General features: G+C 48.7%; 2 protein-coding genes and 1 pseudogene across 5 annotated transcripts; all 3 read left to right on the plus strand.

Moving 5' to 3' along the window:
• The first annotated feature begins 8424 nt into the window (after positions 1 to 8424).
• LRRC20 (leucine rich repeat containing 20) lies at positions 8425 to 96293 on the plus strand. Of its 4 annotated transcripts, none has more exons than XM_010362842.2 (5): positions 8425 to 8526; positions 14791 to 14935; positions 51585 to 51734; positions 66962 to 67129; positions 93767 to 96293. In XM_010362842.2, the coding sequence occupies exons 2-5, from the start codon at positions 14854 to 14856 to the stop codon at positions 93919 to 93921; spliced, it is 555 nt and encodes a 184-aa protein (XP_010361144.1). In that variant the 5' UTR covers positions 8425 to 8526; positions 14791 to 14853; the 3' UTR covers positions 93922 to 96293. The 4 variants fall into 4 exon arrangements, with proteins under 4 accessions (XP_010361144.1, XP_030797147.1, XP_010361145.1 ...); XM_010362843.2 differs by lacking the exon at positions 8425 to 8526 and adding an exon at positions 9364 to 9578; XM_030941286.1 differs by lacking the exon at positions 8425 to 8526 and adding an exon at positions 14640 to 14658.
• LOC115900453 lies at positions 87854 to 88156 on the plus strand (annotated as a pseudogene).
• Positions 96294 to 105739: 9446 nt separating the features above from the next.
• Positions 105740 to 137350, plus strand: NPFFR1 (neuropeptide FF receptor 1). Its single transcript, XM_030940180.1, has 7 exons — positions 105740 to 105839; positions 111668 to 111892; positions 111986 to 112224; positions 123538 to 123589; positions 126905 to 127249; positions 132597 to 132696; positions 136480 to 137350. The coding sequence occupies exons 1-7, from the start codon at positions 105740 to 105742 to the stop codon at positions 137348 to 137350; spliced, it is 1932 nt and encodes a 643-aa protein (XP_030796040.1).
• Positions 137351 to 142421: the final 5071 nt, after the last annotated feature.

Consider the following 142421-nt stretch of genomic DNA (forward strand, 5'->3'; position numbering starts at 1 on the left):
CTCAAAAAAAAAAGTTTTTTTTGTTTCCTTTTGTTTTTATAGAGACGAGGTCTCACTATACTGTCTAGGCTGGGCAGTGAACTCCTGGGCACAAATTGTTATCTTTTAACTGTTCTGTTAATAAATCAATCCTCCTGTTTCCCCTATCAGTCTCTCTGGTCCTGTTTCCTGCAACAAAATGATCCTCCTGCCTTGGCCTCTCAAAATGCTGGGATTACAATCATAAACCACCATGCCCTACCCTTTCTGGTGTTTATCTCCAGTCTGCTGCCCTACTGCCCCTCACAGAAATGTTGATGTTCCCCAGGTTTTGCCCTTGGTCTTCTTCTTTTCTCAGTCCACACCTCCCTCAGCCACACACACACTCCTATTGCTTCAGCTTCTTCCAATGGTTCCCAAATCTGTAGCTTCAGCCTAGATTCCTCGCTGAGCCCCCAGCTCAGATATCTAACTTCCCCCAGGTGTCCCTCTAACTGGATGTCTCCTAAACAAAGCCTGCTGTCTCCCCCTGCCAGCTCCCCCCTCCCCTGCATGCCCTCTCTTGGTACATAACATCACGATCCTTCTGATCATTCCAGCCAAAAACTAAAGGTCAACCTCAATTCCTCTTTTTCCTTATTCCTCATATCTAATCAGTTACAATGTCTTGTCTTTTCTTTCTCTTAAATATTTACGTGCCTCTCTCTGTTTCTGTCTTTTCTGCCTCTTAGTCCCATAGGGAGAACCTGAAAGATTGTGATGTATCTGTTGGCTCTGTATGGCTTAAAAACAAAACAAAACAGGCAAAAGGGAAAGGATCAATGGATGCACAGGGGTAATGGTTTTTTGTGCTTTGTTTCCCTCCCTCCCTTCCTTCCTTCCTTTCTTTTTTTTTTTTTTTTTTTTTTTTTTTTTTTTTTGTATTTTCAGTAGAGATGGGGTTTTGCCATGTTGGCAGGGCTGGTTTCTAACTCCTGATCTCAAGTGATCCACCCATCTCGGCCCGCCAAAGTCCTGGGATTACAAGCGTGAGCCACCACGTGTGGCCTTAGTCTATTCCATTTATAAGAAATGTTGGTATTAGCCACTGTGATTGGCACTAGCTGACATGGTTCCCAATGATTTCAACCTCCTGGTATTCTTGCCCTGTGTAATTCAGTCCCCTTGAGTGTGGGCTGGACCTAGTGACTTGCTTCTGTTGAATAGAATATGACAAGAGTATTTAACTGCCCAACAGATTCACCTTGCCCACTGCCTAGACAGAGCTGATTTATCAAGACGGGGAATTGCAATAGAGAAAGAGTAATTCACACAGAGCTGGCTGTGCAGGAGACCAGAGTTTAATTATTACTCAAATTAGTCTCCCTGAGCATTGGGGGATCAGAGTATTTAAAGATAATTTGGCATGTAGGGGCTTGGGAAGTGGGGAGTGCTGATTGGTTAGCATGGAGATGAAATCATAGGGTGTTGAAGTGAGGTTTTCTTGCTGTCTTCTGTTCCTGGGTGCGATGGCAGAACTGGTTGAGCCAGATTGCAGGTCTGGGTGGTGTCGACTGATCCATGAGTGCAGGGGCTGGAAAATCTCTCAAGCACCGATCTTAGGTTTTACCATAGTGATGTTATCCCCAGGAGCAATTTGGGAAGGTTCAGACTCTTGGAGCCAAAGGTTGCATGGCCCCTAAACTGTAATTTCTAATCTTGTAGCTAATTTGTTAGTCCTGCAAAGGCAGACTGGTCAAGAAGGGAGTCTTTTTTTTTTTTTTAAAGACAGAGTCTTACTCTGTCACCCAGGCTGGAGTGCAGTGGTGCAATCTCGGCTCACCGCAACCTCCGTCTCCTGGGTTCAAGCGATTCTCCTGCCTCAGCCTCCTGAGTAGCTGGGATTACAGGCGTGCTACACCACGCCCGGCTAATTTTTGTATTTTCAGTAGAGACAGGGTTTCACCATGTTGGTCAGGCTTGTCTCGAACTATTGATCTCGTGATCTGCCCACCTCGGCCTCCCAAAGTGCTGCGATTACAGGTGTGAGCCACCGCGCCCAGCCACAAGAAGGGAGTCTTTTCGGGAAAGGGCTATTATCAATTTTGTTTTAGAGTAAAATCATGAACTGAACTCCTTCCCAAAGTTAGTTTGGCCTATGCCCAGGCATGAACAAGGACAGCTTAAGGATTAGAAGCAAGGGAGAGTCGGTTAGGACTGATTTCTTTCACTGTCATAATTTCCTCAGTTATAACTTAGCAAAGGCAGTTTCAACTATAGATGTCACAACCAGAATTGGATTCTAAAAGACTGACTCTTTTTTTTTTTTGAGATGGAGTCTTGCTCTGTTGCCCAGGCTGGAGTGCAGTGGTGTGATCTCTACTCACTGCAACCTCTGCCTCCTGGGTTCAAGCAATTCTCATGCCTGAGCCTCCCAAGTAGCTAGGACTACAGGCGCACGCCACCAACCCCAGCTAATTTTTGTAATTTTAGTAGAGACAGGATTTAACCATGTTGGCCAGGCTAGTCTCAAACTCCTGATCTCAAGTGATTCACCCGCCTCAGCCTCCCAAAGTGCTGGGATTACAGGCGTGAGCCACTGGGCCCAGCCCCAAGGCCCTATTTTTAAGGTTACTTTTTATCTATGGCAAATGATACGATTTTCCACTTGTGGAATGACATAAAATTTCTTTTTAAATTTTTTTTAAGTTAAAAAGTGAGAGCCGGATGCGGTGGCTCAAGCCTGTAATCCCAGCACTTTGGGAGGCTGAGACGGGCGGATCACGAGGTCAGGAGATCGAGACCATCCTGGCTAACATGGTGAAACCCCATCTCTACTAAAAAATACAAAAAACTAGCCGGGCAAGGTGGCGGGCGCCTGTAGTCCCAGCTACTCACGAGGCTGAGGCAGGAGAATGGTGTGAACCCGGGAGGCGGAGCTTGCAGTGAGCCGAGATCGCGCCACTGCACTCCAGCCTGGGCGACAGAGCAAGACTCCGTCTCAAAAAAAAAAAAAAAAAAGTGAGTCAAAGGACAAATGTAAGTAAATAATACCATAGTGTGTTGGTAAAGTATTTCCTTCAGAAAAAAAAAAGATCATGATTTGTGGTGTGTGCTGATTTCTAAGGTGTTAAGTTCTCCTGCCATGCCTATTTCTAGTAATCCAGGTGATGGCACTGTACCCAGAGCTGGGAAAAGATGGGCAGAAGGAGCAAGCTCCAAGTCTGCACAAGTGACTCCAGCTCACCACTGGGTGGGGCTCAGATATAGCAAAAATCAGCAAGGTGGTATGGCAACAACTGAAGCTTGAGAAATGCTTTTTGAGTCACCTTTGATTAGAATCGTATTTTTCCATAGCAGAGCACAACTGCCTTGAGGGCGTTGACTACTTCTTGCTAATTTTCGTAAACCTGCAGTACCTGGCAGGGTTAAGAGGGGTGGGCACCTCTCAACAGGCTGAACCTTCTGGAAGAGGTACTGGGGAAACTACTCTTCTGTCTTAGGATGGCAGTGACTTGGAGTGACCTCCAGTTCCTGGCTGTTGGTAGCTCAGCTCCAGGGAGAGGTGGGGCCCCAGGTGGAGGACACAGTAAGAAACAGGATGATGTGTGGGGGCAGGGTCTGACCCACACCTGTGGAAGGAAGGAACTTCATAGTTTTTTTTTTTTTTTTTTGAGACGGAGTTTTGCTTTTGTCACCCAGGCTGGAGTGCAATGGCCCAATCTTGGCTCACTGCAACCTCCGCCTCCCAGGTTCAAGTGATTCCCCTGCCTCGGGCTCCCAAGTAGCTGGAATGACAGGTGCCCGCCACCGCGCCTGGCTAATTTTTGTATTTTTAGTAGAGACAGGGTTTCACCAGGTTGGTCAAGCTGGTCTTGAACTCCTGACCTCAGGTGATCCGTCCACCTTGGCCTCCCAGAGTGCTGGGATTACAGGTATCAGCCACCGTGCCCGGCCTCTCTTCTTTTCTTTTCTTTCCTTTTTCCTTCCCTCCCTCCCTCCCTTCCTTTCCTCCCTCCCTGCTTTCTTGCTTTTTTTTTTTTTTTTGAGATGGAGTTTCACTCTTGTTGCCCAGGCTGGAGTGCAATGGCACAATCTCAGCTTACTGCAACCTCCGCTTCCTGGGTTCAAGTGATGCTCCTGCCTCAGCCTCCCTAGTAGCTGGGATTACAGGCACCCACTACAACACCCAGCCAATTTTTTGTATTTTTAGTCGAGATGGGGTTTCACTATGCTGGCCAGACTGGTCTTGAACTCCTGACCTCAGGCGATCCACCCGCCTCAGCCTCCCAAAGTGCTGGGATTACAGGCATGAGCCACTGCACCTGGCAAAGGTGATCTTCTTTCAAGAGGTGTGAGATAAGGGCCAATATGAGGAGAATAGAATGGAAAAGGAGAGATTTACAGTTTTACATTGTATTACAGCTACCGCAACAAAGTGCTACAGGCCAGGTATCTTACCAACAGAAATTCATTGTCTCACAGTCTGGAGTCTAGAAATCTGAAATCAAGGTATTCGTTGGGTCCTTCTGAGAGCTGTGAGGGAAGGATCTGTTCCAGGCCTTTCTCTTTAGCTTGTAGATGGCCATCTTCTCCCCGTGTCTCTTCACATGATCTTCCCTCTATTCATGTCTGCCTGTGTACCAATGACCCCTTCTTTTTTTTTTTTTTTTTTTGAGGTGGAGTCTCGCTCTGTCGCCCGGACTGGAGTGCAGTGGCCAGATCTCAGCTCACTGCAAGCTCCGCCTCCCGGGTTTATGCCATTCTCCTTCCTCAGCCTCCCGAGGAGCTGGGACTACAGGCGCCTGCCACCTCGCCTGGCTAGTTTTTGTATTTTTTTTAGTAGAGACGGGGTTTCACCGTGTTAGCCAGGATGGTCTCGATCTCCTGACCTCGTGATCCGCCCGTCTCGGCCTCCCAAAGTGCTGGGATTACAGGCTTGAGCCACTGCGCCCAGCCGACCCCTTCTTATAAGGACACCAATCATATTGGATTAGGACCCACCCTAATGACCTCAATTTTTACTTGATTCCTTCTGTAAAGACCGTATCTCCAAATGAGGCCACATTCTGAGGCACTAGGGGTTAGGACTACAACATATCTTTTTTTTTTTTTCTGGTGGGTGGGGGGCGGGTGCACAAATTAACCAATTAGCAGGCCTAGAAGTTGTTTGATGAGAAGTAGACTCCCTCAGGGTCTTCAGTCACAGGAGTTGAGATGCTGACTCTGTCAATGGGATAGTGTCCCTTTCACAAGTGCCCTGAGAATTTATCCTGCCCAGTGAAGGGCAGACCCTTCAGGGAATAGCCATAGAACAATTTTGTCTTAACACAAGATTTTTCCTATCTGCAAGTAATTTGCAAGGATTTCAAACATCTCCAGAGGCTGTGGCCAAGCCCTGGCAAACATCCGAGTCTGTTCAGGGTGTGCAGCTTCTGACTCAGGTGGCCAGGCCCTCAGGGGCTTCCCTTGCACAGACCTACCTCCCTGATTCCCTCACTTGCTGTTCTGAAACTGAAAATGGCCACGAACGGCATAAGGCTTCTAGACCCCAGCAGTGAGGGATAATATTTTGCCAATTGACTGCATTGAATGGAGTCAGTAAACATAGTGACTGAAAATCTTACCACTGTTGATAAATATTTTCTGAGTACCCACTACATGCTAGGTATTGTGAGAATACTTTTTTTTTTTTTGACACCTCATCTTCCTCCTGGGCTCAAGCTATCCTCCCACCTCAGCCTCCTGAGTAGCTGGGACTACAGGCCCATGCCATCACTCCCGGATACTTTTTATATTTTTTGTAGAGATGGGGTTTCACCATGTTGCCCAGGCTGCTTTTGAACTCCTGGGCTCAAGTGATCCTCTCAGCCTCCCAAAGTGCTGGGATTACAGGTGTGAGCCACTGTGCCCAGCCCAAGAATACTTACTGAGTCTTGTGACAGATTACAAAATTAGCCCCAACTCTGCTCATCGCTGTACTCATGTTCTTTGCAATGTGACTTTGCTGCTCCTCCCATCAGGAGATGGAGTCTATTTCTTCACCCTCGAACCTGGGTTGGCCTTGCCATTTGGTTTAGTCAATACAACTGTGGAAGTAGAGTAGGGCTGATTTTGAGCTTAGACTTTGAGAGACCTTGCACGATTCCACTCTTGCTCTTGGAGCCCTGCAGTTCCATGTGAACAAATTAGGCTAGCCTGTTAGTAGATGAGAGACATGCGACCTACTTGCCTCAGCTGGCAGCTAGCTACTTCCCAGAAGCAGAGCCTTCTGACTGCCTGGCAATGAACCCAGACGCATGAGGGAGTCCAGCTGAGAACAGAAGAACTGCCCAGCTAAGCCCAGCCTAAAATACTGACCCATAAAATCATGAACTAAATAAGTAGTTGTTGTTTTAAGCCACATCTAAGTTTTGGGGTATTTTAATATACAGGAAACACTGATGGATACAAGCACTGAACATGCATCAAGCTCTGGTATTTGCAATCAGCCAGACTCTTGGGAGTAAAGACTTGTGCACAGATGATACAATAATGGGTGTAATGCACCAAGTGCTCTGAGAAGCAAACAGTAGGAATAGAAACGATAGATTTGAGCTAGGGAGGGATCTTGTCTCTGTGGAGTTAGAGGGTCCAGGATGAACTGCCTGGGACAGGGGACTGGCTGAGAGAAAGCATGAATGTTGGAAACCCTAGGCTGGGGCCATCAGCCAGCAGTATATACTGAGCCCTTACCATGGGTGCAGAAACACTGTACTGGCTGTCTCAGGTCTGCATATGGACTAGCGGGGGAGAGAAGACATCCACGTGTAAAAGTTGGGTAGAAGTGTCATGCTGGTTTTCAGTGAAAACAGAAATAACTATGTCTGCTTTGTCTACAGTGACAAGCAGCATCTCAGCTTGGGCAGAATGGGACTCTACCCATTAGTTATTTATATCTGGTACTTGGTATATATCTGGCAAGGATGTGGTATTGATGGGTTGAGAAAGGTCTCCATAGTCTTCCTTGGGAAGGCACAAAGGCCCAGGAAACATGGCTGCTTAAGTATCTACTTGACTGCTAACTCCTTGAGGGCAGGGTCTGTGTCTGATTCATGTCAGTATACCCCAAGACGCAGGGCCTTGCATATACTAAGCATTCAGTTTCAAAAGACTTAGTTTGGAGATATTTACCATCCTCTTCTCTTTATTTCTACTAACCTATTGTAGATTTTTCCTAGGACTGCTATAACAAATGGACATAAACTGGATGGCGTAAAGCAACAGAAATTTATTCACTTACAGCTCTGGAAGCTATTAAGTCCAAAATCAAGGTGTCTGGAGGGTTAGTTACTTTTTGGAGGCTCTGAAGGAGGAATTATTCCCTGCCCGTTCCTAGCTTCTGGTCCCTGCTGGCAGTGGCACTCCTGGTCTTGGAAATGCATCAGTTGATCCCTGTCGCCATCACCACCGGTGGTTCTCCCTGTGCATCTCTTCTATGTCTCTTCTCTTACAACACTAGTCTCAGTGGATTAGGGGCCCGCCCTACTCCCTACTCCAGCATGACCTTAAGTCATTACATCTGCAATGCCCTACTTCCAAATAAGATCACATTCTGGTGAACTTTAACATATTGTTGGGGGTGGAGAAGGCATAAGTAAACCCTAAATATCCATCAAGGCCCAAGGGAATGTGCATTCTTTGACTGCCTAGACCCCCTAGAGGCAGAATTAAATATTTTTTTCCCCTCTTTGAGACAGAGTCTCACTCTCTCCACTCAGGCTGTAGTGAATCTCGGCTCACTGCAACCTCCGTCTCCCGGATTCAAGCGATTCTCCTGCCTCAGCATCCCGAATAGCTGCGGCTACAGGCGCCCGCCACCACGCCCGGCTAATTTTTGTATTTTTAGTAGAGACGGGGGGTTTCACCATGTTGGCCAGGCTGGTCTCGAACTCCCGAACTCAGGTGATCCGTCTACCTCGGCCTCCCAAAGTGCTGGGATTACAGGCGTAGCCACCGCACCCCGCCCTCAAGTCATATTATATAGATGAGAACATTAGGCTTTGGAGACACAGGGCCGAGATACAGAGCCTTGAATATACTAAAAACAATGGGCACCCGAAGTCATCATAGGAAAAGTTCCCTATGCTCCATGTTCACGTGTTTCGAAGTATCCCTGATCTGGTTAATTCAACTCCATTCCCTCGAGAAAACCCAATCTGGAGCCCTGGTCTATAGATCCTGGGATGTACTGCACGTCCCACTCTGTATTTCCGCCCTCTCTGGCGTTCTCCCTCCAGAGGCAGCACACAAAGCGGTTACTCCCTTCGGGCGGGAGCGCGCGGGCTGCCCTTCCGCGCGCACCTCCCTCGCGCGCGCCGCTCCCGCGCTGATTGGCTGCGCGCAGCCCGGGCCCAGCCTACTCCCGTTACGGCACCGGTCCTGGCGCGGGGATTGGCGGAGTGGCGGCGCTCGCAGATCCCGCAGCCCCTCGCGCCCCGCCCCGCCGGTTCGGAACTCGCCTGGGGCGCCGCCGGCGGCGGAGGGAGCGTGACTGCGAGGCGCAGGGCGCTAGGAGGCATTGTCGCCGTAAGTGGAGCCAAAAGCGGCCCGGAGCGGGACCACACGCTTCTTGCCCCGCAAAGTAAACGTAGTCCAAGGCCAAGCGTTGTAGGGGCTGGGGGAGAGAGGGCGAGAAGTGTCCCTATTTTTGCAGCGTCCCCTCCCCTCCCCCAGGTTACCCGGTGGAAAAGAGCAGCGGTTGCACCAGCGGAGGCTCTGGCGGTGCCAAGGCGCCCGGCATACGCGGGCTCTTGCTTGCTCACTGCAGCTGGACTCCGATGGTTCGCGGCAGTGGGTGCAGCGGTGCCAGGGAATAGGGAGCTCGGAGAAGCGCTCCCGGGCGGGCCTCCACTCCTCGCGGGAGGCGCCCTTGCTGGGAGAGGCTGCTGTGCATTTCACCCCCGAAGCGACATTTTCGGGGTTTGCTTCCGCTCTGGGGAGCTGCAGACGCTTGCTCCAGAACGTGCCTCTCGGCCTCTGGGCAGCGTGGGAGCCCCGGGCCCTCTGCGATCACTAGCATTCTTCCCTCTGCCTGCTTTATTCTCCCAGTCCCCGCCTGCCGGGCCAGCCGGACGAGGTGCCATTGGCTGCAGGCACCAGGGGTGAGGCGGGTCCTGGCACGAGGGGCGGGGGGACCCTTGCCTGGCCACCGCGCGTGGTGCTGGAGGCTCAGTCCGAGGATGCCTAGGATGTCAGCGAGGGAGCACGCGCTTAGCTTCGCGAACCCCATGCCACAAAAACGAGGCGCCAGCAGGTCCCGCTCACGTCCCAGCGGGCTTCTTACCCTGGGGTGGGAAAGTGGGTCAACTTCGTTCTGACCTGAAGGGGGGTCTGGGACTGCTTGGGTCGCTCCTCACCTCCTCATCCGCTCCCCGGCTTGGCATGGTCCAGAGCCCGGGCTGGAGCCGGCAGTAGGGCCAGCTTGCACACATGGCTCCGGAGGCTCCGGTTGCCCATCCGAGCCGCTGCCAGGCTCTAACGTTCCCAACTGACAACACCAGTAACTAAATATAGGAGCAGATGGCGGGGACGGGCTGTCGCAGCGTCTCCTTTGCAGAGGTCTCCGGACTGCAGATAAGGTAGAGTTCTTGATGGTAAGGGCTGGAGTCAGGGGGCCAGGTCAGGGTTTAAGCAAAAATCGCCCCTCCCCCAGCCAGCCTGAGTCCAGGTGAAACCAAGTTATAGGAAGAGGAGGGCTGTATTGCCAGCTCCCACAAAGCAGGACAACGTTTTTGTCTGGCGTTGAATTTATTGCATCCAAACTTCCTCTCTGCACCTGTTTAATTACCTACTGGTAATGCCTTGGTGTGGGAAACATGTAATGGTTTGCAAAGTCCTTTCCCAAAAGTTACATAGCAGTTACTTCTCACAATAATCCAGTGAGGAAGGTGGTATTTCCATTTTACAAATGGGACTGCTCACAACACTGTTAACTTTGCGAAACTATGGATTCGGCTGCCTTCCTCAAAAAACTTCTCTTAGTTCACTACAGAGAAGCAGAGGACAGCCTTGTAAGAGGGCTGCAGTTCCCTTCTTCAGTAATCTGAGAGCCCATTGGCTCCCTGTCTCTCTCTCCTGAATCTCTCTGTGCACCTGCTGCTCAGCCCCTGTCCCTTCCCCCGGCCATGTCATGTGCCTTCATGCCCCCCTAGGCCTGGCCCTGTAGCCTTACTAGTATCAGGCTCATCCTGCCTCCCAGTGGGAAGCTTCTTCTAGCCCATACCCCGTCTTTGCCCCTTTACTCCCACAGTGGGGGCCTTATGCAAGGTGCCCTGGAGACGTTTGCTGGATTTAAACATTTCACCGGACCAGGATGCTCACTCTGAGGAACGGGGTTGGGGGTGTGTGGAGAGGGCCCTGCTTTGAGGATGTAGGCAGTGTGAGTATGAGCTTTGACCTTGTGCTGAAGTGTCTCTGGGATTTGGAGTACTTTCATTGACATTTTCGAAGGCCTACCCTCTATTGTCTGGGACTGGCTGGGACCAGTAGTGCCAGCTGGCTGGGGTGCCCCAAGCAGAGATCTGGCTCATGTGGGCTGATGGTGTCTGTTTCTCCCTTTCGGGACACTCTGTGACTCTCCACTACCACCATCCCTGCAGATGGCATTGACCAGGTACCTCGAGGAACCCGGGCCTGTCAGCTGGACTTCATGAAACAATTCTTCCTTGTGGAGGAAGGGGCAGTTTTAGGTGAAGGGAGGATGGCTTCCTAGCTAGTTAATAAGCATGGTGATTTTAGGCAGCAGGAACCTTTTGGGGGTCCAGAGCATCTGTGCTGTACTCAGAGCATCCTCCACCCTCTGGCATAGAAGGGGCCCTTCTTCCTATTGAATTGCCCTGACACCTAGACTTTACATGTTTCTGTCCCTGTGCCTGTGTCCACTGTAACCCACATAATAAAATGTCTGAACTTGCCACCAGTGGTGAAATTTTTAATCTGACTAGTTTTCTTCAGTGGTCTAAGGCAAGGGTCCTCAACCCATGGACTGTGGATGGTACAGGTCCATGGCCTGTGAGGAACCTGGCTGCACAGCAGGAGGTGAGCACCGGTGAGCATTACCGCCTGAGCTCTGCCTCCTGTTAGACCAGCGGCCACATTAGATTCTCTTAGGAGCCTGAACCCTGTTGTGAACTGCGAATGCGATGGATGTAGGTTGTGCTCTCCTTATGATAATCTAATGCCTGATGATCTGAGGTGGAATAGTTTCATCCCTCTCCCCCTGCGGTGGGAAGAATTGTCTTCCAGGAAACCGAAAAGGTTGGGGACGCTGGTCTAAGGCACCACCTCCCCCACCCGGTGGCAGCTAGTAGAATTGCAGGCATAGTGCCTGATTGAAGGTATTCAGCCCAGGCGATCCCACCAGGGCTACCCCAGACCCTGGGCAGCTTGGTGGCTTCCCTTCCTTTCCCTTTCTGCTGTGAGGCCAGGATTGCTTCACTGCTGTTCTTCAGAAAGCTCTTCCTCATCAGAATCACAAGTCGGAACTGTTTCCTGCATTTCTTTCTCCCCCTTCATTCTTATCCCTCACACCTAGGAGATACTCAGTAAATGTTTATGATTATTGATGATGAATTGGAGATGGAGAAAGGAGGGAGCATGGAATGGTGGGAAGAGTCCGAGGCTGGGACTTAGGATACGTAGGTTTTTTGTTTTCATCTAGCTGATTTGCTTCCCCTGTTGGGTCCTCAGCTTTCCCATTCATAAAGGGGTTAGAAAAAGTCACGAAGATGCTAGCAACATGGCTATGATTTAGGCTTAGGGGTACAGTCTTCGAAGCAGCATGGTGAAGTTGTTGGGTCCAGTTTGCCACAGTCCTTTCTATTCCCTTCTGCCTTGCACTGGCTCACCTTATGCAGATTGGCCACCTGGCACTGTTAGCCTTTTGGTTTTTGACCCTTCCCAATTTAGATAATGTCTTAGATTTGTTGTAAGAGTCTCTTGACCTGTATTCAGATTGGAAACACAAATGATGTCTGTTGATCATCACCATTAGGGGATACTAACCAAGCACCTGTGTTCACTGTGTGGGGAGAAGCACAGTATAGATCTATTCCCTGCCCCCAAGCTGCCCACAGGCCAATGGAGGAGACAGGTGTATGTTTGTTTGTTTGTTTGTTTGTTTGTTTTTGAGACCGAGCTTTGCTCTTGTCGCCCATGCTGGAGTGCAATGGCACGATCTCGGCTCACTGCAACCTCTGCCTCCTGGGTTCAAGCAATTCTCCTGTCTCAGACTCCCAAGTACCTGGGATTACAGGCATGTGCCACCATGCCTGGCTATTTTTTTTTTTTTTTTTTTTTGAGCCTGAGGTTCGCTCTTATTGCCCATGCTGGAGTGCAATGACACAATCTCACTCACTGCAACCTCTGCCTCCCGGGTTCAAGTGATTCTCCTGCCTCAGCCTCCCGAAGCACCCGCCACCACGCCTGGCTAATTTTTGTATTTTTACTAGAGATGGCGTTTTACCACGTTGGCCAGCTGGTCTTGAATTCCTGACCTTAGGTGATCTGCCCACCTCGGCCCTTCCAAAGTGCTGGGATTACGGGTGTGAGCCACCACGCCTGGCCATTTTTTTTCTTTTTTTGTATTTTCAGTAGAGATGGAGTTTTACCATGTTGGTCAGGCTGGTTTCCAACTCCTGACCTCAAGTGATCCACCTGCCTTGGCCTCCCAAAGTGCTGGGATTACAGGCATGAGTCACTGCGCCTGGCTGACAAGTGTATGTTTAAAAGCTCATAGATAATCCAGGTGACTTGTGCTAAGTCATTAAGTGCTACTGAAATTCAGAGGGAGCAGAGAACACTGAGGCAATCAGAGGAGGTTTCCTGGAGGTGGGAGAGATAGAAATTCCACTCATTCCTCAAAGATGAGTTCCCTAAGTGTTTTGTTCAGAGTCACATGAGTATTAAACTGGGGTTAGATGCTGGTGTTACATCTACATGTGCACTGCTTTATCTTCTTAACTTTTATTGAGTATTTACGTGTCCTGGGCTCTGAGCTAGCTAGTATATATGTTTTGTTCAATCCTTATATTAACCTAACAAGTTGGGTATTACTAGATCTCCTATTCACGTGAAGAAACAGGCTCAGAGGAGTTAAGAAACTCTCCCAAGTCTTCTCAGCTAATAAATGGAGTTGAGCATTTGATCTGTCTCCAAAATCAGTGTTTTCCCACTGCTCTGTATGCGTGTGTCTCAAACCTTTAGTGCCAGCCTCCTTAGTGGAAATGCACACACATACTAAACTCACAGTAACTCCCCGAAGCAGATGGGTGGGTTTGGCCAACCCTGGCTTGGTCTTGCCTGCCCTACTTGTCCAGTTGACCACATGGGAACTTTTTCTTGGTGACTGTTAGCTCTTAGCACTGTCCCCATGCTCCTTCTCTCTGCTCTTCACCTTCTTCTGCCTTTGGCCCTTGGAGTGAGTTCATTGGAGCTCTTTGAGCTGTCTATGAAGCTGGGACTGGGGTCTGGGGGCAAAGCAGGGTGCTGACCTTGGACTTGAGCTCATTCCTCTCTCCATGGGGTGCTGCTATTTTGTTTTCTTTTGTTTTGTTTGAGACAGAGTCTCGCTCTGTCGCCCAGGCTGGAGTGCAGTGGCACAATCTCAGCTCACTGCAAGCTCCGCCTCCCGGGTTCATGCCATTCTCCTGCCTCAGCCTCCCGAGTAGCTGGGACTACAGGCACCCGCCACCACGCCCGGCTAATTTTTTGTATTTTTAGTAGAGACGAGGTTTCACTGTGTTAGCCAGGATGGTCTCGATCTTCTGACCTCGTGATCTGCCCGCCTCGGCCTCCCAAAGTGCTGGGATTACAGGCGTGAGCCACTGCACCCAGCCAGGGTGCTGCTATTTTTATAAAGAAGTGAACACTGGATATGGAGCTGGGCTGACCCGATTCTTGCCACTTGTAGTTTGACTTTGGCCAGGTCACCTAGCCCCTCTCTATACTCATTTCCTTCTCTGTAATAAACCGGGAGTTGAGGGTGTTTGTAAGTCCTTATGTCTTAACACCTTATCATTTTGTCTTCCTCACCTTTCTTTCAGCCTCTTTTCCTCTAGTGATCCAATCTCTCTTCTCTCATTTCCATCTCCACCCACCCCACTCCCCCGCCACCCGCTCTTCTTGCCTTGGCAAGACGCAGCATCAGGCTGATAATCACACAGGCTAGTACTGTAAACTCTCCTTCCTATTGGCACATGGGAAAGGAATTCTTACAGACCGCCCACTGCCAGTCCGTGTGTTCTGATGGGCTCACAGGGCTCTGATTTGCCTTCATGTCCCCACTTCCTGCCATGCACAAGGCAGATATGGGTGGGGTGAACAGGGGAGCTTGGGAAATTGTCCTGGGTGGGATGTGGACAGGGCACTAGCTTAGAGGCTGTGGGATGGAGGGACAGGTGTCTTTCTCCTGCAGTTGACTGCAACCTACCTCCTTCCCAATGCCCCGCCTATACAGTGAATCACAGGCCAACACACCCCTGAGTCCTCACACCTCCCTGGCTGCTGGCTCAGGCCTGGTCCCCATGTCTGGTGAGGTCACACATGTTGATCCTCCCCGAAAACCAGTAGGACCCAGCTGCCCCCACCCTCTGACTGGCAGACCAGCCTGTGCAAAGGCCAAGCTGGATGTGGCCTGAACTCTCGGCCCTGCAAGAGGAGGTGAGTGGCCTGGGGCCCTCCCTGCAGGCTTCCTGGCAGCCTGGGTCCTGGGGGAGAAGGATGCTAGAGGGGGATGCCTGGGTGGGCCCCTGGCTGACAGGCAGGCACTTCATAGCACTGCATCTTCCCCAGGCTCAGGTCCTTTTGTGAGCAGCAGACCAGCCTGGGGGCTGGCGGCAGGACACCTGTGTCTGCATGCTGAAGAAGATGGGTGAGGCTGTGGCCAGAGTAGCAAGGAAGGTCAACGAGACGGTGGAGAGCGGCTCTGACACTCTGGGTGAGTGAGGGCAGGGCTTTTCCCAACTTCCCTGGAAGCAGTTGTGAGATCAACTTAGAAATGAAATAGAGATGAAAGACACAAGTGTCAGTGCGCAACCTCATCCTGAGAATAAGTGTTTTGTAGAACTTTCATTGCAACAGTGTGTAGTTTGTGTAAGACATTTCTTACTGTGGGTCCTGGTCAAAGAGGTTTGAAAACCACTGAGTGATGGGGCCTGCCTGCTTGTCCTTTGACTGCCAATGACTGAGTGTGTGTACCCTTGGACTAGGTGAAAGACAGAGCTGGTCTTGGCCAAGTAGCATCTGTGTGCCAGGCCCCGTGCTGGGCGCCTCCTGAATGTTATCTTGTTGAGTCTTCACAGGCTTCCTGGGGTGAATGAAGCCAGCTGGGCGTGGCAAGCCTCAGTCATCCCATGAAGAAAGGTGACGGCAAAATGGGTTTCTTTGAGGTTGCCCAGCTAGGAGACCCCTTTGGACTCCACTATTTTTCTTGAATTGTGTCTTATATATTTTTTGCTTTGAATTGGCCAGGGCATTTTATTCCATCAATTACCCCGCGACTCCCAAGCATTTAGGCAAACCATCCCATTTAATTGAATTCAGCAGATATTTATTGACTGTCCACCAAGTGCAAGGGGCAGCAGGGGATACGGTGCAGTTACCTGTGTGTGTGCCTGTGTGTGCATGCACATGCCCGAGTGTGTTTGTGTGCATGTGTGTGTGTGTATGTGCATGTATCTCACCCCTGGAATGCAGGTACCACTATAGAGGCCTGGAGCACAGTCCTGCCTTGGGGGTGATCTTACAGATAGGCAGGCAGAATTGGAGTTAGGTACACGGAGAGGAATTTCACAGGCAGGTAGGGGTGTGTGTGTGTGTCTGCCTGTCTGTTTCACAAAGGAGTGCTTCCTTCCATGGTGGTTACTGCCTCAGCAAAGTCACAGAGACTGGAAAGGCAGTCAGAGGCAGAGAGAGGTGGTCCAGGAAGTGGAGAGACACTCAGCCTTCAAGATGAGTTTGATCATTGCCTCTTCCAGGAAGCCCTCTGCCTTACCTCATCCACTCTTTGCTCCCTTCCTCCTCTGTAGCACCCCTTCAGCATCTGTACAGCACAGGGACCCTGTGGTTGTTTGCTTCCCCCTACCCTGCCCCAGAGCCCAGCGCAGTGTCAGGCACTTTGTAAACATGTGGAAGTGTTTGCTGAGCTTAGCTAAGGCGAGAGGCATTTCTTCTATCAGCAGGTTCACTGAAGATTGTCATTGGTGTTGGAGGGAAGCCTTTGGAAGGAGCCTTAAGCTAGTGAGCTGATGACTGTGAGCCCTCAGTGAAGGAATTCTGGAATCCTGTACTGGTCAGTAATATGGCTGTTTAAGGCTGTCTACCACTGAGACTGCGGTTCAGAGCTAGGCTTTGAGTCACATGGGCCTGGATTTGAATCCCTACTCTGCCACCCACTCACCCGATACTGTGGCAGATTGCTTAACCTCTCAGATCCTCAGTTTCTTCATCTATAAAATGGGAATGGTAATTGTGTCTACTTCATCAGGGCAGTTAAGAGTAATTGGAATGTCTGTAAGGTGTTTGGCACATAGGGAGCTCAATAAATGGCAGCTATTCTTTTTAATTTTTGTTCATTCCCAAAAGCTGGCGGTGGGACCTAAGCCCTTCCTTTCGCAAATGCACCTTCTACGGGTGTCATCCAGCCAGGTCTGTGCTGGGTGTGCTTCTCACTCCCTTCCAGTGGAGGATTCAGTGCAAATTGACAGATGTCTGTGGTGAGTAACCTACCCCTACTTCAAAATGTCACAGGGGCCCAGGCATGGTGGCTCATACCTGTAATCTCAGCACTTTGGGAGGCCGAAGCAGGTGGATCGCTTGGGGCCAAGAGTTCAAGACCAGCCTGGCCAACATACGAAAGCATACTAAAAATTCAAAAAATTAGCCTGGTGTGGTGGTACACACCTGTAATCCCAGCTACTTGGGAGGCTGAGGCAGGAGAATTGCCTGAACCCAGGAGGTGGAGGTTGCAGTGAGTCAAGATCTTGCCATTGCACCTCCAGCTTAGATGATGGAGCTAGGCTCCATCTCAAAAAAAAAAAAAAAAAAAAAAGCGTCACAGGGGATAGGGACACAGCAGCTCCACTTCACTCAGATGTGGCAAGAGTGGAGAGGCCGCAGGGGAGGGAAAACAATTCTTACCAGGGGCGTTGGGGAAGCTGCTTAGGGGTGGGTGCTGTTTGAGAGAGGATGTTTCAGGGGGCAACGGTGAGGAAACAGGCACTCCAGGCAGTGGCGGGGGTGTGCCTGAGTTGGAGGACAGACCCTGCTCAATGACCACAGCAGCATCGGGGCAGGTGTTGAGGGATGGTGCCTGGCAGGCGGAGAACCTGGAAGGTCGTGTTGAGGAGCCCCTGAACTTCAACCTCTGTGGACTGGAGATTGCAAGGTCAGGTGGCCAGGTGGGCATTTCTGTGAGCTGAAGAGTGGGCACCCTGCATCAGGTGAAATGTGCAGGGCGGCTAGGACAGGGCATGCTGCGACCAGCTCCCCTGCACTGCCGGGGGGCCATACCCACCAAAGAACCCAAGCAGTTCTCTGGCTACTCTACCAGACCACTGCCATGCCTGGGATTGGAACCCTGACTGTCTGGCACCAGAGTCTGGGCCATGTCTCTACCATGCAGCCCTGGGGTGGGAGCAGGTTTTGGTGATTGCCAGGGTCATGACTGCTGTGAAATTCTAGTCAAGTTGGGAGAGGCTTTAGCCATGGCGATCTTGCCTGAAGCTCAAGACTTTCATATGGAGTGGACTGGGTCTTTTGTTTTTTTTTTTTTGAGACAGAATCTCGCTCTGTCACCCAGGCTGGAGTGCAGTGGTGCAAACTCGGCTCACTGCAAGCTCTGCCTCCCGGGTTCACGGCATTCTCCTGCCTCAGCTTCCCGAGTAGCTGGGACTATAGGCGCTGGCCACCATGCCCAGCTAATTTTTTTTAAAAAATATTTTTAGTAGAGACAGGGTTTCACCATGTTAGCCAGGATGGTCTCGATCTCCTGACCTCGTGATCCACCTGCCTTAGCCTCCCAAAGTGCTGGGATTACAGGCATGAGCCACTGCGCTTGGCCAGGACTGGGTCTTAAAGTTGTGGTTGAATAACAGGGATCCTCTGTACCTGTGCAGTGGCCAGAGAAGAAGCAAAATTTCCAACCTAGCCATAGTGGGCACCTGTAATCCTTACCCTTAGGAAATGGAGCTGACCAGGCTCATATAATCTAAGGGGGCTGGGTCTAAGCAGTTAGCATGTATTGAATACCTGCTGTATACTGGTTGCTTGGGGGCTCCCAGGAATGTGTGTAGTAGAGTCCTGGACCTGAGACCAGCCCACCACCCACATGACAGTCTTCATAGAGCAGTGACACACAGGCTCCATGCTAAGGTATGGCGGATGGAACACAGGTTGTCCTAGTTCAGAGGTGGGAGATATTGCTGGGTATTGAAGTAGTCTGGGAAGGCTTTCTGGAGGAGATGGTAATTGAATTGAATCATAAAGTAACTCCATATGGTTCTCGTGTAAAACTGCTAACAATCTGAAGCATCCTAAACATCCAGGACCAGAAAATTGCTTAAATAAATTTGGCTACAGCTATACAAGGTTTTTTTTTTTTTTTTTTTTTTTGGATGGAATCGTCTTGCTTGCCCAGGCTGGAGTGCCATGGCACAGTCTTGGCTCACTGCAGCCTCCCTCTCCTGGGTTCAAGTGATTCTCCTTCAGCCTCCCGAGTAGCTGGGATTACAGGTGTGTGCCACCATGCCTGGCTAATTTTTAAATTTATTTTTTAGTGGAGATGGGGTTTTGCCACGTTGGCCAATCTGGTCTTGAATACCTGATCTCAAGCGATCCACCTGCCTCAGCCTCCTAAGGTGCTGGGATTACAGGCGTGAGCCACCGCACCCTGCCTATATAATGCTATTTACATAGCCATCAACAATGGAGCATAATATTTCATTGTATGATTGAATAAAGACTGGCACATTCTCGGCCAGGCGCAGTGGCTCTGTAATCCCAGCACTTTGGGAGGCCGAGGCGGGCGGATCACAAGGTCAGGAGATCAAGACAAGGTCACGAGATCCTGGCTAACATGGTGAAACCCCGTCTCTACTAAAAATACAAAAAAATTAGCTAGGTGTGGTGGCAGGTGCCTGTAGTCCCAGCTGCTCGGGAGGCTGAGGCAGGAGACTGGTGTGGACCCGGGAGGTGGAGCTTGCAGTGAGCCAAGATCGTGCCACTGGAGTCCAGCCTGGGCGACAGAGCGAGACTCCGTCTCCAAAAAAAAAAAAAAAAAAAAAAAACAAAAACAAAAAAATGACTGGCACATTCTCATATATAACATGAATCGGAAAAAATCAAGAATGCCAAACTGTATGTAGGGTGAGATACGAATTATGTTAAACTTGTGCATATATGTAGGAAAGAAAATGGAAGGAAATAACCAATATGCAAATGGGAGTTAGAAAATACTATTTCTGCATTTTCTAAATATTCTATAATGAATGTATTACTCTTAAAATTAGAGAACAGATTTTAGGGAAAGGGCTACCTGCCACTATGGAAATAAAACATACATCTCGACAACAGATGAGAGTTCAGGGGTAACTCATTCTCAAAGCCAAGGCCCCGGGGAGAGGCACAAGCTTCCCTGGCTTTTCCCTTCCTGCTGGGTTCCCTCCCAGGGTGGTGCTCCAGAGCCACAGGTGTTGCTGCAGAGTGGGAGATCCCCTGTAGAGACTGGGCTGGAAGAGCTCAGTTACAGGCTTGCTCTCACCTTACTCAGGCAAGTAACCCTGGTAAGCACTTCGCACGCTCCCCCATTGCTCCTGGGGCATCCCTGGCTAGAGCTGGAGCCAGGCCTGCTTCCTCCTGTAACTCGAAGCATAGATCCCAGCCTTTCTCACTCCACTCCAGGCTTCTCCATCCATGGAGATGTGGGCTCCTTTCCATTTGGCCCCGGGAGGCCCTCAACTTGGGTTGAAGCTGCTTTCCTCCCAGCCCGTCACCCCTCCTCAGCATCATCTTCTAGATGCTTCTAAGGAGCATGCGGAGTTGCAAACTGCCCCTTAGGTAGTCTCCCTCCCCTGAGCCAGGCTGTCTTTCCCTGCCCCTTTTCCATTTGGGCTTCCATGGGTCTTGGACCCCTGAGGGGCCTCAGTCTGACCCCACCCTTCCCTCCAGCCTGTGGTTGTGGGCCAGGCTTCCCTGCACCCCGCTCCTCTCCAGGTCTTAGGCTCCCAGCTCTGCTGTTTGCATGGGGGCTAGCTTTTAAAGAATGATTGTGATGCAGAGGAGCAGGATTTGAAAAGGCCTGAGGCCTGAGACTCTACTACACACATCCCTGGGAGCCCCAAAGCACCTAGTACACAGCAGGTACTCAATACATGCTAACTGCTTGTATTTTTGGTAGAGACCCTGTCTCTACCAAAAATAAAACAAAAAATTAGTCAGGTGCAGTGGCACGCACCTGTAGTGTCAGCTACTTTGGGAGGCGGAGGCGAGAAAATTGCAAGAGTCCTGGAGGTTGAGGCTGCAGTGAGCCATGATTGGGCCACTGCATTCCAGCCTGGGTGAGAAAAAGTTCTATTTAAAAAATCTGATATAATATACTCTGGTTTCTCTTCAGATCCAATAAATCTTTTGCTTTTTACTGAAAAAAAAAATCTGATTTAAGGGAATAATCTTATTTCTTTCTTATGCTCTATTTTTTATTTCTTTAATCATTTTAGAAATAAGGTCTTGTTCTGTCACCCAGGCTGAAGTGCAGTGGCGCAATCATAGTTCCCTGCAGCCTTCAATTCCTGGGCTCAAGTGATCCTCCCACCTCAGCTTTCCCAGTAGTTGAGACTACAGGCACTTGCTACTACACTGACTAATTTTTAAAATCTTTTGTAGAGATGGGGTCTCACTATGTTGCCTAGGCTGGTCTCAAACTCCTGGCCTCAAGCTATCCTCTTGTCCTAGCCTGTACTTGTTTTAAATCTTTACTGCTTTTTCTTTTTTTTGAAACGGAGTCTCGCTCTGTCACCTAGGCTGAAGTGCAGTGGCGTGATCTCAGCTCACTGCAACCTCCACCTCCTGGGTTCAAGCAATTCTCCTGCCTCAGCCTCCCAAGTAGCTGGGATTACAGGCATGTGCCACTACACCTGGTTACTTTTTAATTTTTGTATTTTTAGTAGAGACGGGGTTTCATCATGTTGGCCAGGCTGATCTTGAACTCCCGGCCTCAAGTGATCCACCCGCCTCAACCTCCCAAAGTGCTAGGATTACAGGCTTGAGCCACCATGCCCAGCCTGTTTTTTCTATAACAGGACATTCTTGAGGGTTTGAGTCTGTTGTTCCTGCTGACTCTTGCTCACAGTAGGTTATTCTGGGCCGACTTTATATAATAATTTGGACCCTGTGCTCCTGCCTGGTGGACTATCTGTGTAATCCTGGGTTGCGGGGCTGTGTCCTCCGGAGGATTGGTGATTACTTTGGTCAGGTGCCTGAGTGTGACCAGCCTAGAAGCACGTCTTCTGTCAATGTTTCAGCCCTAAGGGCTTCTACATATGAATTAAGGAATGTGAATACTCAAACCCTAAGTAAGAACAGGTCTGTGGTTTCAGAATCTTAGTGGAGATTTTTATTTTTGTTTTTTAAAAATTCATTGCCCAGGCAAAGACGAAACTGCTTTTTGTCTTATCCGGTAGTAGATTTTTATGATTTTATTGTTTTTTGTTATCAAGTAATAGATTTGGCTCATTACAACCTCCATCTCCCGCGTTCAAAGTGGTTCTGCTGCCTCAGCTTTCCCCAAAACCCAACTGGGCACCTGCCAGCACGCCCAGCTAATTTTTGTATATTTAGTAGAGACGGGAGTTTCACCATGTTGCCCAGGCTGGTCTCGAACTCCTGACCTCAAGTGATCCACCTGTTTTGGTCTCCCAAAGTGCTGGGATTACAGGCGTGAGCCATCACGCCCGGACTCAGGTTCTCTATTTTTGATCTTTGGACTTGCTGTTGTTAAATGTCAGGCATCATGGTAAACAGTTTGCTGGTTTTACCTCATTTAATCTTCCGTGATAACCCTATGACAGAGGTGATGTTAATACTCCCATTTTACAGATGAGGAAACAAAGGTGTGAGAAACATCTTTTATGCAGTGTGTTCTTCCTTCCTTTCCTTCCTTCCTTCCTTCCTTCCTTCCTTCCTTCCTTCCTTCCTTCCTTCCTTCCTTCCTTCCTTCCTTCCTTTCCTTCTTCCTTCCTTCCTTCCTTCCTTCCTTCCTTCCTTCCTTCCTTCCTTCCTTCCTTCCTTCCTTCCTTCCTTCCTTCCTTCCTTCCTTTCTTTCTTTCTTTCTTTCTTTCTTTCTTTCTTTCTTTCTTCTTTTTTTTTTTTTTTGACAAGGTCTTACTCTGTCACCCAGGCTGGAGTGCAGTGGTGCCATCTTGGCTCATCGCAATCTCTGCCTCCCAGGTTCAAGCATTTTATCTGGTGTTTTTACGTGTTTTGTCATACAAGGGTATTCCACTTCCCTCATCTCCTGCGTTGCTTTTGCAGTACTTTTCCCCTGTTTTATAGCTGCTGGAGCTAGGCTGAGTGTAGGTGACCTGCTGGTGACACAGCTGTTTGGAGGGATAGCAGAGTTCATAGGTCAGCGTAGTGCACAGCCCTGCTTTTCCCCATCCACCCTGCTGCCTGCCTGAGGGATGGGGGTGGAGATGAGGACGAGGGCTGAGAGAACTAAGCCAATGATGTGAACCTCCCTCTTCCTGCCTCTTCCCACCCGCACACCTACCTCTCCTCCCAGGTCTTCCTTCTTGGAACCACAGTGAGCCCACACTGTTCCTTGAAAAGGAGGAAAATAATGAGAGGTGAACATCTACCTTTGTATCTAGTATTTACATTATTATTAGGCTGTCTCAAGTTAATGAAACGATAGGGACAGCCCCCATGTACTGCTTTCATGGGCAAATGTCCCTCCATCAGTTCCTTCACTCCTGCAGGATTTTCTAAAGGGTAGATCTTGAGTAACCAACATCAGGACTGTAGGAGTACTGGTTAAAAATGCAGATTCAGGCCAGGCACGGTGACTCACGCCTGTAATCCTAGCACTTTGAGAGGTTGAGTCGGGCAGATTGCCTGAGCTCAGGAGTTCGAGACCAGCCTGGGCAACACGGTGAAACCCCATCTCTACTAAAATACCAAAACTTAGCTGGGCTTGGCGGCATGCGCCTGTCATCCCAGCTACTCAGGAGGCTGAGGCAGGAGAATTGCTTGAACCTGGGAGACAGAGGTTGCACAGTGAGCTGAGATCGCACCATTGCACTCCAGCCTGGGCGACAGAGCAAGACTTGGTGCCCCCTGCTGCCAAAAATAAATAAAAATAAGACCTCAGTTAATTTCAGAAAAAAATGCAGATTCAAGCTGGGCGCGGTGGCTCATGCTTATAATCCTTGTGGTGGGTAGATCACTTAAGGTCAGGAGTTCGACACCAGCCTGGCCAACATGGTGAAATTCGTCTCTACTAAAATGCAAAAATGGCCGGGCACGGTGACTCATGCCTATAATCCCAGCACTTTAGGAGGCCAAGGTGGGCGGATCACGAGGTCAGGAGATCAAGACCATCCTGACTAACACAGTGAAACCCTGTCTCTACTAAAAATACAAAAAATTAACTGGGCGTGGCGGTGGGTGCCTGTAGTCCCAGCTACTTGAGAGGCTGAGGCTGGAGAATCTCTTCAACCTGGGACGTGGAGGTTGCAGTGAGCCAAGGTTGTGCTACTGCACTCCAGCCTGGGTGACAGAGCGAGACTCCATCTCAAAAAAAAAAAAAAGGCAGATTTATGGGCACTACTCCAGAGCTGTGAAAATAGAATCTCTGACGGTGGGTAGTGTGGATTTTAGCAAGCCTCCCGGATGGTTCTGCCGTGCCTTGACCTTATGTATTTTATTGTTATAATTTATATATATATATATATAATTTACCCTTTTTAGTATATAGTTGAGTTCTGACAAACATATGTTTTTATAACCAACCACAACAAGACTCAGAACCTTTTTATCACCTCGTGCTCCCCTGCAGCCAAACCCTCCCCATCCCCAGTACCTGGGAGTCACTGATCTCTTTTCCATCCCTGTGGTTTTGCCTTTTCTAGGATATCATAGAAATGGAATGATAGAGTAAATAAACTCTTGAGCCTGGCTTCTTTCACTTTAGCATCATGCATTTGAGATTCATCCGTGTTTGGTGGGAATCAGTAGTTCATTCCTTTCACTGCTGAATAGCGTTGCTGGTGTGGGTGTTCCATGATCCATTTATCCTTTCATCTACTGAAGGACATTTGGACTGTTTCCAGTTTTTTAACATCATGAATAAAGCCCGTAAATATTTCCATGCAGGTTTTGCTGTGAAGCAAAGTTTTGTCTTTCTTTTCTTTTCTTTTCTTTCTTTTTTAGACAGGGTCTCACTCTTTTGCCCAGGCTAGAGTGCAATGGTATGATCTTGGCTCACTGCAGCCTCCACCCCCTGGGCTCAAGCGTCCTCCCACCTCGCCTCCTGAGTACCTAAGACTACATGTATGCACCACCATACCTGGCTAATTTTTGTATTTTTTGTAGAGATGGGGTCTCCCTGTGTTGGAGAGGCTGGTCTCAAACTCCTGGGCTCAAGCATTCCTCCTGCCTCAGCCTCCCAAAGTGCTGGGGTTATGGGCACAAACCACGGCATCTGGTCAGTAAAGTTTTCATTTCTCTCAGATAAACACACAGGAGTAGGATTACCGGGTTGTACAGTTGCCCCTCCGTATCTGTGGGGATTGGTTCCAGGAGCCCCACAGGTACCAATATTCAAGGATACTCAAGTCCTTTATATAAAGTGCTATAGTATTTGCATCTAACCTGCACATATCCTTCTGTATACTTCAAATCATTTATAGATTGCTTATAGTACATAATACAATGTAAATACTATGTAAATAGTTGTATTGCTTTTTAAAATTTGTATTATTTATTTATTTTCAAATATTTTCTGTGTTTGGTTGAATTTGTGGATACAAAACCCACAGGTATAGAGAGCCAACTATATGTATTAAGTATATGTTTGACTATAAAAAACTGCCACACTCTTTTCCAAAGAGATTGAGAGCTCCAGTTCCTTCACATCCTTTTCAACACTCAGTATGTTTTTTAACTGTACATTCTGTAGGGTGTAATGTATCTCATTGTAGTTTGATTTATTTTTTCTTTTTTATAGTATTAAGAGGTATATTGTTGTAGTTTTAATTTACAGTTCTCTGATGATATTGAACATTTTTTTTGTTTGTTTTGAGACAGAGTTTCACTTCTTGTCACCCAGGCTGGAGTGCAGTGGCATAATCTTGCCTCACTGAAACCTCCGCCTCCCAGGTTCAAGCGATTCTCCTGCCTCAGCCTCCCAAGCAACTGGGATTACAGGCATCTGCCATCATGCCCGGTTAATTTTTGTATTTTTAGTAGAGATGGGGTTTCACTATGTTGGCCCGGCTGGTCTCGAACTCCTGACTTCAAGTGATCTGCCTGCCTCGGCCTCCCAAAGTGCTGGGACTACAGATGTGAGTCAATGCACCTGGCCGATGTTGTACAACTTTTCATGTGCTTGTTGGCTATCCATTCGTCTTTGATTATATCTCTATTCAAATCTTTTGCCCATTAAAAAACATTGGGTTTTCTTTCTTTTTAGTTTTGTGTTTTAGAGGTGGGGTCTGGGTATGTTGCCCAGGCTGGAGTGCAGTGGCTGTTCACAGGCACAATCATTGCACACTGTAGCCTGGAACTCCTGGGCTCAAGAGATCCTCCTATTTCAGCTTCCAGAGTAGCTGTAACTACAAGTGCATGCCACCTGCCTGTCTCACATTTTAAATTTTGATGAAATTTAATTTATCATTTTTTCTTTTATTGACAGTATTTTTGGTATTGTATGTGAGAAGTCTGCTTAACCCAAGGTCACAAAGAGTTTCTCCTATCAGTATCATTTGGGTATTGGTTAAGCATACAGATTCATGGACCCTGCTCTAGAGCTTTAAAAGTTGAATCTTGCTGGGCACTGTGGCTCATGCCTGTAATCCCAGCACTTTGGGAGGCTGAGGTGGGCGGATCACGAGGTCAGGAGTTCAAGACCAGCCTGACCAACATGGTGAAACCCCGTCTGTACTAAAAATACAAAAATTAGCTGGGCATGGTGGCGCATGCCTGTAATCCCAGCTACTCAGGAGGCTGAGGCAGGAGAATTGCTTGAACCTGGGAGGTGCAGGTTGCAGTGAGCTGAGATTGTGCCACTGCAGCCTGGGCGGCAGAGCAAGACTCCGTCTCAAAAAAAAAAAAAAAAAAAAGAATCTCAGAGAGGGTCTGGTGATCTGCATTTTAACATGAACTGTGTCTGATTCTTCTTTGCCTTGTATTTTGAGAATCACTGGCCTACTGTTTACAATTTGGAGCTTCCTGTCCTGGTGGCTGCCGTGGGGTGGGACAGGGGCATTGCCTGGCAGGGCTCTGGATGTGTGCGTGTGGGAGATGATGAATATATACGGACATGGATGTGATGTGCTCCTGGGGAGGGACCTGAGCAGCTAGGCTGGGAGCTGTGGAATCAAAACAGGGAGACCAAGGCTAGTGCGAGGGGTGTGTCCACCTTTCCTCCCTCCCAGGCCCGCCTGCGCTTTGGCTGAGCGCTTGCTTCCTTCTGTACTAGCCGGCAGATGGCACCCTGTCACAGGCCAAACCAAGGACCGGAAGCCGAGCCCAGGGACCTGGCCAGACTGTGACTGGGTGAGCAGTTGCTGGGTGTCCTGACCAAGGCTTCCACTCCCTTCTTGTGTTTATGTTCCTGTCCAACCCCTGCAGGGACCCGATATTGCAAGCCCTTTGCTGAACAAGAGTACTCAGGAAACACTTAATAGATACTCACTGAATCCCAACCTTTTCTTGGTTCCGAAATTGCCACTGGCTCCTTTTTAAAAAAACATACATTTAGCAGCTGTTGTGTGTGTCCTGCCTGAAGGGCAGTGCATGTGCCCGGGAGTGCCCAGTCTGGAGGGGAGGCAGACATCTCTCTAGCAACTCTTACACTGAAAGGGGGCAGCCAGGGACTGGAGTGGGAGCTGCTTTTCTGGCCTGGCGGGATGGTGATCTTGGCCCTCACCAGGGCTTGTAGGCCTGTAGTTCCTGGCCCATAGCTGAGGCCAGCACCTGGTAGGGGTGAGGGGAGTGTGTTTTGCTGTGATGTTTCCTGGCCTGGCGAGTCCTGAGGGTCAGCCTGGCACAGTCCAACTCTGAGTGCGTAGGGGAGGGAGTGCGCTCTCACACAGCAGCACCCAGACGGCTGGGGCTGCCTGGCTGTGTTTGCCACAAGGACTGAGGCCTCAGATCTGCCATCCTTGGCGCCCTGCCTCTTGGGGGAAGCAGGTGGGAGTTTGCCAGGCAGGAGAGGGGGCTAGAGGTCCCCACTGCAGCGTCTGTGCTGCTCTTCCAAGGGGACTGAGTTCCTCTGTAAGGAGACAGACCTTTCCCAACTCTGCCTCCTCTGTGGTGTGCTGTGGTGTGGGGGGACTTGGAGCCTTCTGCCTAGCATGCCACCTCTAGACGTGCTCTCTCTGGATTGGGGTTCCTGGGAGGCCAAGAATGACCCTTCTCCCTCTTCTCTCCTATGCCCCCTGGGGAGGGCTTTCTTCCCTTGAGGGCTCTGCACCTATTTAAAATGAAGGCTTTGTATCCCTGGGTGGGCACTTGTCCGTCCTGACGCCTTTGGTTTTTGAGCTGGATAATTCTTTGTTCTGGGGGGCTGTCCTGTGCTTGAAAAGATGTTTAGCAACATCCCATCCTCTACCTACTTGAGGCAAGATGCCTTAGTTCATTCAGGCTTCTATAGCAAAATATAAACAGCAGAGACTTATTTTTCACAATTCTGGAGGCTGGGAAGTCCAAAATCAAGGCACTGGCAGGCTCAGTGTTTGGTGAGGGTCTGCTTCCTGGTTCATTAACAGATGTTTCTCGCCATGTCCTCTGTGGTTGGGGTCCACGGAGAGACTTTTCTGGGGTTTCTTCCTTCCTCCCTTCCTCTCTCTTTTTCCTTCCTTCCTTCCTTCCTTGAGAGAATGTTCTGGGGTTTATTCTCCCTTCCCCTCCCCTCCCCTCCCTCCTTCCCTCCCTTTGGCCAGGCTGGAGTGCAGTGGCTCAAACTCTTAGGCTAAAATGATCCTCCCGACTCAGCCTCTTGAATAGCTGGGACTACAGCCACATGTCACCATGGCTGGTTAATTTAAATTTTTTTTTTTTTTGTAATGGAGACGAGTCTTGCTATCTTGCCCAGACTAGTCTCAAACTCCTGGGCTCAAGTGATCCTCCTGCCTCAGCCTCCCAAAATGTTGAGATTATAGGTGTTACAGGTATGAACCACTGCACTGGCCTGGGGGTCTCTTTCATAAGGACACTAATCCAGTCCATGGGGCTCCACCCTCATGACCTTATCACCTCCCAAAGGCCCCACCTCAAATGGCATACAATTAGAGATTAGGTTTTCACCTATGAATTTTGGTGTGACACATGCATTCAATTGATAACACTAGTAGCACCCCCTGCCCTCACTCCACGCCCAGTTGTAACAGCCAAGTTTGTCTCCAGACATTTCCAAATGTCCCCTGGGGGCAAAACTGCCCCCATTGAGGCCCACTGCTCTGGGAGGTCATGCCTGTAAGGGGCCAAGCCTGGCGTTGGGTGGAGTCAGCTCTGTCAGTACAGGGCTCACGCCAAGTGAAGTTGGGTGATGTGAAAAGATGAGAGTTCTGTTTTATAGGAGGCTGTGGTCCAGAAATTAGGAAGCTGGGGTTCTGGTCCTCGCTCTGACTCCCCATTGCAGGGCCAGGTTCTCATCTGTCAAATGTGGGACTCCAGCGCTGACCTTTAGCAGTTCTGTCTGTATTAAACCCTCATTGGCTTCTTCTGCGCAATGAGTAAAACCCAAGCTCATACCACAAAGCTGTGGATGGCCTGACACTTGCCAAATTCTCTGACTGCACTTTGAGTAGCTTGGGGCTTCCCTCATCTCTACAGCCCAGACTATCAGTCCTTTGAACTATTAAGCCTTTCTGGCCACAGGCCTTTGCACATGCTATTCCCTTTGCCTGGGATGCTCTTCCCTGTTCTTCTTGTGTCTGGGCCCTTCTTATACTTTAAGGCCCAGCCTAAATGCTTCTTTTTTTTCGAGATGGAGTCTCACTCTGTCACCCAGGCTGGAGTGCAGTGGCACGATCTCAGCTCACTGCAACCTCTGCCTCCTGGGTTCAAGTGATTCTTGTGCTTCAGTCTCCTGAGTAGCTGGGATTACACGTGTGCATCTCTATACTTGGCTAATTTTTTGTTTTAGTAGAGATGGGGTTTCACCATGTTGGCCAGGCTGGTCTTGAACTCCTGGTCTCATGTGATCCACCCACCTTGGCCTCCCAAAATGTTGGGATTACAGGTGTGAGCCACCACACCCGACCTGAATTTAAGATCTTTTTAACTGGCATCTGCCTCAACCTCAGTTGGCTGTTTTTTGCTAAGATGCATATTTTTGTAGTGCTCCAGTTTATCCCTGAGATTCCTGGTTTTGTCATGTTCACTCTGGCAGATGTGTATTTACCATGTCCTGTGTCTGTGTACCGCTCTGCAGAGGATGGGATGGGAGGGTGAGGGCAGGGGGAGGGAGCCAATGGCTGGGCCCTGGCAGGTGTGCCATCAGGCTGTGCGCTTGCTGTGATTTCTGCCTTGATTGTCCTTTCCCCAAATCTTTGCATGCCCTGCTCTTTTTTGTTCTTTTTTACTTGTTTGCTTCTTTTAACATTGTACCTCTCAGATCTTATCCTTTTTATTCTTGTCTCAGCTAAATGTCACTTCCTCCTAGAAGCCCTTCCTGATCACCCTAGTGAGGGTTGCCCCTGCCCCTGCCTCAGTTACCTGCTCTCCCATTACACCGTTTTGTTTTCTTGAGGGCAGTTATCACTACTTGCCATTCCCTCATGTACCTGGGCAAGATAGCAAGACCCCATCTCTAGTAAAGACCCTATTCCCTTGCCTGGGCAAGATAGCAAGACCCCATCTCTAGTAAAAATAAAAATAAGAGAAACTAAGACCTCATGAGCTGCAGTGGTTTGCGTGGACGCTCACAGCCAGACAATCTTAAAATCTTGTGCTGGGATTTGAACTTGAATCTGTTGGCCTCCTGTGCCTTCTCTCTCTCTCTCTCTTTTTTTTTTTTTAGAGACAGAGTCTCACTCTGTCTTCCAGGCAGGTGCAGTGGCATGATCATAGCTGACTGCAGCCTCAACAGTCTAGGCTCAAGTGGTCCTCCCACGTCAGCTTCCTGAGAGTAGCTGCGACTATAGGTATGCGCCGTTATGACAGTTCCCATACCCTCTTTAACATGCCACCCATCTCAGTGGGACCTAATTTCTGCCCTCTGGGAGCTCTTTGCCCTGCTAGGAAGAGTGAGACAAACACATTGACAACTTTCATGTAAGACACAATGGGATAGGGGCCCTGACAGAGCTGGCAGAAATGCAGTGGGCCCAGTGTGGTGGCTCACACCTGTAATCCTAGCACTTTGAGAAGCCAGGACGGGAGGATCACTTGAACCCAGGAGTTCAAGACCAGCCTAGGCCATATAGTGAGACCACTGTCTCTACAAAAAAACTAAAAGAAAAATTAACCAGGCAGGGTGGCGTGAGCCTGTAGTCCCAGCTACTCAGGAAACTGAAGCAGAAGGATCACTTGAGCCCGAGAGGTCTAGGTTGCAATAAGCTATGATCATGCCACTGCACTCCAGCCTTGGCTATAGAGTGAGACCCTGTCTCAAAAGAAAAGAAATGAAGAGAAAGAGGAGGAGGAAGAAGAGGAGGAGGGGGAGAGGGAGGAGGAGGAGGAAAGCAATGAGGGACCAGGTGTGGTGACTCACACCTGTAATCCCAACGCTTTGGGAGGCAGACTGGGATCACTTGAGGCCAGATATTTGAGACCAGCCTGGGCAAGATAGCAAGACCCCATCTCTAGTAAAAATAAAAATAAGAGAAATGCGGATGGGCGCAGTGGCTCACACCTGTAATCCTAGCACTTTGGGAAGCTGAGGTGGGTGGATCATGAGATCAGGAGTTCAAGACCAGCCTGGCCAAGATGGTGACACCCCATCTCTACTAAAAATACAAAAATTAGCCAGGTGTGGTGGCAGGCACCTGTAATCCCAGCTACTCGGGAGGCTGAGGCAGGGAATTGCTTGAACCTGGGAGGCAGAGGTTGCAGTGAGCCGAGATCACGCCACTGCACTCCAGCCTGGGCAACAGAGCGAGACTCCACCTCAAAAAAAGGAAAAAGGGAAAAAGAAATGCAGTGGAACAATGGGGGTTCAAGGGCGGGAGCAATTACATTAGTTGAGGACATGAACAAAGGCTTAGTGGAGAGGAGGCATTTAAACAAGACCTTGAAATATAGTGTTGATGAGAACTTTTGAAGATAAGGAAGGACATTCTACTTAATGGGAACAGCACCAGCAAAAATGTAGAGGTGGAAAAATAAAGGGAGTTGCAGGGAATAATAAGCAGCCTGGCTTGGCCAGAGGGCAAGAGCCTTGATGAGGAGGTACAAGAGGGATATCTAGAAAGGGAAATGAGAGTCAGATCCCCCTGTGTGGATGCTAGGCTGCAGACGGTGTGGTCAGCACCTCCAAACTAGCATGGAGATTATTATTTTGAGACAGGGTCTCGCTCTGTTACCCAGGCTGAGGTGTGGTGGCATGATTTTGGCTCACTGCAGCCTCAAACTCCTGGGCTCAAGTGAGCCTCCCAAGTAGCTGGGCCCACAGGTGCATGCCACCACGCCCAGTTAACTTTATTTTTTGTAGAGACGGAGTCTCACTATGTTGTCCAGGCTGGTCTTGAACTCCTGGGCTAAAATGATCCTCCCATCTCTGCCTCCCAAAGTGCTGGGATTGCAGGCATGAGTGACTGTGCTTGGCCTGGCGTGGTGATTCTTGAATGGGAGAGTGATGTAATGGAAAGAGGTGTTCAGGTGTTCAAATGGAAGGGTGGGGCTGGGGATTGGAGGGCAGGAATAGGGATTCTTCTATGTAGATACAGCCACCACCTTTGTCAAGGCTGGTTCCAGGATTACGGAGCTAGTTTCTTTCAGGCTGGAGTAAAACCATAGTAGAATATGGTTTTGCTGCACACAGTGTGGTTCTTGCTGTGAACTCAACACCTAGATGAATATTAGCTCATTCTTTTCTTCATTCCCTAAAAGTGCATTTGTACACCCATTTTACAAAGTGGGATGCTGAGACCAAACTTCCCGGTGGTGAGGGGTGTGATTACGTTCAGAGCATTTGCCCAGCGCTGTACTGGGTGCGAGGGGTGGTCTGCGGAGGCTGCCTGTGCCCTACACAAGCTCACCTCCTGTGGGTCCTGGAGGCAGGCTGCAGATCTCTACCAGCCGGGAGAAGACAGTCCAGGTCACACGCTAAGACACGTGTGCTGAGGTTTGAGGTGGGTGCCCTTTCTGGGAAGGTGGGGCTGGGCTGGTGGGCAGAAAGGGGAGGGAGGGGCATTGGAGACTGCAGGAGCTAGTCGGCATGGTGGGCAAGCTTGAGGAGTGGCAGGTGGTCGAGGCCAGCCATGCTGAGCAGTGGTGTTTGTCCAGGGCAGACATGGTGCACAAGGCACTGGTTGGCGACGTTTGTTGCTGTTTCCTGGGTCCCATTAGTCATGCATCTGTGAGCTCAGGAAGACAAACAACTGCTCTGAGGAACCATGGCTTACAAGAGTGGATTCCTTGCTATATCAAGGCCTGAAAGATTGTCTGATGAGGAGAAAGGTGCTGTAGAAATCTGGTCGGTCGGTAACTGCAGCCCTCTATCCCCAGGGTGCCTCGTCGGTTCGGCAGGTACAGCTCTCGCAGTTTCCAGAGGGCCCCCCTCGCCCTCTGCCCTGCTGCAGGTGGATTGGGTTGTCTGGCATCTCATCACACCTGAAGATAACCTTGAGAGTAGTTTTGTGCATCCCGTGTTTGGAAAGACATAGCCTGTGTTCATTTCTGCATTTCACAGATAGGGAGGTTGAGGCCTCACATGTGACTTACCCAAGGACACCTGAGTTAAAGGCAGCAGCAGATCGAGGTTTCTGGACTTTCTCTGTAGGGCGATGTTCTCAAGAAGTCAAGGTCCACCCTTTGCCTACTTACTGTATGGCTTTGAGCAAGTTCTTAACTTCTCTGGGCTTTTGTTTTCTTATCTGCAAAAACGGACTGATTGCTGCTTTCCTTGCAGGAAGACCTCAGGGCCTGCCCAGGCCTCTCCAAGGTCTGGCTTGACCACATGGCCTCTTCCACTCGGACCAGCTGTGGTCCCTTTAGAGCCATTGGTGGCCACACTGTTAGTGTCATCCTGGCTGCTGTTTCTATTCCCTTTTGTATGTATATGTTTGTGGTGAGTCATTGGTTAAATTAAAATAATTTAATATCTCAAATTGTTAGACTGTGTGTCATTTGATTGTATTCTGTGTGGGGTTTACTTTTGATTTGAATTGAATACGGGCTTCTTTTCTCCTTACTGGCTTGCCAGGAAGGAGATTTTTTTTTTTTTTTTGAGAAGTCCCAAAGCCCATGATAGCACACGCAGTTGTCTCCTTGTCCAGGGGTTGTTAGAATAAATGCAATCCAGGGGTCATTTCTCTCCTCCAGGGATGACAGAGCTGAAGCACATCTTTTTCAGATTCTCAAATAAAAACAATATTTTTTCATCCTCATAGCAGCATCTCTTACTTACTGAGCACAAACTACCTGCCAGGCGCTGTGCTAAGAGCCTTGCAGATGTTTTATTTCATGCTCAGAACCACCTGTTCGTTGGATCCTGTTGTCCTCATTTCTTTTCGAGGTATATTCAAATACTGTAACATTTGCATTTTAAAATATACAATGCAGTGTTTATTTGTATATTCAGAAGATTGCATAACCATCACTGCTGTCTGATCCTAAGCCATTTTCATCACTCAAAAAAGAAACCCCATACCATGAGGAGTCCTTTCCCATTTCCTGACCTCCGCCAAGCCCCAGGCCGTTATCAGTCTACTTTGTGTCTCTACAGATTGCCTCTTCTGGACATTTTATGTAAATGGAATCATGCAACCTTTGTCGTTTTGTGACTGGCTTCCTTCACATAGCAAAATGTTTTCAAGGTTCATTCATGTTGTAGTGCATGTCAAGATTTCATTCCTTTTTATGGCTGAATAATATTCCATTGAATGGATATACAACATGTCCTTTATCTGTTCATCAGCTGATGGACATTTGGATTGTCTCCACTTTTGGGCTATTGTGAAAATGCTGCTGGGAACATTTATATAAAGGTGGATTTTTTTTTCTTTTGTTTTGCTTTGTTTTTTGTTTTGTTTTGTTTTAAGATGGAGTCTCACTCTGTCGCCCAGGCTGGAGTGCAGTGGCGCCATCTTGGCTCGCTGCAACCTCTGCCTCCTGGGTTCAAGCAATTCTCCTGCCTCAGCCTCCCGAGTAGCTGGGACTACAGGCACCTGCCACCATGCTTGACTAATTTTTGTGTTTTTAGTAGAGATGGGCTTTCACCATATTGGCCAGGCTGGTCTCGAACTCCTAACCTCGTGATCTGCCTGCCTTGGCCTCCCAAAGTGCTGGGATTACAGGTGTGAGCTGTTGTGCCCAGCACTACATACAGGTTTTAAAACTTTATTTATTTATTTTTATTTTTTTGAGACAAAGTCTCAAAAGGTCTGACTCTGTTACCCAGGCTGGGGTGCAGTGGCATGATCTTAGTTCACTGCAACCTCTGCCTCCCGGGTTCGAGTGATTCTTCTGCCTCAGCCTCCCAAGTAGCTGGGACTACAGGCATCTGCCACCACGCCCTGCTAATTTTTATATTTTTAGTAGTGATGGGGTTTCACCATGTTGGCCAGGCTGGTCTCGAACTCCTAACCTCGTGATCTGCCCGCCTCAGCCTCCCAAAGTGCTGGGATTACAGGCGTGAGCTACTGTGCCCAGTACTACATACAGGTTTTAAAACTTTATTTATTTTTATTTTTTTGAGACAAAGTCTCAAAAGGTCTATCTCTGTTACCCAGGCTGGGGTACAGTGGCATGATCTTGGCTCACTGCAACCTCTGCCTCCCAAGCTGAAGTGATCCTCCCACCTCAGCCTCCCCAGTAGCTGGCTGGGACTACAGGCATGCACTTCCACACCCAGCTACTTTTTGTATTTTTTTATAGAACCAGGGTTTTACCGTGTTGCCCAGGATGGTTTTGAACTCTTGAACTCAAGTGATCCTCCTGCCTTGGCCTCCCAAAGTGCTTGGGTTACAGGTGTGAGCCACTGTGCCCAGATTGCATACAGGTTTTTGAAAGAGCTCTTGTCCTCGCTTTACTGAAGAGGAAACTGAGATTGGGGTTAAGTAACTTGCCTGAGGCCCCACAGCAAGAAAGAGTTGGCCCAAGAAAGGACTCAATTTGGATTATGAGACGATGTTGCTTTCTAGGTCTCTTGTGTGGTTAGAAGGTATTCTGACTGTTTGAGCGTGACAGCCACTGACTGGAGGGCCTGGGGCTCAGCTTTCTTCTCTGAGGCCGACTCTCTGTAGCACATTATTTCCTAGAGAGGCTGGGGCTTCTGCAGCAGGATGTGAGAAGGCGCTTCTGAGATGCAGGATTTGTGTGTACGGCGTTTGTCAGAGGGTTGTCCGCAGAGCCCCTGAGCCGTCGGCTGCTCTCCCCAGCAGCTCCTGTGAGCTTTGCCCTGGCAGGACTTTAGCTCTGTTCCTCATGTCCCCATCAACACCCACCTCCACTGATCTGGGTTTTTGGGCGTTTGAGGGAAAACATACCCCAAGGGTCACTGCATGTTAGGGGTGTTCCTTTCTTTAAACTGAAGATATTTGTAAGAAGTCATTAAGTTCTTGTAAAACTCTTGCACAATATGCAAGTCCATGAAATAGGGAGTGAAAGAAAAAAATCCCCCTAAACCCACTGGCACATTCAAGTTGAGTGGTTTCCCCACGTCTCAGAAGACGCCCGTTCCCGAAGTGCCTTTCTGCCCTTCTCTCCCCGACCACCCTCCCGGGCCCAGTAGCTGTGTGTGCTATTGTGGTGGGACTTTCTGGACGTATGTGGTCCTCGGTGAGCTATTCCTCCCATGCCCTTTTCTCTATAAGGGGCATGAGACAGGAAACAGGCTCAGAAACACTGCTCTGGAGATCAGGAGTTAAACACCCCCAAAGACCTGAAAGTGGTTGTCCCTGGGGGAGGGGATTTGTCAAGGGGGAGCAAGTCTGGCTGCTTTTTGTCTTAAGCCTTTTAGAGCTAGCCAACTCTAAGCACTGCAACAAACAGCTTTGTTAAAATGATGCCTAATTGTGCCCAGTGTGCCCTTGATGAGCAGTTGTTTTGCTCACTTTCTGCATCCTATGTGTCCCTACTTTGGAAATTGAGTGGCATTTCAGAGACTGGCAGCTCAAGTCATGGGGGGCTCCTCTTTGGCAGAGGGCTGCCTGAAGAGCCTTTGTTTAGCAGAATCATGGAGTCAGAAGGATGTCTGGCCAGGTTGAGACCCCAAATCATCTAGTCCAAACCCTCATTTTACAGATGAGGGGACAAAGCCCATGAAGAAGCAGTGTCTCGGAGCCCCCCTGGCTTATAGTGGAGGGGCTGGGATGAGAATTTGGCCTCTTGAGTTACAGCCCAGGGCAGCCTCCACACCAAGGGTCACGTGTGCCTCTGAGCACCAGAAGCGTGAACAAAGCAAGAGAAGAGAGTGAAGAGACTCTGTGTCTGTGACTCTGTCCTGAAATAGTCTGCTCAGAGGGGAAGCAGGAGGCACCCCGGCACAAAAAATTTCCATGAGTGAGTAAACCTCACGCCCTTAGGTAGGCAGGAGCAGCCAGCTCCCAGTTACTCTCATTACCACCCATTATCATCATCAGAACGGGAAGCAGCTACAGCAGGAGGAGGCCTGGCCCCTCTAGGCCAGTGATGCTTCAGTTAAAACACGGATGCCTGGGCCCTACCCCCAGAGTTTCTGATTCTGTGGGACTGGGGTGGTGCCTGAGAATGTGCCTTTCTGACAAGTTCTGGGGTGATGCTGATGCTGTGGGTGATGCTGATGCCCTTGGAGAACCACTGCACTGGACTAGCCCTTGCTACTCAGTGTGGTCCTTGGACCTGCTGGGTGGAAATGCAGATTCTTAGGCCCCACCCAGACGTGTGGCATCAGAATCTGCACATTGGCAGTGTCCCCAGGTGGCACACTATAGTTTGAGAGGCGATGGTATGGTGCAGAGTTCACCTGGCTGCACGTTAGAATCACCCAGGGAGCTTTTACCCTCCCTTCCATTCCCAAGCCCCAGCCCCTACTAATTCAATCAGACTCTGGGAGAGAGACTTAGGCATGAAGAGTCTAGAGAGCTCCCAAGGTGGCTCCTGGTTGTGGCCAAGTCCTAGAATCCACAGTGGCAGCTGCGAGGGGCCTTGGAGATGATCGGTTGCAATTTACCAAGATTTGAAAACTAAGGGCATAAGGACCCAAGTCCCAAAGACAGTAAGTGACAAATCCAGGCTCTTGATACCCTGAAGACTCTTTCACCAGCTCTTTCAACTCTAAGTCCCCTTTTATATAGCTCCATGGGAGCTGCAATATACCAGTGTTCCCGGGGAACCCATTGTGAATCATGGAAGATCTGTCTGCTCATTGGAAACCTACCATCTCCCATTCTGTTTCAGCATGGCAGGCCATCCTGAATGCGGGTTACGTATTCTAGGGAGGCAATGTAGCATGGTGGTTAGGGGCATACCCTTAAGCTCAGCAGCTTACTAGCCAAGTAAGCTCTGCAGCTCACTAACCAAGACCCATGGCTCTGTGTCTCGATTCGTCCTCTGTACAAAAGGAATAGTAATAATAGTGCCCATCTCGTGGATCATCTGAGGTCAGGAGTTCCAGACCAGCCTGACCAAAATGGTGAAACCCCGTCTCTACTAAAAATACAAAAATCAGCCAGACGTGGTGGTGCGTGCCTGTAGTCCCAGCTACTCAGGAGGCTAAGGCAGGAGAATCACTTGAACCTGGGAGGCGGAGGTTGCAGTGAGCCAAGATCACACCACTGCACTCCAGCCTGGGCGACAGAGCAAGACTCCGTCTCAAAAAAATAAAACATAATAAATAGTGCCTATCTTGGGGATGTTGTGGGGGTTAACTGAATTAATACATGACAATGCTGAGATCACTAATTGCAAGCAGCAGGCACTTTGTAAATTTTTTTTATTATTTCATTAACTGGTTGGCCTTGAATAAGTCATATGACTTAGAACAATTTGTTTAACTTCTCCATGACTCAGTTTCCTTAACTGTTAACCAGGGGTAAGCATAGTAGTGACCTATTTATAGGGTGGTTGTAAGGAGTGGGTGAAATAAAAGGTCTGAAGCCCCAGCACAACGTCTGTCACACACCTGTTGTCAATCAGTGGTGGCTGCAGTTATGTGTTAGAGACTCAACACCTGCGCAGGAGAAAGTTCTGGCCAGGCCAGAGTCTGAGCTAGGTTGGTCCTGCTCCTCTCACAGGAGCAGCTAGAACCATGAGGATTGAAGTTTCTGGGGATGTTTTTGCCTGAAAAAAAAGTTTATGATGTTCCGTGGTTGCCAGCAGCTGGGGGATGGGAAAATAGGGGGTTAACAAGTAAAGAGTTTCAGTTTCGCAAGGTGCAGAAGTCCTGGAGATTGGTTGATTGCACAACAATATAAATACGCTTAAAGCTACTGAACTGTACATTTAAAAATGGTTAAGATGGCACATTCAAAAAAATACTTAATTTTTAAAGGGCAGTGTTAGGTTCCCAAGGTTCAGAGCAAAATTAAGAGTTAAGAATAGAGATTTTCCAATATACTCCCCACTGCCCACAAACAGGCATAGCCTTCTCCATGATCAACATCCTCTACCAGAGGGGCATATTTGCCACAATTGGTGAACCTATGTTGGTGCATCATTGTCATCCAAAGTCCATGGTTCACATCAGGGTTCACTCCTGGTGTTGCACAGTCTTAGGCTCAGATTAATGTATAATGACATGTGTCTGCCACACGTCACTTTCACTGCCTGAGCATTCTCTGTGCTCTGCCTGCTAATCCCTTGCCACTGATAAAATGCTACATTTTTTTTAAAGCAGTTTTTAAAAGGAGGATTTATTTGACAAGTTTCACTTAGCACAATATACCTAAAAGGAAGTCACACTACAATGAAAGATTTAAATCAAGGCCTCAGAATTTCATATAAACACCAAGACCAAAATTCTAAAGTATTGGTATTGCGTTTCAAATTTTTCCCATTAACTTAAAAAAAAAAAGCTTAAACTTACATGCATTACAGGTTATTAAATGAAACTAGAATTAACAAACATGCCAAAATGTTTCCAGACACAGCTCCTACCTTGAGTTTTTCCAAAAAAAAAAAAAAGCATGTCTTTCCACATGCATCCAAACAGTGTTCAATATTTAACATAATTCAACTTCACTAAAATATGCTTACTGAGTGCATCCTATAATACAACTAACTTGAGAAAAGCTGGAACTTGTTTAACAGCTGTAGTTCACTTGGCTTCACTGTTACATCCTAGGTGAGTATTGTGTTACAAAATAATGAGCTTTAAGTCTTCATAACAATCCTGATTTCCACTAGAGAGTAAGCATAAATCACAAGCTTGTACTGCAGAAACTGTTAAGCTGAAGTGTTTTTTTTTTGTTTTCCTTTTTTAAGTTGACCAAGAGTCAGTGATTAGGATTGACCGATTCCATTTCCCTCCACCACTCCCACTGGACGTGTTAGACATCCCTCCCATTCCACTCATGCCCATAGTTGCACAGCTTCCACCACTCTAGTTGCTGCTATTCATTGCTCCTTGGCTACCTATGCAATGTTTGCTTGAAAATCAATGGAGTTTTCCTGTGAAATTTGGTCATATCACTTGCTAAATTTTTGTTATGTGTATTTTACAATAATTAAAAAGAAACTGTCTATAATGTCCTTTGTCATCATTTATGTCAAGGATTACCATGCAGAAGAGAGGGCAGCAGGACTAGTGAGTGGTGGAGGGTTGCAGTTATTAATACAGTTCATGAAAGAGCTCTCTAACAGTTAAACTCATTCTATGGAAGGAGGAGTGAGCCCCCCCATCCCCAGTATTCAAGGAGAACTCTATGACCTCAGATGGAGACATGGAGAGATTTCAGGCCTCAGATTGGAGGCTGTGTTACTCAGTGTTTCCCAAGTTTGCCTATTGATAAGAATCACCTGGGGATATTGTTAAAAACAAATTTCCGGCCGGGCGCGGTGGCCCACGCCTGTAATCCCAGCACTTTGGGAGGCCAAGGTGGGCGGATCACAAGGTCAGGAGATTGAGACCACAGTGAAACCCCATCTCTACTAAAAATACAAAAAATTAGCCGGGCGCAGTGGCGGGCGCCTGTAGTCCCAGCTACTCGGGAGGCTGAGGCAGGAGAATGGCGTGAACCCGGGAGGCGGAGCTTGCAGTGAGTCAAGATCGCGCCACTGCACTCCAGCCTAGGCGACAGAGCGAAACTCCGTCTCAAAAAAAAAAAAAAAAAAAAAAACTATATATATATATATATCCTGGCACCATCCCAGATTCACTGAAAGGTAGAATATCTGGGGGAGGGTGCAAAGACCAGCCTCATCAGATGATTCTCTCTTTTTTTTTTTTTTCCTTTTTGAGACAGGGTCTCAGTCCGTTGCCTAGGCTGGAGTGCCATGGCATAATCTCGGCTCACTGCAGCCCTGACTTCCAGGGCTCAAGCAATCCTCCCACCTCAGCCTCCTGAGTAGCTGGGACTACAGGTGTGCACCACCATGACTGGCTAATTTTTTGTATTTCTAGAGACAGGGTCTCACTATGTTGCCCAGGCTGGTCTCAAACTCCTTGGTTCAAGCAATCCTCCTGCCTCAGTCTCCTGAAGTGCTAGGATTACAGGCATGTGCCCAGCCTCCAGTTAATTCTAACTTGGAAGTTTGGCACACGTGGGCCAAATGACCCCCAGTCTCCTAACCCTGAGGTTCCATGAAGAAAGCTTCTCAGTGAGAGTGGGTCTCGCTGGCCACAGAGTTCCTCCAGTAGCCTTGGGAGCCTTACTTCTTGGCTAGTTCACAAGCCCATGTTCTTACTGGCCTGAGTCCCTGACACCCTTGCCTCTGGGCCCTGTGACTTGGTTGCAAGGGGAGTCCCTCTCCACTTCCCACTCTTAGGCCCTGTCACCAGGCCCACTTCTCAGCAGGGGCTGGCAGGGGTCAAAGTTCTGTATTTCTAAGTCACCATGCAAGCTCTACCGGGCGCTCTTGAATTCCAACTGAATGTTCTCTCTTGGATTTTGCTCCTTCTGCCCTGATTCTGCCCACTGGTTACCTTTCATCAGGCATTCATCAGAATTAACGAGATAAGCTTTAATAAAGGACCTAAGCGATTTGAATAAAAGGCTTCTTTATTGACACAAAGTACTGTTCTAATTAGAAGTTTGGGGACATACAGTTTGGTCTTCTTACAATAATAATTATAATTAGGAGGATGATTGCGGCTTGTGTTTATTGTACCGCTACTGCCTCCTGCAAGGATCTTTCTGTTCCCTGCTGCAGCCCAGGTGTCAGTGGCTGGGGCTGCTAGAGAAAATCTGGCTGCTGTCTCCATGGTGCTGGAGGAGCCTGGCATTGCCCCTTGTAGCCAATTACCCACCACGCCATTCCTGACCCCTGTCGGGGTCTGTGACCGCCAAAATGATGCTAATCATTTAGCACTAAATGATTCCAATGCCAGGAGCCTTCCTCTCTGAGCATTCATGCAGCAAGGGTGAGGCTCCGAGAAATGGTAGAAGAAGGCAGAGCTCAAGGGGGGAGTCCCAGAGGGGTGACAGCCCTTTGCTCATGCTGTGGCTCACTCCTGGGTTCCCTTCCCTCTCTCCTTTTTGTCTGTAGAACTCTCATCCATCCACCTGAATCTAGGGTGACCCTAAACATCCCAATCTGCCAGTGATGGAGGAGGGATTCCCCAGGATGAAGGACTCTCAGTGCTAAAATTAGGAAAGTCCTGCTTAAACTACCCTACTGGTCACCCTACTTGAATCTTTGGTGTTGAATCTTTGCATTCAGATTTTTTGATCCCATCACTGTATCACAATGACCATATGTGACCCCTACATTATCAACACCTATCAACACCGGCCTCATTCTCCTGCTGTGAGGATAACTCAGGTTGTTAAAGGAATTAAATGAGTTAATATAGAAAAAGTGCCTAGAACTGTGTCTGGCACATAGCAAATATTCAGTGCTGTTAGCTGTGTTTGTTTTATTTATTTATTTATTGAGATGGAGTCTTGCTCTGTTGCCCAGCCTGGAGTGCAGTGGCACGATCTCTGCTCACTGCAACCTCTGCCTCCTGGGTTCAAGCAATTCTCCTGCCTCAGCCTCCTGAGTAACTGGGATTACAGGCATGCACCACCACAACCAGCTACTTTTTGTATTTTTGGTAGAGACAGGGTTTTATCATGTTGGCCAGGATGGTCTCGAACTCCTGACCTCAGGTGATCCACCTGCCTCAGCCTCCCAAAGTGCTGGGATTACAGGTGTGAGCCACCACGCCCAGCCCTGTGTTTATTAACTTGAATGGGACCTTTGAGATCACCAGCTCAGCCTCTGTCTGGTTTAGGAATTCTCTCTGTGGGGACCCTGCCTGACCATGCGCCTTGATGCAGTCCTCACATCCTCACCCAGGAGGCTTTTCTTTATGCCTTGATGAGCTATGTACTGTCTGTGCTGAGGACCCATAGAGAATGAGACCTTCTCAATGACATCCCACAGCTCCTTGAGGACAACTCTCTCCTGTCTACAGCCTGGATCTTCTCTTCTCTGGGTGGGGCCCCCCTTCCCTAGTGGGACCTGGCCCCCAGCCACATCTCGGCTGTGTTCTGTGGCAGCAGTGCTGTCTGTTCCTATAAACTCAGGGCCCAACATTGAACTTGGGGCTTCTGGGGCTTTTTCCTTCTGCAAACAGGGAGAATGGGTATAGATGGTGCCCAACCTCCGAAGGAGACCTGTAGAGGAATTTCCAGAGGACAGAAGGTGACTGGCTCGTGCAGAAGGCTGTTGGCCCCTTCCTGGGAGGCACTGAGGGCTCTGAACTGGAAGGGCTTACAGGAGTTTGTAGTCAAGACCTCGGTTTCTCGTGAGGGAGCTCAGCATAGACTCCCTTTCTCTGGCCTGGTTTAGGCATGTTTTTGGCTCAAGGGGGCAGTAGAGTGGAGTGGTTGGGACCCCTCGCTTCTTGATCCACCTAACCTGGATCCAAATCTCCCTGTCCTCACTTCTAGCTGTATGACCTTGGACAAGTCACTTTATTACAGTTTCCCGTGTGCAGAGGGGATAGTTCGTACTTATATAGCACATGTGAAATAGTAAATGGTGTTGTTTATGGTTATTCCCATCCCCCGTGCGTGGCATGCAGTATATTGCTCCTTGTGTACAGATGGGAACATGACTGGGTAAGGATGAGATTTGCTCCTGGATCTCCATTTTCTTGTCCCGGGACCATGGAGAACTGTTCTGGAGATCATGGACCACTCTCCTCCCAGCAGGGGTGAGAGTCCACGTGCTGTGTTAGTGGCTGGCGATGGGGCTGGGATGAGGGGTGTTTGCATTACATCCCAGCAGGGCCCTTCTGTGGAACTCCTGGATGACCTTGGCCGTCGGTGGCAGCCAGGCTGTTCTGGGTAGGAGCTTCGTGGTGCACCCCTGTCACATGCATCCCGGCCTCTGGTGGGCGGTGTAGGGGTCACATAATGGAGGGAACAGATGGAATCCCTGGGGACACAAAAAAAGTCACAGGATACAGTGCAGATCAGTGCCCGGCACACAGGAGGGCCTCAGTAGCTATTTGTGGAGAGTGAAAGGAAGAAGCAGGTGTCGGAGGTGACATTCCAGACCCTCGGCATCCTCTAGTATTAAGAGAAGTGTGGTCTTGCGACATGTCAGTTGGCCAGATGAAGCCGCAGAGGGCTTGTATGTTGCTTGTTTTGTGTGTGTGTGTGTGTGTGTGTGTGTGTGTGTGTGTGTGTGTGTTTGTTTGTTTTGAGACCGAGTCTCATTCTGTCACCCAGGCTGGAATACAGTGATATGATCTCGGCTCATTGTAACCTCTGCCTTCCGGGCTCAAGCAATTCTCCCATCTCAACCCCCCAAGTATCTGAGATTACAGGACACGCCCCCTTACCCGGTGGATTTTTGTATTTTTAGAGAGATGGGGTTTCGCCATGTTGGCCAGGCTGATCTTGAACTCGTGACCTCAAGTGATTTGCCCGCCTTGGCCTCCCAAAGTGCTGGGATTACATGCGTGAGCTGCCATGCCCAGCACTTGTATGTTGCCTAAACCAAAGACTGGAAGGGTGGGTGGTGTGAGGCTGGGATGGTGTGTGGATGGCCCAGGTGGCTGGAATGAGACTGTGGGCTGGACATTTCTGGGCTGATCTACTCCAGGAAGACAGGCTGCTTTGAGTACCCTTGGAAATAACTTGCATGGTTTTATGGCTTCTTCCTCCTTTGTAAGCACTTTCTCTCCCCACTGTGGGGAGTGGTGCTGCCTGAAAGCTCCTATTCACAGCTCTGCCCCAGCCCAGTGCAGAGTTCCTGTGTTTCTTGGGTCTGCTTTTCCCTATTCCCCTCACTGACGAAGAGCTGGCTGCCCTCAATTTATCTGTGAATTTGCCAAGTTATTTTTTCCAATAAAAGTTCATTTTAGCACTTAGGGAGCATGAGGCAGGTGGATCGCTTGAGGCCAGGAGTTGGAGACCAGCCTGGGCAGCATGGTGAAACACTGTCTCTACTAAAAATACAAAAATTAGCAGGGCATGGTGGCATGCACCTGTAGTCCCACCTACTTGGGAGACTGAGGTGGGAGAATCACTTGAGCTTGGGAGGTGAAGGTTGCAGTGAGCCGAGATCGTGCCACTGCCCTCCAGCCTGGGTGACAGAGCGAGATCCTGCCTCAGAAAAATAGCTAATTTTATGATACATTAATTTTTTATTTAAAAAGTAAAGTATCACTGTATATAGATACTTGGCAAATGGTTTTATATAAATATATAATGGTATTTTACTTTGTATAAAGTAAACAACCATGAAGACTATAATTTAGTAACAAATTGCTCAAAGCATTTGAAATAACCCGGTTAGCATTCTGGTTATTTTTCTTTCTATTGTCTTTCCCAGGCATGTATCCTTTTATACCTAATTGGAATTACAGTGTGCATATGCTTTTTATGTCCTGCTTCAGAAAAAACTCTACGCTCTGTAACATGAATGATTCAACAAGAGAAACAATCAACACACCTGGGTTGATAATGCTATTTAAGGAGCTCTACCAACATTTGGGAGAAAAAAATGCCGCAGCTCCAAGTAGAAAAATAGTGAGACATGAATAGAATTTTCCACAGGGGAAACAAATGGTTAATACTTATTTTATTTTATTAGAGATAGGGTCTTGCTCTGTTGCCCAGCCTGAGTGCAGTGATGCAATCACAGCTTACGGCAGCCTTGAACTGGGCTCAAGTGATCCTCCTGCCTCATCGTCCCGAGTACCTGGGACTACATACAGGCACCACCATGTCAAACAAATTTATTTTATTTAGTTTTTTGAGATGGAGTCTCTCTGTCATTCTGTCACCCAGGCTGGAGTACAGTGATACAATCTCGGCCTCCTGGGTTCAGGCAGTTCTCCTGCCTCAGCCTCCTGAGTAGCTGGGATTACAGGCGCCCGTCACCATACCTGGCTAAATTTTGTATTTTTAGTAGAGATGGGGTTTCATCATGTTGGCCAGGCTGGTCTGAAACTCAAGTGATCTCCCTGCCTCAGCCTCTCAAAGTGATGGGATTATAGTGTGAGCCACCACACCCGGCTGTATTTTATTTTTTGTAGAGATGGGTCTTGCTGTGTTGCCCAGGTTGGTTGTGAACTGGCCTCAAGTGATCCTCCAACATAGGCCTTCTAAAGCTTGGGGATTACAGGTATGAGCCACCATGCCTAGCTGAAAAACAGTTAATTAACCATGAAAGATAATCAGTCTCATTATTGAAAATATTGCAAATTAAAGCAGGGATACTATTTCCCTTGATCAACTTAGCAAGACTTTCTTTTCTTGTTAATGATCCTTTTGTTTGTTGGATAGGTTACATGTGAATTGGCATAAATATTCTGGAAAGCAATTTGGAAACACATCAGGAGCTATATATTTGTTTACTAATTATGTTTTTTCCTTTGTAAATATCTTACGTCCTTGTCTTCTCAAGTAGTCTCAATTTTTTCTTTATTCAATTATATTGAGTAGTTTCAGTAATAAAGATGACTCTGTACGCATCCTATTTACAATCCCTGTTGCTGGCTTTATTCTTTTTAAGCTTCAAAGTGTTTTCTGTGTTTTTAATGCAGTTAGTTTTTGATCTGTTCCTTTGTGATTCTGTTTTACTCCTAGATTTGGGAAGTCATCCTCACTTAAAAGGTTGTATAAATGTTCAATTCTGTTTACTTTTTAAAATTTGGTTTAAAAAATATTTAAAGTGTAATTCTATCTAGGATGTATTTTGATTCTTAGATTGAGTCTTTCTCAAAATTGTTAAGGGGTTATTCTGGCATCAGTTGATTAATCCTTCCCTCTCCAGTTTATTTGTGAAGACTCCTTTAGCATTTATTATGGCATTATTTCTGGACTGTATTTTCGGAACTATATAATTTCTTTCCATGTTCTATTTTCCCTTTTGCCCTCTGTTTTAATTATTTTAGACTTATAATATTAGTTATAACCTCACCTTTTTTAGAGGGTCTTGCTTATATATTTCCCTAGCTGAACTTTAAAACCATTTAGTTAAGGTTTAAAAAAAAAAAAAAACCTTGTGAGGATTTGGGTAGTAGTTACATTCAACAATCTATAAATTAATTTCTTTAAAAAACCAGTGTTTCAATATTTTCACTTGTCATCAATGGACATGTTATATCTTCACATACAAAACCATTCTTAAAAATGTCTTTGTGGGCCGCTTGCCGTGGCTCACGACTATAATCCTAGCACTTTGGGAGGCCTAGGTGGGCAGATCACTTGAGCTCAGGAATTCAAGACTAGCCTGAGTAACATGGCAAAAACCCAACTACAAAAAATACAAAAATTAGCCGGGTTTGATGGCATGTGCCGGTAGTCCCATCTACCCAGGAAGCTGAGGTGGGAGGATGACTTAAGCCCAGGAGTTCGAGACCTCAGTGAGCTGAGATCGCGCCACTGCGCTCCAGCCCGGGCGACAGAGCAAGACCCTGTCTCAATAAGCAAAACAAAACAAAACCAAATATCTTTGTGAACTTTTCTACTTTTTTTTTAATATTGGTCAGATATATTTTTCATTATGCTCATTTCTCTATAGTATCTTTAAAAACTGTATTTTCTTGCTGGCGCATAGGAATATCATTGCCTTTCCCATGCTTATTTGATTAGCTGCTTTGCTGAGACCATTTTAATTTATGTTGCTTGTCAGATGACTGCCTTGAGTTTCTGAGGTTATATAGTCATTTCATATGCACCTAAGAATCACTTTGTTTTCAGTGTCTGTGCTTTCTATTTAATTGGCCAGACATAACTTGACTTTTCTTTTCTTTTCTTTTCTTTTTTCTCTTCTTTTCTTTTCCTTTTCTTTTCTTTTCTTTTTTCAGACAAGGTCTCACTGTCACTCAGGCTGGAGTGCAGTGGAGTGCAGAGGCTCACTGCAGCCTTGACCTCCTGGGTTCAAGCGATCTTCTTCCCACCTCAACCCCCCAAGTATCTGCAACTCCAGGCACACACCACCATGCGCAGCTAGTTTTTAAATTTTTTTGTAGAGACAGGGTCTCACTGTGTTGCCCACGGTGACAACTGAGTTGTCTCAAACTCCTGGGCTCAGGCAATCCTTCCACCTTGGTCTCCAAAAGTACTGGCTTACAGATATGAGCCACCACGCCCTGCCTGGCAAGAACTTTCATGATGCTATTCAGGGATACTGGTGATGAAAGGCATCCTTATTTTGCTCTTTGTTTTAAAGGGAAAGCTTCTTCCATTTCTTTGATGTTGCTCCTGGGATGTATGATGAGATCTGTCTACTCCTACCCAAAGGGACTGGTGTAATTCACAACAACTCCAACAAAACTTCTTTCCAGCCCTTAATATATCTGTCACAAAGCGCTAGAGGGCTTATTGTTTGGAAGTATTACTCTTTTTAGAATCCCTAGCTTGCCTCAAACTCTGAGCCCACAGTGCCTGTTTGCTTCCAGCTCAGCCCTTGCTCTCCCTCTTCTGAAAGCCTGACTTTTGGGACCTTGTTCCTCCCTGGCAGGATTTAGCAGTCTCTCCTGCCAACCCCACCTGCTGATAGAAGAGCTGGTGATTGACATCGGACAGCCGCAGGGCTGGGTTACCAAGTGCAGCCCTGGACCAGAGGAGGCATTAACAACACCCCTATAGGCTGCCTGGCAGAGGAGCCCTGTGGACCCTCAGTCATCTGCTTTTGCCCTTTTCCCACCTGTCCTTTTTTTCCCATGAGTCTGCTGGACTTCTTGTACTATGCTCTGGGGGTCTTCTCAGTCCACTGGGAAAACAGCACAAAAAGGGGTTAATACAACACAGGGTGAAGAAGTCTCGTTCGCATTATATGAGGCTCAGCTCCTGGAACAACTGACTGCTTAGGACAGTCAGAGAAGGCTTCATGGAGGAGGTACATTTGAGCTGGGTCTTGGAGCAAGAGAATAAATCTGTGAGGCAGATGAGGGAGAAAGGCTTCAATTGTGATTATTTCCATGTATTTTGTGTTATTGTTGCTGTTAGGAATAGAATCTTTTAAAACCGTATTTTACTGCTGGCATATAGAAATATTGAGTTTCGGCCGGGCGCGGTGGCTCAATCCTGTAATCCCAGCACTTTGGGAGGCCGAGGCGGGCGGATCACGAGGTCAGGAGATCGAGACCATCCTGGCTAACACGGTGAAACCCCATCTCTACTAAAAAAAAATACAAAAAACTAGCCGGGCGAGGTGACGGGTGCCTGTAGTCCCAGCTACTCGGGAGGCTGAGGCAGGAGAATGGCGTAAACCCGGGAGGCGGAGCTTGCAGTGAGCTGAGATCTGGCCACTGCACTCCAGCCTGGGTGGCAGAGCGAGACTCCGTCTCAAAAAAAAAAAAAAAAGAAAGAAATATTGAGTTTCACATGTTTATTTTGGAGCAATTTTCAAAGGCTTACAAGCCTGGGAGAGCCTGGCCTCTTTGGGAAAAGATGAGAGTTTTCTGAGAGATAAATGGGGTGGTGCTGTCAGGGTCGATGAGTGCTGCTGGGTGGGAGGTTGGGGGCTGACTGGACACCAGCAACAGGAGTGACCCAAAAGACTTCTGGGAGAGATGGGATGGAAGCTGGCCTGGAAGCCTAGAGAGGCTTTAGATCGAGTGGGAAGAGGAGGTAAAGTGGAAGGGGAGGACTGCTACAATATTTGTAGCATTCCTGCTAAATATCTTCTAGGTGCTTTGTTAGTCATTATTTTACTACATTTAATTTTTCCCAACAGCTCTCCTAGGCAGATGATGGTACCTTCATTCTACAGTTAAGGAAACTGAGGCTCAGGGAACTTGAGTGACACCTTGATGAGCTGGACAGACTAATTTCTGAACCCCTATACTTTTAGTGTCTGTCTGCTGCTGTATATATATCTGTCATCAATATAATAATATATATAATTATATATGTGTATATATCAGCTTTATTGAGATATAATTCACATGCCATACAATTCATCCAGTTAAAGTGTACAATTCAGTAGTTTTACTATGTTCAGAGTTGAGCAGTTGTCACCACAATCCAATCTTAAAACTTTTTTTGTGTGTGTGTGATAGTCTTACTCTGTTGCCCAGGTTGAAGTGCAGTGGTGTGATCTCGGCTCACTGCAACCTCCGCCTTCCAAGTTCAAGGGATTCTCATGACTCAGCCTCCCGAGTAGTTGGGATTGCAGGCATGTGCCACCATGCCCAGCTAATTTTTTTTGTGTGTGTGTGTGTTTATTTTTAGTAGAGATGGGTTTCTCTGTATTGGCCAGGCTGGTCTTGAACTCCTGGCCTCAAGTGATCTGACCACGTCAGCCTCCCAAAGTGCTGGGATTACAGGCATGAGCCACTGCGCCCAGCCCAATCGTAGAACATTTTTATTCCCCTACAAAGAATTCCCCCACCCCCCATCCCTTGCAGCCCTGGCATTCACTAATCTCCTTTCTCTCTGTATGCATTTGCCTGTTCTTGACATTTCATATAAATGAAACTGTACAATATTCCAGACTTTGTAACTGGCTTCTTTTGCCTGACATCATGTTTTCAGGGTTCAGCCATGCTATAGCTGCTATAACATACATTGGTACTTCATTTCTGTTTTTAAAATGTTTTTTGTGGGGGAGACAGAGTCTTGCCCTGTTGCCTAGGCTGGGGTGTAGTGGTGTGATCTGGGCTCACCGCAACTTCCACCTCCCAGGCTGAAGTGATTCTCATGTCTCAGCCTCGTGAGTAGCTGGGATTACAGGCGTGTACCACCATGCCTGGCTAATTTTTTTATTTTTAGTAGAGACAGGATTTCGCCATGTTGGCCAGGCTGCTCTCGAACTCCTGGCCTCAAGCCACCCACCCACCTTGGCCTCCCAAAGTGCTGGGATTACAGGTGTGAGCCACCCCGCCTGGCCACTTCATTTCTTTTTATTGCTGGATGATATTGCGTTTCATGGAGAGACCACATTTTGCTGATCCATTCCCCAGTTGGTCGACATTTGGGTTTTTCCACTTTCCAGCTTTCAGGCGGTTGTGAATAATGCTGCCAAGAACATCCACGTGTAATGTGTTTTTGCATGGACGTATGTTTTTGTCTCTCAGGTATATACCTAGGAGTGGAGTGACTGGGTCATATGGTAACTCTGTGCTCTGTGTTTAACCATTTGAGGAACTGCCTGACTGTTCCGTGCAGCGGCTTCCCAGCTGCTGCTTGTACGAGGCTTGCCTTCAGTGTGACAGGACTAGGAAGAAGATCAAACCATAAAGTCTGTGTGAATTGCCTGTTTTCAAAGAAATAGACTATTGTAAAGCACTCTTTAGACTGCATCTGTGCTGTTGAGTCTTTGTTGATTCTAAAGGGACTTGTGGATTTTGCAGGGTCTTGAGGGCACTGCTATGAATGCCAGTCATCTTTGTGCCAGCAGACACGATTCTGGCTAGCAGACTGTGGCAACAGAGACGGCGCTGGTACAAATCCTTAAGTTCAGGGTGCAAGGGAGGGATAGGTGTGAGTTAATGCCTGTGAGGAAGGCTGCTGGAAGACAGAGGGCAGGCTCTGAAGCCTGGTCCTGGGGAGACAGGTGGGAGGGCAAGGAGGCTGGAAGGGGGCATGGAGGTGGGGTCCATGTGAGTCTGGGACAAGTTCTCAGGCAGCTGTGGCTGATAACTCTGGTTTGTCTTTGTCCTTTGGCTGCAGACCTGGCCGAGTGCAAGCTGGTCTCCTTTCCCATTGGCATCTACAAGGTCCTGCGGAATGTCTCCGGCCAGATCCACCTCATCACCCTGGCTAACAACGAGCTCAAGTCCCTCACCAGCAAGTTCATGACCACGTTCAATCAGCTCCGAGGTAGGCCCTGGTCAGCTCTAGCCGGAAGGGCATGGCCAGTCCTCATCCTTCAGGCTCTGACCCTGTCTGGGGAGTGCCACCAGAGCTGGTCCCTGGTCAGTGACACCATGAAGTCAATCCCATGGGTAGACTTTGAAAATGGACCTGTGTTCTCTCTGCAGCTTGGAACTCTCTAGGTCACTTCTGCCTCTAGCTGGCTGTGAAGCACATTGACCAAGGGTCAAGGGTGTGGTTCTTGGAGTGATTCTCGTGTTCTGAACAGACCAGCGGGATGTTTGGGTCCTGTGGCCCTGGGAGTCATTATTTCCCAGTAGTCTTGAATGAGCCCCCTTCTCACCTTCCAATCTGGTGTTGTTCTCCTGTGTTGCTGTCTCAGTTCAGGAGTGAGAGATGCCAGGGATGTTGGCATTTTCTTTCTTCCTTTTTTTTTTTTTTTGAGACAGAGTCTTGCTCTGTTGCTCAGGCTGGAGTGCGGTGGTGCGATCTTGGCTCACCGCGGCCTCCACCTACCAGGTTCAAGCAATTCTCCTGCCTCAGCCTCCCAAGTAGCTGGGATTACAGGTGTGTGCCACCACATCCGGCTAATTTTAGTATTTTTAGTAGAGGTGGGGTTTCACCATGTTGGCCAAGCTGGTCTCAAACTCCTGACCTCAGGTGATCTACCCGCCTCGGTCTCCCAAAGTGCTGGGATTATAGGCGTGAGCCACCACGCCTGGCCGATGTTGCCATTTTCTCTGCTGGGCATATGCAGAGCACGTGGATGTAGGTGCTTGGCATCGAAGTGGCAGGAATCCAGCAGGTGGGCCTCATAGATGCTCTAGAAATAGTTCCTCTGGCTGGACAAGCAGTGTGCCTTGACTGCTGCAGTGCCTACCCTCTTCTCCAGAGAGCAGTCCCTCCATCCTTCTATGAGAGGTCACTGCTGCTCAGTGACCCATGTGGCAGAGCTGTGGCGTGGGCGCCTGTTGCACGTTTGTGAAAGGGTGGAGTGGGAGAATTGCAGAGGGCACAGGAAGCCTAGGGGCGCAGATCCTGCTTCATTCCAGACTCACATGGACACTAACTCCATGCCCCCTTCCAGCCTCCTTGCCCTCCCACCTGACTCCCCTGGACCAGGCTTCAGAGCCTCTGTCTTCCAGCAGCCTTCCTCACAGGCATTGACTCATACCTGTCCCTCCCTTGCACCCTGAACTTAAGGATTTGTACCAGCGCCGTCTCTGTTGCCACAGTCTGCTAGCCAGAATCATGTCTGCCGGCACAAAGATGACTGGCATTCTTAGCAGTGCCCTCGAAATCGTGCAGAATCCACAAGTCCCTTTGGAATCATCAAAGACTCAACAGCGCAGATGCAGTCTAAAGAGTGCTTCACAATAGTCTACTTCTTTCAAAACAGGCAATTCACACAGACTTTATGGTTTGATCTTCTTCCTAGTCCTGTCACACTGAAGGCAAGCCTCGTACAAGCAGCAGCTGGGAAGCCGCCATGCAGAACGGTCAGGCAGTTCCTCAAATGGTTAAACACAGAGCACAGAGTTACCATATGACCCAGTCACTCCATTCCTTGGTATATACCCAAGATATGTAAAGACATACGTCCACATTGCCAGGCACGGTGGCTCACGCCTGTAATCCCAGCACTTTGGGAGGCTGAGGCAGGTGGAGCCCCTGAGGTCAGGAGTTCGAGATGGCGAAACCCTGTCTCTACTAAAAATACAAAAATTAGCCGGGTGTGGTGGCGCATTCCTGTAATCCCAACTACTTAGGAGGCTGAGGAGAACCGCGTGAACCCGGAAGGTAGAGGATGCAGTGAGCCGAGATCGTGCCATTGCACTCCAGTCTGGGTGACAGAGCAAGACTCTGTCTCAAAAACAAACAAACAAACAAAAAAACAAAAACAAAAACAAAACCATACATCCATGCAAAAACACATTACACATGAATGTTCATGGCAGCATTATTCTTAACAGCCTGAAAGTTAGAAAGTAGAAACAACCCAAATGTCCATCAACTGGGAAATGGATCCACAAAATGTGGTCTCCCCATGAAAGGAAATATCATCCAGGATCTGGGAATGCTCTACATGATAGGGATATGAAAAGGGTCTAAGATCCTGTTTAGAGAAAGAAATATGTGAAATGCTGATGACGCATGAGGGACCCGAGCAAGCCTATCTCATAGGGCTGACTTTAGGCTGGGCAAGCTGCCTAGAGGAGGTGTGGGCATTGGGCAGGCCAGGAGGGAGAGGGTGCGTGAAGTGGCAAATACAGTGCAGGGACAGTGGCTCAGGAGGGAGCTACAGGCAGGACCTGGAAAGGCCACCATGCAAAGGTGAACAAGGAGGAGGGATTCGTCTATATAGCTGTTTCTGAGTGAAGCTCACAGAGTTTGTTGCATTTGTGTCTGAAAAGCTAAAATCCCTATGACTTGGAGCACACGGAGAGGCCCCTAGGGCTGGATTTCCAGGTTTGGAACTTTCCAGGCCATGGCTGCCTTTCCAGGCCACCTGTGTCAGTCCCAGGGTCCTCTAGTGCTGTACCTAGCCAATTGGGATTGGATGTTTGCTTTCCCGAGGATAGAATGATTGAAAATGGAGGGTGGGGCTGTCTGGGGCCTTGGGGAAGGGCACAATCAGGCCCTTTGGGTAAGAGGAGGGTTCATTTGTACTTTTCCTTCCTTAGACCTTCCCTCGAACACCTTTGTCTCCCAGACCCGGGTCTGGAGGCCTAGGTCTCCACCAGAGTCTCTCCCTGCGGAGACTAGGGTTGCAGGACACATTGTCCTCACCACCCGGTGCTGTGATATGGGTATGGACAAAATGCTGGAAGGGACTGCTGGGAAGAGGAATGAATTCTTAGAGAGTGGCATGGGCAGAGCCTGGGTATGGACGCAAGAGCTTTGAAAGTGCTTGACATTTGGGGAGTGCCTTGTGGGATGAGTAAGTAGGCCCTCTCCAGAGGGCACGGGGAAATGTACCAGAGAAATGCCACTGAGCCCATGCATCTGTGGGATGCGGAAATATATTTACATAGCACCTTCTGGTCAGAAGTCTGTTGAAAATGCTGTTTGAACTCCTTCCCTGCTGCCAGTGGCTCCTGACTCCCTCCTGCTGCCTCGAATCACAAAGTGCCTGCTAATCGAATTCACAGAGGCAGCGGATTGAGGGATGTGGTAGCAGCAGCGGGGGTGGGAGCTGAGCACCCTGTTGGGCTCTCACCCTACCTTGAGAGATGGCTCTGGGCCTGAGCCTTTGTTGTGGTTTCTCTTTCAAATAGAAAAGCCCTCTTCTTTTATGTGTGAAGAGGAGGCTTAAACAGGCCTGACTGAGCTCAGCAGGCCTGCTGTGTCCTCCTCTGGGTGCCTGACAGAGGTGGGCTGCCTTGGTGCTGGGGAGGGAACAAGCTGCTTCCTCCCTGCCTGTCACAATGTTTCCCGGGGCTGCTCTGGGGACTCTTCTGCAAGGCCCAAGGCCCTGGCAGGGGTGAGTCATCTCTAAGTGATTCCATCCCCTTGATATCCTTCATCCATTTTATGGAAGGAAAAAACAAGACGTGAGAAAGCCAAGGGCACACATGGAATTGGTCTGATAGCAGGTGGGCCCTGCAGAGAGTGTCCCCATGTCCTGCTGTGGCTCTTCTGTCCCTTCTGCTCCTGTATCCCTGTTTCCCCTCTTCCTCTAGCTTAGCTCTTTTTAGTGAGTGTGTCCCGGGACTGCCAGGCCAGAGGTGTAGGAGACACAGCTATGGCAATAAACGAAGCCCAGCCAAATGAGAAAAGCAAAGGCTATGTATTCAGAGCTTGCTACAGCGAAGGAGTCAGCCACCATCACTTGTGTGTTGGCAGAGACTCAAAGGCAGGCAGCAGAGTGGTAGAGTGGAAAAAAGGGAAGACTTCAGGTACTCTCTGATTGTTGGCATGGGGGAGTTCTAACTAGAGGCGGAGCATCCTCTGCGATTGACGAGGGGAGCATATTGGCTTTCTCTTGTTGGTTAATTGGAAGTGGGGACAAAAATTGGGAAGCTGTTAGTTATTAATTGAGTCCCGGCCACTTGGGACCAGTTGTTACAGGGATTATTGTTTGGCCTCCTGGATGATTGCTAGAGATAGCAGTCTGACTTCTCACAAATCTGACGTATGGCAGGCTGGCATCCTGGCTGGTTACTGTGGATCGTGGGTTGGTTTCCTGGGCAGGCTACTGTGGGTTGTGAGTGGAGTTCTGTTTTTATATTTGGCCTGGTCATTGTCTGTTTGTATATTCAGTCTCTCACACTCCTGCCCGTCAGCTCAATCCAGCGGATTCCCACAGGCATTGGGTTTGGTGTGGCTGTGGGGATGCATGGGTGAGTGATAACAGCAGAGCCCAAATTCACAGGGTGCTCAGTTCTCCCGGCTCCATGCTGAGCATTCTCCCTGCATCATGTCATTTAGTCCTGATAGCACCTGTGTCATTTGGGAAGGATAAGAAAACAGAGCGGGATGTGGCCCCGGAGGAGCTCCTTATCTTGTAGGGTAAGCAGGTTTATGAGCAGACACCATGTCATACATAATGTGAGGGGCGGTGCAGCAGACGTTTGCCCACGGTCTGTGGGTGTCCAGGCGGTGGAAGTCAGTTCTGCCTTCAGTGAGCAGGGAATCAGAAAACCTCCAGAGGAAATGGCTTAAAGCGTGGATTTGACAGATGAGAAGGGCTTTACCAGGTAAATAAGAAGGAGTTTCTATAGCATCTTTTGGTACAGTGAAAGGTGTGTTTGGGAAATAACTAGAAAAATGGTACAAGACTGAGTGTTACAGAGCAGAGGGATGGTGTGTTGTTAGGTACTGGCCGGAAGGAGTCATCTGCCTGGGCGGGAACATTTGGAAAGAGTTCTGGGAGGTTGGGAGAGGATAGGCCCTATGGAAAAGGCCGAGAGAAGCATCCTAGCAGGGAGAAGCAGTGTGAGGCCAAGCCAGGAAGGCACGGAACAGGCAGGGCCTCAAAGCTGAGTCATAAGGGAGGTTGCAAGCTCTTTCTGCCCTCCAAAACAATGAGTTCCCTCACCTCAAGAGCTTGGGCTTGGGCCAGGGCAACAGGAGGTGGCTGCTGCGGCTGCTGCAGGGCAGGAGGTGGGCTTTGGTTGGTCGGGAGCAGGTGCGTGTGGGTACGGGAGGACCGGGAGGTGGGTTGCTCCAGTCAGCCGGCCTGAGACCTCCATGGAAACTTGCTGACCCTAAGACCCTGCATCTGTAGGCAACACAGGCTGGTGGAACTGGGCCCCAGAGGGCTTGTGAGTAGTTGGGGAGCATCCAGCAATGTGTTGAGCTGTTCCCTGGGGCTCACGGCTCATTTTCTCTGATTTTTCAGCAGCAGCAGCCTTCTTGCCTCTTTCTGTTTCCCCAAGTGTGTATTCCTTACACTGTCCCTGGCAGGGAGATGCCAGCCAGCCATAAACTCCAGGAGGAGGTGTGGTTTCCTCCGCAGAGCCAAGCCCTCCCAGGGGTGACCTTAGAGATGTGCCCAGGGCAAGCCCACGGGGTGCATGACACCTGGGGGGAGCCTGTCTGCAGAGGGCTCTTGGCTGCTCACTGGGCCGCCCCTTACCCTCGCCACAGGGCTCTCCAGGCAGCAGCTCCTGGTGCCTGCCAGATAAAATGGGGCAATTTTCCTCATTATCTCAGCAATTAGGACAGGCGGGAGTGAGGCGCCAGGCTTTATCTTTACCTCTGGCAACCGCCTTGGTGCCAGGGGGGCCACGCCTCAGCCTCGGCTACTCTCTGCACACCTTGGGGAGTGGTCTTCCTGCTCCAAAGGCCCTACATGCCTGGTGCCTGGGGTGGGTGTGGGCAGAGGGCATGGAGAAGCTAGTTTAAAGCAACTGAGTCCATGCTGACAGGCCAGGGTGGCGAGGATGGGGCGGGCCCCTCTGTTCCTCAGGCCATACCATCAAAGCTGCTGCTGTCCACGCGTGGTCAGGAGTCTTAGGTGGTATTTGGGGGTGGGAAGGGAGTGTGCCAGTGAACAGTGTATGTCAGGGCCCCACAGGACTTATTTTCTGGTGTTTTGGGGAGGGAGGAGAAGGCGGGTGTTCTTTGGGCACATTACATTTCCAAACCTGGGGAGCAAGGGAACCGTCCTCAGAAAGGCTGTTAGGGTGGTGGGGTCACAGTACGCTGTTCCTCCCCAACTTCCTACTTCACTTCAACCCTCTGGGTTTACTCTTTTAAATAGCTGATGTTACTTAGTGGACAAAAGAGAAAAGAAAAGGGGGGCCCAGAAATGTGCTGGGAGAGCCGGGCAGACATGGAAGGTCTGTGAGTTTGGTGGGATGCTGAGGTTTTGGTTGTAGCCTGGGCTCAGGCAGATCTACTCTGTCAGAAACACATTTTCTTTTTCGTTTTCTTTCTTTTCTTTTCTTTTTTTTTTTTTAAGAGGGAGTCTCGCTCTGTCGCCCAGGCTGGAGTGCAGTGGCACTATCTCTGCTCACTGCCACCTCCACCTCCCGGGTTCAACTGATTCTCCTGCCTCAGCCTCCCAAGTAGCTGGGATTACAGGCACCTGCCACCATGCCTGGCTAATTTTTGTATTTTTAGTAGAGACAGGGTTTAACCATGCTGGCCACGCTGGTCTCAAACTCCTGGCCTCAGATGATCCACCCATCTTGTCCTCTCAAAGTGTTGGGATAATAGGCCTGAGCCACAGCACCCGGCCAGAAGCACATTTTCGGGTGCCTTCAGTGCAGCCCAGCACTGGAATAGTGGGGTCTGGGAAAGTCTATCTCCCCTGAGTTACGCGCAAGGGGCAGACCCCAATTGCAGATGATCAAGAGTCCCTACCTGATATCAAGGCAGTGACAAGGTGTGGCCTTCTGCTCAGTTTTTGCCATCAGTCCTCAAGGGTGCCCCACCCCTGGAGCTACCTGGATGACCTCAGTGAAGCAAAGGCCAAACTGTTTGTGACCCCTGCATGGCTGCTTCTGGGCAGTGGGTCAGCCCTTCCTAGCAGTGTTAAGGAACCCAAGTGTCATGGGCTTCGGCATCCTTAGTAGAATCCCAGAGACGGGATCACTGAGGTCAGAGGGCATTTTAAGGCTCCGCTACATATAGCGGAAGAACCACGCAGCAGAGACCAACTAACCTACAGAGCTAGAAAAAATAAGTTAAATTCCCTGTGAAGGGGAGTTGGGGCAGCCTGGAGATGTATTACTGCTGCACCAGCAGGAGAGCATCTCTTCCATCCTGTATCTTAACCACCCCTAGAAACCAGCAGACCTCAACAGCCCCCTTACACCCCCAGCCCAGAACTCTGTACAGTGTGTCAGCGGAGGAGGGCACACCTGGAACACCAGGACAGTGTGGCTCTGGGCCTCTGGTACCTCTGTCCTCCAGAGCCCAAGCTAACACTTCTTGCAACCCTGTAAAGCAGAAGACTTTGCAGTTTCCCTTCACTTCCCTCTTCCAGGCTCTACATGCAGCTCTCCTTTGCTCCCAGCTCTGCGATTCAGATGTTTTCATACCTGCCTCTGCCCTTCTTACCCACTCCCGAGCACCTCTCTAGTTGCTGTTTATCTCTCTGCCACACCTCCAGAGCTCTAAGGCTTCATTTGAAAAGCATATCCTATTTACTTACTTATTTTTGATTAGGCAGTAGATGCACACAATGTGATATTTTGAAGACTGAAAGGATAGTAAGGAAAAATAAAGCTGCTCTTCTACTCCTGTCCCCAGACATCTAAGTCCATGTCTAGAGACAACCACCATTACCAGTACTAGAGATATTCCATGCCTATATAAATATAAATATACTTCATAATAGTAGCATTTATAATATACCACGGGTAGGTACTATTGTAAGCAAACAGAGCATAAGTAACAAGTAACTTGCCCAAGGTCACACAGCAAGAAAAAAGAGCTACCTTAGTCTTTTTTTTTTTTTTTTGGAACAGGTCTCCCTCTGTCACCCAGGCTGGAGTGCAGTGGTGCAATCTCAGCTCACTACAGCCTCTGCCTCCTGGGCTCAAGTGATCTCACATTAGCCTCCTGACTAGCTGGGACTATGGCACACCATCACACCCAGCTAATTTTTTGTATTATTTGTGGAGACAGGGTCTTGCCATGTTGCCCAGACTAGTCTTGAACTCCTAGACTCAAGTGATCTGCCTGTCTCAGCCTCCCAAAGTGTTGGGATTACAGGCGTGAGCCACCGCACCTGGCCTGCCTTAGTCTTTTCACGGAGGCCAAATGTTTAGTACTTCATTTTAGTCTGTTCCAGACCTAGTTAAAAGTGCTTTTTTTCCCCTTCCCCTTGTTCACCCCTGAGGAGTGAGTGTGGCATCTGGAAATGCCCTCTGACCCCTGTGGGCAGCAGCTGTCTCTGTGTGAAGTCTCCTCAGCACTGAGCATGGGCTGTTGGAAGGACACTGCCTACCTGACCATCTGACTCTGCCCTGTGGGGGAGTCCGTGCAGTCAGGGACTGTGATTGCTCATTGACGCAGGTTCAGAGCTGAGGTGCTGATTGAGCTCTGGTGAGCAGATATTTTTGGAGCTGGCACATTCCTTTGAGCATGGGTTGTATAATTACTGCAGGCCAGCTTTGTCTGTCCCTTAATGGAATCGGCAAGCTTCTTTCTCGGCTGGGGTTAATCTAAGGCCTCTGAGTCAGCCTTGGCAATTGTCCAAGATAAGGATGGTACAGGAAGTAATAAGAGGAACTTGGGGAAGAAGAGGTCCATTTAACAGACACCGGAAACCACAGTTCAGTAGGTGTAATCAATAAGGAAATGTCATGATGGGGGCTGCTCTCAGGCTGGGTAGAACCTTGGGAGTGGAATGGAGTGGGGTCTTTTTCCAGAGCCCCGGCCCGTCCTGGGAGCCCTGGTTGTTCCACTCTGAACCCTGGCCTGAGTGCAGGAAGAATCTTTGGAACCCCTAATGCAATCTTCTGGGACCAGAAGATCTCAGCCCTCTCTGTCCAGAAGAGGGGGCAGTGAGACCTTGGGCAGATGGCCTGGGTGCTGTGACTCCAGAGGGGAGAAGCGAAGCCAGATGTGGCTGTGGCTGTGTTAGGCTGGAAGCCCAAAACACTGGCTGATCCCGTGGCTGGGGCTTTGGCCACGCTTTTGTTCTTCCTCTGAACTGGAAAAAATAGAGAAAACCTTAAGTGCCCGCCGGTTTGGGGCCATATAAGAGAAAAAGAAAGCTAAGGCATCAGCAGCCTTGCTGGCCCTAGTTGGCCTTTGTGGGCCTCAGTTTCCCTATCTGAGAAATGGGGAAACATCTACTCCATAGTGATTTTGTGAGGTTGGAGATAATGCATATAAGGCGCCCCATGTAGGGTTTGGTGCATGCAAGATTCTTGATGAATGATGCTTCTGATACGGTGATGGTGAAGACACTGGGGGCCTTAGTTGTCGACAAGAGAGGTCTCTGGTCAAGTAGTCAGGACAATGGTCCAGTCCTAGGAATCTGTCTCTCCACAAGGAATTTCAGTGAGAAAAGAACTGGAGAGATCCCCAAGTCCATGTCTTCACCGATGGGGACCCTGAGGCTCAGAAGGGAGAAGTGGCTTTTCTGACCTGCCTCCAGGAAGATGCAGGGCGAGACCACAGTTCAGGGTCCCCGGGTCCCCGGTCAGGCTCTTTACCATGGAAGCAGGTAGTGTGGTCACCTGCTTCTCAGCTAATGCTGAGAGACTGTTTTTAACTGATTGTGTATATATACCCCACCTTACTACACAAAGGATTTTTAGAGCTCGTGATACAGGCAGCTTGGGTAGAGCAGTGGACACCACGGTGGGAACAGAAGCAACTCAGAGACCCTGCTGGGCCATGGCTTCTGAGAAGTGAAGCTGTATGGCTGGGGAGAACTTGCTGTTTTGCCAGCCCCACCCCCCACATCAGGATGCATGCCCCATTCTGTCCAATTCAAGGCCTTTTTCTGGAATGCTTCCTTCCCATGGAGCTCAGATTTGGCTACCTGGAGATTTACTCTAACAATTTGGGTGGAATTTGGCACATACGCTGACATTCATAAAGCCCTAGGGTTTGGGCAAGAGGGTGACTGACATCCATTCCCAGGAATCTGCTCTCTTTGCCCTCCCTTGGGGAGGGGGCCTAGAAGCAGCTCCATGGTTTTGTTCCCACTCAGAACCTACCAGGTTTATTATAAACAACTTTATTCTTATAAATCTGGCAACTTAGAAGAAATGGACCATGTTATTGAAAACCACAAACCACGAAAACTCAGCCAAGATGAAATAGACAACCTGAATAGACCTATGACTATCAAATAAGTGGAATTCATAAATAAAAAGATCTCAAAGAAGAAATCTCCAACCCCAGATGATTGCATTGGGGAATTCTATCAAACTTTTAAAATGAGAATTCACATCAATTTTACACAGCCTTTCCAGAAAATAGAAGAGAAGGGCATACTTCCCAATCCATGCTAGGAAGCTGAGATTACTCTGATATCAAATGCAGACAAAGACAGTACCAAAAATGTGAAAGTAAAAGAAAATACAGACCAGTATTTCCCATGAACATAGATGGAAAGATTCTCAGCAAAATATTACCAGTCAAATTCAGCAGTGTATAAAAAGAATATATGACATGTGTAAGTGGGATTTATTAATTATTCCAGGTGTGCAAGGCTGGGTCCAACTTTAGAAATCAATCAGTGTAATCTATTATATGAAAAGGCTAGGCTGGGTGAGGTGGCTCACGCCTGTAATCCTAGCACTTTGGGAGGCTGAGGTCGGTGGATTGCCTGAGCTCAGGAGTTCAAGCCCAGCCTGGGCAACATGGGGAAATCCCATCTCTACTAAAATACAAAAAATTAGCTGGGTGTAATGGCGGCATGCACCTATAATCCAGCTACTCGGGAGGCTGAGACAGGAGAATCGCTTGAACTTGGAAGGCGGAAGTTGCAGTGAGCCGAGATCACGCCACTGCACTCCAATCTGGGGGACAGAGCCAGACTCCATCTCAAAAAGAAAAAAAAAATGTTTAAGAAGAAGAATCACACAATCATATCATTTGACAAAGAACAAGCCTTTGACAAACTTCAACTCTCAGTACACTAGGAATGCAGGGAAACTACCTCAACTTGGTAAAGAGCATCTTCAAAAATCCTACAGCTAACATCAGACTTAATGATGAAAGGCTTTCCTGCAAGCTGGGAACAAGGCAAGGATGTCCACTCTCATCCTCAAAGTTCTAACCATTGCAATAAAACAACAAGAAGAAGAAGATAGTTCTTCCGTGGGCTTTTTGCAGAACTGGTTTTTTTTTTTACTCTGACCTCAAATGCCTTTCCAGCAATCTGAAATAACCTTCTTTTCTTGTTTACTATTTCTCCCTGCACTCATCTGTAAGCTTGTTAAGGTTGGGATCTAGTCCGTCTCATTAGCCATGATTTCCCGCTGTCTAGCAGAGCCTGCCCTGTGGTAGGTGCTGAGTAATATTTGTTGAGTAAGTGGAGGCTGTTTTGGCATCATTGGCTCTGATTGGCTTCCTGCAATCCGTGTGTCACAGCTGCACTGACCCTCTCTTATTTTCCCTTTTGAGTCCTGCTTTCATGTTGGCTTTCAGTTTTGTTTCTGCAAAGGTTCCATAATCCAGGAACCAAGTGTCACGTGTCTTGTATCTCTAACAGATTCTCGCTCTCACTCTGTTGCCCAGACTGGAATGCAGTGGTGCGATCTTGGCTCACTGCAACCTCCACCTCCCGGGTTCAAGCAATTCTCCTGCTGCAGCTCCTGAGTAGCTAGGATTACAGCTGTGTACCACCACACCTGGCTGATTTTTGTATTTTTAGTAGAGACAGTTTCGCCATGTTGTGCAGGCTGGTCTTGAACTCCTGGCCCCAAGTGATCCACCCACCTTGGCCTCCCAAAATGCTGTGATTACAGGCGTGAGCCACTGTGCCTGGCCTTGTTGAGTGTATTTAATTTTCAAAGATTACCCTTTTCTGGCCGGGCACGGTGGCTCATGCCTGTAATCCTAGCACTTTGGAAGGTCGAGGCGGGTGTATCACCTGTGGTCAGGAGTTCGAGACCAGCCTGGCCAACATGGCAAAACCCTGTCTCTACTAAAAATACAAATATTAGCCGGGTGTGGTGGCAGGTGCCTATAATCCCAGCTACTTGGGAGGCTGAGGCAGGAGAATTGCTTGAATCCAGGGAGCAGAGGTTGCAGTGAGCCAAGACTGTACCACTTCACTTCAGCCTGGGCGAAAGAACAAAACTCCATCTCAAAAAAAACCTCCAAAAAACAAAGATCACCCTTTTTACATTCAGTTACAAGGCTAAGCATATAGTAGGTGCTTAGTAAGTATGTGACTTGTGTGGTTCATCCTGCCTTTTACATCCCTCTCAGCTCGTCATCACAGCCTGTGATAGATGGGCAGGAAAGACCTTCTCGTGAGGTCACCTGGAAAGAGGATGAGTTAGAACATAACCAGGTCCTTCCTGGTTCCCCTCTTGTCATTCTCTGGCCACTGAATAAGTAAGGATTTGCTGGTTATGTATTCTGAGAACAGGTATTGAAGGGATTAGGGGTGCAAAACTGGATGAAGTGAGGTGCCACGGTGGCCTGCTTCTCTTGGGGGAAGGGACAGATGCAGAGCCCATGAGACAGGACAGTGATTGATGAGATGAGGAGTCAGGCTCTGGACGCGGCTGACTGGGGTTCAAATCCTGATTTGGGGGTTGGGAGAGGAAAGTCACATAGGAGAAGTTCGGGTTTCTGTGATCTTGGGCAAGTTATTTCACCTCTTTGTAAATTGATGGTAATGGGTTATAGAAAAATCACAATGATGATTACATGTAAATCCCTAGAGCAAGTGCCTCAAATGTAGTAGTGCTCTATTAGTGTAGTAATAGGTGTCAGCTATCATTATGACTTTTTTTTTTTTTTTTTTAAGACAGAGTCTCGTTTTGTAGCCCAGGCTGGAGTGCAGTGGTGCGATCTCAGCTACTGCAACCTCTGCCTCCTGGGATTCTTATGCCTTGGATTCTCATGCCTCAGCCTCTCAAGAAGCTGGGATTACAGGCACATGCCACCCTGCCTGGCTAATTTTTGTAGTTTTAGTAGAGACAGGGTTTCACCATGTTGGCCAGGCTGGTCTCAAACTCCTGACTTCAAACGATCCGTCTGCCTCAGCCTCCCAAACTGCTGGGATTACAGTCATGAGCCACCGCGCCTGCCTGAGATCTTTACTCAATCCACCCATTTAAATGCTGATCTCCTCCAGAAAAACCTCACAGACACATCCAGAAATCATGTCAGCTATCTGGGCATCCCTTAGCCTAGTCAAGTTGACACAGAAAATTAACCATCACAGCCCCCACATCAGCTTCCACGGCCGCATCAACCGTGACCCCCAACACTGCACACAGGGGCCAGCTCCCAGCAGCTCTTGGAAATGTCTCCAGGGGTAGATGCTTCTTATTTTTCTCAGCCACTGTGGGGTTATAATTAGACTCATGCCTGAATTGGTTTGATAAAAGGCCATTTAAAAAAATCTGAGGGCCGGGCGTGGTGGCTCAAGCCTGTAATCCCAGCACTTTGGGAGGCCGAGACGGGCGGATCACGAGGTCAGGAGATCGAGACCATCCTGGCTAACACGGTGAAACCCCGTCTCTACTAAAAAAATACAAAAAACTAGCCAGGGGAGGTGGCGGGCGCCTGTAGTCCCAGCTGCTCGGGAGGCTGAGGCAGGAGAATGGCGTAAACCCAGGAGGCGGAGCTTGCAGTGAGCTGAGATCCGGCCACTGCACTCCAGCCCGGGCGACAGAGCGAGACTCCGTCTCAAAAAAAAAAAAAAAAAAAATCTGAGGCCGGGCGCGGTGGCTCAAGCCTGTAATCCCAGCACTTTGGGAGGCCGAGACGGGCAGATCACGAAGTCAGGAGATCGAGACCATCCTGGCTAACACGGTGAAACCCCATCTCTACTAAAAATACAAAAAACTAGCCAGGCGAGGTGGCGGGCGCCTGTAGTCCCAGCTACTCGGGAGGCTGAGGCAGGAGAATGGCGTAAACCCAGGAGGCGGAGCTTGCAGTGAGCTGAGATCCGGCCACTGCACTCCAGCCCGGGCGACAGAGCGAGACTCCGTCTCAAAAAAAAAAAAAAAAAAAAATCTGAGGCCGGGCGCGGTGGCTCAAGCCTGTAATCCCAGCACTTTGGGAGGCCGAGACGGGCAGATCACGAAGTCAGGAGATCGAGACCATCCTGGCTAACACGGTGAAACCCCATCTCTACTAAAAATACAAAAAACTAGCCAGGCGAGGTGGCGGGCGCCTGTAGTCCCAGCTACTCGGGAGGCTGAGGCAGGAGAATGGCGTAAACCCGGGAGGCGGAGCTTGCAGTGAGCTGAGATCCGGCCACTGCACTCCAGCCTGGGCGACAGAGCGAGACTCCGTCTCAACAAAAAAAAAAAAAAAATTCTGAACATGTCAAAAAACTGGGGATAACAAAATCAAGCAAGGAGAGATTCTCCTCCCCTCCCTCTGGTGGTTATCCTGGTGGCCCTGCAGAGCTGTGTGTGGGGTCTGGCCCTATAGCGTGAGAGAGCCTGGGCCAGCAGCTTCTGAGATACCTGGGAGGGGCTGTGGGGAGCTCAGAGCAGTTGCGTTGTGGGGTTCCCAGCAGAGGGACTCCCCACACCCAGCTGCCTTCCGACGCAGGTCCCTGCACAGGTCTCTAGCCAACTTTCAGAGCGGCTGCTCTCAGAGCAGGAACTCACCCATGTTGGGTCAGCTGTGGTTGGCCAGGGGAGAAGGGGCACATGACACTGAAAGAATGTGGCTGCCCCTGGTGGCCCCTTGAGCAGGGAGGGCCATGGAGAGTGGTGTCCCCTAAATGGAGTATGGGGAGCCCCGAGGGGGAGAGGCTGCCCATCCTGACCTGCCCCATCAGGGCCTGGAGTTGAAGCTTTGTCTGAGGGAGAAGCCAGTATCTCTTGACCCCTCGCTGAGGCCCAGGCTTCTGCTGGGAGAGCCTTCCATTCCAAAGCCAGCAGCAGGCGACCTCAGCTGGAGTGACAGGTGGCAGGCCCCAGGCAGTGGTAGGAGGGTGATCCCTCGTCTAGCGCAAATAAACATGGAATCAGCCCTGTGCGGGGCTCCCTCTGTGGCCTAGGGCTTCCTCTATGTCTTCCTGGCCCAGGCAGGGTGAGAGCCACAGCGGGCAGTCACTGTGGTCTCGGGGTGTCCCCCTCCTCATCCTGTTGTCTCTCCTTCCCTGCACATGGCAGAGCTCCGCCTGGAGGGGAACTTCCTACACCGCCTCCCCAGCGAGGTCAGTGCCCTGCAGCACCTCAAGGCCATTGACCTGTCCCGGAACCAGTTCCAGGACTTCCCTGAGCAGCTCACCGCCCTGCCGGCGCTGGAGACCATCAACCTGGAGGAGAACGAGATCGTAGGTGAGTGGGCCTGGCCCACCTGGCCCTGGGCTGCTGCACGAGGCGCTCACCGGGCACAAGGCTCTGGAGTTGACCTTCACAGGCGGGAGGAGAAGCTTGGGCCTTCTGTCTGAGATGCCTAAGCAAAGGACATGGGGCCTGGGAAGGTACACATTTTGAGGCCCTGTCACCTGCCGGGTGCTGGGTGGGACACTGGCATTCCCTGGCAGGTAGATGGCCTTGGCTTTCACCACAGTGCAGCTGTGAACTAGCCAGGCCACTGTGGACCACAAGCTCTCCCTCTCCAGATCTCACCTGCCAGCCTAGGCTGTCTCAGACCCTTCAGCTCTGGCCCGCTGTGTGCTTTTTCCTCCCTGAGTCCCCTGGCTTCACAGAGGCCTCTTCATAGGGGTGAGCAGGGCCCACTAGACAGCCATGTTCAGCACAGCCTCTCTATGCTTTCCAGAACGAACACACTGCTCCCTGTCAGCCCAGCCCGTCAGGGCCCTCACCACCAGGGAACCAGGGGTCTGATAGGTGCCTTCTGCAAACGGCAAACCCCAGGAAGGTGGGTTCTGCTGAGGTCAGGAAGCTGTCCCTCCTTCCTCTTGCAGCAATTTTGTGTCTTCTGTCTCATCAGGACCTCAGAGAGCCACGCCTCAACTCCAGCTAGTGGTCCAACCTGCCCAGAGAACCTGGGCACTGAGCGGGGTCTCTGTGTGCCCTCCCCTCCGCAGCACCCTCCTTCGGTGGCTCGGCCCACATTAGGTGGCCTCTAATATGGATACTGTTCTAATGCCAATGATGTTCATCATAACCCCCTTCAGTTATGCTTTCATTTTCTTAAGCCCTTTTATAGCCATTATGCCATTTGATTAAAAGCAACATGAAGCCATTACTCTGAGGGAGGAGCCAGTACCTCCTGACCCCTTGCTGAGGCCCAGGCTTCTGCTGGCAGAGCCTTCCATTCCAAAGTCAGCAGCAGGCGACCTCAGCTGGAGTGACAGGTGGCAGGCCCCGGGCAGTGGTAGGAGGGTGACCCCTCCTCTAGTGCAAATAAACATGGAATCAGCCCTGTGCGGGGCTCCCTCTGTGGCCTAGGGCTTCCTCTATGTCTTCCTGGCCCAGGCAGGGTGAGAGCTACTCCCCATCAGATGGGTCCTAGTAGTTTCGGTCCATCTGATGGGGAATGGCCTGCCTCATGTGATGGCGAGTGCCCGTCTGTCAGAGGTGCCACAGGCAGGACTCTGACCCTGGCTGGGTGGGAGGTGAGACCAGCTGACCTTTGAGGTTCTGGGTCTTTCCTTGGATAGATGAATCAACCGAGGCCCAAACACATCATGAGAGAGCATCGGGTAGTACAGTGAGACTGCCGCGGTGCCAGGACAGGAATATGTGATTCCAGAACAGCCCTCTGCCCAGGATGGACTTCCCTTGCCTGGCCTCTGGGAAGCCCCTGGGGTGGGCTCTGGTTCAGTCTTATGCTCCCAAGACCAGAGTCCTCAAGTGTCTTGCCCCTGGATTGGCTCCTGGGTCACTGGGGCCCCTGAGTAGTCTCTAAGCAGAAGGAGCCTGCCCAGAAGTGCCTTGGCCTGCGCAGCTCTCCCTCCTGTGCTGTCCTGCTCACCCAGGGGCTTGCTTTTGAGCCCCTCGCCCCCTGCATTCCTGGCCAGGCCCTTCTTGCCTGGGTCCTTCCTCTCCTGTCTTTGTTCATTGTGGCCCCTCCTGATGCCTCCACTTCCTTCTGCTGCTCATCCAAATGGGGCAGTAACTGAGCAAGACCAGAGCTGGGTATGCAGTGGGTGGACAGGTAGGTTTCACCAGCACCGGCTTTGGCTTCCTCATATCCTAACTGTGGCCTTGGAAGGCTCACAGCAGCTCTGTGAATCTCAGCACCCTCTCATCTTTCAGATGAAGCTTGTCCTCTACCCCCAAAAGGTGGTTCAAGATGAGAAGGTGACTTTTCCCCAGGTAGGGGAGCAGGTCAAGTGGGTATCTATGTCGGCTGCAGTCCAAGAAGTGACTTGCACCAAAGTGGGCAGCAAGGATGGCCCATATCTCCTGGTCCTTACCCTTCTAAAAGGCAGACATTATCTCTTAGCAGGCACAGCCACAGAGCAAAGATTGGCTGTTTTGGCTCCTCTTGCATAGACATATTCTGCTTTTCTGCAGAACGTCAGTAATAATTTCAACACGTGGAAGCATCTTACATCTTACCAAGAATGGTCATGTGCCGTCCCACATCCACAGGGTGACGGTCTCCCTTTGACACAGGTAGAAACTTAAGCTCTAAGCCTTCATGGCCAAGTGCCTATCACACACCTGGCCAGGTAAGAGAGACATCAGTGACTGGGCTGTGTTTCCCAGTCAGTTCAGCCTGGGACAGAGCCTCTGCTACCCGGCCTCGGCCAGGCCTGGGTGATATGGAGAAGCCAGGGACCGCCCCTGTCCAGGAGGGGCTCCTGGTTTACCTCAAGTGGCCAGCTGCTCCTGAAAGAGCTTGACTGATCCCAGGTCCCTGTCCACTGCAGGAGGCCATGGTGGTTCTTCCCCTGCCCCCAAGCTGGAGAGAGGGGCATATGGAGGCAGCCACTGTTTCCTTGCTGGAGTCTCCCTGCTTCTATTTTCTACCTCTCCCTGATCCATCCGAGTGATCTGAGTGGCTTCTCAACTCCCAAACCAGCAGGAGAGCCAGGCCACAGCCTTCATCCCCAGGCTGGAGGGAGGTGAGAATGAAAGGGCCTGCCGGAGGAAGGAGGGGCTGCAGTGACAGCAACGAAGGTAGGGCTGCATGGTCTTCCATTATGGAAATAGTTGTGCACTCTTCGCTACTTGTAGCTGAGCTCCTGCAGCACCTCACTGGGATGATTGTAGAAGCTTAGGATGCCTTCAGAGTGGCTTATTTTTTCCTTCCAGAATGCTTAGAGGGTGGTGGAAAAAATAAAACAAAATTTTTATGAGAAATAAATTTGAGATGCATGAGTTCCCTTTAAAGCTTTAGTAAGTGGGGAACAGGCAGCTCTGAAACAAGCCCCCAAGTGAATCATAAAGACAGCCACTCTAAAGGGACCTCCCCAAAGCGTCCCCAGCCTGGCGCTGGAAAGACATGGAGGCTCTCAGCATCCAGGCGGCTGCCAGGATCAACTCAGTCATCCTTGTGTTTCCAAATAGAGCTGCCATGTGATCTTCCTCCACCCTCTGAGCCATTCTCAGGGAGAGAAGGAGGGAGGTTATGATCTCAACAGGGCATGGAGGCTGAGAGGGACAAGGATCCTTCTGTCTGCTTTCTGATACCAACCACTGGGAGGTGGTGCCTGACCTTGGTGCTCACTGGTAGCTTAATGCCCTCAGGTTTCAGGTCTGTGTGGCATGTGGATGCCTTTGTTGCCACCTTTAGCACACGGCCCTCTGATCTATGTGTGTGACCCTTCTCTGCCACCCCACCTCCGCCAGCATTGGGCATGGTGTGCGGCATACAGCAGGCACTCACCTGGGTGGGAGCGTTGTGTAGAGCAGGAATTCCAAAGCCTCGAAGCTCCACTGAAATAAATGAGACAGGATAGGGCAGAGTTTTTCAAGTTGCATACTATGACCTGCTAGTGAATTGTTAAGTCACATCAGTGGGTTGAGACCAGCAATTTTTTAATGCAATAAAATAGAAAATATCAGAGTACATCATCACATATAAAATGGTAATTACTATGTTGTAACTTTTAATTTCAGTTTTACTATGTGCATGCACAGATCTATCTGTCTGTCTGTCTATCTATCTATCTATCTATCTATCTATCTATCTATCTATCTATCTCCTGGGACATGATGAAAAATGGTATTTCTTACTCTTAGTCATGATGAAAAAATATTGAAAGCTGCTCTTATGAGTTGTCCTGCAGAGATCTGGGGGTCTGTTCTCAGCCAACTTAGCCACCCATCCTCCCCAGCTCATGCCCCAACCACATTATACAGCCTTCCTCCTCTCATCCCTCCCCTTCACCCACCCTGCATGGCCCGTGCTCTCAGTCTGGAAGTCTTTTCTCATGTCTTACCATTTTCCCTGCCTGTGGCCAAATCCCCTGGGTCTGAAGGTCTGGGCCCGGTTCAGGTGAAAGGGAAGCAGAGCGGGTCAAGGGGCTTCTCCCTTTCCCAGCTGACTCCCTGGCAGACACACAGCAGCAGGTGTCTCCCGCCCAGATGACAGGCTTCTGGGGTCCTTGGGGACTGGCCTGCCAGGACACAGTTGTTTACTCTAGGCACTCCCAAGAGGAAGAAAAGGGTTCGTAGCTTAGAATATTTGTTCAGATAAGAGCCATTTATAAGTTTCTGGGATATGAGATAGTTCCTATATTTTTCAAATCAGAAAGTGCTGTATGGAAGTTTTTAAGTATTTATAAATAAGACCACCTGGGAAATGTCATCTCTGGAGAAGGAGAGGCTGCAGAGATGAATGAGATGCAAGTCTCGACCTCAAGTAGCTTACAGGTATTAGTGTCAGCAGACACTAGATGGCTAGATAGCACCTGGTCACAGGCGTAGGGGAGGGCAGATGTGCCATGGAGAGCTAGGGAGAGGACTCTCAGTGGGAGGGTAGCTGTCCTTCTGTCCTTGTGGGAGGGTTTCTAAGGAGGTGGAGGCATGTAGTCTGACTGAGTGATGACATGGGGACATGATTGGTGGGGGCAGTCAGCTCGTTCACCCCAGTAGCCGACACACATGACTTGAAGGTGGATGCGGGGCAGTGGGGCCTCACCACTTGCTCCCCGGCACTTGGTGCTGCTTAGCAATTCAGTCCCGGAACATGTGAGGGTGAAGACAAGCATCACATATTTGAGAGACTTCATTTTCCCCACTAAGAGATATTATTTCAGTTAAGCTGGAATTTAACTTTCCATAACCCTCAGTTCTCTGTTTTTTTTTTGTTTTTTTTTCTTTTTTCCTATGCACGCACTGCTCCAGAGAATACAAGAGATTAGAGGAAAACAAGTCTTCATTAAGAATTTAAGCTGGGCATGGTGACTTACACCTGTAATTCCAGCACTTTGGCAGGCCAAGGTGGGAGAATTGCCTGACCCCAGGAGTTTGAGACCAACCTGGACAACATAGCAAAGCCCCATCTCTACAAAAAGTACAAAAATTAGCCGGGTGTGGTAGTGTCAACCTGTAGTTCCAGCTACTCGGGAGGCTGAGGTGGTAGGATCAATTGAGCCTGGGAAGTTGAGGTTGCAGTGAGCTGTGATTACACCACTGCCCTCCAGCCTGGGCCACAGAGTGAGACCCTGTCTCAAAAAACTAAAACAAAAAAGAATTGATTAAATAGAGTAACAACACTACAACACTTTTTTTTTTTCTTTGAGATGGGGTCTCGCTGTGTCGCACAGGCTGGAGTGCAGTGGCATGATCTTGGCTCACTGCAACCTCGACTTCCCAGGCTCAAGTGATCCTCCCACCTCAGCCTCTCAAGTAGCTGGAACCACAGGCGCACACCACCATACCCGGCTAATTTTTGTATTTTTGGTAGAGATGAGTTTTTGCCATGTTGCCCTGGCTGGTCTCAAATTCCTAAGCTCAAGTGATCTGCCTGCCTTGGCCTCCCAAAGTGCTGGGATTACAGGCGCAAGCCAGTACACCCAGCCAACAGCACTTTTAAGAGGAAAAGTGTCTGTGTCATATAGGATGCTTTGGCCTGCATTTACTTAATTCTGTCTTTGTCCTGTTTCACCTCTTACTATCCCAGCCAATATTTCTCAAAGTGTGGTCCCAGGACCAGCAGCAGTAGCATTGCTAGAGAACTGGTTAGAAATGCACATTCCCTGGCCTCGTCCCAGACTTACATCAGAAACTCTAGGGAGGGGGCAGCAGTCTGTTGTAATACCTGCCCCCCGATGCCCCGCTTTCTGATTCACATGCATGCTGAAGCCTGAGAAGGTCTGCCTGGGCTTTCAGTTCTCAAAGTGGCATCCATAGGCCAGCAGCACGGGCATCCCGGAAGCCTGTTAGAAATGCAGAACCTTAGGTTTCACTTCATACCTGCTGAATCAGAATCTGCACCTGAGCAAGAATCCCTGGTGATTTGTTTGTATAATAAGTCCTCATTTAATAAGGACTATGCCAACACCTGGCCTGCTGCCCATCCTATGGACCCACCAACCCTCAGTAGAATGGGGTCAGCAGGAAGTAGGGAATCTTGGCCAAAACAAATGCTTCTGGACTCAAAGCTCTGCCTCCTGCCAGGCCAGATAGTGGCATAGTGGGAGGCTTCAGACCTCCCAGCTTGCCAGGGAGGGTGCCTTGACCTGTCAGTGCCAGCTGCCCTCAGAACTTCCTCTGGGCTCATAAGGCAGATTGAAACATGGTCACAAAAGTCTTGTCAGTGTCCCCTGGGACTGCCTGCCTGTCTTCAGCCTGGATGACACAGAGAGGGAGACGCCTGACTAGGCCTGGGGGCTTACGCCTGTAATCCCAGCACTTTATGAGGCCAAGGCAGGAGGATCGCTTGAGGCCAGGAGTTCAAAACCAGCCTGAGCAACATAATGAGGCCCCCATCTCTACAAAAAAATTTTAAAAACCATTAGCCAGGCATGGTGGTACACACCTGTAGTCCCAGCTACTCAGGAGACTGAAGCAAGAGGAGTACTTGAGCCCAGGAGTTCAAGGCTGCAATGAACTATGATTGCAACACTGTACTCCAGTCTGGGTGACAGAGGGAGACCTTGTCTCAACAACAACAACAACAATTAAAAAAGAAAAAAGGAAAAAAGAAAAAAGAAAGGGAGATTCCCATGGTGAAAACAGAAGCAGAGGCAGGGTGCGGTGGCTCACGCCCCTAATCCCAGCACTTTAGGAGGCCAAGGCGGGCGGAGTATGATGTCAGAAGATCGAGCCCATCCTGGCTAACACAGTGAAACCCCGTCTCTACTAAAGAATACAAAAAATTAGCGGGGCGTAGTGGCGAGCTCCTATAGTCCCAGCTACTTGGGAGGCTGAGGCAGGAGAATGGCGTAAACCCAGGAGGCAGACGTTGCAGTGAACCGAGATTGCGCCACTGCACTCCAACTTGGGCGACAGAGCAAGACTCCGTCTCAAAAAACAAAACAAAACAAAAACAGAAGCAGAAGCAGAAGCCAGGGCTCCCTCTTACACCTCCTTCTGCTTCTCTCCTGATGACTTGTGTCTCCCTGCAGGGTAGAGAGCCTCTGAATCAAACTCCGCTCAATCCTGACCACTTTCCATGTTCAACTCTTGCCTGTTCTCCTTTCCTTATCCTTGGCTTCTCAGAATTTTGTAGTAAGAAAGGCAAAGGTCTGAAGCCCCACACACAACATTAGCATGAGCAGGCTTCCTCCTCTCTGCTAATTCCTCATCTGCAGAGTGGGGAGGACAGTGCCACCCACTGGAATCGGGGCTGGACGCAGCGTCACTGTGATCACCTCCTGCCTTAGCCCACCACCTGCCACTCAGGACTCCACCTGGAGACCTGACCACATGCTGCCTGCTCACTCCTTGCCCTTTAACCCATGGGGCCACTTGTTGCATATACTTCTTGCATGCACCCAGGCGCCAGGACAGAGGAGCCAGAGGGCACTGTTCAGAGGTATGATGGAGGCTAGCCAATGGTTGCAGGGCCCCGGGCCAGAGGCAGCTGGCCAGGGAAGGTTTGCCATAGTTGGCCTTCTGGAAGATTCTGAGCGTCCAGCCCCCAGCAGAGTTGTGGCGCACCCTCCCTAGTCCCCCAGAGGCCCCCCACCCCTCCTTCTCCCCATGCACACACCTGGAAGCATGCTGCTCTGTCATTTCAGGTCTCAGTCTTGGGTCCCATTGTGGCTCACAGAGTGGGGACAAATAATTTCTGCAGAGAAGGTGACTGACAGGAGGAATCCCCCACTTACCACTATAAGGATGATGGAAAGGAGCTTGTGTGGGGAGGCTGCAGGTCCGTGTCTGAGTCCCAGCTTCAACACCATCTGTGTGAGGTCGATTAACTGGAAACAGAGACTGAGTTTCAAATCTGAAAAATAGGAAGATAGTCATTACCTATATCCTCACAGCCCACTCCAGAGGATAAGATGAAATTAATGCACACACCGCATTTTATAAAGCATAAAATCCTTCATGGACTTCAAGGGGATTGTTGATCCTCCCCCCATGTAAGTGTCTGCATATGTAAAGGGGCCCCTCTACGTCCTGGTTGGTAGATAATGATGACTAACCTTCCCATGCCTGATACCTCCTGGTTATAAAGCGCCTTCCCCCACTGTGCTTCCCCTAATCTCCCAGACACCTGATCAGGAAGTACAGGAAACAGAAACCATGTGGGCATTTTAAGTAAAAAGGGATTCCTGGGGACTTAGGTTTTTACGAAAGCATGAGAGGCTTTGGCAGTGGCTGCAGGCTGGGCTGCCAACCGTTACTCTCAGAAGACTGCTGATGAACCCTCCAGGTGAGTTATTCCCTCCCATAGTCAGGAATGGGAGAGCAGGAGGCCACAGTGGAACTGTTGAGCTCACGTCATTCTGCAGGACTGCCAAGTAGGGACTGGGAGGCCAATGCAGGTGGCCTGGACCCTGGGATGCTAAGACAGAAACTCATACCCTGTCCCCTCTGGGGCACTGACTGGCCGACCCTAACTGCAGGGGATCAAGGAAATGTGGGTTTATGTTTCCAGCAAGTTGTTCAATTTCTCAGTATCTCCATTTCCTTCTCTGGATGATGCTGGATTAAATGAGTCAGTATATGCAGTGCACTTCGAACCATGCTGACATGCAGTGAGCTCTCTGTATGGTGGTAGTTGCTCTCTAAGAATGTAAGGGGCAGCTCAGATGAGGGCTTGTGGAATGTAATCATGGTCTGTTAGAGCTGGGCAAGACCTCAATGAGTTGGGCAAGATCTCAGAGTGACCCTGGTGTAGCATGGAAAGATTAGAGCCAGCAACTGGCTAGTACAGAATGGCAGGCTGGCTGCAACGGACTGACAGTGCTGGGGTGGCAGGGGATCCTTCCTCCTTCCCTCCCTCCCTGTCTTCCTTACCACATCGGTAAAAGGGATTCGAGATGGCCACTTAGTCTGGAAGAGGGAACAATCATGATGCACAGCCTTCAAGCCTGACAAGGATTGGACTAGGCAGGGACCCTCTGGGTTGGCACATCTAGGAGGACAAAGTCAAACCTGTGGCACTTCTCTCCTGCCCCTGGATCTGGGGCTCCACGCCCATCTGGAGGGATGTTGATTTGTCCCCTCCCTGGGTATGGAGTTTGGATTGCTCCCTGAGCACAGCCAGCTTCCCAGAGTCTGAGCCTTGCCCCGACCCCTGTGCGCTGAGTGTCACAAGTCCCATGAAAGAATGACTTGCCCTCCGAGGTGGTAGCTTCTTGTCTGCATGCCCAGCAGCTTCGTGCCTTCTGCCCTGCACACCCTTGCTTGGTGTCTGCAGAGCTCTGAGTTGTACTCACAGGCATCAGGCAGTAGGTGCAGGCATTGATTGTGTTAGCCAGCACTTAGGAGGTGGTCGTTAGATAAACAGTGCAGGCAGCGCTTGCTGGCTGTGCAGTCGCACTGAGGGAGAGGTTGGGATTAAACAAACAGGTGTCAACAGCAATTAGTGCAAATTAGACCTGGCCCCCAGACACGAGAGTGCAGGAAGCTCCTGTTTGCAGCCCCTGCCCCACTTGTGTTCACCCGCAGGGAATTAGCAAGCCACACACTTGGTCTTTGCCCAAATGGCATTCTCTGTGCCAACCACTGTGTGGTGAAACCTGGGTGAACCAAAACTTCCAGCTGTCCAGGATACTGTTGGTGCTCTGCTGGTAGCACACAGGCCAACAGCAAGAAGTTCTTTGACCCTTGTGTAAAACACAAGAAAGGGCCGGGCACAGTGGCTCACGCCTGTAATCCCAGGACTTTGGGAGGCTGAGGTGGGTGGATCACTTGTGGTCAGGAGTTTGAGATTGACTTGGCCGACATGGTGAAACCCTGTCTCTACTAAAAATACAAAAATTAGCCAGGTGTGGTGGCATGCACCTGTAGTCCCTGCTACTCGGGAGGCTGAGGCAGGAAAATTGCTTGAACCCAGGAAGCAGAGGTTGCAATTAGCCAAGATTGCACCACTGCACTCCAGCCTGGGTGACAGAGTGAGACTGTGTCTCAAAAGAAAAAAATAAATAAAATTAAATTAAAAAATAAAACACAACAAAAGACTTCCAGGCTGCATTTACTGCCACTCTCCACTACTGCCTGTCCTTGTCTCTGTCCAGAGTGCTGGAGAGCTGCCTGATGCCCTGGATCTCCAAGCCCAGCCTTGCAAGGATGCCTTATCCAAAGAATAAAAGGCTTGTGGGGATATGGACATGGGCATGTAACCATAATGGGTTTGTTGCCTGATGCACTCAGCAAGTCAGTACGCCAAGACACTGGGTTGCAGCAGAGAAAGAGGTTTAATCATAGAGTCACTGAATGAAGACATGAGAGGATACCTCAAATCTATCACCCCAAGGAATTTGGAATTAGAGTTTTTAACAGTTTGGGAGTGGGCCGAAGCATGGAGATCATTGATGGGTGGAAGAGTGCAGGGTGAGGTCATGGGACAGGGAGAGGAAGCAGCTGTGCTTTTATGCTGTTACTGATCCTCTGTGGGGGTTTCCAGACTGGTTGCTGGAATTGGGGATCTGAAAGACATCTTAAGCTATCCTGCAGCAAAAGCTCATGATTCTAATGTCAGTGATCCTGTCTATAGGAACAACAGGGACACGAATCGATTTATAAATAGTCTTTGGACCCTAATGTCAGAAATCCTATCTACAGGAACAACTGAGATGCACATGGTCAGGATCTTGTGCTGTGTGACTTTCAGCAACAAGGAAGTGGGCCAAAGTACAGCCCGATTAATGCTTAATTATAACTGTATTTCAGTCCAGAATGTGGCATGCAATTTTTGTCAACACTCTGGGGACACTTTTGAATTTAGGCATTTGGGAAATGTTCCTTCATTCACTAGTTGCTGTTTTTAACTAAGTGATTTACTTTGTGCTGGAGCCGAGCTACACCGAGCTCGAGACACAAATAGAACAAACACACTCCCTGCTGTCACAGAGCTCCTGGCATTGTCCCGTGTGCTAGTGACCATTTGCTGCACACCCAGCTCTTCTCTAAGCACTTTCCAAGGATGCTCTTGTTTAATCCTCATGACAACTTTATGAGGCAGATACTATTATTCTCCTCAGGTGAGGAAACCAAGGCACAGGGAGATTAAATAACTTGGCCAAGGTCACTCCATGTGAGCCAGGATTCCAACCCAAGTAGTCTTGCTGCAGACTATTCAGGACAGTGCTTTGCATAGGGAGAGTTTTTGCACATAGCTAAAGGGGGATAGAAAGCCACAGGAACATTATGGCTGAAGTGCATAACTTTTGTTGGAAGGAAACCCCTTTGGGGTAGAGAGAACAGTGTAGGGTAATGAGGCAGGTTTCCCTAGGCCAGGTAGGCAGTCAGCCCCACTCCTGCTAGCTTTGGTCAACTCTGCAAGTCGGGGGAGGGTGGCACCCAGAATAGAAGTACTGTGCAAAAATGTTCACCAGATTCTCTCATTAATCTTCACTGAGAAGACCAGTGGTGCTCAGACTAGCTGTGCATTCAAATCATTGGGCAGGCTTTTAAAACTCCATGTCCTGACCACACCCCATGCCGATTAAATCAGAGTCTCTGATGGTGGGATTCGGGCTTCATGATTTTTTAAAGCTGTCAATGTAGTTGCCCAGTGGTTTCTTCTTGCCTGCTGCCCAGGAAAGCCAATTCACTGAGAACAGCAGGTTTTGCAGCAAAGAAAGAGTTTAATAATCACAGGGCCAGCCAAGCCAGAGGATGGGAGAGAATTCTCAAATCAGCCTTCTTGAGAATTTAGAGGTTAGAATTTTTCAAGGATAGTTTGTCAGGCAGCAGGCTAGGGAAAGGGGAATGCTGATTGGTTCGGTTGGGGATAAAGTCATAGGAGGTTGAAGCTGTCTTCTTGTGCTGAGTCAGTTCCTGGGTGCAAGACCAGCTGAGCCAGTTTCTTGGTATGGGTTACTGGTTGATATGGTTTGGCTGTGTCCCCACCCAAATCTTATCTTGAATTGTAGCTCCCATGATTCCCATGTGTTGTGAGAGGGACCTGGTAGGAGAGAATCGAATCATGGGGGTGGTTTCCCCCGTACGTTCTCGTGGTAGTGAGTAAGTCTCACGAGATCTGATGGTTTTATAAGGGGTTTCCCCTTTCACTTGGCTCTCATTCTGTCTTGCCTGCTACCATGTAAGACATGCCTTTCACCTTCTGCCATGATTGTGAGTCCATTAAACCGCTTTTTCTTTATAACTTACCCAGCCTCTGGTATGTCCTTATCAGCAGCCTGAAAACGAACTAATATACCAGTCCAGGTGGTGCCAGCTGGTTTATCAGAATGCAGAGTCTGAAAGATACCTCAAACACCAATCATAGGTTTTACAGTTGTGATGTTATCTGTAGCAGCAGTTGGGGAGGTTAGGAATCTTGTGACCCTGGCCACACGACTTCTGAACCATAATTCTAACCTTGTGCCTAACTTGTTAGTTTTACAAAGGTGGTCCCTGAGCAAGGAGGGAGTTAGTTTTGGGAAGGGACTGTTATTGTTTTTGTTTTAAGGTTAAACTATAAAGAAATTCCTCCCGTCGTTAGCTTGGCTTATGCTCAAGAATGATCAAGGACAGCTTGTGAGGTTACAAGCAAGATGGAGTCAGCCATGTCAGATTTCTCTCCCTGTCGTAACTTTGGCAGAGGCAGCTTTATCCAGATGATTCCAGTGTGCAGGCTAGATAGAAGCAGTGAGCTAGACCAGAACTTCTGATGAACCCTTCTGCCCCAGGTGTGCACCACCAACTCCGAGGCAGGGAACACAGGCACATGAAAGCGGACAGAAAATAGTCATTCTTTTCTGAGGCTCTTCCCAGAGCACCTTAACCAAAGCAGAGGAACTAAGAGAGCCCTGAGAGCAGCCTGTGGGAGGGCACAGGCCTTCCAGTGGCCGGAGTGCAGAAGGGAGGAGGAGGGAGGGTGCAGAGGGCAGGGAGGATAAATGTCAGGCATGGGCTCAGCAGTTTCAGCTGCTTATTTGGCTGTCTCCAGAGTGGCCAATAAGAAGACTGAGTCATTTCTGCAAAGAATTGTTATGATCTGGCTTTGATTGCATGTTAGATCAGGGTGCAGGAGAGTCTTTGGAGGGAAAGGCTGTGGTGGGTGGCCCCCTTGATGCCCATTAGCCCACCCTTGCTGGCCAGCCGGGGGCATAGAGGAGGAATCAAAGCCAAGGGTTTTTCTCCTTTGCTTTTCTTTCCCTGCAGCTCATACTTAAGGACAGAAAAATGTCTCTAGGTTTATTAGTAGATTCTTAAAACATCCTATGCTTCCCATCCTGTCAATGGGGGTGCCCACCATACTTCCTGCACCTCACTAGTCCCCTCCTCCCTGGAGAGCACCGATGGTCCCACCCCACAGACCATGAGGTGGAAGGATGGTCTTAAAGATGAAAGGTTGAGGTTCAGAGACGTGAAGGGGCTTGCCTGAGGGTGCACAGCTTTAAATGGCAGTGCCAAAATTAGGGCCTGTGTCCCTGGCCCTTTTCACCCTGCCAAATGGCGCTTTGTCAGCAGGAGACTCAGAACTCCAGTCTACCTGCAGTCTAGCTTTTTCTGCAGGCTAGAAGTCAGCCTGCAGGATTGTCAAGGCTGTGCAGTGTGCTCCTGGCTCTCTGAGGGCTGGAGCTGTACTATTTCCGTTTGCTCTGGCCCCACCCCTGCCAGGATGCCCAGTCCAGGGCCCTGTGGAGGTAGGGAAGGCTCAGCCCCTGTCCCCACTTGACTCTGCCCAGCAGGGTGTGGTGGAGTGGTCTGAGATATGTGTGTGTGTGACCCCGGAGCCTTCTTGTTGCGGCATGACCCCCTGTCCCCGCCAGGTTACCACAGTCTGCTTGCTTATCTCTTGTGGCATTTTGAGAGGGGGTGTGCAGCTCAGCACAGCACAGCAGGGCGTCCTTGATCTTGGTTGTTTTTGTGTCCAAGCACCAGAGCTGCCTTGAGGCTGAGATGTGGGGCCAGGGCTGGCCTAGATTCTCCAGCAATGCTGGAATCAGAGGCCAGCCAGCAATTCTGGTTACCTCTGTGCTAGGCGCTCACCACCCTTGACACTTCCCCAGGTCCTGACCCCTCCTTCTCACAGGGTGCCACTGTGGGCACCACACTGGACCAGGAGAGCGCGCTGGAGCCATCATTTGTAACCATCCTGCTTCTCAGTCAGTTCCACTGATGTAAAACAAGTTTACCCATCAATATTGCTAACAGTTAGTGAGATGGGGGCAAGCTGACCTCAGGGAAGTAATTTTCTGTAAACACTGCCCACTCTGCTTCTACTACTGTTGATTACTCTAAACTTCCCACAGACATAGGTGGGAGTCCAGGGTTGCTGTCTGCAGTGGGAGGAGGGCCAGGCAGTGCATAGTTTAATTTGGCTTGAGGTTTTCACCCTGCCATAGGCCACTGAGTCCTTGACTTTAGTCCCCACCTAAGACATGAAGCCTTGCAACAGAAGCCCATATACTTGGAGGACACGGGAAAGTTAAAGGAACATTCCTCTGGCTTCATAAAAGGATTCTAGAACCTCACATCCTACATTCTACGGTCATAGGCTGAAAGAGATGGAAGTAACCCCAGAATGCCCTGTAGACTCAAAGCCTCTCATCTGGAATAGTGGAATGTTGGGGGCCGAGTGCAGTGGCTCAAGCCTGTAATACCAGCACTTTGGGAGGCCGAGGCAGGCGGATCACTTGAGGTCAGGAGTTCAAGACCAGCCTGGCCAATACGGTGAAACCCCATCTCTACTAAAAATGCAAAAATTAGCTGGGTGTGGCGACGTGCGCCTGTAATCCCAGCTACTAGGGAGGCTGAGGCAGGAGAATCACTTGAACCCAGGAGGCGGAGGTTGCAGTGAGCCGAGATCACGCCACTGCACTCCAGCCTGGGCAACAGAGCAAGACTCTGTCTCAAAAAACAAAAACAAAAACAAAAACAAGTGGAACTTTGAAAACAACCTGGATGTCTAACAATAGGAACAGGAGCCAGAGTGGTACATCCATCCCACGGACTATGATGCAGCCATAGAAAGTCACCAGTTTGTAACCTGAAAAGATATTTATGGCATGTCATGAAGAACAGCATGCCATGACATGCTATCCAGGAGGCCACCTGGAAATACATATGTGTGTGAGTGTATATACACACACATACACAAATACATTAAACAGTGGGGAAGGCCATATACCAAGACATTAATAGTGATTCATTCTAGATGATGGGACATGATGATTTTACTTTTATTCATCAATATCTTCGCATTTTCTAAATTAGATTACTAGTGTCAAAGGGGAAGACTAGGGTAAGTGTTTCATCATAGCCTTGGTCCACAGAGGCCTGGCCCTGACTGGCAAATGTGCACAGAATGGGTGAGGCCAGGGAATGGGCCCCAACTCTTGAGTGTAGCTGTGGTCACAGAGTTGATTAAACAGCATTGATGATGGATCTGCTGTTTGCCCAGCTCAGGGTGGTCTCAGCCTGAAGGGACTCATGATCTAGTTCAAAAGGTTAGACATTCATTCATCCAACAGATATGGAGCACCCCGTGGGCACTGTGCTTTGTGTCACATTTACAGGAGTGAACAGACATATTCACAGGTTACAGAGCATGGTGCATGACATGAGTGTGGTATAAAGAAAGTGTTTAGAGAGTTTGGAGGGGGATGAAGGGGAGTGGCAAAGGAAGCAGCCCTTGAGCTGGGATTTGGGGAGAAGCAGGACGTGGTGAGTGGTGATGGGAGCATGGTCCATGGTACTGAAGGTAAAGCTGAGGTCCCTTTCCTCTCCAGGTACAACAGAGTCCAGAGACCACTGTGCTGTCTCGCCTCGGGACATTTATTTAACTTCTCCAAGCCTCAGTTTTCCCATCCACAAAATGCAGATTATTTCATATTCTCCTTTGCAGCCTCCAGTGATCTCCCTCTCTTGTCAGGATGCTGTGAGCATAAACGATCTTTCAGCTTTATCCGGAAACTCCCAGTTGCCTTCTTGGGCTTGTCACTTGTGAGCTTGACTGCTCTGATGTGTTGGTTCTGCCAGCTTTGGCATGTTTGATGGTCCCATCGCTCCTTCCTCTAAGCTGCTCAAATGACTTTTGCAGTTAAATTAGGGGAAAGAGCTATACCTAATCCCTGCTCTGTGCCTGTGAAAGCTATTACTGGCCTTTAGCAGGGTGGTTCAGAAAATGCCGCAGACCCCGGGGAGGCCAGCTCTGTGGCAGACGTGGAAACAACAAGCTAAGACCCCAGCAGTGCTGCTCCCACTAGGCCTGGAGTCACGGGGATGTGTTCCAGGGCTGGGCTGCAGCAGGTCTTCCTGCCATGCCCAGCACGCCTGTGGCAGCAGCATGACAGGGGGACCCCCCTCCCACCCTCAGAAGTACTAGCCACTGTGTGGGCCACTCGCCTTCCCAGCTGAGGAAAAGAGGAGACACAGAGTCCAGAGTGGGGAGGATCCTTAGCAAGCCCCTGTTCAGCCTCCTCTGGAGAAACTGGGGCAGGATGAGTGGTCTTCAGTAGCAGACGGGAAGAAGGGGTGACAGCAGCTCTGAGCCCCCATTTCTCAAGTGGGAATATCTTGACAACTGAGGTTGTGATCTCTCAGCCCAGGCTCCAGCCCTTACTGAATTGCTCAGCGAAACTTGCCTGTCATTGTTATCTTCTGGGGGCCAGGGGCCAGTGCAAGGAGACCAGGTTCTGGCCTTGGCCTTGCCCCTCTGTGTTGTGGGCTGAAGTGTATGGGCTCTGGGATCAGGAACTGTCCTGCCTTCACCACTTACTGGCATGGGGACCTTGGGCATCAAGAAACTGGGAATCAAGTTTTCTTACTTGAGAAATAGGTCATTGTGAGGAACTGTCTAGCATAGGGCCTCAAACATTGGTTCCCAGAAGCAGCCCCCTTTGCTGGGCCCATTTAGACAAAGGTGCTACACCTCCTTGCGCCTTGATTTCCTTCTGTGTCCAATGGAGGTTGATGCCCCATGAAATAAAAGCCAAGTGTGAGGGGTCTTTCTTATTCTGGGTGATCGGGGCACAGGGGATGGCATCTGTATCCCTGCCCACGCTGCTGGCTGTGCCGCTGGGGAATGGCTGCCACAAAACTGCTGAATGTGGAGATGTGCAAGAGTCCAAGGAATTAGCCCCTTTCTTCCCAGCCATTATTAGTAGGGAAAATGGGTGCCCTGCTTGAAAGAAGAGATTCAAGAACTACCATAGGCAGCACCTTTCTTTAGCCCCCACACCCTGCAAGAGGCCGGGACGAGTGAGGCCAGGCTGCTGGCAGCTGTGTGATGTGACATTTGCACCCGCATGAGCTCCAGAGAAAGCGAAGGAGGTGAGCGGGTTCTCCTATCACTTATTTTTGCTTTTCCTCTTCTCCGAGGAGTCACGGCTGCTTATAACCCTGCCTTCTGAAAACAGCCTGTCTCTGCGTCTTTTCCTGCCTGAGCCTCCATTTGCCGTGGAGTCCCGGCCTCTCCCACCCCTCCTTGCTGGCTCGCTCACCTGTCACATGGTTCCTGCTCCAGGCAGATGATGACCAGCACCCCCTCCCCACCCCAGCTGCCCTATAGCCAGTCTTCTTATTGGGGACAGAGCTCCCTTTGACCCCAGCATTCAAGGCCATGGACTGGGTCCCTGGTCTCATACACAGAGCCTGCATTCAGGGAACTGAGAGGCCAGGTCACCCCAGAGTCTAAAGGTGGGCGAGTTCTTCCTGTTAGGGAATCTGGCTGCCTGTTTACGGGGCCTGGGGACTCCTGCATAGCGCTTCTCTGTGGCCAAGAATCTTCTCCGTCTCTGTGTCAGCCCTGCCACCCACTGGCTGGGTGACCCCAGGCAAAATTATTTCCTCCCACTGAGCCTGGGTTTTCACAACTTTCAGGACCCTCCTACCTCCCGTGGTCTCTCTGCCATGATCTGTATAGCTTCTTGTCAATGGCCCATGAATATGAGTGTGTCCAGGAACTTTCTAGTTGGTGCTCTCGGTGGAGGCCAAATCTGGGGCTTTGGCCTTCTGTGAGTGGTGGTGGGGGCTCCGGGAGCCATAGTGCTTTCAGGAGACATCTGAGGCTCAACCCTTGTTCCTTTCTATGTGAGCCGATATCCGGGTTATCTCAGTGGTGAACTCAGGCTTGAGACTCTGCTGGCCAAACTCTGTGGGCTTATCCCCAGGGATCTGGGCTGCTGCTCAGCAGATGCAGGCCCCAGACCAGTGACAGGGAGCAGGGAACCTGCACTAGCTGGACACATGTTGCTGGAGCACTGTGCTGTTGTACTGCATGCAGGCGTCTTGTCGACTTCTGGGGCCTCCCTGCAAGGTGGGCAGTATGACCCCATTTTACAGGTGAGAAAGCTCAGGTACAGGGATCCTGCCTGAGGCACCACAATCACTGGAAAGCTGGGAGTATCCTTCTGACTCCAGAGCTTGTTTATCTTAATAACCATCACCCACCCATTCCCAACATGAAGCGAAGGATCTGGGGCCTTTGCCTAAAGAAGGTGGTGGTGTTTTCTAAACTTCAGGCTTTAGAAGTGTCATGGACAAGAAGGGATAGGTTTGTTCTGTGCTGTGACCCACACCAGAACAAGGAGGCCTGGAAGATTCCAGAAGCAATTTGAGAACATCTCCAGGAAACTCTCTCAGGACAGGTCAGCAGCCTCTTTGAAAGCCTTTGTCGGGATGGGAAACAGGATAGGAAGCTCCTGGGAGCTTCGACAGGAATTCTAGAGAGCAGGTAGTGGAGGTATATACACATATTCTTTGACAGAGCAATCAGTCCTGCTCCTGGGCATACATCCAAAGACTTCCCACATTGGCTCCTAAGGACAGATAGAGGCCTGGGTGTCATCACTGGCAGAGTAGAGAGGTAGAGTGTGGTGGGTAAACAGCATGGTATGCTAAGCAGCAGTCAAAAGCAGATGGATTAGATGTGCACAGTCCTCGTGCATGGAATGTAAAACATGGCTTAGTCACACTTACTATTCGGCACTAATACTCTTCCCCATTGAAAGGAACCAGGACTTCTTGGAGAAGTGGCTGATTCCAGGGCTGGGAACAGGGAAGACTCAAGACATGTCCTCCTAGAAAGTCAGGCAGTGCATCCAAAAAGTGCTGGAGCCATGTCAAAAGATACAGGAGCCAGGCCAAAGGGGCTCTCACTTGTCAAATCTGGACAATTTGAGCATCAGGATAATGAAGTCCAATAATGAATTATAAATCACTAGAAACATAGGAGTCTATATTGATAATAGATAAGTGGAAGAGAAGTAGAATGCTGAGGACTGTTAACATTGGGAAATCATTTTGCAGCCATCATAAAGATCAGGTCAGGTGAGAATCTTTAGTGGATGCTAAGTCTAAGGGTGATGAATGCTAAATGTTGGTGAGAACCAGCATTTAGGATATTTGCACACTCTTAAGATGTGTCCCCACAGACTTCTTGTTAGTTGCAAGGGAGAAAAAAAAACACAATAGTAATTTTATAGTGGAGAAAGCAAGTTACACATTGATCAAGTGATCAAAAGTAACAATAAAGATGAACTTGGTGTGCCTCTGACGTGATACCCCAGGAAGGACATGCATCTGTGCAGTCTTCAGCTGAGGATGCGAAGTCTTGGTCGAATCGTGAAGAAACACCAGACAAACACAAAATGAGGAATTAAAAAGGGAAGGGAGTAGTGCACTACTCCTCCGATGTCAATGTCATAAAAGACAAAGGGGCCCAAAGAGTTAGAAGTAAATGTAATCCTTGATTCCAAACTGGGTCTGGTACTAGAGGGGGAAGTGCTGTACAGGATGTTAGGGCACCTGACCACACTGAACTGTGGGCCATGGGTTAGATACACATTCTATCAATGTGAACACCTGGAATCCTTAACTGCACTATGGTTATGTAAGAGAATGTCCCAATTCCTAGGAAATACACCCTGAGGACCATGATGTATGTATGGTACACTCAAATGATTCAGAAAAACTGTGTGTGTGTGTGTGTGTGTGTGTGTGTGTGTAGAAAGAGAGAAAATGCACGCACAAATGATAGAGCAAATAGGATAAAATGATAATAATTGGCGAATCTAGGCTGGGCATGGTGGCTTACGCCTATAATCCCAGCACTTTGGGAGGCAGAGGTGGGTGGATCACGAGGTCAGGAGATTGAGACCATCCTGGCTAACATGGTGAAACCTGTCTCTACTAAAAATATAAAAAATTAGCCGGGCATGGTGGCACACACCTGTAGTCCCACCTACTCTTGAGGCTGAGGCAGGAGAATTGTTTGAACCCGGGAGGTGGAGGTTTCAGTGAGCTGAGATCACACCACTGCACTCCAGCCTGGGCGACAGAGTGAGACTCCATCTCAAAAAAAAATATATATATATGGCGAATCTAGCCATATATACTTTTGCTACTGTTTTTATTTTTAGTTTTGGAACATTTTATACATTTGAAATTATTTCCAAATGAAAAAGGGAGGGGGGAAGAGACTTAACACAATAATATTCAACTTTTCTGAGTAAAAAAAGTTTAAAGGGGAGGAGTGGCAGTGGCCAGGCAGCCCAGTTTCGCGAAGGCTCTCAGCGTGCTGCGGCCCGCAGGCACCTGGCACGCGCCTTCCCTGCCGCCAGGATGTTCAAGAGGAAGGTCAGCTCCACCAAAGGGGACACCAAGGAAGAGCTCAAGAGAAGATTGGCGCGGTTGTCAGCTAAACCTCCTGCAAAAGTGGAAGCGAAGCCGAAAAAGGCAGCAGCGAAGGATAAATCTTCAGACAAAAAAGTGCAAACAAAAGGGAAAAGGGGAGCAAAGGGAAAACAGGCCAAAGTGGCTAACCAAGAAACTAAAGAAGATTTACCTGCAGAAAACGGGGAAATGAAAACTGAGGAGAGTCCAGCCTCTGATGAAGCAGGAGAGAAAGAAGCCAAGTCTGATTAGTACATATGCCATGTCTTACCAGTGGTCCCTGTCTCCCTTCTTGTACAATCCAGAGGAATATTTTTATCAACTATTTTGTAAATGCAAGTTTTTTAGTAGCTCTAGAAACATGTTTAAGAAGGAGGGAATCCCATCTCATCCCATTTTTTAAGTGTAAATGCTTTTTTTTAAGAGGTGAAATCAGACGGGCGCGGTGGCTCAAGCCTGTAATCGCAGCACTTTGGGAGGCCGAGACGGGCGGATCACGAGGTCAGGAGATCGAGACCATCCTGGCTAACACGGTGAAACCCCGTCTCTACTAAAAATACAAAAAACTAGCCGGGCGTGGTGGCGGGCGCCTTTGGTCCCAGCTACTCGGGAGGCTGAGACAGGAGAATGGCATACACCTGGGAGGCGGAGCTTGCACTGAGCTGAGATCCGGCCACTGCACTCCAGCCTGGGCGACAGAGCAAGACTCCATCTCAAAAAAAAAAAAAAAAGAGGTGAAATCATTTGCTGGTTGTTTATTTTTTGGTACAACCAGAAAATAGTGTGGGATATTGAATTATGGGAAGCTTTGACGGTCTTGGGTGTCGGCTTAACATTCCATAGATGGGGGGTTAGTTTATATATCCTGTAATACAAAGCACATTAAATGGCAATATGGAGTCAGTCTCACATTTAATGTCTTGAACATTTTATTTTACTTCTATTCTCATGTTTTTTAGTAGAATTGTTTCCTAAAGAAAACCACTCCTTGATCATGGTGCTCCCTGTCGGAATTGTGTGCACTCTGTAACATCTTTGGTTGTGGTAGTCCTGTTTTCCTAATAACTTTGTTACTGTCCTGTGAAAGATTACAGATTTGAATATGCAGTGTACATACTATTCAGTTGTGAACTGGTGGGCCATATGTAACAACTGACCAACATGTGAAGATACTGGTACTTGATAGCCTCTTAAGGAAAATTTGCTTCCAAATTTTAAGCTGGAAAGTCACTGGAATAACTTTAAAAAAAAATTACAACACATGACTTTTTAGAATTTCGTTACATATTAAGAATTGTGGATGGGTGCAGCACACCAACATGGCATAAGTATACATATGTAACAAACCTGCACGTTATGCACATGTACCCTAGAACTTAAAGTATAATAAAAAAAAAAAAAAAAAAAAAAAAAAGAATTGTGTACAGGCCGGGCGTGGTGGCTCAAGCCTGTAATCCCAGCACTTTGGGAGGCCGAGACGGGCGGATCACGAGGTCAGGAGATCGAGACCATCCTGGCTAATATGGTGAAATCCCGTCTCTACTAAAAAATAACAAAAAACTAGCCGGGCGAGGTGGCGGGTGCCTATAGTCCCAGCTACTCGGGAGGCTGAGGCAGGAGAATGGCGTAAACCCGGGAGGCGGAGCTTGCAGTGAGCTGAGATCCGGCCACTGCGCTCCAGCCTGGGCGACAGAGCGAGACTCTGTCTCAAAAAATAATAATAATAATAATTGTGTACAAATTGAAATGTCTGTACTGATCCTCAACCAATAAAATCTCAATTATGAAAATAAAAAAAAAGTTTAAGACTTTCTGAAACTGAAAGTCCTAAAGACATTTGAGTAAAAGTCTGGCCCATGCTATCTGGTTCCATTTATATGAAGTTCAGGAATGGACCAAATTAATGAAGAAGATCAGGGATATAAACTGGAAAGGGGCACAAAGGAACCCTATTGGGGGTTCTTGAATGTTTTCTATTTTTATCTGGATGGGGTCACATATATCTGCATATATATCTGGAAGAATGGAAAGCAGGATCTTGAAGAGATATTGGTGCACTCCTGTTCTTAGCAGCATTGTTCGTCATAGCCAAGTGATGGGAGCAACCCAAGTGACCATTGACAGGTGAACCTCAAGGTTTGTTCATGTTATGACATGTGTCTGAAGTTTCTTCCTTTTTATTCTTTATTTATTTACACGGAGTTTAACTGTTGTTGCCCAGGCTGGAGTGCAATGGTGCAATCTCGGCTCACTGCAACCTCCACCTCCCAGGTTCAAGTGATTCTCCTGCCTCAGCCTCCCAAGTAGCTGGGATTACAGGCATGTGCCACCACACCCGGCTTTTTTTTTTTTTTTTTTTTTTTTTTTGAGACGGAGTCTCACTCTGTCACCCAGACTGGAGTGCAGTGGCCAGATCTCAGCTCACTGCAAGCTCCGCCTCCCGGGTTTATGCCGTTCTCCTGCCTCAGCCTCCTGAGTAGCTGGGACTACAGGTGCCCGCCACCTCGCCCGGCTAGTTTTTGTATTTTTTAGTAGAGACGGGGTTTCACCATGTTAGCCGGGATGGTCTTGATCTCCTGACCTCGTGATCCGCCCGTCTCAGCCTCCCAATAATTTTTTGTATTTAGTAGAGAAGGAGTTTCACCGTATTGGTCAGGCTGGTCATGAACTCCTGACCTCAGGTGATCCACCCGCCTTGGCCGCCCAAAGTGCTGGGATTACAGGTATGAGCCACTGTGCCTGGCGTTTCTTCCTTTTTAAGGCTGAATAATCCTGCATTATCAATGCCACATGCCATAATATGGATGAGCCTTGAGGACATTATGCTCAGTGGCATAAGCCCATCACAAAAAGGCAAATACTATATGATTCCACTTATATGAGGTACCTAGAGTAGTCAAATTCATAGAGACAGAAAGTAGAGTGGTGGTTGCCAGGTGCTGGGAGGAAGGAGGGATAGGGAGTTTTTGTTTAAATGGGTATAGTGTTTCAGTTTTGCAAGATCGAGTTCTGGAGATTGGTTGTACGACAATGTGAATGTATTCATGCTGCTGAACTGTACGCCTAAAAATGATTAGGATGGTAAATTTATTTGTATTTTACCACAGTTAAAAATAAATTTTAAAAATGATTATTATTGGTGCTTAGTAAAATATATATATGTATATATGTAATATATATTATATATAAAATAAATATATATTATATATGTAATATATAATATATATATAGAAGTGGCCTGAGATCTATATAGCACAGTACCATTTGCCTAAAGTAAAATATGTGCATAATATCCACCAGTGTGTTTTAAAATTAAAACACACTGTTTTAATTTTAAAAACAAAACAACCATAGAAACAAAAACCGCCCAACTCTGGGCAATGTTTTGTGCCCAGGAGAGGACAGGAGCTGGCTCTTGCCATCACTATCGGCCTGAGGTTGTGCAGGACTCCGTGGGATGAGGTCTGGCCCCGTCCTGTGCTAGGGTGGGAGGTTCTATGGGATCTGGCTGCTCACAGAGTTGGATCACGGAAGAGCAGACGCAGCCAGAGCCTCAGCCTGGATAGGGCATGCATCAAGGGCAAGCGTCCTAATCTTGTCTGAGTGATCCTAAAGGTTAGGTAGGAGGAACTGTAACAGGTTACCAGGTATTAATATAGCTGCTGCCTTATTCTGGTTCTTTTTTTTAAAAAAAAAAAGAGGCATAATTCACATAACATAAAATGAACCACTTAACCACATAAAGTATACAATTCACTGGCATTTAGGACATTCACAGTGTTGTGCAATCATCACCTCTATCTAATTCCAAAATGCTCTGTCACCCCAAAGGAGTCCCCATATCCTTTAAGCAGTTGCTCCCCAATTTAATTCTGTTTGAGGAAATATTAGTTATTTCCATTTTCAAGATTAGGAAAACAAGGTATGGGAAGTAATACAAATTTTTAGGAGGTAAAGCTGGGACATCAGCTTAGGGCTGTCTGTTAAATTTCACGTCTATGACACTAGGCTGCGCTGCCTCTTTAGTTATAACTGAGAATATTGGACCTGGAATTAATTAATTAGTAGATCACTACTATCTTTATTACACTGTGGCATTTTTGATAAGTGTTGGAAAATGCCCTAGTATCTTATGTAGGTTAGGTGGATGACAGCTTGAAACTTGATTTCCAAATTCTACACGTTAAATTTTGGAAACCAGAGCTGGGACAGGAGATGTGTTTGTTTTGATTCCAGAGAACATTCCATCTCTAAGTGATGATCCAACATAGTGATGATCCGATATAGTCTGGAACTTCCCAGATAGCTCTTATGGAGCAGTGATACAAGTAGGGCACCTTATCAAGAGTCCTGATAAACTCAAACTGTAACTAACCTCCCTTAGATAGACCCAAGATAGTCATGTCTGCTTTTTTAGGGACTGTTTAGGGATATGATGTCATGATACAGAATGGCATTCCCATAGTTAAGAAGTATTTCCATAGGCCACTGTATGCAACTTCCTATCTCTTGGCAAAAATATTCTTTTTTTTTTTTTTTTTTTTTTTGAGACGGAGTCTCGCTCTGTCGCCCAGGCTGGAGTGCAGTGGCCAGATCTCAGCTCACTGCAAGCTCCGCCTCCCGGGTTTTATGCCATTCTCCTGCCTCAGCCTCCCGAGTAGCTGGGACTACAGGCGCCCACCACCTCGCCCGGCTAGTTTTTGTATTTTTTAGTAGAGACGGGGTTTCACCATGTTAGCCAGGATGGTCTCGATCTCCCGACCTCGTGATCTGCCCGTCTCAGCCTCCCAAAGTGCTGGGATTACAGGCTTGAGCCACCGCGCCCGGCCGGCAAAAATATTCTCTATGCACATAATAGTCTTTGTTTTTTAATAGTTTTATTGAGCTATACTTCACATATGATACAATTCACCCACTTGAAATATGCAATTCAGTGGTTTTGGCATATTACATTATTTTTAAATTGTGATAAACATATATAACAAAGTGTGCCATTTTAACCCTTTTTTAATTTAAGAAATAGAGACTGGGGTCTCGCTATGTTGCCCATCCTGACTTTGAACTCCTGGGCTCAAGAGATTCTCCTGCCTCAGCCTCCTGACTAGCTGAGACTATAGCCCGACTAATTTTAACCATACTGTAGCTCAGTGGCATTAATTACTTTCACCATGTTGTGCAACCACCGCCACTATCTATTTCCAAAATATTTTCATCCAACAGAAACTGTAGCTATTAAGCAATAACTCCCTACTTCCCCTTCTCCTAGCCCCTGGGAACCTCTGTTCTACTTTCTGTTTCTATGAATTCAACTACTCTGCGTACCTCACGTAAGTGGAGGTATTTGTCTTTTTGTGCCTGCCTTCTTTCTTTAGCACAATGTTTTCAAGGTTCATCCATGTTGTAGCCTGTATGAGAATTTCGTTCCTTTAAATGGCTGCATAGTATTCCATTATATGTATATATTATTTCATTTATCCATTCATCTATTGGTGGACATTTGACTATTGTAAATAGTGCTGCTATGAACATTTGTGTAAAAGTATTTGTTTGAATGCCAGTTTTTAATTCTTTCAGTTCCACCTAGGAGTAAAATTGCTGGGTTATATGGCAATCCTACATTTAACTTTTTGAAGCAGTTGATTCTTATTTTTTAGGATGTTTTCCTCCATGTGGTTGTCATATCCTGGTGGGCCCTATGGTGCCTCGCACAGGGCTGGGCACTAGGAGCTGAGCCCACGTGCAGTGGGTAATGGAGAGCTGCCCCTCACCATCATGTGTGCTCAGAGTCCTCCTGACCCATTGTCCTTCTTTTCTGTCTGGTTGGCCCCCACCGCTCTAACCTGTCCATTCTGTCCCCAACAGATGTGCCCGTGGAGAAGCTGGCCGCCATGCCAGCCTTGCGCAGCATCAACCTCCGCTTCAACCCACTCAACGCTGAGGTGCGCGTGATCGCCCCGCCGCTCATCAAGTTTGATATGCTCATGTCTCCGGATGGCGCAAGAGCTCCCCTACCTTAGGCCACCCTCCTCATGCCCACCCAGCAAGGGACAGAGGCCACTGGCCTGGAATCCTGGAAGGGAGGGAGGCCCATGGGAGGCCAAGCTTGGGGGCTGGGGGAGGGTGGGCCGAGCAGCACGTGGTGGGTGGGGTACAGCTGGTCTGAATAGATAGCTTACAGCAGTAGTGGGCTCTGGAATGCCCAAGGGAAGAGGCAAGGTGGGGCCTGCAGCCTGGACTCAGCACTCACAGCTGCTGTGCAAACTCAGGCAGATCTCCTGCCCTCTCTGAGCCTTGCCACTTGAAAAAAAAGGGACCCTTTACCTCCTTTGGGCTCCCTGGAGGTTTTTAAGCAGTACATGCCTCCAAGTTACCTCCAGATCAGCAGGCACAGGTGGGCATTGCTGGGTATTTTCTGAGCCCCTGTGGGTTTGAGACCTTGTTTTTAGTGCTGAGAGCCAGTCGCTGCCCTGAGAAGAGAAGACAACCTCCATCTATTTATTGCTTCCTGAGAACTGAGAACTAACTGGATGCGGCCCTCCGCAGGGCCCGGTCTTCAGTCCTGTGGTCCCTGGACTGGCGGGAGCCTGAACTAGGAGTCCTGGGAGAGCTGTGGTGGGAATATGGGCTGGCACTACTGCGGGGCAAGAACATTCACGTAGGAGCCCGAGGACTGGCAGGCTGGGAATGGGGAGCAAGTCTCTTCAGCTCTGTCATTCCCCACAGTTAACAAACTGGCGGGGTGGGAAGTCCTGAGTGCTCCATCCCTCTAGCATCACTCCTGAGCTGTAGGAGAGGTGGCCCAGAGAACAGCAGAGCCATTTGCACCTGCGGCTCTGGTCTAAAGTGATTAGATGGCCACCCTCATCACCGACCCGTCAGCAGCAGCCTGGCTGCCTTGTAATGGCCCCCTGGGGGCAGAAGGCACTGTGGACACTGGATTTGTAGCCAGCCAGCTCCCAGGTCAACGCCCAAAGCGCTGATGACCTAGTTCTTTTGAGGCCCTCAACCTGGCATCTTAGGGTATGGTCAGGCAACAGGATGACCAGCTGTCCTGGTTTCCCAGGACATGGAACTCTCAGTGCTAAAACTGGGACAGTGCCTGGCAAGTGGGGATGTTTGGTCCCCTACCAGGAGAGGGCCTGGGGCTCTTGCTTCCTGAGAACACCTGTGGCTTGAAGAACCTTGACTGCTTGGTCCTTAGGTATCTACCTCCCACCTTCTCCTCATCTGTGGAGCAAGCCGACTCAGTGCCCTAGACCCCACCTGATCTGTACCTTCGTTTGAATCTCTGGAGGCACCTGAGACCCCAGGGCTTGAGGCAAAGCCAGGCCACCCAAATCCTGTGTCCTGTGGATGAGTGGCCACTTTACTACTCCTGAGGCTAGATGTTGAGAGCTCAGACCACTGCTCAGAGCAGTAATCCCTGCTCAGAATGCTCCCAGTTCCCCCGTCCCTGCCCAGGTCTCCTGTCTCTTGGCAAGGAACTGATAGTTTGGGCGGTTGTTGGGCCATCACTGAGCTGAGTGCTCAGTGTCTCAAGAGACTCTTTATTTTCTCATATCCCAGGGCCTGGTTGGTCAAACTCTTGGCAAAGGGGTTTCAGGATGAGGAGGTCAAGACAGGATCTCCAGAGCTACCGAGTTCATCGGTGGGTGTTGGGGGCAAGTGGGGACTGAAGTCCTGTCCAGGCTGCGCTGGCCCCACCTACCTTGTGTCCTGGAGTAGGGTTTCTCCTTGTTGAAGACGAGGCATGCTTCTCTGATGTGCACAAAGGCAATGTATGACTAGAGCCTTGCAACTCAAAGTGTGGACCGGCAGCAGCAGTGACACCTGGGGACTTGTTAGGAATGCAGAGTCTAGGCCTCACCCTAGACCTCCCGACTCAGACGCTGCATTTTAGCAAGACCCCCACCTGATTGCCATAAGCACTTCAGAGTTTGAGAAGGAAGGACCTAGGCTGGGGATGTCCTCCGAGCAGAGGGTGAAGTTCTCTCCCTGCCACTTCCAGGGAGCCGAGCCTGTGCTCAGCCTCCTCCCTAACCCAGCCCTGGGAGGCCCTTGACCTATTAGATTGTTTCAGAGTCTGCGTGGCACTCCTGAGGAAGGGAGTGACCTGCAGTCACCAGGAGATGAGGGTTAGGTGTGCCTGGCCCTCTAGACTCGGCCTTTCTGGTTAACCCCTGCATGCCAAGCTGCCTGCTGTCCCAGGTCCCTCACCTCAGGTCTTTGAAGGGGCAGCTTCGGAAAGTTGTTTTCTCCTCTGCTTGGAGAGTTTGCCTTTGTCTGTCTTGGAAAGTGTGGGCAGCCACAGAAGCCCCCAAATCAGAGCTCACAGTGAGTGAGCCCCTAAGCTTCAGTCTGCAATAAAGAATGCATTGGTTTCATCTGCCTGCCATTGGTTTCACCAATGCATTGGTGTTTGATTCATTCTCACTGTACGGACTTCCTATCGCCTGGGCATCTAACCAGCCCACGTGCAAGAGGGGTGCCCTCTTGTTGAAAGCACAAGGTAAAGAAAGCTGGAACGGGATGAAACGTGGATTATTCACAGGTGGGTACAGGTGCAGCCAAGCAGAATTGGTGCGTGTCCCCCAGCTGCGCTGCTGCAGGATGGCTAAACATCAGGGGGAAACTGTATTTGGGAAAGGATGAAGAGACCTGCTATCTCCAGATTTCTCCCTTACCAGTGCCAGAAATTACTCCCTTAGTAATTTGTTCCTCTGAGTCCATGGTTCTCAAACAGGGGTCTCTGGGTCAGCAGCATCTGCAGCACCAGGAAGTTGGTTAGAAGTGCAAATTGTTGGCCCGGCGCGGTGGCTCACGCCTGTAATCCCAGCACTTTGGGAGACCGAGGCAGGCGGATCACGAGGTCAGGAGATCAAGACCACAGTGAAACCCGGTCTCTACTAAAAATACAAAAAATTAGCCGGGCGAGGTGGCGGGCGCCTGTAGTCCCAGCTACTCGGAAGGCTGAGGCAGGAGAATGGCGTGAACCCGGGAGGCAGAGCTTGCAGTGAGCCGAGATGGCGCCACTGCACTCCAGCCTGGGCAACAGAGCGAGACTCCGTCTCAAAAAAAAAAAAAAAAATGCAAATTGTTGACCCCACCCCAGATGTACAGAATCTGAAACTTGGGGGTGGAGCCCAGAACTCTTTTAACAAGTGCTCCATGTAGTTCCAATGCTTGCTCAAGTTAGAGAACTACTGCTCGGGGTTCAATGTTAAAGTCAGGTTTTGCTTTTTTTAAGTCTGAGAGGCCAACTTAAGTTTGCCTTGAGTTTTAGGCCAGACGCTCCATTGTTTTATTATTATTATTATTATTATTATTATTATTATTATTTGAGATGGAGTTTAGCTATTGTTGCCCAGGCTGGAGTGCAGAGGCGTGATCTCGGCCCACTGCAACCTCTACCTCCCAGTTCAAGCGATCTTCGGCTGGTCTCGAACTCATGACCTCAGGTGATCCACCTACCTTGGCCTCCCAAAGTGCTGGGATTATAGGCATGAGCCACCGCTCCTGGCCGATCCATTATTACTATTATTATTATTATTATTATTATTATATTATTATTATTTTTTTGAGACAGAGTCTCACTCTGTTGCCCAGACTGGAGTGCAGTGGCATGATCTCGGCTCACTGCAAACTCCACCTTCCAGGTTCAAGCGATCCTCCTGCCTCAGCCCCACTAGTAGCTGGGATTACAGACACATGCCACCATGCCCGGCTAATTTTTGTATTTTTAGTAGAGACAGAGTTTCACCATATTGACCAGACTGGTCTTTAACTCCTGACCTCAGGTGATCCACCCTCCTCGGCCTTCCAAAGTGCTGGGATTACAGGTGTGAGCCACTGCGCCTGGCCCCATTATTTTTATTCAACAAACACACATAGAGCTTAGTGGGTACCAGGCAGTGTCTTAGCGCATTAGAGATATTAACTTATTTAATCCCTATAACAATCCTAGCTAGCTTTGTGATTTGGACAAATTTCTTTTCCTCTCCAGGCCGTTTCCTGTCTGTAAAACTAAGGAACTGCACCAGGAGACCCCCAAGGGCCTTTCCAGAACTCATGTGGTCACTATTAGCTCCTGAAGGCCCTGTGATCACTTACAACTGTCCCCTGTGGATTAGCCTGGACTCAGGCCGCTGGCCTCCCCCACCCCAAAGGTCAGAGGTCAGAGAGGGGACTCCCACCTGCGTAGTTTCCTGTTGAAGGATGCCTCACTGAAAACATCACCAGATCCACCTGTTAATCAGGTGAAGCTGATCCTACTTTTCCTGCTCGAACTTGACAGTTTTCCTAGCGTGTCAGACTGGGGAGGACAGTCAGGAAGTGATGAGAGATTCCAGGACAGTTAGGAAGTGATGAGAGATTCCAGAGTTTGGTTTTAGGTGGGACTTTGAATGCAGAGAAGGAACCCTTGATTAGGATTGGGTAAAGATCAGAACATAGTTTAGAATCGGTGGACACAGCAAGGGCGGATTTTGAGGCAAAGGTTTCAAAGAGTCTTGGCGTGTAAACTCTCTTTTGATGTGATTAAGAGTTGATCAGTTTGATCATTCTGATCAATCACTTAAAGCAAATGCTTTAAATGATTCCTTAGAAGGCCCCTGGAACGAACAACAAAGTTATTTACAACTTTGTCTTCCTGAGCAAGAGTTTCTAGGACTAGTACTGTGACACTGGAAAAGACGGTGGAGTCATGTAGACAGGAAGCTGTGTGGGGCTACAGGATTCTAATTGTAGTCTCGCCCAAATACCATGTTGTACCCCAGAGCCCGCTTTGGATCTGCTCTTCACACGAGATGTGCCCGTCCCTTTGCAGAAAGACAGCCCTGGGGGCCGGGCGCGGTGGCTCAAGCCTGTAATCCCAGCACTTTGGGAGGCCGAGACGGGCGGATCACGAGGTCAGGAGATCGAGACCATCCTGGCTAACCCGGTGAAACCCCGTCTCTACTAAAAAATACAAAAAATTAGCCGGGCGTGGTGGCGGGCGCCGGTGGTCCCAGCTACTTGGGAGGCTGAGGCAGGAGAATGGCGTAAACCCGGGAGGTGGAGCTTGCAGTGAGCTGAGATCCGGCCACTGCACTCCAGCCTGGGCAACAGAGTGAGACTCTGTCTCAAAAAAAAAAAAAAAAGAAAAAGAAAGACAGCCCTGGGAAGCGAGAAGCAGTTCCTGACAGGGCGAGAATTGGCAGCTGCCCCAGAAGGCCTGGGCAGAGTCCTGAGCCAGATGTGAAGGGCAGGAAGGGCGGGCCTTGGGGAAGAGCGTGACTCAGGTAACCTGGGCAGGAAAACCTCTCCAGCCCATGAGCAGCCAGGCCGTGCTCTGACTATGTGTCTCCAGGCCAGGCAGGCTCGATCCATGCCTGAAAAAGGGACACAGCCCAGCTGCATTAGGTCCAAGCAGGAGCACCCCGGAGCTCCTAGTGTTTATCAGCACCAGGCAGGCACTGTTATGTGGGTTTTGTTTGTTTGTTTGTTTGTTTGTTGGGTTTTTTTGACATGGAGTCTCACCCTGTTGCCCAGGTTGGAGTGCAGTGGCGTGACCTTGGCTCACTGCAACTTTTACCTCCCAGGTTCAAGTGATTCTTTTTTCTCAGCCTCCCAAGTAGCTGGGACTACAGGCGCCCACCACCACGCCCAATTAATTTTTTTTTTTTTTTTTAGTAGATACAGGGTTTTGCCGTGTTGGTCAGGGTGGTCCTGAATTCCTGACTTCAGGTGGTCCGCCTACCTCACCCTCCCAAAGTGCTGGATTACAGGTGTGAGCCACCTCGCCCGGCCAGTGTGTTTCTCGCTTATTGTTAACATCACCCCTCTTGGTGCCAACTCTATGGATGAAGAAACAGGCTTAGCACATGACTAGGAAGGAGCAGAGCTGGGGTTGGTTTAAACTGGGTTGCAAGTCCACGGTCTTTGCTGTGAGCCCCGGGCCCCTCAGGAGGCCGGCTTGGACTGAAGTGGTTGATTGCTTTCTTCAGCTGGCACGGTCCTTCTCCCAACCCATTCCTGTGAAAAGGCCTCTCTGAAGCTTTACTTTCCTTATCTATAAAGTAGATGCCAACACTGCTTAGAACAGGTGACAAAGGTAAGTGCATCAGCATGGTGCCCAGTTCACACACCAGAGAGTTTCCTCTCACATCTGCTTGTGCCCACCCTTGTGTGGGCACAGCCTTTAGTGCCCAGATAAAAACCTCACCTCTTCTCAGTGCCGTGCAGAGCTACATGCCACACATACCTGGAACTCATCTGGCCAATGGGAGATTTAGTCCCACAGAGGATGAGAAGATTGACAGGTCCCCACTCCCTCCATCTTCATAGTTCAGGAATCTACAGAGACTCTGTCTCAGGCCTTTGAGGATGATGAAACACTCAAGGCGTTGGCTGGGAGCCAACAGAAGCCCTTGCTACCCTATGTGTGTACATCCAAGTTAATGCCTGCAGAAGCACCTGGGGCACCCTGCTTCCAGGAAGTACTTAAGTTGGGGTGCCTTCCAGGGTGCACTCTGCAGGACTGCCTCAGTGCATGCCTCCAGCGGGTGTCACTCACAATGCAGTCTCAGTAACTGGCACCATTTGTATAGAAAATTGTGAATGGGCCACTTGGTGCTGTGCTGGGGCTGGTGCTGCATCTCTGGACTATTTCCAAGAGAACCAATCATGGGAGCTTTCTCATATGCAGATTACCAGGCGCACATGAGCCCCATTAAACTAGACTCTGGAAGTAGGACCCACACCTCTGCACCTTAAAGGGTCCCTCCCTATTCATCCTTCACACAGATGAGAGACCTTCTAAATCCCAAGTCTCTCATCTGCTCCGAGCGCTGCCATGGCTCTCCACTTATTTCAGTATAAAAGCCAAGGCCTTACCATGGTCTTCAAGTTCTGGAGTCATCGCCCTCTGTTACTTCTGTGGTCTCTTTCGTACTCCAGACACACTGGCTTCCAGCTGGTCCTCCAACACCCCACATGCGTTCACGTCTCAGGGCCTTTGCATTTGCTCCCCACAGCCCTCACACACCCACCGAGATATTCCCATGACCAACTCCCTTATTTCCTTCAAGTCTACTCAAACCAAGGTCTACCCTAACCACCCTACTGCGGCCTGCCCCATTGCACTCCTGTCACTTTTATCGCCCTTAACCTGCTCACCTTTTCCTTTATCTATAGTGCTTCTCCAATATCCGCTATAATTTACTTATATCTATTGCTTCTTATCTGTCTACTCTCGCTAGAATAAAATTCCTATGAAGGAGGGATCTTTGTCCTTCTCGGTTTCTGCTGTGTCTCCAGCACCTGGAGCGACGTCTGGCCCATAGTGGGTACACATGTATGTTTACTGAGTGACTGAATGGACAGATGGTTGATGTGCACTGATGCTTGCGGGCCTCTGCTTGTGAGAGAACTGCCGTGTGGTATCCACCTACCAGCCCAAGTTCAGGTCCCTGCGCTCACCAGCAGAGTTTGCTTCCATAGGACTGAAAAACAGCAGGAAGTATTCTTCATGTTGGTCTTTCCAGACACTTGCAAGCCATGGTATTGTGGCTGGGGCTTTTCCTAAGTGGAGTGACCAGGAGTCAGTGTACATGAGCTGAGAGGGAACAGACAGTCCCTAACGCTGTCCCTTAGCCTGCCACTGTGCCTGAAAACCCACCAGGATGAGACTGCTGCTGTTGATGAGGCATTGCCCTGTCATATGATCTTATTTTAACCCCTGCCAGGAGTGCTGTCCTGCCAGGATTCAGAAGGGGATTCCTAGTGGACCAGCCCTTGCTACTCAAAATGTGGACCTCAGAAGATCGGCATCAACAGCACCTGGGAGTGTGTTAGAACCATAGCGTCGGCTGGGCGTGGTGGCTCACGCCTGTAATCCCAGCACTTCCGGAGGCCGAGGAGGGTGGATCACTTGAGGTCAGGAGTCTGAGACCAGCCTGTCCAACATGGTGAAACTCCATCTCTGGTAAAAATACAAAACTTAGCCGAGCATGGTGGTGGGCGCCTGTAATTCCAGCTACTTGGGAGGCTGATGCAGGAGAATTGCTTGAACCCGGGAGGTGGATGTTATACAGTGAGCTGAGATTGTGCCATTGCACTCCAGCCCAGGCAAAAGGAGCGAAACTCCATCTCAAAAAAAAGAACTGTATTGTCTAGGTCTCTCCCCAGGCCTATTGAATCAGAATCTGCATTGTAACAGGATTCCCATGTGATTTGTGGCATGAATGTCCTGCCAGCTGATAAACTCAAGTTGGGGTTATTTTTTTGTGCTGGACACCAATTCATAAGTTAACAAGTAACCTCACAGAGTCTGTGCCTTTAATTAATAGTAACTAACAAAGTTACAGTGGTACATTCTTACAGGCAGGCCTGTTGAACAACGTAGTTTTCATCTTTGTCTCTTTTCTAGATTTTGCATCATATTTCCTTATAACAGATTCCCCTGGGAGGGTATCTTGAGCGTTAACATTCCTGGGACCAAGTTTATCAGCTGCTCCATGTTTCTGTTAGAGAAACGCAAGAGCCACCCAAAGCTTGAGGTGAAAGGAAAAACCCAGAGGTGTCAAAAAGAGTAGAGGAAGTGAAAAGCATCAATAAAAATACGTGCTAGCCGCTCACCAGGTGTCTGTGACCACACTAAGTGCTCTCCACTTCTCACCTCATTTAACCCCCACAGCAACACGGGAGGCAGCTACTATTATTTCAATTATATAGATGAAGAATCTGGGGAGAGGAGGAGGTGGACAACCTGGCCAAGATCAGACATGAGTTGAGGTTGGCGGTGAGGGGCACAATTCAGATCGAAATCCAGCCTTTTTTTTTTGAGAGACAGGGTCTCACTGTGTTGCCCAGGCTAGAGTATAGTGGCACAATCTCACTGCAGCCTCAGAATTCCTGGGCCCAAGCGATCTTCCTGCCTCAGCCTCCCCAGTAGCTGGGACTACAGGCACGTGCCACCATCCCCAGCTAACTTTTAAATTTTTTTGTAGAGATGGAATCTTGCTATATTGTCCAGGCTGGTCTCAAGCTCCTGGCCTCAAGAGATCCTCCTGCCTCAGCTTCCAAAGCACTGGGATTACAGGTGTGAGCCACCATGCCCAGCCTCAAATCCAGAGCGGAGTCCATGTATCGTAGAATTGGTGTCCAGGGCCCAGCAAATGGTTTACAGAAGGCCCCATCTAAGCTGGAGGAGTCCCAGGGCTGCCCCAGCTACCCCAGATAACTGCCCACCTCTTCCCAAGAGGCTTCACCACTTTCCCACCACTTTTAGAGATGTGCTTTTCCTGATACAGTGGCCTGAATCCTTCTTGACCTAGTAGTGCCCACCCCAAAAGCTCTCATTGCCCTCACCAGGGGTGCAGAACCCCAGACAGAGAGCTGGAGTTCCTCAGGACGTCCCAGCCCATCCCAGGAAGACTCCCTGCATGCAGATTCTCCAGAGGAGAAGGTGGGCTGTCAGAGGGGAAAAGTTCTGATGCAAACCTCTTCTGCTTCATAGATGGGAACCCCGAGTTCCAGAGAGAATGTACACAGTGTTCAAGGGGCAAGTGGAGAAACCCACCCAAGGATGTGCAGGGAGTTGGTGTAACCCAGATGAATGCCCAGGTTTCCTGGCTGCATGCCCTGGGTTCTTTCTGTGGCCCCCACTGGGCACTGGGGTTTGGGAGCTCCTCTACGTGGCACTCCTGGCATCTCCTCTGTGGTCACTGCTGCCCTGGCTGTGCTGTGGAAGTGAGTCAGCCATTGGAACCCTCACTTGTCATTTATTAATGCAGATAATGACGGTGACCTGCTTCCCTAGGGAGAGCTGACTAATAAGCATTTTAAAACCTTTTGAAGCAACGGCTCCTCCAAGGCTGGAGACCGAGGGATGCCTCCTGGCTCCTAGGAAGGGACCCCACTCCTGCCTAGGCCTCAGCCTCTCTGCAGCTCTCCTGGCCTTGCTTTTCAAGGGGACAGTCCCTCCTTTCACACCACCGTAAACAAACACACTGAAAATGCGGGGGATGTGCTGGGAGTCTGACTCCAGGCGCCATATTTTCACCACACAGAGACCCCCTTCTCTGTGGATTCTGAGCCTTTTCAAAATGGTAGCTACACCAATGGCCTTCCTTGTCCCAGAGGCCCATGTGCATTTCCAGCCAGAGATAGACTGAGTCTCCATAGGAGATGCCTGGCTTCCCCACCACACGGGAGGTATCTCACAGGTCTCTCTTGGGCCTCATGCCAACTCTTCTCCCAGGCACCTATCAACCTTCTCAGGCATCTCAGAACATGCCTCCAGCTCTGCTTAGAGGATGAGGAGTATGTGTGAGGCCAACACAGGCCTTGTGGGTTCCATCAACACCCACTGAGGGCCTATCACCAGGGAGAATGCTAGGACGGGGCCTAGTGCTGTGCAAGACAAAGGGTCTCTGCTCTTGGAGGGCATTAGGGACTGAATGTGTCCCTCAAAATTCCTTTATCGAAGCCCTAACCCCACAATGTGACTGGAGATAGGTCCTGTAGGAAGTAATGAAAGTTAAGCAAGGTCCTGGGGTGGGGACCTGATCCCCTAGGATTAGTGTCCTTTTAAAAGGAGACACCAGGGAGCTTCCTTTCTCTCTTGTGTGCACACACCGAGGAAGGGCCGCGGAGGGGTGTCTGCAAGTCAGGAAGAGTATCCTCACCAGAAACCAAGTCAGCTGGAACCTTGATCGGGAACTCTCAGCTTCCATAACCATGAGAAAAAAATTTCTGGCTGGGCATGGTGGCTCACGCCTGTAATCCCAGCACTTTGGGAGGCTGAGGTGGGCGGATCACAAGGTTAGGAGATTGAGACCATCCTGGCTAACACAACGAAACCCTGTCTCTACTAAAAATACAAAACAACAACAAAAAATTAGCCGGATGTGGTGGCATGCGCCGGTAGTCCCAGCTACTCAGGAGGCTGAGGCAGGAGAATCGCTTGAACTCAGGAGGTGGAGGTTGCAGTGAGCCAAGATTGCGCCACAGAACTCCAGCCTGGGTGACAGAGTGAGACTCGTCTCATTTAAAAAAAAAAAAAATTCTGCTTGTTTACCACTCAGCCTGTGGGAAGTTCATAGACTAGCTGGGGAAACAGGCATGGGAAGAGAAATATGGCTGGAATGTCCCTAACAGTAATTCTGAAATCTTGCTGCATGTTGGAGTCACCTGAGAATCCTTAAAAACTCCTGATCTGGGACCGGGCATGGTGGCTCAGGCCTAAAATCCCAGCACTTTGGGAGGCCAAGGCAGGTGGATCACTTGAGGTCAGGAGTTCGAGACTAGCCTGGGCAAAATGGTGAAACCTCTTCTCTACTAAAAATACAAAAATTAGCTGAGCATGGTGGCATGTTCCTGTAATCCCAGCTACTTGGAAGACTGAGGCAGGAGAATTGCTTGAGCTCAGGAGGCGGATGTTGCAGTGAGCCAAGATTGCACCACTGTGTTTTGAGACAGAGTCTTGCTCTGTCACCCAGGCTGGAATAAACTAACTAACTAACTAACAAACTGATCTGGTTCCCACACTGTGACAATCTGATTTTATTGGTATGGGGTGTGATGACTTCAGGTCTCCCCAGGAGATTCTAAAGTGCAGCAGAGTTTGGGAATCACAGATCTAAGAGCTATTCTAGAAATGTGGGAGCAGAGAGGATGGGACAAGAGACAGGCTGATGGGCAGGTGAGGAGGGGGACAGGGGAGGGAGCACAAAAAGATAGCCAGCAGAGGGCATAGCACATCCCAAGGCATGGAGCAATTAGCGGAACAGCAAGGTGCTCAGTGAGGAGCGGGTCAGGTGGGAGGGAAACGCGGTAGGATTAGAGGGTGGAGAAATGGACAAGGACTGGACCGTGGGCATCTTGGGTGGCCTGCGGAAGAGATTGGGTTTAACCAGGAAGTACCTGGAAGCCTGCAGGAGAATGGAAATGGATGGTGAGGGGCATGATTTGGGGAGATCACTGGGGAGAGTATGGTGTGTGGACCACAGACAAGGTAATCATTCATTCATTCACTCACTCATTCATTCATGTCTCCTGCAGTTGACCACGAGCTCTATGAGACCAGGAGCCTTGTGGCAGGTGAAAAGCTGAGAGGGGTTGCAGCAGTGATTCTCTATCTTGCCTGCATGTCAGAGTCACCTGGAGAGTTTTGAAAAATCACTGATGTGCAGGCCCTGTGCAAACAGAGATGAATACAATTGAACTGGTCTGATTCCATAGAATCAATTAAGCTTCACTTAGTCTTTGTTAGAGGCTCAGTGCCAGTTATTTTTCTTAAACCTCCCCTAAATGATTCTAATATGCAGCCAGGATTGAGAACTCCTGGTCTCTAGAGATGTTAAGAAGTTGCAAGAGGATTTAGAGCCAAATTCAACCCATAGATACATTGTTTGGCCTGCGCCATGTTTAAAAATAATTGTGAATTTGTTGCCCAACATTTTTAATTGGGAGCTGAAATTTTTTATGAAAAATATCTGGAGGCCAGGCGCGGTGGCTCACACCTGTAATCCCAGTGCTTTGGGAGGCCGAGGCAGGCAGATCACTTGAGGTCAGGAGTTCGAGACCAGCCTGGCCAACATGGTGAAACCCTGTCTCTACTAAAAATACAAAAATTAGCCAGGCATGGTGACACGTGCCTGTGATACTAGCTACTTGGGAGGCTAAGGCAGGAGAATCACTTAAACCTGGGAGGCAGAAGTTGCAGTGAGCCAAGATTATACCACTTTACTCCAGCCTGGGCAGCAGCCCAAGTCTCTGTCTCAAAATAAAAAAATAAATAAAAATAAAAATATCTGGATTTCTGGCTTTCTGTTGTCCCCTTTGACTCCCCTCACTACTCCTGAGAATGTCTGATTCTGAGATCACCCTCCACCTCCTCCTCCACTGCTCCTTTAAGATGCTTCTCCAAGCAGGTGTCCACATGGATTCCAGTGGGCACAGGAGGCTTTCTCCTTTTAAAGAACTTCTCAGTTCCACTTTCTTCCTGCCACCTCCTGGCATCCAGCTTTTCAGATGGAAATCAGTTTCCAGGATGGTGGGGCTCTCTGCAAAAAGGCTCCCTAGGCCACAGCGCATGTTCCCAGCTGTAGCTGTTGGAGGTGGGGTGGGATGGGGAGCAGCTCCCCTGAGGATGAAGGTGCAGGTCAAGCTCTTGGCCAGAATGCATGCAGCTGGAAACCCTGCAGGCCAAGGAAGTGGTGAGGCTCCTTGAGATGGACAGGGATTGCTTCTACACCTTGGATGGGTGCACCCTTAGCTTTCTCAGATGCTCTCCCAAAGGGCCAAAAAAGTTGAGGGAGGCAGGGCTAAGGTCCAGCAGGGCAAGCGCCCAAGGAGTCCAGGGGAGTGTTCTCCGTCTCTCTTCTCCACTCTAGCTGTGTAATATTGGGCAAGGCATTTCCCTTGAAGGCTTCATCTGTAAGATAGGAGCAATCGAGACTTGTTTGACTGAAAGACTCTGCATCCAAGGTTCAGGGCAGAGAAGCGCCCCAGCCCTGCAGTCAGGTGAACTGCGGAGAAAGGCGTGATCTGCAATGGAGAATAATGTTGCCTCAGGTTTCCCGGGAGCTGCTTTGGGGTAGGGAGGTATCTTGGCTTTCTAGGGCTGCCATAACAAAATACCACAGACTTAAACCAGTGGTCCCCAACCTTTCTGGCACCAGGGACTCGTTTTGTGGAAGACAATTTTTCCACGGAAGAGGGGTGGGGGTTGATGGTTTGGGGATGAAACTATGCCACCTCAGATCATCAGGCATTACATTCTCATAAGGAGTGTGCAACCTAGATCCCGTGCACATGTAGTTCACAATAGGGTTCATGCTCCCAGGAGTATCTAATGCTGCTGCTGATCTGACAGGAGGTGGAGTTCAGGCAGTAATGCTCACTCACCTGATGCTCAGCTCCTCCTGCGTGGCCCAGTTCCTAACAGGCCATGACTCAGGGGTTGGGGCTTTAACAACAAAAAATTTGGGGACCCCTGGCTTAAACAACAAAAATTTATTTTCTCACAGTTCTGGAGGTTAGAGTCCAAGATCAAGGTGCTGAAAGGCTTGGTTTCTCCTGAGGTCTCTGTCCTTGGCTTGCAGAGGACCACCTGCTTGCTGTGGCCTCATGTGGCCTTTCCTCTGTGCCTGTAAATTCCTGGTGTGTCCTTCACTTCTTTTTTTTCCCCTTGAGACAGGGTTTTGCTCTGTCACCCAGGCTGGAGTGTAGTGGTGTGGTGTCAGCTCACTGCAGCCTCTGCCCCCTGGGCTCAAGTGATCCTTCCACCTCAGCCTCCTGAGTAGCTGGAACTACAGGCACACAACACCATGCCTGGCTTTTTTTTTTTTTTTTCATATGTTTTATAGAGACAGGGTTTTGCCATGTTGCCCAGGCTAGTCTTGAACTCCTGGGCTCAAATGATCCATCCACTTCAGCCTCCCAAAGTGCTGGGATTACAGGTGTCAGCCACCACATCCAGCCTCTTTCTCTTCTTATACAGATACCCATCTTATGTCATTAGGGCGTCACTCTTATGACCTGATTTAACCATAATTACTTACTTCCTATCTCCAAATACGGTCACATTGTGGGGTTAAGAATTCGATACATATCAATTTTGGGAGACATAGTTCAGTCCAAAACAGGAGGAGAAAGACAGGGGGCACTATTCTTTATCTGCATGGAGCAGCTTTTACCCAAACTGTCTGTTTGGCCTCCACCCATGACTTTGGGGATGAGGAAGGGCACTGTATTTAATGGCCTATGACTTTTAATCCACACAGCAGCCTTGAGAAGAAGTAGTATAAATCCCATTTTACAAACAAGGAAAATGAGGTTAGAGGGTGTATTAATCCATTTTCACATTGCTCTGAAGAAATACTTGAGACTGTGTAATTTATAAAGAAAAAGAGGCTTAATGGACTCACAGTTCCACATGGCTGGGGAGGCCTCACAATCATGGCGGAAGGCAAAGGAGGAGCAAAGGCATGTCTTACATGGCAGCAGGCAAGAGAGTGTGTGCTGAGGAACTGCCCTTTATAAAACCATCAGATCTTGTGAGACTTATTCACTATCATGAGAACAGCACAGGAAAAACCCACTCCCATGATTCAATTACCTTCCACCAGGTCCTTCCCACAACACATGGGGATTACGGGAGCTACAATTCAAGGTAAGATTTGGATGGGGACACAGCCAAACCGTATCAGAGGGCTTAAGTGACTTACCCTGGGTCACACAGCTAACAAACAATAGAGATAGAATTCACACTCAGACACACTGCCCTGCCTGCTCTCCAAGGCTAGATCCATGGAATTTGTTTTGTCTGGTACCATGTGGACTTGATAACTATAGGAAGGTTTTAATGGTAAAAGAAAAATGTCTGTGGAAGAGGAGGGAAAAGGAAGAAAAGGCTCTGTGATCTGGAACTATTCAAATAAATAGATGGTGGAGCAATTGACCACGAGGCACTAGAATGATGTGGCTGCTGAGGAAAGAAGGAAGGAAAGGAAAGAAAGTGAAAAAGTGAGATTGCATTATTCAAAGTCTAGTGCCTCCGGCCGGGCACAGTGGCTCATGCCTGTAATCCCAGCACCGTGGGAGGCCGAGGCGGGTGAATCACATGAGGTCAGGAGTTCAAGACCAGCCTGGCCAACATGATGAAACCCCACCTCTACTAAAAATACGAAAAAATTAGCTGGGTGTGTCGGTGGGCGCCTGTAATCCCAGTTACTCGCGAGGCTGAGGCAGGAGAATCACTTGAACCTGGGAGGCAGAGGTTGCAGTGAGCTGAGATTGTGCCACTGCACTCCAGCCTGGGTGACAGAGTAAGACCTTGTCAAAAAACAAACAACAACAACAACAACAAAAAAAAAAAAAACAAAACAAAGTCTATTGCCCCAGTAATTATAGCTCATATTTATTGAGTACCTACATGTTCCAGGTACTGTTGTCAGGGCTTTATATATGTTAACTCATTTAATTTTCATAACCCTACATGGTAGGTACTATTATCCCTATTTTGTAGATGAGAGGAAACTGAGGCAAAAGACATATAACTTTCCCAAAGCACACCAACTCTAAATGGCAGTGCTGGGCTATACAGACTTTACAGCACAGTGCCTCAATCTCTGCATTGCTCAAGGGGACTTAATATGACCTGACACACTTCTGGGTTTTATCAGAGGGACTTCAAGAAATGTGAGCACTTCTACAGGGAGGTGGACTCAAGACAGTGATGGGATGAATAATATTTCTTGTGTACTGTCTATATGCAAAGCACTGTTTCACATGCTTTATATATAGTAACTGCATTAATCTTCACAACTGTAGGAGATAGGTGCCATTATTATGCCCATTTTGCAGATGAAGAGACTGAGGCAAGTCACAGAAAGAAAAAAGCCCAGTGAAATTCTTGTTTTCTCCAGTAGAACAGCAGCATTGAAGAAGCAACTTCCCTCCCTCCTGACCTCTGAAGGGCTGCCCTAGGGGAAGAGAGAGGGACATGAAGGCAGAGGTACCCATTGCTGGGGATACTTCTTGCTGGGGATTAGGGTCAGAATGCCTGCTGTGGGTCAGGGCTAGACTCAATGACCTCTAAGGACCTTCTAGCTGTGAGACTGTGCCCACTGCTCAGGACAGAGGAGGAGCTAGGGAAAGAAGCGAGACTAGGAAGAATCCTGATGCCAACTGTTCCCCAGTGTCCAGTGAGCAAACTCCTGATTCCTAAAAAAAGGAAGGAACAGACTTCACTTTCTTTCATCTGCCTAGAACATGGGATCTTTAAAAAAAAATAGATGGTACATAGTAGGTGTACATATTTATGGGGTACATGAGGTGTTTTGATACAGGCATGTAATGTGAAATAAGCACATCATGGAGAATGGGGTATCCATCCCTTCAAGCATTAATCCTTTGAGTTACAAACAATCCAATTATGCTTTTTAAGCTATTTTAAAATATAAAATTAAATTATTATGGACTATAGCCACCCTGTTGTGCTATCAAATAGTCTTATTCATTCTTTCTAGTTTTTTTTTTTTTTTTTTTTTGGTACCCCATCCTTCCACTACCCTTCCCTGCTTCTGGTAACCACATGCTTCTACTATGTCCATGAGTTCAATTGTTTTGATTTTTAGATCTCACGAATAAGTAAGAACATGTGATGTTTGCTTTCTGGGCCTGGCTTATTTCATTTAATATAATGATTTCCAGTTCCATCCATGTTGTTGCAAATGACTGAATCTCATTCTTTTTTGTGGCTGAATAGTACTCCATTGTGTATACGTACCACATTTTCTTTATCCATTCATCTGTGGATGGACACTCAGGTTGCTTCCAAATCTTAGCTATTGTAAACAGTGTTGCAACAAACATAGGAGTGCAGATAGAACCTGGGATCTTTATTCATGTCACAGAAATTTATGGTTGTGTCTGCTGGGTGCCTGACAGGGGCTGGAGATGAGTATTCTCCAATTCTGCTGGAGGAACCATTTATTAAGCATCTGCTATGGGCTGGGCTGAAACTTTGGCATCACATTTACTCCCCTCAAAATCATTTTACAAATGCAGACACAGTCTCGGGTGCAGGTATTATTATAATAAGAAACTTTTCCAAGGGTACCACCTGGTGAATGCCTGGACTGGTTAATTCCAAAGTCGTGGTCACCTTGTAGATCTTGTCCCCATTCTCCTGGGAGAGCCCAGAGCTGGTGGGGTTCCCCCGCCTCCTTCCCTAAGCCCTCCTGTTTTCACAGCTACCTCTCATCCCCTTCTCAGGAAGGCCCAGAGTGCTGGACCCCAGGCTGGGGTGGGCAAGGATAAGGAGTGGGGACAGAGGTTGGCATGTGAGGCAAGGGAGAGAGGCGCGGAATTACGGGACGCCGCTGCCAGGACTGCAATGGGAGGAGGGCTGTGTCCCCTACTTCGGAGGGGCGCTCGGGCTCTGTGGAGACAGCGCCATGCGGGAGGCGGGCCCGGGGCGCCCTCGCTCGGCGGGCACAGGTGCGCGGGTGCCATGACGACTGCGTTGCACGAGCCCCTTCCTTCCCCTGGCCTGGAGGCACGGAGTGGCGGGCGGCTGAGCCCCGCGGGCAGCAGCGCTGCGCGGGAGCCAGTCAGCTCGAGGGGAGGGAAACCGGCCAGGGCCTGGGGTCTGGGAGCGCACGCCCCCTGCCCACCTCTACCCGGACCTACCGGACCTGCGGAGCGTGGAGGCAGGGGCTCAGCCCGCAACCAAGTGCCCGGGACAGTCCCTCCGCCCGCTGGCCCAAAGGGGCCCGCTGCCTCCCGCCATCGGAGACCGCCGGAGCCCGCAACAGGGGGCAGCATGGAGGGTGAGTGGTCCGGGGCTGGGATCCAGCGGTGGGGCCGATACCGACTCCGGGGCATGGGGCCGAGGCAGAAGAGAGGGGCCGGGCAGCTGATCACCCACGGCTGTCCAGAGCCAGACGATGTGACACTCTGTGTGTGACAGAGACAGAGACACTGAGAGAGGGAGAGAGACCTGGGGTGCCCATGGGTTAATGGGGTGTGTGTGTGTGTGTGCATGTGTATGTGAGAGAGAAAGACAGAAAGAGACAGATGGAGAGAAAGACCTGGTGGTGCTCTGTATTCATGATGTGTGTGTGTGTGTGTGTGTGTGTGTGTGTGTGTGTGTGTGTGTGTGTGAAAGAGAGAGACAGAGACAGAGACAGAGACATAGAGAAGACACTGAGAGAGAGAGAGACAAAAGACAGGCAGAGAAACACTTGGGGGTGCCTCTGTATTCATGTTGTGCGTGTGTGTGTGTGTGTGTGTGTGTGAGAGAGAGAGAGAGAGAGAGAGAGAGAGAAAGACCTGGGGTGCCTCTGTATTTGTGTTGTACATATGTGTGTGCATGTACAAGACACACACACACACACAGAGAAAGAGAGAGACCTAGGGATAACTCTATGTCCCTGTTGTGTGTGTGCCCGCACACAGTCTCTGCTGTCTGAGCAGAGAATCATTTGAGACCAGGTGAGGAGGTGAGGACAGCTTGGCTGTTGTCTTCAGAGGAACTGTCACCCACTTTGTCTGCTTGAAGGGGTGGGCTTGTGGGGGAGATGGGATTCTAGAGGTGATATCATCACTCCATGCAGAATTTCTCTCCCTAGGGAAAGGAGAGTGAACTATGGACCTTACCTCCAGGATTTTAAGAGATAGTGGCCCAAGGCATAAGGCTGCTTGCTCCCACCTTACCAGAACCCTCTCTCAGCCATTGTGAATTTTAAGGGATTTTAAGGGATAGTGGCCCGAGGCATAAAGCTGCTTGCTCCCACCTTACCAGAACCCTCTCTCAGCTATCATCAACAAGGGGAACCATATTTAGGCTAAGAAACTGGAAAACTGAGGGCTGGTCCACTGTCTTGCTGAGTGTCTTTGAGATGGTGCCTAAACCTTTCTGTGCCACGGGTCACCCATCTATCAAATGGGGGAACTTAACATTCAACTGGCTTCACAGGGTGTCTGTGAGGATAAAATAAGATGTGTTGTACAACACGCCAGTATGACATAGCTGCTGCAAGAGGTAATAAAACCCCAAAATTCCAACTAGTAATCGCAAACACTGCTGTTAAAAAAGAAAATCAAGTTTTATAGAAAATCTTGTGAGGCTGCGCTTGTAGTTTTCCAATGAGCCAAGGTATGAAAAGCACACACACAAAAGAGGCAAGAAGGAATCAATAACCCAAGAGGAATCTGGAAGATTGGCAGGATCTGTAAGAATGGTGTTAGCAAAGACTGCAGCTCCAGTGAACAGAAGTCGGGGGAAATTGGCAAAGACAAGAGCGAAGAGCTTTCAAAGTCTAAGAATAATAAGAAGGAATCTGCTCTGGGCTAGGCTCGAGGGCAGGCAGAGCAAGGCACAGGCAATTTTACTTCAAATTGTGGAATAAAGAGGATAAGGAGGAGATTGAGACCCAAGATAGTCGAGCGATAGGAGGAAGACATCAAGTCACCTAAATGAGCTCACTCATTGTAGCCCAGACATATGACATCCCAGGGGCCCAGAGGTATTTACAGATACAATCATTGCTTATGAGGAAATTACAGAGAATGAAGGAAGTGCCAGCAAACTGAAGATGGGCAAATGTCCTGATTTTCAAAAAAGGGAAATATAGATTTTTTATTTAAAAAGCCTCTACACTGCTAAGATTAGTTTTGACCTCTATTAAAATTCCGGAAGAAATGATCAAACACAGTGTACACTTAGGAGACAACAAAGCACTCGCTCAGCTCCGAGTGTTTTCAAATCCTGAGCTGCACCCTTGCAAAGATGTGTGCCTGAGCATGTTCATCACAGTGCAAAATTGGAAACCATCCAGATAGCCATAAATTACGTAAATTAAATAAAAAATGAGACACACCTGCAATGGCATACTATGCAGACATTAAAAACTGTGCTTAGGATTTTCTTTATTGACATGGAAATATGTTCACTACCTACTGTGAGTAATTAGAAAAAAACAGGTTTGGCCGGGCACGGTGGCTCAGGCCTGTAATCCCAGTACTTTGGGAGGCCGAGACGGGCGGATCACGAGGTCAGCAGATCGAGACCATCCTGGCTAATACGGTGAAACCCCGTCTCTACTAAAAACACACACACAAAAAAAACTAGCCGGGCGAGGTGGCGGGCGCCTGTAGTCCCAGCTACTCGGGAGGCTGAGGCAGGAGAATGGCGTGAACCCGGGAGGCGGAGCTTGCAGTGAGCTGAGATCTGGCCACTGCACTCCAGCCTGGGCGGCAGAGCGAGACTCCGTCTCAAAAAAAAAAGAAAAAAACAGGTTTTTGAACACATGTGTAGTATGATCCCCTTTATGCAAAATTACATAGGTTTATTATTGGAAATGCACACATACAAGTGTATACGCAAAGAGGTAGTCACTAACATCTTTGTTTGATTCTCCTGCTTCTGAAAGCAGACCCTAAGACAAGAGCCTGGGTATAGGGAATTTATTTGGGAGATGATGCTGGGCAGTGGAAGTGAGGGAATGAGGAAAGTGAGATGAAGAAGGGAGAAGAGGCAAGAAATGGGTGCCTTAATGAGCTGGTTTTAGCTATGGGCAACTCAGGGGTTCTATCCTGCTGGGGACACTCTGAGAAAAATGTAGCGTGAACCCGAGGTTTACCGCACTTGAGAGGTAGCGTTGGCTGCTTTGCCTCCCCACTGGTCTAGTATTGCCCCACTCCCGCAGTTTTGGGTTATCCCTTTTTGTGACTTCAGAGAAAGCAGAGCAGAGAGACTCCCAGGTGCAGACTTGGTGGGTGCTGAAAATTTGAGGAAACATTCACCCCAGCTGAAATCTTTGGGCCAATGGGATGTGGCAGGCAGAGAGCATCACAAACACAGGGGTTCTATCTGGATATGAGGGTTCTGTCATGTTTACTGTCTCTTTTAAGGTGCTCAGAATTCTTCGTTGTTGTTGTTGCTGTTTGAGACGGAGCCTCACCCTATCGCCCAGGCTGGAGTGCAGTGGCGTGATCTTAGCTCACTGCAACCTCTGCCTCCTGGGTTCAAGTCATTCTCTTGCCTCAACCTCCTGAGTAACTGGGATTACAGGCATGTGCCACCACACCTTGCTAATTTTTGTGTTTTTAGTAGAGACAGGGTTTCACTGTGTTGGCCAGGCTGGTCTCGAACTGCTGACCTCGTGATCCGCCCGCCTCAGCCTCCCAAAGTGGTGGGATTACAGGTGTAAGCCACCATGCCCAGCCTAGAATTCTTTTATAATAAGCACACGAAACAAAAAAAAATTTCAAAAAGAAAGAAAATAATGTATTGTTCATTAGGAGCCTATATTATACTCACTAAGAACAAATCCAGGAGCTCAAACAACTCAACAGCAAGAAAACAAAAAAACCAGTTAAAACATGGTAAGAAATCTGAATAGACATTTCTCGAAAGAAGATATACAAATGGCTAACAGGTATATGAAAAAATGCCCAATATCACTAATGATTAGGAAAATGCAAGTTAAAACCACAATGAGACATCATCTCATACCTGTCAGGATGGCTTTTACCAAAAAGATGAACGATAAATAAGTGTTGGTGGAGATATGGAGAAAAGAGAACCCTTGTGTGGTGTTGGTGAGAATGTAATAAATTTGCACAGCCATTATGGAGAACAGTATGGAGGAGGTTCCTCAAAAAGCTAAAAATGGAATTACCATATGATCCAGCAAGCTCATTTCTCGATACTTATCCCAAAATCTGAAATTAGTTACTCAAAGAGATGTCTGCACCACCAGGTTTATTGCAGCGCTATCCACAATAGCCAGGCTATAGAATCAACTTAAGTGTATATCAACCGATGAATGGATGAGAATCATGGGGTATGTAAACACAATGGAATACTATTCAGCCTTTAAAAAGACAGAATTGTGTCATTTAAAACAACATGGACAATATTGGAGAACATTATACTACATAAAATAAGTCAAGCACAGAAAGACAAATACCGCATGTTCTCACATATATTGAATGTAAAACAATAGAACTCATAGAACCAGAGAGTAGAATGGCTCTGTGGTGGGGGAGAATGGAGTGATGGTGGTCAAACAGTACAAAATTTCAGTTAGACAGAAGAAATGGTTTTCTTTTTTTGAATTATATTGCACAGCATGGTGCATAGAGTTAATAACAGAGTATTGTACATTTCAAAATTGCCAAAAAGGCTAAGTACAGTGGCTCATGCCTGTAATCAGAGCACTTTGGGAGGCCAAAGCGAGCAGATCATTTGAGGTCATGAGTTCAAGTCCAACCTGGCCAACATGGTGAAACCCCATCTCTATTAAAAAATACAAAAATTAGCTGGGTGTGGTGGCACACACCTGTAATCCCAGCTACTCGGGAGGCTGAGGCAAGAGAATTGCTTGAGCCCAGGAGGTGGATGTTGCAGTGAGCTGAGATTGTGCCACTGCACTCCGGCCTGGGCGACAGAGCAAGACTCCACCTCAAGAAAAACAAAAAAAATTGAGTCTGGGCACCATGACTCATGCCTCTAATCCCAGCAGTTTGGGAGGCTGAGGCAGGTGGATCACTTGAGGTCAGGAGTTTGAGACCAGCCTGACCAACATGGTGAAATCCCGTCTCTACTAAAAGTAAAAAAATTAGCTGGGCCTGGTGGCAGGCGTCTGTAGTCCCAGCTACTCGGGAGGCTGAGGCAGGAGCATTGCTTGAACCTGGGAGGTGGGGTTGCAGTGAACCCAGATTGTGCCACCGCACTCCAGCCAGGGCTACAGAGTGAGACTCCATCTCCAAAAAAAAAAAAAAAAAAAAAAAAAAAAAAAAGACACAAACATAGAGAATTAAATTCAGTCTCTCATGCTCAAAAGCTTTTTGTAGCTCTCTCGTTAATAACTGAAATTGCATAATGAGAGCTTTCCTTTTTCTAATTTAATGTCTGACTCCTTTTGAAATGCAAAAGCCCAAAAGAGACACAGCGCTTTGTTATGAGTCATTTCCCCATCCACGTGAAGAAGTTTATCAGAATAATTTCCTAAAAGAAGATTCTGCTAGGGTTAGAGAGAGAGAGAACATTAAGTAACCTAGGACTCCAAGCGGTGATGCCTCGTTAGGAGGTAATGGATCTCTAAGGGGTTAGGTGTCCTCTTCTATTAATTCTCAGCTGAGCACAGAGTGACCCTGGTTCTGCCTCTGGCCATTGTGTGCCTGCTTCAGGCAAGCTTTTAGGTGATATATGCACTGTTCATAAAGTGTCGGCTTTGTAGCAGAAGCCTCAGGAAGGCAAAGTTCCCTCCAAATCAAGGATCCCTAATTGCTGCTAATGGACCCTAGAGGTCTTTATATGTGACCTGATGATACCCAAAGAGGATGAGAAAATGGTTGGAGGTGGCAGAGCCTGAGCAGGAGCTCAAACTCAGAACAGGTCTCCTGGCTTATTTGATTCACCCTGAATCCCAGAGCCAAGCAAAACCTGGAGGTCTACCACTACTGCATGCCGTATTCTTAGAGCAAGTCTCTTTTTGTCTTTGAGTTTTGATTTTCCTGTGAAATGAAGATAATTCTCCTTTCCTTGTCAGAGATAGCTTGATGTTATATAAAACATATTTCAACAATAATGAATAATGGAAATACTATCTAATAGTGCCTATGGGATACAGCTAAAGCAGTGCTTCTAGGAGAATTCATAGCCTTTAATACCTAACTTACTTATCAACATTCATTAATCATATTTATGTTCTAGGCCCTGTGCCAGATAATGAGGAGCATTTCAAGCTGAACAAGGCATGGTTTCTACCCCTAAGACATTTCTAGTTTAACTAAAAGAAAAAAAAAATCTCTACACTTAGCTGAAGCAGGACGTGAAACGTGGCCAGGACTGCAGGTAAACTGAACCAGCAGACCTTGAGGAAGCAGACGGCCATTGAACCCAGAAAGGTGCTCTGGGCATATGTTTAGCCTTTTCAAGAGAAAGAGAGGGGAAATCCCTGCCTCCCCTTTACTTTCTCCTCCTCTCCCACCTTAAGCCTCTTCTACCTCCACTTTCTGAGGCCTAGAATTCTTTTAAATAGACTGCGAGTACAAGTTCAGTATGTGATAAAGGCAGTTCAGTTTTCACTGTGAGGTAAATGACTTGTATCAGAACCTTTTCTGAATACAAGTTTTGATGAGTAAAAACAGAGACCTCCTGGAGGAAGTAAGGAGAAATAAAAAGGCCTCAGAGTAGAAGAGAAGTGTAAAGAGGGGCTCGTCTGGAGGCTCTGGATGGCTGTATTGGCAACTCAGCCCTCAAATTCTTTAGCCTTTGCCAATCCAAATGATTCTTGGAAGGACAGCCTGCTCTCACTCACCAAAAAGAGGCCAGGCTTGCAAAATCCATGTTGCTGTGGTGGGTGCCTGGGATGGAGGGGCTTTGGTTCAGCCTGCAAGAGGAACAGTAGGAGGCTGCAGTTCTCAAGAGGCCTCCTTCCTCCTAGATCCTCTACCACATCCACTTTTTACTATCCTAAGCAGTGCTAAGAAAGCTTTTGCCAAGGCTTGCTTCCCCGGGAACAAACCCAAATGAACTGAAACCACACTGCGACCTCCTGGTTTCCCACAGCTGCCTGGCAGAAAGCTAATGCAGTCAATAAGCAGTCTGAAGTTCTGCAAGGACCTTTATAATTTACTCTGCTGTCTCTCTGAATGTATTAACAACTTCCTGAGGTTGGGAGAAGTAGGAAGCCCAGGTCATCCACATTCGAAAGCCAAGGAGAACACAGGGATGAAGCAGATCTCCCCAGTTCTCTTAGGAATACCAAGAAGTGGCATGGGGGCTTAGGGTCCACTATCATCAGTCTCCCAGCCACCCCAAACTAACTATACTTCCCTTTAAAAATTGTACCAAAGCAGCTTTAAGACAAGTTCCCAAGCTTCTCCTCCAAACCAAGTTTCCCAGCCCCCTAACCTCTCTCTCTCTTTCTCTCTTTTTTTTTTTTTTTTTTTTTTTTTTCTGAAATGGAGTCTCCCTCTGTTGCCCAGGCTGGAGTGCTGTGGTGCGATCTCAGGTCATTGCAACCTCCACCTCCCGGGTTCAAGCAACTCTTCTGCCTCAGCCCCCCAAGTGACTGGGATTACAGGCCTGTGCCACCACACCCAGCTAATTTTTTGTATTTTTAGTAGAGACAGGGTTTCACCAGGTTGGCCAGGCTGATCTCGAACTCCTGACCTTGTGATCTACCTCCTTCCATCTCCCAAAGTGCTGGGATTATAGGCATGAGCCACCGTGTCCAGCCCCCAACCGCTCTTATATGCATTCAGTGACCACCATGGGGCCAGCTCTCAAGTCCATGCTTTCTGATTCCCAGGTCCGTGTCCTTTCCTCTCTGCCTTAGCACAGTCTCCGTGGAAGATTACATGGCCTGTTAAGAGACAGCGTGTGGGATGGTGTTGGGGAGGGAGGTGAGCGCAAACATCTAATCTAGGGAACAGGAACCTTGGGGGTCTACGGTGCTACCCCTGCCCGTCTCTCCCACTTTCTCTGACACTAGGATTCTGAACCTGGACTCTGCAGACTCCCAGGAGGTCCATGGATGACTAACTTGAATCCCCTTGTATTCACCAAGACACTAGGATTACAAGCAACAGAAATGAGTGCTGGCCAACCTAACCAACACTGGGAATCCATTGGAAGGGTGTAGGAAGGTCATCCAAGGGAAGGAAAAGCTGTGCTATGAAGACTCAGAAGCAAATCCAAAGCAGAAGAGGTCTGATTGGCATCCTCTGGCCAGGGGTTGGTGCAGACTCCTGATGGACAGTCCCTCAAAAGCTCTATGTGAGGAGGAGGCTGACTCCCCAGGGGAAAAATCAGTACTCAAGAAACAAGGGGTCATGGATGCAGGGTCAGCCCAAACCCTGATGCCCAACACTCCCCTGAAAGTGTGTGTCAAAATCCAGGGCTCTTTTTGGGAGAGGATCCAATGCTTTTGGAGACCATAAATTCCTCCAGACAGGAACTGTTGATTGGCATAACAAAAGGAAGCCCTAGGAAAGCATCTGTGAAGGAATCAAAATGCATCAGAGTCTTAAAGAATTTGATGACCCCCAAAATGTTAAGCCACACTAAACTTGACTGTGAGTGGTGGGAGGGCAGGGACTGTATGATTCAGTGGTTCTCAAATCCGGCTACACATGGAAATCACCAGGGGAGTTTTTTGAAAAATACCAGTGCCTGAACAACCCCATTCCCTGCCCATCATCCATATCACCCTACCACCCTGTAGAGATTCTGATCCAGTTGGAAGGGGCGGGATCTGTATTATTAAAAGGTAGGTGATTTTTATATGAGTCAGGGCCAAGAACCAGTGACATCATCAGTATTTTATCACATGTATCAGAGTTTCCTTCTGATTAGAAAGGTTAGATGCAAGCTAGAAAAAACAAAAATAAAAATCACTTGAGGAAACACCACCCCTTGTGGACAAACACTGTTATTTTTTCTGTTCATCTACAGTTCATATAAACGTACACTTTTTTTTTTTTTTTTTTTTTTTTTTTTTGAGACAGAGTCTCGCTCTGTTGCCCAGGCTGGGGTGCAGTGGCCGGATCTCAGCTCACTGCAAGCTCCGCCTCCTGGGTTTAGGCCATTCTCCTGCCTCAGCCTCCAGAGTAGCTGGGACTACAGGCGCCCGCCACCTCGCCCGGCTAGTTTTTTGGATTTTTTTAGTAGAAACGGGGTTTCACCGTGTTAGCCAGGATGGTCTCAATCTCCTGACCTCATGATCTGCCCGTCTCGGCCTCCCAAAGTGCTGGGATTACAGGCTTGAGCCACCGCACCCGGCCTAAACGTACACTTTTTATACAGAGTACAGACTTATAATGCATGTACATACCATTTTGTAACCATTACTATGTCCCATGGTCAATACTTTCCCTGTCACCCTGAGACCTCACTCTGTTCCGTAGGGTAAACCGTGAGAAGTGGAATGGCTGGATCTGGGGTCGGGTCCCTCACCAGGTTAACCCAACAGTCAAAGCAAAATTGCATTGCTTAGATTACAAATGAACTTGAACTTTTTGTTTCGTGTAGTGAACAGCCATCAGTCCTGTTCATGCTGCATGGACTCGGCAGCCCTGTGTTGTGTTCTTCAGTGGGTTCAGCGCCTCTCCATCCAGGCCTGGGTTCCCTGGTAGCCTCTCAGGAAGAGGTGGACCATCCATGTGTTCCCAGATCAACAAGCAAATGGTAACAAGGATGAAGCCATCAGTAGGAGACCTGTGAACTCTGGGAAACACCCAGACTGATTCTGGGTTAAGCTCATTCATTTAGGGATTGTTTTCTTTCTATATTTTCTTTCTTTCTTTTCTTTTCTTTCTTTCTTTCTTTCTTTCTTTCTTTCTTTCTTTCTTTCTTTCTTTCTTTCTTTCTTTCTTTTCTCTCTTTCTTTTCTTTTTTCTTTCTCTCTCTCTCTCTCTCTCTCTCTCTCTCTCTCTCTCTTTCTTTCTTAAGGAAGAGTCTCGCTCTGTCACCCAGGCTGGCATGCAGTGGCATGATCTCAGCTCTTTGCAACCTCCACCTCCCGGGTTCAGGCGACTCTCCTGTCTCAGCCTCCTGAGTAGCTGGGACTACAGACGCCCACCACCATGCCTGGCTAATTTTTGTATTTTTAGTAGAGATGGGGTTTCACCATGTTGATCAGGCTGGTCTTGAACCCCTGACCTCAGGTGATCCTCTTGCCTCGGCCTCCCAAAGTTCTGGGATTACAGGTGTGAGCCACTGAGCCCAACCAGGGATTGTTTTCTTATTCGCACTTCTTTCAGTTTGTATTATAAAAAATTATGCTCACATCCATTGTGTGGCTTATAACTATCAGCCCCGCTGCTGCTGCCTCACACCGAGTGCCATGTGTACGATGTGATCTCAGTTCTCACAGGTCACCTCATCGAGTCCTCAGCACAGCCCTTCTTTGGTAAGTGTTCATTTATCTCCATTTTACCAATGAGGAGTCTGGCTTCCAGGGAGGTAACATGACCTACCCTAAGTAACAACCAGAAAATGTTTTGTTTTTTTTTTTTTTCTATTTTATTTTTATTTTTTGAGAAAGAGTCTTGCTCTATCAGCCAGGCTAGAGTGTAGTGGTGTAATCACAGCTCACTGCAGCCTTGACTTCTCAGGCTCAAGCGATCCTCCCACCTCCAGAGTAGCTGGGACTACAGGCATGCACCACCACACCTGGCTAATTTTTTAATTTTCTGTAGAGACAGGGTTTCACTCTGTTGCTCAGACTGGTCTCAAACCCCTGAACTCAAGTGATCCTCCCACCTTGGCCTCCCAAAGTACTGGGATTACAGGGGTGAGCCATGGCACCTGGCCTGTGTTTCTATTTTAAATATGAGAATATGGGGTTCACACAGAGGTAAGGAGGCAGGAAGAAGGGCTGAGACTTCCCAGACTGTGTGTATCCACTCAAGGTGTCTTTGACTCAAGGCTTTTAAATTCTGTGGTTCTCAAACCACAGTGTGCATTGGAATCATCTGAAGGATGCTTTAAAATGTAAAACAGAGATAGCTGGGCCCCAGTCCCAAGGGTTTGTGGTTCCCAAGGCCAGGGTTGTGGCCCAAGAATCTCTGTTTCTAATGAGTTCCAGGTGATGCTGACACGGGTGGTCGGGACCCCACTTTGAGAACCACACACCCTGACCTCTCCTGGGTACCCCGGAGACAACCATTATTACACCCTGAGACGGGGAAGCTCCTCTAGTAGAGGAATGGCTTCACTGGGTTCAGTGGATAAAAATTTCACAGGCTGTAATTACAAGGGCACCCGGCAGATCCCAAGAAGGACAAGTCCAAGGTGTCAATGAGGTCTCTGGCCACTAGCATGCAGCCCAGATGGGGTGGGAGGCCTGCCTGCCTCCAGTCCAGGGGAATTGCCAGGAATGGGAAGGAGTTTTTCCTCCTTAAGAAGGGATTCATGTGCAGTGCTGGAATCTGGGCCCTATCTAGAGATGATGCCCAGGCTCAGCTGAGGCTCTAGCAATGGGCAGGATCACTCCCAGATACTTCTCAGGACACTCTTCAGAAGATGAGCTTACTTGCGGGTCAAGTGAAGGGTAGTGGGGGACATGGACTGGAGTCCAGCCTGAAAGGTTCTGGTAATTTCCTCTGCCCATCCACACCCACAGATCCCCCCAGTCATGGGAGATGATTCAGAGCTAATTTTGAGGCTCGGCAGGGGTAAGCAAGTCTCCCAACAGGTCTGGGATGAGTGATGCCTCTCATGGGGGTTCTTTCTGGAGGGGCCTGGAGAAGGCCTTCCAACATCAGCACTGCCTGCCTGCAGCAGGACCCTCTCACCTGATTTCAGGATCCACCTTCCTTTCTTTTTTTCCTTCCTACAGATATTTATTTATTCCATAACTATTAGCTATTTATTGAACCATTTACTTTGGGCAGGCACTGACAAGACACTGAGGACACTGCCACCAACCAGACAGGGAAGATCCTTGCTTTGCATATGCTGTCAAGCATAGGGAAAAAGACAATCAACCTAGAAACAAACAAACTATTGACAGATTGACGCACATAAACCAGATGCTATGGGAAGACAACATTTATGCTGAGAGCTAAAGGAAGGGATGAGCAAAGGCCCTGGGGTTGGAAGAAACGGGAGTGTGTGAGGAGCTAAGGAGATGGCAAAGTGACCAGAGCATAATGGGCAAAGGGGTGAGGTCAGAGAGATGTCAACAGGGATCAGACCATGAAGTGTTTTGGAGGCCTCGGTAAGGAGCATGGATTGTATTTAAAATGCAATGAGGGTTGGGAGGCTGAGGCAGGTGGATCACCTGTGGTCAGGAGTTTGAGACTAGCCTGGCCAATGTGGCGTAACACCATCTCTACTACAATTACAAAATTAGCTGGATGTGGTGTTGTGCACCTGTAATCCCAGCTACTTGGGAGGCTGAGGCAGGAGAATCACTTGAACCTGGGGGGCAGAGGTTGCAGTGAGCCAAGATTGAAGCCATTGCACTCCAGTCTGAGCAACAGAGTGAGACTCCGTCTCAAAAAAAAAAAAAAAAAAAAAATTGCAGTGAGGAGTCTAGGCAATGATCCTTAGTGTCTGCTGAAAATATTATGTTAAAAGCTGATGGCACAGTGGCTCATGCCTGTAATCTCAGCACTTTGGGAGGCCAAGACAGGAGGACTGCTTGAGCTTAAGAGTTCAAGACCAGCCTGGGCACAGTGAGACCTCATCTCTACAAAATAACCTTAAATGAACCCAGCTTGGTGGTGCATGGCTGTAGTCCCAGCTACTTAGGAGGCTGAGGCAGGAGAATTGCTTGAGCCCAGGAGGCAGAGGTACATCACCTGAGCCCCGATTGAGCCTAGCACCACAAAGAGAAAGGCCACTGGACATAATCTGATCAAGACTCTAGATCTGACTACCAAGTACAGGTAATACAGGGGACAGAGAGCAGAACATGCAAAATGACATCATGAGGGAGCAATCAGAAAAATCCAGCCTGCAGAAGCTCTACAGAACAACCACTTAGTCCATATGACAAATATACTGCAGAAGGGAAAAGAGACAGAGTGGGGACCTGTGAACTAAAAAAGACTTTGGCATCACGTCAACCAAATGTAGTATGGGGATAGTGGTAGATTTTATCACAATGGACCTTAATGAATCACACTTCCATGTCCACACCTCTTCTGCAATGCTATATTGCTTTTCTTCCTATCAAGAGGTGAAACTATTTATCCACTGGCTTGAATCTGGGCATCCCTTGTGACTTGCTTTGGCCAATAAAATGTGACAGACGTGATGTGAAAATTCCAGAGTCTCAGTTTTAAGAAGCTTGTAGCTTCTTTTCTTGCTTTCTTGGAACCCTGAGACCACTGTTCTCTGAAGAAGCCCATACTAGCTTCCTGGAGGATGAGAGGCTATGTGGAGAACTGAGAGACATCCCAGCCAATCGCCAGCACTAATCACCAGCCATGTGAGGGACATCTTGGACCTCCCAGTCCCAGCTTAGCCAGCAGATAACTACAGCAGCTGCATGAGAGTCCCAGGAGAGACCGGGAGAAGAACTACTCTGCAGCCCTGATGGTGCCAGCTCACTGGCCCTGCTCCCCTGAGGGTCTCTAACCTCCAGGCCCCCAGCCTCCATTGAGCCTCCAGGCCAGTGGCTGAGTTCTGGGTGTGACAGAAAGATTCCGTAGGGACTCTTCATCCCCTGGAACAGGCCTCATTCAGTCCCAGAGGAAGGCAGGAGGAGAGTTTATGAGACAACATCATGAGTCACCCCAACTAATGACTTCCCAGAAGAGCTGTGGTTGGACACTGAGCCTTCCCTTCGAAGCAAGCCTGGGGAAACACACACCAAAGCCTGGTCCTAATTCACAGACACGCAGAGCAGGGCCAGCTCTGCTGCAGCATCATGATGGGACCTTGAACAAGTCATGGAACCTCTCTGACCTCCAATTCAAATGAAACTAACACCTTAGGGTAATTCAATGAGGGTTTAAAAAAAATACAAAAGGAAACAAATGAGGCTAATACCTAGTGACTTACATCATGGGATGGCTCAGAGAGCTAAATAAAATAACAGATGTGGAAGTGCTTTGTTAAATGCTATGCAGGCAGAACAGCTGATCACAGGACAGGAGGAGGGAAAGGTCGAGCAGGAACCTCTGCTTTGGATGTTCTGCTGAATGTGATGTGCCTCTGCTCCTTAGCCCTTGTTCACAGTCCCCCTTCATTCTCCCTTTCTCTACTGCCTTCTTGCCTTTCTCAACTAAAGTTCTGTGGAGGAGATGAAGGGGAAAAACATCAAAGAGTTTAAGGGCATAATAATTGGGTTCCAGCGGAAAACAAATGGTGCACCCAAAAGGGGTTTAAGTGAATAGAGTTTGATGGAAGAGGGGAGCGGTAAGAGAACCAGCCAGAAACGGTGACGCACCCAGGGATTCACAACCACAGGAAACTGTTACCATTTGCAGGCCTGTATGTGCAAGGAGAGGGAAGAGCGTTACTGTAGTCAGGCGAGTGCTAGAGCCATGAAAGGGGACTCACCCAATAGGAGCAGGCTGTGGCCGTAGGAAAAAACAGCTGCTGGAAGAATTGGGCCAGGCAGGAAGGGAGTCAGAAGACAAATATCCTGACCTCTCTCTCTGCTCCTGCCCTCCCATCTCCTTTGTGCCTGGCATTGGCTGAACCTAGCTAGAAGCCAGAGGACAAGGGAACCAGGGCAATGCAGAACTTAGAGGTTAGCCTCTGGGGCACACAGCAGGGCCAAGAAAGTTGGAACCTAAATAGGGTGGGGGGGGGGTTTAATAAAGAATAACCCACATTGGAGAATGAGTTATGGGCAAGACAGGGCATGAAGTATAAGACCAGGGTTTGAGTGGTTTTAGGCTGAAAGTCTTGGATCAGTGCATCCAGTTGCAACTGGAGCTGGGGACATACTTGGGGGACCAGGGCATGGTTAAGATTGGGATACGGAGGGTCTCATTAGTGGTGAGAAATCGGTAATCTCTTCTTTGCCTAAGGTCCTGACCCATATATTCCTTTGGTCCTAGGGGAGCCCTCCCAGCCTCCCAACAGCAGTTGGCCCCTAAGTCAGAATGGAACTAACGCTGAGGCCACTCCGGCTGCAAACCTCACCTTCTCCTCCTACTACCAGCACACCTCCCCTGTGGCGGCCATGTTCATTGTGGCCTATGCGCTCATCTTCCTGCTCTGCATGGTGGGCAACACCCTGGTCTGTTTCATCGTGCTCAAGAACCGGCACATGCGTACTGTCACCAACATGTTTATCCTCAACCTGGCCATCAGTGACCTGCTGGTGGGCATCTTCTGCATGCCCACCACTCTTGTGGACAACCTCATCACTGGTGAGTGCAGGCAGTTGGCAGCAGGAGTGTCCCCCACCCCCACTTCAACTTCTCAGATAAGGCCAGAAATCGAAGCTTAAAAGACAGACATCGTTGCTGGGCTGGCCTCTTGGCCATGCTATGGTGTCGAACTCTTAAGACAGTCTTGGGGCTGAAGAGTTAGACTAGAAATAAGATATATAATGAATTCCCTGCTTTCTTTGTGCCTGGCATGATGTTACTTTTCATGCATTATCTTAATTCATCCTCACAACAATCCAATGATGTAGAGTTTATGGTCCTCCCCATTTTATGGAAGAGGAAACATGCTCAGAGTGGTTAAGAAACTGGTCTGTAGTCACACAGCTAATAGGTGTCAAGGTCCATATTCTCACACCCATACTTCTAATTATTGTATTATATCATTCAGTCCCACTCTCTCGTGGAGCTCCCATGGGCAGAATTAGAGCCAATGGGGAGAAGTGGAAGGGAGGCAGGTTTCCTCTGAGTCAGGAACTAAAACTCCACTCATTTGAGCTGGAAATTGATCAGGGCACAGAAGAGAGTCCTGCCTGTAAGTAATGAGCTCTCTGTCCCTTGGAGTGTCTAAGCAGGGACTGGCCGGCCACTCAGTGGACCACTTGACCTCTAAATTCCTGCCTGTGCATCCTGCAGATGTCAGAACAGCACCATCTACTCTCTACTCTCTCATGCGACTGGCCTTTCTTGTTTTAGAATCAAGTTTCCACCAACCTGAGACTCCAGGTGAGGGACTGGTTTTCAGAGATACGGAGACCCCTAGAGGTCCTAGCCTACAGATTCTGAGCTTAGAGCTCCCAGCAGCTCACTGGTCCCCAGGATCCAGAGCCATTCGGAGTGAGTTCACTGACTCAGGGCAGAGGGAGCCACAGCCCGGGTTTCTGTAGGTTCTAGGACCCAGGAAGTGGAGCCAGTGCAGAGTCAGCTCCCCTCCACAGTACCGGCTCTGTCTGGTGGAACCGTTACCCACTGCTGAGTCCCAGCTTCCTTTGCCGATGCTGAACATAAACTGCATCCCTCTCCTCTCCAACACATAGACACACACACATGTGCAGAGATGCACATATGTGCAGAGATGCACACATGCATACACATAAATACATGCATACTAGTCAACAGTGATATAATGAGGTCACTACCTGGTTAAGGTGGTGTCTCTCAGTCTTTTTCACACACTCATATTCAAAATATTGTTTGAATACATAAAACATTCAGATGGTTCAATAGTCAAAAGCTACCAAAGTTCTCCAGTGAAAAATCTCCCTTCTGCCCCTGTCATCTGGCCTCCCGGCTCCTCTCCCTCCTGGGAGGCAACCAATGTTGCCAGTTTCTTGTGTCTCTTTCAAAAAATATGTTATGCGAGTGCAAGCAAATTAAGGACATGCTAAGGTTCCAAACAGTCCCGTACTTTTACTTCCCACCACACCCCACTTAAAAATATATCATGTATCCCGTAAAAAAGATTCATTAAAATCAACTTACATGTTGTTATCCCATATTAATAGATAAAAGAGTTTCTCATTCTTTTCACCAACTGCTTAGAATTCCATCGTATGAATGTACTACAATTGATGCTGATTTGTATTTACATTGTTTCTAATAGAATCTTCTGCAATTAAATAAAACTTCACACAGCTTCCTTCTTTTCCTCTTTCTTTCTCTCTGTTTCTCTTTCTCTCTTTCTTTCTTTCCTTTTTTTTTTTTTTTTGGAGTCTCTCTCTGTCACCCAGGCTGGAATGCAGTGGTGTGATCTCGGCTCACTGCAACCTCCGCCTCCCGGGTTCAAAGCGATTCTCGTGCCTCAACCTCCCGAGTGGCTGGAATTACAGGCGCCTGCCACCACACCCAGCTAATTTTTGTATTTTTAGTAGAGACGGGGTTTCTCCATGTTGGCCAGGCTGGTCTTGAACTCCTGACCTCAAGTGACCTGCCTGCCTCGGCCTCCCAAAGTGCTGGGATTACAGGCATGAACCACTGCGCCGGCCTCTTTTTTTGAGACAGTCTCACTCTGTCATTCAGGCTGGAGTGCAGTGGCACAATCATGGCTCACTATAGCCTCGACCTCCCTGGGCCTGGATCCTGGGACTACAGGCATGTGCCACCACGACTGGCTAATTTTTCTATTTTTTGTAGAGATGGGGTTTTGTCATGTTGCCCAAGTTTGTCTCAAACTCCTGAGTTCAAGCCATCTGCCTGCCTCAGCCTCCCAAAGTGCTGGGATTACAGGAGTGAGGCACCATGCCCAGCTTTTTCTTTTCTTTTTTTTTTTTTTTTTTTGAGATGGAGTCTCGCTCTGTCGCCCAGGCTGGAGTGCAGTTCACTGCAAGCTCCGCCTCCCGGGTTTACGCCATTCTCCTGCCTCAGTCTCCCGAGTAGCTGGGACTACAGGCACCCGCCACCTCACCTGACTAGTTTTTTGTATTTTTTAAATAGACATGGGGTTTCACCATGTTAGCCAGGATGGTCTCGATCTCCTGACCTCGTGATCCGCCCATCTTGGCCTCCCAAAGTGCTGGGATTACACGCTTGAGCCACTGCGCCCGGCCCATGCCCAGCTTTTTCTTCCTTTTTTTTTTTGTAACTCACATACAGAAGGTTGAGTCATTCATTCAGTCTACAGTTCATGGCACTATGTGATTTCCCACTCTGTTGTAAAGCTCTTCTTTTGTTTATTTGCTTCCTTCTGTATACCTATTCCACTCTACATCTCTTCTCTGACCCAGAGGCAGCCATTCTGTTCTATTTCTGTCTTTTGTATGCATTCGTAGAAAATGTGCTGTGAGTGTATGCATGTTTTACATTTAAATATTTTTGTTAAGATATAATTTAACATACATTAAAATCTGCCTTTTTAGTATATAGTTTCACAAAGGTTTTGGTGTTGTTGTTGCTTTTCAAAAAGACACGGTCTCGCTCTGTCACCAAGGCTGGAGTGCAGTGGTGAGATTATAGCTCACTGTGACCTCAAACTCCTGGCCTCAAGAGATCTTCCCACCTCAGCCTCCCCAGTAGCTGGGACTACAGAAATGTGCTACCATGTGTGGCTAACTTTATTTTTAATTTTTGTTTTCGTAGAGTTGGAGTCTCACTATATTATCCAGGCTGGTCTTGAATTCCTGGGCTCAAGTGATCCTCCTGCTTCTTCCTCCCAAAGTGCTGGGATTACTAAGCTGGCTGAGAATAGTATTTGGAAGCCAAGTTCTGGGTTCTAGGTGTGCTCATGAGTATTGGGGTGTCATTGCTTCTAGGTGCTCTCAAGGGACAGAGCCAGGAAACATATGTATACTAACAGAAATATTTCACACACATATCTTTATTTCTGTATCTCTCCACCTGTATGTGTATTAACATGAGTTCAGACTGATACCTTTGATTCCAACCCACTGTCACAGGATTCATTTTAACTTGACCCTCTTCCTTATTGGTAACTTCATTTTCAGACAGTGAGAAATCTAGCTGTATTTATCTACAACATATTTACTTATTGGTTCAATCTTAGTATACATATAAGGTAGCTTCATTATTGCTAACATACTTCTTTCTGTGATTGAGGTTTGCCTGATATTTTCCCATAATTAGATCCCATTTATTCAAGTTTTGTCAAGAGTACACACATTTATTAATGACAGTACAGAATTTGTATAGTTCTTTTTGCTGTTACAGTATAGAGTCAAAATGTTTTACAAAGTTACTCCAGTTAGTGTGTTTCTTCTTCACCCCTTCAATGTAAATATTATTCAATTTAAATACAATATTATTCATTTGTAATACAATTAGGCTTATTTGTTAATGTTTGTATTTCACTTTGGGTTCCCCTCCCCAACCACATCCTGATAGATGTTAATTATTTATTTTTTGAGTAAGTGAAACATTGCCATGATTCTAAAAAGTCAGAACCATAAAAAGATATACTCAGAGAGGCATCACTCTCATTGTCTCACCTAGCCCATTTACCCACTATTTCTACCCAGTTCTTATCTTCTCTCTGTTTAGATAGCTAATCTCATTATTCTGATTTATCTTTTCTGTATTTCTTTGGTACAATGAGAAAATAAGCATGTATTTTCTTAATCTCTTTTTTCTTACATGAAAGGTAATATACTACAGACAGTCTTTATACTTTGCTTTTTGCAAACCACATGCCTGTGGTTCCAGCTACTCAGGAGGCTGAGGTGGGAGAGTCACTTGAGCCAAGAAGTTGAGGCTGCAGGGAGCCATGATCACACCATTGTACTCCAGCCTGGGTGACAGAGCAAGGCCCTATCTCAAACAACACAAAACAAAACAAAACAACTGATGTCTGGGTCCCTATCACTAGAGATTCTGATTGTAACTGGCCTGGAATGGGTCTGAGCATTTGTTCTTTGCATAGCTCTCCAGGTGATTCTCGTGAGCAGCCAGTGTCAAGAACCACTGACCTAGAACCTGAGACAGGGCTATGGGAGCAGAGAGCCAGGCAGGGCAGGATGGTCTAAAGCTCATGGAAAGAAATCATTGGTCAATATAAAGAAAATCTCACTAATACTGTTGACCCTTAAACAACATGGGTTTGAACTGCATGGGTCCATTTATACGAGAGTTTTTTTCAACTAAATGCAGATTAAAAATACAGCAAAACCCGTGTATATTAGGCCATTCTCATGCTGCTATAAGGACATACCTGAGACTGGGTAATTTATAGAGGAAGAAGTTTAATTGACTCACAGTTCTGCAGGATGGGAAGGCCTCAGGAAACTTACAATCACGGTGGAAGGGGAACAATGTCCTTCTTCACAAGTCAGCAGGAGAGAGAAGAATGAGAACTGAGTGAAGGGAGAAGCCCCATATAAAGCCATCAGATCTTGCGATGAGAACTTACTCACCATCACAAGAATAGCATGCAGGAACCCACCCCCATGATTCAGTTACCTCCCATGGGTCCTTCCCATGACTCGTGGGGATTATGGGAGCTACAATTCGAGATGAGATTTGGGTGGGGATACCATCAAACCACTATCACCGTGTATATACAGAGGGCTGCCTTTTTCTATACACAGGTTCTGCAAGGCTGACTGCAGGAATTGATTACGTGCGGATTTTGGAATTCTTGGGGGGTCCTAGAACCAACGCGCTGTACAAATGAGGGGATGACTGTAGTGAGAACTGTCCATGGTTTTATGGGCTGGTTGGTTCCTCATTTCTGGAAGTGTGCAAGCAGAGACCAGATAACCAGCTTGCAGGACATGGAGGAAAGATCCAAGCTCAGAGGGGACTTGGCTTAGAGGGCTTGTGGTCTCTGGCTCTTGATGGGTGGGCATCTCTCACTCTGTGGGGGCCTCTGTCATTGCAGGGTGGCCCTTCGACAATGCCACATGCAAGATGAGCGGCTTGGTGCAGGGCATGTCTGTGTCAGCTTCCGTTTTCACGCTGGTGGCCATTGCTGTGGAAAGGTGAGAGATTTCCTGGCTGGATTAACCCCAGGCCAACTAGGGCCTGGCATTAAGAGGAGCCACTGCCTCTAATGCTGGATTGGCTGGAAGGCTGGGGCTGCACTGTGGTAAGTGGGGCTAAATCCTGAGCTGCAAGAAGAAGGATTGTGGGCCCAGCTGCCCTCTCCCTAAACTTGGGGAACCTGATGAGGACACTACCACCCCCTTCTGGAAGGCCTGAAGGCAGCCTTAGTTGGCTTTCGTTGAGATTCCTAGGGCCTGTGAGGAGCTCAAGAGCAGTCCTCATTTCCTGAGCAGCAGGAATCTAAGCCAGGAGAGGCCAGAGCTAAGGGGGACAGCTTAGGGGTGAGTCTCAGTATGGCTGAGGAGGAAGGGTTCCTCCCTGCTCCTCATTCTGTCCCCACTAGCTCTTGCTGGTTCCTGGCAGCCCAGGCCATACTCAATCCCCATGTTCACCCCTTCCGGTTTTTCAGCTTCACATTCCATCAGATTCCCTAGTAAGTATAAGTCTATCATGGGGCCAGAGGTATGGAGCAGAGCCAGGGACAAGGAGGCTTTGCAATCAATAAAGCACTAATTTATTGAGGAGGGCTCCATATTGCACTGCATGAGTGCTCCTCCCCCACAGCATTGTTAGCGGTAGAAGGGCATCCTCTGGTTGCTTCACGCCAGGGAAAGGTGGGCAGGCAGATCGGCTGGAGGTGTGCTCACTCCTACCTTGGTGTATCATGTTGGGTGGGTCACCTAACTACTCTGAGCCCTTGTAGTCTCACCTGTAAAATAGTAGCTACCCTACAGGATGGTTAGGAGGCTTCAGTGAGCTCCTGCTTATAAAAGCTTATGCACAGTTCCCAGCATAGAGTCCAAATATCAGTTGCTAATAGTATTTTGTTTCTTCTGCACACCCATCCCCTCCTCCTTGTTCTCTCCCCAGCATGGGCATATCTTGTTCTCTCCCCAGCATGGGCCCTGCCCTTTGTAGAATCTAGTGTTCACATCCTCTCTCCACCTCAAGCCCAGTTTTTTGTAACTCAGTGAAGTAGGCAGCTGGAGTAATGAAGTGGGTTCTACTCTCCATAAGGCCACTAACTAGCTGGGTGATCAGGAGAAGTCCCTTCCCTTCACTGACCTTTGTTTTGTTATCATTGTTGAATGAAATGAGAGTGTACAACTTCTCCCAGTGGTGTTTGCAGTATTCTTCAAGTCCCACCTCATCCAGGAAGCCTGCCCAGATTACCCCAAGATTCTCCTCCACCCATTTACTGCTATTGCACTCATAGCCAGTACTGTAGGCTTTAAGAATTATTTATTCTCTGGAGATTTCTTTTCTTTTCTTTTCTTTCTTTTTTTTTTTGAGGGGGGAGACAGTGTCTTGCTCTGTCACCCAGGCTGGACGGCCATGGCGATCTTGACTCACTGCAATCTCTGCCTCCCAGGTTCAAGCCATTCTCGTGCCTCAGCCTCTGGAGTAGCTGGGATTACAGGTGCGCACCACCAAGCATGGCTAATTTTTGTATTTTTAATGGAGCAGGGTTTCACCATGTTGGCCAGGCTGGTCTTGAACTCCTGGTCTCAAGTGATCTGCCCTCCTCAGCCTCCCAAAGTGCTAGCATAAGCCACTATTCTCTGGAGCTTTCTTGAGGGTGTGAAGTATGAAGCCATATCAAAGTCATATAGGTTGAGACAACAAGGCTTGAGTCAGGCTGTGGGAGAGGTAAAAGGTCAGGCTATGAGGCCAAAAACTGGGTTGGCAGGAGGGCAGGATGCAGTGTAGTGAAGTAGAAAGGACACTTGACTGAGAGTCAGCTCTAGACCTACGTTCCAGTGCAGGTTCTGACTCTAAACAGCCATGTGACCGTAAGACCCCCACTGGGCAAGGTTTCCCCTCCATTAAACAAGTCAGATTGACTGTACATTCTCCAGGTTTCTATTTTCTGGCATCAGTAGATGACAGAAGCCATTCTGGGGAGTAGGAGCCCCCCCTTTTTCCTCATTAAGCATTGGAAATGTCTCAAGAAGTGTGGTGTTATCTCACTTAATCTTCACAACTACCCCATAGAGTAGGTCATACTATTGGCCTCATTTTACAGATGAGGAAACTAAGGCTCAGAAAGTATTTTGAGTAACTTCCCCTCTGGTCATTCATGCATTTATCTAATCACACTTTATCGAGATGAAAATCATGGCATCTGCCCTCAAAGAGCTTGCAGTTGAGCAATCACCTTTGAACCACGCTGCAGGGGGAGATTTTTACCTACCCCTACAGCAGCTGTTTTCAACTCTGGTTGCACAGTAGACTTCCCCAGGAGCTTTTTTTTTTTTTTTTTTTTTTTTTTTTTTTTTTTTTGAGTCAAGGTCTTGCTCTATTGCCTAGGCTGGAGTGTAGTGGTCTGATCATGGCTCACTGCAGTCTCATTCTCAACCTCCTGGACTCAAGTGATTATCCTGCCTCAGCCTCCTGTGTAGCTGGGAGAATAGGCAAGCATCCCCTCGACTGGTTAACTTTTTTGGTAGAGATGGGGTTTCACAATGTTTCCCAGGCTGGTCTGTTTCCCAGGCTGGTCTCTTCCCTGGGTTCAAGTGATCCTCCTGTCTTGGCCTCCCAAAGTGCTGGGATTATAAGCATGAACCATGGCACCTGACCCCAGGAACTTTAAAAACAAAAACAACAAATAACAAACAATGCTAAAATCCCTTTCTAGACTAATTAGGTTGGAATCCTTGACCTGAATACATAGGAACGGGTTTTGTTTTTGTTGTTGAAATGCTTCAGGAGAGTCTCATGCACATGGAGGGTTAACAGCTACTGGTTTATATGGCATATGAAGCAAGACAAATCTGGGTTCAAGGCTGGTCCTTGCAACTTGCTGTGTGACCTTGAGCCAATTGCTTAACACTTGAGTCCCAGTTTCCTTGTCTGTAAATCAACAGCGTAAAAATTATCTTAAAGGCCTCACCTTTAAAAAATAATAAAGGGTGTATTAACAGATGCTGAGTTGTCTTCATGAGGAAATAAATGGTGCAGACTTGTCCTTGCATTGTGGAGACACTGACTATGGCCAAGATGACATAGGGACAGCCTGACATGTAGGCTCTACATCTGACCTCCTGAGGTTTTCTGGAGAATCCATAAACAGAAACTGTGTTATTTGACGCACCTAATCGTCCTTCTCAAGGACAGACTGCACTCTGATCACTCTGCTAGCTGCCAGGTAATCAGTTTACCCCCAAAAGTACGTAAATGGCCCTGCGAGGCGGCTCACACCTGTAATCCCAGAACTTCGAGAGGCCGAGGCCGGAGGATCGCTTAAGCCCAGGACTTTGAGACTCGCCTGGGCAACATAGTAAGACCTCATCGCTACAAAAATTGAAAGACATTAGCCGGCGTGGCAGCGCATTCCTGTGGTTCCAGCTACTCAGGAGGCTGAGGTGGGAGGATCACTTGAGCCCGGGAAGTGGAGGTTGCAGGGAGCCATAATTGTGCCACTGTACTCCAGCCTGGGCGACAGAGGGAGACCCTGTTTCAGGAAAAAAAAAAAAAAAAAAATGCAAAAGTGCACACAGGATTCATTGTTCCCACACGATCTGCGGTTTCCTCCTCCCTTCTCATAAATCCTGTAGCTGCCTTTATTCTTTGACTACTCAGCCAATTCAGGTCTCAGCTGTTCTTCGAAGCCGCCCTAGATGCGATGATGAAGGTCAGGTGCCCGCATCCGACCCTCCCTCCCCTCCCGGGGGCCCTAGGACCCACCTAGATCCCGCCTCTCTCTCTCCCGGCGGCAGGTTCCGCTGCATCGTGTATCCTTTCCGCGAGAAGCTGACCCTGCGGAAGGCGCTGGTCACCATCGCCATCATCTGGGCCCTGGCACTGCTCATCATGTGTCCCTCGGCCGTCACGCTGACAGTCACCCGTGAGGAGCACCACTTCATGGTGGACGCCCGCAACCGCTCCTACCCGCTCTACTCGTGCTGGGAGGCCTGGCCCGAGAAGGGCATGCGCAAGGTCTACACCACTGTGCTCTTCTCGCACATCTACCTGGCGCCGCTGGCGCTCATCGTGGTCATGTACGCCCGCATCGCTCGCAAGCTCTGCCAGGCCCCGGGCCCGGCCCGCGGTGGGGAGGAGGCGGCGGACGGGCGGGCTGCGCGGCGCAGGGCGCGCGTGGTGCACATGCTGGTCATGGTGGCGCTCTTCTTCACACTGTCCTGGCTGCCGCTCTGGGCGCTGTTGCTGCTCATTGACTACGGGCAGCTCAGCGCCCCGCAGCTGCACCTGGTCACCGTCTACGCCTTCCCCTTCGCGCACTGGCTGGCCTTCTTCAACAGCAGCGCCAACCCCATTATCTACGGCTACTTCAACGAGAACTTCCGCCGCGGCTTCCAGGCCGCCTTCCGCGCCCGCCTCTGCCAGCGCCCGTGGGGGAGCCACAAGGAGGCCTACTCCGAGCGGCCCGGAGGGCTTCTGCACAGGCGGGTCTTCGTGGCGGTGCGGCCCAGCGACTCCAGGCTGCCCTCTGAGTCGGGCCCTAGCAGTGGGGCCCCCAGGCCCGGCCGTCCCCCACTGCGGAATGGGCGGGTGGCCCACCACGGCTTGCCCAGGGAAGGGCCTGGCTGCTCCCACCTGCCCCTCACCATTCCAGCCTGGGATATCTGAGGTGGTCCCGGGAGGGCCGGCCCCTGCCTGAGGGCCCCGACTGGACGCGAGATACATGCGCGTGACAGCGGCCTGGTGAGGTTAGGAGAAGATGCATGGTGCCTCCCTCTCCAGAGCCAGGCAGTGGTGGGCAGCTGCTGGTGATGTCTTCTCTGCTGCCTTCACCCTCAGTAGAGGCAAATGCGGGTGACAGGAAGGAACGAACTTGCCCAGAAACCCTTCTGTGTGGTGGGCTTGACAAACATCATCTCACTGAATTGTTACAACGCTTTGGAGATAGGTTTTCTTCTCTTTCTTCTACAGATGCAAAAACTGGCCTGGAGAGGAGACGTGACTCGCCCAAGGTTCTCACGTGGAAATGGCATGTGAAGCTATCTGACTCCCATGCCTGTGTGGTTTTTATCATCTCCAGCTGGCTCCAAGAGGGCCCCAGTAAGGTAGAACACTGTGAACTGAGTAAGTCCTAATTAGGCAGCTAGGAAGAAGCGAAAAGCAAAGCCGGCCTGTTCCTTGATGCTTTGTGTCCATGTGAGGGAGTCCCTCATTTTCCGTTACTGAAGCCACCCCCCTTGAGCCTTTTCTAGAAGAACATGGTGTGCCCCCGCTGCTAGCTCTAATGTGTTGGTTTGTCTTGTTTGTTCCAAGAAGTTCCAAGAAGCCATTGTCCTCAGAACCTGGCAGCTTCAGAACGAGCCTTGGGGAGGCTGCCTCAGTTGCAGGGCACTCTGGGTCTGAGCTTAGAGAACGGAGGAGGGGCTCCCAGACCCAGGCAAGAACTTACAATGCCACAGACATTGTAATGCTGCAGGGCCACAGGAGGTGTCCTTTTAACTCAGACAATGAGGAAGAGGAAGCATGGTATGCATTTTCCACATTGGGAAACACATCTGCTCACTGGGGCTGCAGGTACAAAGCCTTGCCCAAGGTCTGTCTCCTCCCTGCTTCCTGGGAGGGAGAAGTTGGTCAACTGAAGCTGCAGCCGGAGTGCCCTTTGGAGACTCCTGAAGGACACACACTAAACTCTTCCCCAGCACAAATGACTTGTGTGCCCTAAAGACGTACCAGGAGAGCCCTGTTTACTCTGGCTTTCCCCCAGCACCCCTCCCTGCATCAACTTGAAGAAATGTGGCTTTTTTCCAGGAGACAGGGGCACATGGGATTGCCTTGGGGGGTCCTTTCACAGGCCCCTTCATCTTGCAGTTAACTGGACATTTCCCCCCACCTCTGTAAAAAACACGATGTTGCTAGAAATTTAGTAAACAAAAAAGAAACTTTTCCAGGGGTCAGGGCTCTGAGGCTCTGTTCCCTTAACCGATACACAATGACTGTTTACTGTTTGCTCCACTCTAAGTTCCAGGTACAGGGGCAGAATAAAATTCCTAAGCAGTTGTACAATACATTCTCCAAGCATGTCCCCAGACACTGTCTCATTTAATCCATAGTAATGAGGTTGAAGGAGATTGAATGTTATTGTCATTTCACAAAGTGCCTGAAGCTCAAAGGGGCCAAGTTCCCAGGGCCACAGAGGGGCAGGATTTAGATTAAAATGTGTCTTCTGATTGTTGTTCCCACCCTGCATGCTGCCTTTCAAGGAAGGTGGGCATGATGGGAGAGGTGGTAATTTCCCGAAAGGTTTTTTGCGTAAGAGTGAACCAGAATGCCCCTCCTGGTGCCCAAGCTCTTGGTCTGGAAAGAAATCTATTGTGTTTACTCTCATAATGTCCAGCCTGAGTTGTTCTTACCCTCATGCTGAGCAGGCTGCCAAGAGCCATCATGACCTTGTCCTGGGGGTGATGGATGAGGGTCTCAGAGAGGGTATGCCATCCTGCCCCTCAGTGGTATTAGCTGGTGCCATGCATTTCTGGTACTGTGTCAGTGTCATGTGTCACATAGGCCAGAGAGTTCCCGGCTGGTTCTGGGCTATTTATGTGAAGAAGTCTGACTCCAGGCTCTAAAAGTAAGCCAGAGAAAGGGCCATCTCAAACCCCAAATGCCTATCCCTATGGCTGGGTGTGAACTGTCTGAAGACACCATCTGGTGTCTCCTATGGGGTGTGTTTCTCCTTTAGCATAGCCTCCCCAAGTACAAAGTCAGTATTTGGGGCTGGGGGTGGGTACGGATACCAAGGTACTCACTCAAGCCAACCTTTCCATCACAGCCCCTTTATCTTCCCCCAAAAGATGTCATGCTTTGAAAGGTATAACTGCCCAAAAAACTCCTTCAACTCTCGTTGAAGATCACAATTAACATATTTTGCTGTTGTTTTTGTTTCTTCTAAAAAACCAGAGGCTAGACCTGCCCATTCAGACCTGAGTGATAACAGGTGTGACTTAATGCTTTCATGAAGCAGTGAGACATTGTAGGTATGTGGGGAGTTTGTTTCTTTGTGGATGTGGTAAAATATAAATAATACAAAATTTACCATTTTGGCCATTTTTAAGTGTACAGTTCTGGAATTAAATATATTCACATTGTTGTGTAACCATTACCACTATCTATTTTCAGAACTTTTTTATTATCCCAAACTGCAACTCTGTATCCATAAACAATATCACCCCATCCCCTCTCCTCCTAGCCCCTGGTAACTACCATTCTACTTTCTGTCTGTGAATTTGGCCACTCTAGGTACTTCTATACAAGAGGAATCGTACAGTATTATCCTTTTTGACTGGCTTCTTTCACTTGGCATAATGTCTTCAAGGTTCATCCATGTTGTGGCATGTGTCAGAATTTCTTTCTTTTAAAAGCTGAATAATATCCCATTGTCTAGATAGTCCTCATTTTGTTCATTCATCCATCAGTGGACACTTAGGTTGTTTCTATCTCTTGGCTACTGTGAAGAATGTATGGAGTTTTTAGATGCTAGTAGTTCCTGACAATAGTGCCTGTGTGAATCCTGAGGACAAATACCCCAGGCTGGGAACCAGGGTCTCTCCCAACTTACCATTTATGGGTGACAAAACAGAGGCTTCCAGGACAGCTGTGATGTGTCTCACTTACCTGTGCCCACCCCAGCTGCTCTGGGATTCTGCTGGGCTTTACTTCTTGACTAGAGTGGCTAGAAAATTGTATGTTTCCTCTACAAGATGTTTTTATGAAGCTATTTTATAATTATAGACTTATTATCCTCACTGGATTCCTATGTTCTGACACCTGGACCCTAATGGGGCCTTGTGCAGCCAAGGCACCAAGGGCAGGCGGCGTGGACCGTTCCTGACGTGCCATCCTCCACCTCCAGGTTGGCTGGGTTTCCTAAGGTGACTGCCCTTTCATAAGCGGAAAGTTCGGAGATGAACGGGATGTGTGATGGGGGAAAAGGGCCAGAGGCCTGTTGACACGGAGCATCCCCACCCAGAGGAACTCCTGGAGGGACTCTGTGTCCCGTCCTGCCATGTGCAGCATGAGTGGTCACCCTCATTGTGGGTCTCCAGTGATGAATGGCCTCTTGACTTTACCAAGACCAGGCAGCACCCAACAGACCAATGTGAGCTGGAGGCGGATGCCGGGCCCGGACCCCACAAACCACAGTCTGCCCGGCCCTGTGCTGAGGAGTCTCTCTTGGGGCCTGGAGGACGCATGAGCTAATTTGCATTGGAATGGAGGGCGAAGTTGGCAAAGGAAGATGAGAGCCCCTCTATCATTAGTCTACTGTGTATTCATCCAAAAAGCAAGGTGAGAGCCAAGCCCAGGGCTGGATGGACAAAGCATTGCTATTAAGCTCTGTACCTTTTTGCACCCGTTTCCTCAGCTCACCCCTCAGAAGTGCCACTGATGAAAGATAGATGAGAAGGAGGCGGTCTAAATGGGCTTCATTACAACAAACAATGTTGAATGAACAATACATTCCTTGTTGAATAACCCAATTATTTATGATCATGGCATTTTATTGTTGTTTTTCTCTGTCTACAAAAGCCCTACATAATCATTGTGGAAATTTTACAAGATCTCGATAAGCAAAGACAAGAAAACGAAAAGCACCCAAATCCTACCACAGGAGATAAGCATAGAGTCCTTTTCTGTGCATGTATCTCTCAATATATTTAACATTCTTAGGATAGCTTTATTGAGGCAGAACTTGCCTATGAAGAAATTCATCCATCTTAAGTGTACTGCTTGATGAGTTTTAACAATTGTATATAGTTATGTCCCCGCGACACTGAAGATATTTCCATCATCCTAAAATGTTTCCTTGTACTAATTTATAGTCAATCCTTTCCCACGCTCCTGATTCCAGAAAACAATGATCTGATTTCAGAATGTCATGTAGATGGAATCAGTCTGCAGCCGAGTCTGGTTTCTTTCACTTAAAATGATGTTTGCAAGATTCATTCATGCTGTAGCATGTATCAGTCGTTTTTCCTTTCGATTGCTGAGTACTATTCCACTGTATGAACAGATCACATTTTGTTTATCCATTCATCAGTTGATAGACATTTGGTTGTCAGCAGTTTTTGGCTATTATGAATAATGCTGCTATAAACATTCATGTAGAAGTCCTTATATGTATGTGTATGTATGTTTTCCATTTTCTTGGGTAGATACCTAGGATCAAGATTGGTAGGTTGCATGGTCTGTGTATAATTTAACTGTGTAAGAAACTGCCAAAGTGCTTTCCAAAGTTGCTGTACCATTATGCACTCCCATCAGCAGTGTATTCCAGTGTTCTGCATCCTGGCCAACACTTAGTAGTATTAGCCTTTTGAAAATTTCTGGGCCAGGTGTGGTGGCTCACGCCTATAATCCCAGCACTTTGAGAGGCTGAGGTGGGTAGATCACCTGAGGTCAGGAATTCGAGACCAGCCTGGCCAACATGGCAAAACCCCATCTCTACTAAAAATATAAAAACTAGCCAGGCATGGTGGTGCACACCTGTAGTCCCAGCTACTTGGGAGGCTGAGACACGAGAATCACTTGAACCTGGGAGGCAGAGGATGCAGTGAGCCAAAATTGCACCACTGCACTCCAGCCTGGGTGACGCACATTTGTGTGTTTATTGGCTATTCTTCTATCTTTTATTGTAAAGTATCTTCAAATCTATCTTTTGAAAACATGATTTTGGCTGGGTGTGGTG

Source organism: Rhinopithecus roxellana, chromosome 11, assembly GCF_007565055.1.
Source record: "Rhinopithecus roxellana isolate Shanxi Qingling chromosome 11, ASM756505v1, whole genome shotgun sequence".
Lineage (NCBI taxonomy): Eukaryota > Metazoa > Chordata > Mammalia > Primates > Cercopithecidae > Rhinopithecus > Rhinopithecus roxellana.

Coding starts and splice junctions, on each gene's coding strand:
- LRRC20 (XM_010362842.2), top strand. CDS start 14,854: ATGCTGAAGAAGATGGGTGAGGCTGTGGCCAGAGTAGCAAGGAAGGTC. Junction 14,936..51,584: donor GAGCGGCTCTGACACTCTGG/GTGAGTGAGGGC, acceptor CTTTGGCTGCAG/ACCTGGCCGAGTGCAAGCTG. Junction 67,130..93,766: donor GGAGGAGAACGAGATCGTAG/GTGAGTGGGCCT, acceptor TGTCCCCAACAG/ATGTGCCCGTGGAGAAGCTG.
- NPFFR1 (XM_030940180.1), top strand. CDS start 105,740: ATGGACAAGGACTGGACCGTGGGCATCTTGGGTGGCCTGCGGAAGAGA. Junction 123,590..126,904: donor AATTTTGAGGCTCGGCAGGG/GTAAGCAAGTCT, acceptor TCTTTGCCTAAG/GTCCTGACCCATATATTCCT. Junction 132,697..136,479: donor GTGGCCATTGCTGTGGAAAG/GTGAGAGATTTC, acceptor TCCCGGCGGCAG/GTTCCGCTGCATCGTGTATC.